The sequence below is a fragment of the Spermophilus citellus genome (genome assembly GCF_964194105.1).
Source record: "Spermophilus citellus genome assembly, chromosome: 17".
In the NCBI taxonomy this organism is placed as follows: domain Eukaryota; kingdom Metazoa; phylum Chordata; class Mammalia; order Rodentia; family Sciuridae; genus Spermophilus; species Spermophilus citellus.
This window is the reverse complement of record NC_138199.1, coordinates 57,945,040-58,051,382: the sequence shown is the minus strand read 5'-3', so window position 1 is coordinate 58,051,382 and position 106,343 is coordinate 57,945,040. Positions and strand designations below refer to the sequence as shown.

At 48.2% G+C, this 106,343-nt stretch overlaps 2 protein-coding genes across 6 annotated transcripts; both read left to right on the top strand.

Annotated features, from left to right (window-relative positions):
- The first annotated feature begins 19,672 nt into the window (after positions 1–19,672).
- PLEKHM1 (pleckstrin homology and RUN domain containing M1) lies at positions 19,673–63,484 on the top strand. 3 transcript variants are annotated; one of them, XM_081271020.1, is made up of 12 exons: positions 19,673–19,713; positions 26,215–26,303; positions 28,765–29,012; positions 30,752–31,378; positions 38,156–38,552; positions 44,964–45,234; positions 47,963–48,883; positions 51,465–51,610; positions 56,614–56,807; positions 61,816–61,879; positions 62,302–62,459; positions 63,181–63,484. In XM_081271020.1, the coding sequence occupies exons 2-12, from the start codon at positions 26,256–26,258 to the stop codon at positions 63,290–63,292; spliced, it is 3,186 nt and encodes a 1,061-aa protein (XP_081127146.1). In that variant the 5' UTR covers positions 19,673–19,713; positions 26,215–26,255; the 3' UTR covers positions 63,293–63,484. The 3 variants fall into 3 exon arrangements, with proteins under 3 accessions (XP_081127146.1, XP_081127148.1, XP_081127147.1); XM_081271021.1 differs by lacking the exon at positions 19,673–19,713 and adding an exon at positions 25,664–25,830; XM_081271022.1 differs by lacking the exons at positions 56,614–56,807; positions 61,816–61,879; positions 62,302–62,459; positions 63,181–63,484 and adding an exon at positions 54,543–56,589.
- Positions 63,485–67,257: 3,773 nt separating this feature from the next.
- Positions 67,258–99,442, top strand: ARHGAP27 (Rho GTPase activating protein 27). Of its 3 annotated transcripts, none has more exons than XM_081271121.1 (18): positions 67,258–67,477; positions 68,442–68,574; positions 69,811–70,485; positions 92,737–93,132; positions 93,265–93,447; positions 93,625–93,705; positions 93,781–93,864; positions 94,070–94,137; positions 94,465–94,555; positions 95,059–95,163; positions 96,885–96,983; positions 97,912–98,023; positions 98,130–98,255; positions 98,323–98,421; positions 98,596–98,673; positions 98,765–98,899; positions 99,025–99,130; positions 99,219–99,442. In XM_081271121.1, the coding sequence occupies exons 3-18, from the start codon at positions 69,829–69,831 to the stop codon at positions 99,394–99,396; spliced, it is 2,598 nt and encodes an 865-aa protein (XP_081127247.1). In that variant the 5' UTR covers positions 67,258–67,477; positions 68,442–68,574; positions 69,811–69,828; the 3' UTR covers positions 99,397–99,442. The 3 variants fall into 3 exon arrangements, with proteins under 3 accessions (XP_081127247.1, XP_081127248.1, XP_081127249.1); XM_081271122.1 differs by lacking the exon at positions 67,258–67,477 and adding an exon at positions 67,528–67,663; XM_081271123.1 differs by lacking the exons at positions 67,258–67,477; positions 68,442–68,574; positions 69,811–70,485 and adding an exon at positions 88,313–88,429.
- Positions 99,443–106,343: the final 6,901 nt, after the last annotated feature.

Here is a 106,343-nt window from a genome sequence, read left to right as displayed (position 1 = left end):
TTCTGTATTTAATTTATTTTCTGATAGTCAGTATATAGTTAATGCTACAATATCCCTTGAAGATGCTGGTAGGATTTCCCCTTCTTCTAATGTTTTCTCTTTGTTTTCCACTATACAAAGTTTAATCTGGGACAGAAAAGATCCATTCTTTATAGGACATATCAGGGCACATACAGGATTGCCTGGAGCCCTTAGTTTGGGCAATGATTTAGCAGATAAAACTACACATGACATACATATTTTCTCTACACTAGAAGAAGCTATAAATTTTCATAAAAGGTTCCATGTCAATGCTAATACTTTACAAAAGCATTTTAAAATAACTAAGGAACAAGCTAGACAAATAATAAAATAATGTCAAAATTGTGTGACCTTTTTACCACAAGTTAATCTTGGAGTCAATCCTAGAGGATTGATACCTAACCATATTTGGCAGATGGACGTCACACACTTGCCAGAATTTGGAAAATTAAAATATTTGCATGTTACAGTTGATACTTCTTCTGGATTTTTGATGGGCTCCCTTCATGCCGGAGAAAAAACTAAAGATGTTATAGCTCATTGCTTACAAAATTTTGCCACTGTGGGCATTCCAAAACAGTTAAAAACAGATAATGCCCCTGGTTATACTTCTACCTCTTTTAAACAATTTTGCTCATCATTTGGCATTACTCATATAACAGGAATCCCATACAATCCACAGGGACAAGGCATAGTTGAAAGAGCTCATCAAACTATTAAAATGTACTTATTAAAGCAAAAAGACGGAATTGGGAAGGGGTATATATTCCCCAAAGATAAACTTAAAATAACCCTTTTTACTCTAAACTTTTTAAATTTGGATTCATCAGGACTTAGTGCTGCAGAAAGGCATATGTGTCCAAAAAATGTACATAAGCCCAAGGTACTTTGGAAAGATATTCTAACAGGACAATGGAAAGGTCCTGACCCAGTAATTGTCTGGAGTCGGGGGTCTGTTTGTGTGTTTCCACAGGAAGAACAGCAGCCGATTTGGATTCTGGAGAGATTAACTAAAGTCCTGACCCAGTGATTGTCTGGAGTCGGGGGCTGTGGGGAGCCATTCTGACACGTGATTGGGTGACTCCCGTTAAGGGCCTGAGGCACTCTGGCTGTGTCGGAGTTATCCCGACCCTTTCCTGATGAGAGAGCCCATCCGTGTGGGGGTGTGCGTAACCACTGACCCTGGAGACCCAATCACTGACCCTGACCTTGGAGTGCAGCCCCCCCTCAACCTTCATTGGATGGAATTCTCCCCTGAATCTCTTGTCCCCCCAAATAAAAGGCTACTCCCCGGCGTGTTCGCTCTCTCTCTCTCCCCTGCTAGCCCAGAGTAATCCTCGCTGCCCTGCTGGGCGGCTGGAGGCAGGGAAACAGAGGCGAGCCGTCTTGGACCTAGCATTAAAATAAGGTACTGTCTGTGTGTTTTATTTTGATCTCTTCTAACTAACTGAATGCCAGAACCTCATTAATGAAACCACTGCGCAGGCCGCGTGGTAGAATTGGCGCCCAAGAGGGGGGCATTCTGAATTAGTTAGATTGAGTGGGAGCGCGCGCTAAAAAGATTAAGGGAAAGAAATAAAGAGTAAGGAAGATAAGGAAATAGAAATAAAGAAATAAAGAGGAAATAAGGAAGATAAAGAATAAAGAGAAAAATAAGGAAGAGGTGACATTTGGGTCACAAAAGTAATAAAGAGGATAAGGAAAATAAGAAATAAGATAAGAGAAAGGAAAAAGTGACATTTGAGTCACAAAAGTACCGGGAGATATTGAAGGAAAGAGACGTTAATTTACTTAAAATGGGAAATTCTACTTCCTCGGATAAGGAAATGTATCTAACTATTTTAGACAGTATAATTAATCAGAAAGGAAAACAGATAAAGAAAACTCAGTTATTGCAATTCTTAAAGATTGTAGGTGAATATTGTCCTTGGTTTTGTGACCAAGAGTCTCCAAATTTACTTACTTGGGAGAAATTAGGAAGAAAGTTACAGAGAGTTTGTCTTTCTACTGAAATACCTGGAGGTATAGAGAATATACAGAAAACTTGGACGGCCCTAGAAATTTGTCTCTTTGAATACATGGACCAGAGTCCGTGGCCACCAGAAGAGCTTCTGAGAGGTATTCAAAGAGCCATTAGGTCTATTCAAATGGAAAATCAGCCTGAAGCTAAATTAATTTCCTTTCCTTTGAGCCGTTTTAAAACAAAAGCGCTAGGAGCTAAAACAAAGGTTAGAATTGTGCAAGCTAGCCCGCAGACAGATTGTACAGAACAGCATGATAAAGAAGAAGCATCTCTAATCTTGGAGAGCCCTCCAGAAGTGGTAACCAATCTTCCTGGAGAGGAAAATACAAAGGAAACTCCTAGTGGGGCTCAGGTTTCTTCTCAGCCACGTGAGTTAGAAACCCAAATTCCAAATGGCGATAGTACAGAGTCTGATAGCAGCTCACAGTCTGAGGAAGAAGAATTAGACATAGAAACTCAGGACTTAGAGAGAAATTTTAATAGATTGCATTTAGCACCACCTGCCCAAGCTTTTAAAATTCGGCCGATACCTGCTAGAAGGACCAAATTTAACAGGTGTGCTGAATTAAAGATGACTTTTCTTACCCCAGTTCAGCAAGGTATTAAGAAGGCTCAAGAAATGGGGGAGGATACTACTGGTTTTCACCTCTTTCCAGTTTTTGAGCAAACTAATGAACAAGATCAGAGAGTTAGAGTTCATGCTGTAATCCCTTTTAAAACTATCAAGGAATTGAAAAATGCATGTGAAACGCCAAATTCGCCTTTTGTTCAGAGTCTAATAGAAAATATTTGCTCACAACCCCTTCCTCCTAGTGATTGGATTTTTTTAGCCAGATCTTGTCTGAGCGGGGGAGATTACTTGCTTTGGAAAACTTACTGGACTGATTTTTGTAATGAACAAGCAGAAAGGAACAGGAGACAGGGCATAGAAACGCCAGTAACGATGTTTTTAGGGACTGAAGATTTTGCTGATTTAGAAAGACAGTTAAATTATGATTTTGTAGTGTACAATCAAATAACTGATTGTGCAAAACGTGCCTGGAGGCAAATTGTCCCCAAGGACCAGTTCAATTTAGTTCTTGCCAAAATCAGACAAGGTGCCAGTGAGACTTATTCAGATTTCGTAGCCCGACTATATCAGGCTGCGAACAGGTCCATCGGGGACCCAGGAGCTAGCGAATTTATTGTTAGACAATTGGCTTTTGAAAATGCAAACAAAATTTGCCAAGATGTTCTCCGCCCCCATCGTAAAAAAGGAACAATTTCTGAGTATATTCGCTTGTGTTCTGACTTAGATTCCACTCAGTTGCAAACGGTGGCCTTAGCAGCAGTATTAAAGGAAACTTTGGGGCCACAAAATTCAGTTCAGAAGTCCCGCAGCAAGTGTTACGTTTGCGGAAAACCCGGTCATTTCGCCTACGAATGTCGCCAACGCAAATTTAGGTTTAGGGCTCCATCTACTGGCGATAATAGATATTGCAGGACTCGGCGCCACGTGGTTGATTCGGGTGGCGCGGATGAGCCCGCCTTCTCGCCACAAGTATTTCCTCCTAGCGAGGGGACAAAAAACTTCCGTTCGGCCCCTCCCCGGGCCCAGAAACAATATGGGGAGACGTCGCACAGTGTGACGTCACTAGCGGCGCCGACCAGGACAGTCCGCGATTTTTACCGGAACAGAGACATGGATCACAGACAGTTTTCTTAGGACCTTCAGAGACAGTTGAATTAGATCCTGAAACGGGACCAACACAAATCCCTACTGGGATTTTCGGGCCACTTCCTGAGAATACTGTAGGTTTAATTTTGGGGCGTAATAATTTAAAGGGAGCTATTGAAGTAATACCTGGTGTGATAGATTCAGAATTTAAAGGGCAATTATATGTTACTGTAAGATCCAATTATGCCCTAAGACTCACCCCAAAGGATATTTTTGCTCAATTAATATTATTGCCTTGTGTCTCAGAAAGGCACCTGCCGGCAGATTCAGTTTCTAAACCGCCGGACAGAGTATATTGGTCCCAGTTAGTGCGACAAGAACGCCCTTTATTAAAACTTAGAATTAATAATAAAAATTTCCTAGGAATAATTGACACAGGGGCTGATAGCTCAATATTGTCCAGCCGGTTTTGGCCCAGGACATGGCCTCTGCATACAGTCTCAGCTAACCTAGAAGGAATAGGAAAAATTTCACAGCCTGCTCAAAGTGCCAACTATCTCCGTTGGGAAGATTCTGATGGGAACAGTGGAATATTTAAGCCTTATGTGTTAGAGTCTTTACCAGCTAATCTATGGGGAAGAGATATATTAGCCAAAATGGGACTGCTACTAGTCACCCCAAATTCTATAAGGTCAGTTGAAGAAATTAATCAGAGGTATTTTCCTGGATATGATAGGGAAACCTTTCAGGAAAAATATCTGTTTACAAGCCAGTCTCCACGGCAAGGATTAATAAATACTTCAGGGCAAAATTTTTATTAGGGGCACTGAGTACTTCCCCGATCCTTAAGACAGCTGAAAAAATTACGTGGCTCACAGAAGAGCCTATTTGGATTTCTCAGTGGCCCATCTCAGGGGAAAAGCTTAAAATAATTCATAGATTAGTTGAGGAACAACTTCAAGCTGGTCATATTGAACCAACACTTAGCCCTTGGAATACACCTATTTTTGTTATTAAGAAAAAGTCAGGAAATTGGAGATTACTACAGGATTTAAGGGCAATAAACCAGGCAATTCAGCCTATGGGATCATTACAGCCAGGACTTCCCTCCCCCACAGCCATTCCTTTAGATTATAGCTTGATGGTAATAGATTTAAAAGACTGTTTTTTCTCTATAAGGTTACATCCTGAAGATTGTGAAAAATTTGCTTTCACTGTCCCAGCAGTTAATTTTAAGGAACCTGTTAAAAGATACTGCTGGAAAGTCCTTCCTCAGGGAATGCGTAATAGCCCTACACTATGTCAAAAATATGTTGATCAGGCAATAGATCCCATTAGAAATAGCTTCCCTGATGCATACATTATTCATTTTATGGATGATATATTATTAGCCCATGCTAATCCAAAAATACTTTCAGAAATTTTTACTCAGTTAGAGGCTTCCCTTACAACTATGGGTTTATGTCTAGCTCCTCAAAAAATTCAAAAGGTATCTCCTTTTCAATATCTAGGTCAAATAATTCAAGGGAGTACAATCCGTCCTCAAAACCTTCAGATAAGAGTTAAGGAGTTACATACCCTTAATGATTTTCAAAAATTATTAGGAGATATTAACTGGCTAAGACCATCCTTAAAGTTAACTACTTCTGAGTTAAGTCCTTTATTTCAGAAATTACAAGGAAATCCTTCTCCAACCTCTCCACGTCAACTAACTTTGGAGGCCAAAGCAGCCTTAAGGAAAGTGGAAATTGCAATTAAAAATGCACAGCTTACTAGAATAGATCCTAAAGAAATACTGTATTTATTAATATTTCCAACTGAGCATACCCCAACAGGAGCCATATGGCAAAGATTAGGAGTTATTGAATGGATCTACTTATCTCATTCCCCTCAAAAAACATTACTTCTTTTTCATGATTCTATAGCTCAATTAGTAATTAAGGGTAGAACTAGGATTTTACAATTAATTGGATCTGAGCCTGATATCATAATTATTCCATTTTCTGTTCAACAGACTAATTGGCTTTTTCAAACTTCTACTTCATGGCAGATAGCTTTTACAGATTTCCCTGGCCAGATAGATAGCCATTATCCTCGTGATAAGATTGTACAATTTGCATCATTAACATCACTTATTTTTCCAAAGATTGTACGTTCTCATCCAATAGAGGGAGCTTTATCGGTGTTCACAGATGGTTCCAGCTCTGGTAAGGCAGGTTTCTTCAGCCGTGTTCACACAGAGGTAATACAAACTTCTTATACTTCAGCTCAAAGGGCAGAACTTCAAGCCCTGATTTTGGCCTTAGATTATTTTTCAAATGAGCCTATTAATATCTATTCTGACGGCTTATATGCAGTCAGAGTTACCAAAAATATTGAAACCTCAGTTATTGGGTTTACTTCATCACAGGAGTTATTTGAATTATTTCATAATTTACAAAAAACAGTGCTAATGAGGAAGTACCCATGTTTTATTACACACATCCGTGCACATGCTGACCTCCCTGGACCTTTGGTTGCAGGTAATGATAATATTGATAAATTAGTAGCTTTTTGTCAACAGATGTCTTCATATGACTGTGCCCTAGCTTCCCATTCCTTGCATCATCAAAATGCTTCTAGCTTACGTAAAAAATTTAGTATTACCAGAGAACAGGCTCGTCAGATTGTAAGCCAATGCCCTAAGTGTGTTATTTACACTCCATCTCTGCCATCAGGGGTAAATCCCCGTGGTTTAAAACCAAATCAAATATGGCAAATGGATGTAACTCATATTCCTCAATTTGGTAAGCAATGTTGTGTGCATGTCATAGTGGACACTTATTCTAGATTTATTTTTGCCACAGCACGTACTAAGGAGAATACTCAACATGTAATTTCTCATTGCTTAGCAGCTTTTTCCGTTTTAGGGTGTCCTATGCAGATTAAAACAGATAATGCTCCAGCTTATGTAAGCTCTGCTTTTCAACAATTTTGCCAAGAGTTTCAAATTAATCATAAAACAGGAATTCCTTATAACCCCCAAGGTCAAGCCATTGTAGAACGAGCTCATTTATCTATTAAACTTCAATTACAAAAATTAAAAAGGGGGAATAAGATAGTGACTCCCCAAAATAGCCTTAATCATGCCTTGTTTGTTTTAAATTTTTTAAACTGTGACACAGAAGGTCACACTGCTGCTGAGAGGCAAATGTCTCCCTCGGTGACAGGCCCATTAGGCAGAGTTCTGTGGAAAGATTTACAGACTGGTCAGTGGAAGGGCCCAGATCCGGTAATATCATGGGGCCGAGGGCATGCTTGTATTTTTCCAGAAGGTGCTTTTCGTCCTATCTGGGTGCCTGAACGTGCTATCAGACATGGAGGAGATAGAACCCAGACTCAAGCGACTGAGGATAGACACGGAGGAGCCACAACCCAGAAGGAGGAGATATCGGAAAAAGATGAAGAAAGACCAGATTGAACCAGCCGAGAAGCTGATTTCGTGGAAAGATGTGAAGAAATTGACAACCCAGGCTTCCCAAATACTTCGACGCCTAGGAAAGAACAGGACACCAGTCTTGATGGTAGCGACAGTAATTGCCCTACTGGGCTGTCAGGTAAAAGGGAATCAGGTAGACACTTATTGGACATATTTCCCAGATCCACCCCTGGTACACCCAGCTGTGTGGACTGGAGAATCTATTCCAGTATTTACTAATGACTCATTCATGATGGGAGGATTTACAGATGCTCATATTACTCCCAATCATGTGACTAGATTTAATTATTCTGGCTACAGTGCCCAATTACCTTTATGTTGGTCACATGATAAACATGCTGGCTGTCTGAAAGTATCATTTGAAGAAAAGACAGCGATTGGTAAACCTAGACTGACAAATAATTCTATTTATGGAGACTTAAAACCTAATACTAGATCAATAATTAAGATGGGACTTTCTCATAACAAGCCAGTCATTTCTGCAAAACCTCCACCGGTACCCCACTGTCCAAATAGTTCTATAATTGAAATTGGCACCTTTCCTAAATGGATGGATTGTGTAAATACCTTTCCTGTACAACATAAGGTGTCTAAAGCTAGTGGGTATATTTTAGACTGGTCTCCAAAAATTGATAAGAGACAATTACGAAGAAATTCTGCTATGACACCTGCAGGATTTGTTAGTAATATTTTGACTTATAGTGAAGGAGGCATTCAAAGAGATATTTGGCGTTTAATTGCTGCCTCAGAATATTTACATTTTACAGATAAACCTTTACCAAAATTTGTCGGCAAGAACTGTAAAGAGGGATCTTGCTATGGCCTAAGAGCCTGTGTCCAATCTCCTTATGTTTTAATTATTGGAAATGTAAAAGTTAGATGGATAGATGATAGATATTTTGTTACTTGTAATAAGTGCAACCTAACCAATTGTATTTCTAGGTATAATGGAGGAAAAGGAGTGCTGATACTTCATCAGCCCTCTTTTGTTTTATTACCTGCTAATATTTCAGAGCCATGGTATGCTGATGCTGGTTTACAAGTCCTGCAGCAAATTCATGCCCAGCTAACAAGACCTAAACGTGCTATTGGAGTCATAATTGTTGGTGTCCTAGCACTGGTCTCATTTATTGCCTCAACCGTCTCTGCATCTCTGACATTGTCTCAGAATATTCAGCATGCAAAATTTCTTAATAATTTAGCTCAAAATACTTCCAAGGCTCTGCGTAATCAAGTAAATATTGATGAAAGGATTGAAACTAAATTAAACGCCTTAGAGGCGACTGTTATTAACATTGGTAATGAACTTTCAGCCTTAAAATTTAAGGAAAGGCTTAAATGCCATGCTAATTATAAGTATGTATGTGTTACAGCTGCCAAGTACAATGCTTCTCTCTGGGATTGGGAGAAAGTTAAAAACCATTTATTAGGTATTTGGCAAAATAGTAATAATAGCTTGGATATTCTGGAACTTCATCACCATATCCAAGACATTCAAAATAATAGAGCTGATTTTTCAGATCCTTCTTCTTTGGCTAACCAAATATTGAAGGAGTTAAATGGATTCAACCCTGGAAATATTCTTAAACACTCCGCTTGGTACATTATTGGATTATTCTCTTTGCTGTTAATTCTCTTTTGTATTGTAACTATAGGATGGCGAGTCTTCCAATCAAGAATCCGGGGACTCCAGAGAGTGAACCGCTGCCTCATTGTTAAGAATAGAAAGGGGGAATATGTGGGGAGCCATTCTGACACATGATTGGGTGACTCCCGTTAAGGGCCTGAGGCACTCTGGCTGTGTCGGAGTTATCCCGACCCTTTCCTGATGAGAGAGCCCATCCGTGTGGGGGTGTGCATAACCACTGACCCTGGAGACCCAATCACTGACCCTGACCTTGGAGTGCAGCCCCCCCTCAACCTTCATTGGATGGAATTCTCCCCTGAATCTCTTGTCCCCCCAAATAAAAGGCTACTCCCCGGCGTGTTCGCTCTCTCTCTCTCCCCTGCTAGCCCAGAGTAATCCTCGCTGCCCTGCTGGGCGGCTGGAGGCAGGGAAACAGAGGCGAGCCGTCTTGGACCTAGCATTAAAATAAGGTACTGTCTGTGTGTTTTATTTTGATCTCTTCTAACTAACTGAATGCCAGAACCTCATTAATGAAACCACTGCGCAGGCCGCGTGGTAGAGGGGGCCTATTTGTGTATTTCCACAGGGAAAACAGCAGCCGATTTGGATTCCAGAGAGATTAACTAAAGCGATTTCTACAGACCAAAAAGAAGATGATTTGGCTCAAATCCATAACAGCTGATATCCAAAACTCCAATTTAGCTATCCTTACATCTGCGACAGAACCAGGATGCTTTTTTCAATATCTATTTTATTATTGCCTTTTCCCATATCATGAAGTTCTATTTTGGTTTTTGAGCTCATACAGACCTAAGTTAATGTTTTGCTGATCAGTTCTATTTTTTTTTTGACTATAGAGTTTTTAAACATTGCAATGGAGATTTCACCTGTAAAAAGTTATAAGGCCTTTACTATTATGTTATGTGTTGTATGTATTATATTATGTGTGCACACTTGTGTTTTGTGTTATATGTTTGAATGTACGTATGTCCATATATCATATATGATGAGCGCTCATGAAAAAATGGATCCATGGGCTGGGGATGTGGCTCAAGCGGTAGCGCGCTCGCCTGGCGTGCGTGCGGCACGGGTTTGATCCTCAGCACCACACACAAACAAAGATGTTGTGTCCACCAAGAACTAAAAAAAAATAAATATTAAAAAAATTCTCTCTCTCTCTCTCTCTCTCTCTCTCTCTCTCTCTCTCTCTCTCTGTTTCCCTCTCTCCTCTCTCATTCTCTCTAAAAAAAAAAAAATGGATCCAAATATTTTTTTTTTATTCACGTGATTTAAATGGTTTAATTTAAATTGGGTAAATAACTGTTAAGAATTGTTTTAATATGTAAACAAAAAAGAAGTTTAACAGATCTGTTTGTTTACTTTCACCTTTCCTTTTCATTATATTTAATAATCCTCTTCAAGATAATGTAAATTGTTAAGAAAATTGTTTTCTTTTCTCTTCAAGATAATGTAAATTGTTAAGAAAATTGTTTTCTTTTAGTGCCTTCTGGAATGTTACATAATTTTTTCTTTAGCCATTATTGCCAGAATTCCTATCTTCATCCCAGTGCCGGTGAAGACAAAGATAAAACTAATCTACAGTTTCTGCAATAGCCATCACTGAACTGCTTGCAGAACTTGCCTAAACTATGTGTCACTTGTATGCATTGTGAACTCACTTGTATGCATTGTGAACTATCTGTTGGTGCAGCGACTTGTGGTAGTGTTGGAGTATTTATACTGATGATGTCATCGGTTGTACAATTTTTCCAACAAGAGCCGTCAATTGGCGTGGTGTATCTTCCTCCCTTCTGCTTGTCATGACAAAGACCTCTCCACAGGTGTGGCTGTATACTGGACCGGTAGTCAATGACGGGTAAGATCCAATTACAATGGTACCAACCTAAGACAGGAGGCTGACGCCCTGAGGTCAGCTCATCCGAAGACGGGTAAGGACCATATGTAGTATTGGACAACCTAAGGCAGGCACGGTCCCCAAGCCACATGCTTGTTGTTTAAACAGAGAGGGGGAGATGTTGAGAGCCACAGCCAAAGGGGCCCCAGCAAACTTCCAGCTGCCAGCAACCAGCTGCCAGCTGATGATTGGCTCACAGCGGCCCCAGCAACATATAGCTGATTGGCTCCTCTGCGGTGATGTTCATTGGGCTGTTTCCCTGCCCTTCAGACTGCCAGCTGATGATTGGCTCATAGCGGCCCCAGCAACATCTAGCTGATTGGCTCCTCCACGGAGCTGCTCATTGGGGGACTTCTTTGGCTCCGCCCACGCAACCCAGCCAATCGGCCTCAAGAACAGGAGGATTGTGGGAGGTGGTGAGGTTTGTGTGGGGGTGAGAGGCTTGGGGGAAGCCGGTGGTGGCAGTTGGGCTCTGAGGGTTTTTTCCTGAGGAGCTGTTTTGTTTGGTGTTTGTAGTTCTAAAAATAAAGTTAGTTTCTTTTGACAAGTGGCTCCTGAATTGTGCCCAGCCAGACTGCGGCACCTCACACCACATAAAAATTTAAAAAGATATTAAAAAAAAATTTCACTCTATAGGTTCTTAATCAAGAAAACAATCCTTAATGCTTAAGGCACTGCAACAGACATAATCAATTCACAGCAAACAATTCTAGATCAATTAATTCTAAGCACTGCAAACACACTTAATCATGACAGGCTAATGGCAGACATTCCCTCTGCATGCTAAGTTCAAGTGTCAGATCAAAAGACTCAAGCCTTAGACTTTAAGTCCAGCAGATGCACACTCACTCAGACCATGGTGATCAGATCAGGAACCAAGGCAGGCTTCTGGGGTGGAGCTGACCGCTAGTTGAGGTTGAGGAGAGGGTTGTAGGGAGAAGTTGCAATTCTCACCAGGGTCAAGATGTGGCTGTAGAGTTTGAGAGCGGTGAGACCTGCAGAGGATCAGGCAAACAATGACAAGTGATGGGATGTCAGTCCAGGTCCTCATCAAGCTCTCCAGCTTCTGTGTATCAATATTGGCTGGATAAATGTCTGTTCATTTGCTCTATTATTTATACTATATTTTGGGGTTTTCGATCCCCCTTTCAATCCTTATCAGCTGCCACTGGATTTCTTAGTGACATCATTTACCCTGGGATTAAAACTTCTGGTTTGGGGGCTGCAGTTGTGGCTCAGCAGTAGAGCGCTCGCCTAGCACATGCGAGGCCATGAGTTCGATCCTCAGCCCCACATGGAAATAGATAAAGATATTGTGTCCAACTACAACTAAAACATAAATATTTAAAAACAAAACATCTGGTGGATCTTTTCGCTTTTCCCAATTATAGGGCACCTTTCCCTCTTCTGCCAGAGGCTTCACTCTGAGTTTATTGAGGTGGGGGCGTGACTTGCTTGTGCCTGAGGGCCATCCTGGAAGGCTCCTTTAGGCTGCCTGATGAGACTGCAGGTTTCAAACTGGAGTTTTTAAAATGGAGCTGCTTAGGCTCAGGCCTAAGGCCATCCTCACAGAGTTCTCTAGAGTACTCCTGAGTTTGATCCTCAGCCTGGGGAATAAAACATACAAGAAGAAGGTGATGGAGCTGGGCGAGGTGGCATTCACCTGTAACCCCAGCAGCTTGAGAGGCTGAAGCAGGAGGATCGTGAATTCACAGCCAGCCTCAATAATTTTGCAAGGCCCCGAGCAACTCAGCAAGACCTTGTCTCTAAATTTAAAAATAAAAAATATAAAAAGGGCTAGGGATGTGGCTCAGTGGTTAAGCACCCCTGGGTTCAATCCCTGGTACCAAAAAAAAAAAAAAAAACAAACAGATGATGATGAAATGGGCCAATGTACTATTGGGCAAAAACTATACAGAAAGGAGGTGTTGGTTCAGGGAGGGAAAGGTCATCTAAGGAGAACCCATGAAAAAGATGCAGCTTGAGCTAAGTCTGGGTTATAAGTCAGACACCGTTTCTGGTACTGGGGTTAAGAGCTGACTAGGACAGAGTCTCTTTCCTCAAGGGGCTTCTAGACTGGAAATACTAAGAGGGCTTCATGCAGATGAGGGCCATAGGAAGGTGGAGCAAGATAGATAGATAGAGCCTGGGTCTCTGACATATGAACCACCAGACTTTTTATTATTATTATTTGTATATATTCTTTTTAGATATACATGACAGTGGAGTGTCTTTTTTAAATTATTTATTTATTTATTTAAGAGAGAGAGAGAATTTTTAATATTTATATTTTAGTTCTCGGCGGACACAACATCTTTGTTGGTATGTGGTGCTAAGGATCGAACCCGGGCCACACGCATGCCAGGCGAGCGCGCTACCACTTGAGCCACATCCCCAGCCCTTTAATTTTTTATTTATTATTTATTTTTAGTCATACATGACAGCAGAAGTGTGGTGTGTCTTTTGACATATTATACATACATGCAATATAACTTACTCTCATTAGGATCCCATTCTTTTTTTAAAATATTTTTTAGCTGTCAATGGACCTTTATTTTATTTATTTATATGTGGTGCTGAGAATCGAACCCAGTGACTCACACATGCTAGGCAAGTGCTCTACCACTGAGCCACAACCCCAGCCCTAGGATCCCATTCTTGATGTGGAGTACATGATGTAGAGTTACATTAGTCATATATCACATATGAGCATAGAAAAGTTATGTCCAATTCATTCTGCTGTTTTTTCTACATGATGGTGTGTGTAGGAAACGCCAGACTTCTTTATTGGCTTTATTACATGACAACTCAGAGAACATTCTTAACCCACTATTGGGCTGGGTGTCACTTGTAGCAGCTGGACCTACAACCTAATAAAGGAATGGATTAGCGGTTGCTACCGAAACTCCACATTGGAATAAGGATTGCTACTGAAACGCCATATTGGAATAAGGATCCCTGCAGCAGAATCCTGTAGCTGTCTAATATAGATACTTCTCTAATGCTGTGCTAACCACTGAACGGTATCTCTCCCTGCATCTCTGTTCCAAGTGTGCTCATTCTGCAGTCCAGGCTGGAGATGCAGTAGCTGCCTGAGAGATGTACTTCTCCTGATGAATGCAAAAACACACAAGGGCTAGCAAAACCTCAGCAGGCCTTTTGTACTTTATTTGAAGGGTAAATTCAAGCCCAAAGCCAGAGGACAGGAAAGGACATTCCACTACATGGAGACCATGGATGCCAGGAGGGGAGAGAAATTGGGGCCAGTAATTCTCTCATAGTATGTGATGATCCCTGGTTTGGAGATTACACAATTTGGACCCACTCTTCTAGTGATCACCTGGAATTGCAGCCTACTGAAAGGAAATGCCACCCACTGTGGTGATTCAGCCACCTTCTCAATTAGATCAGGAGTCCTGACAAGGAAAGAATCATGTCTCCTTCCTCTCCACCCTGCTCCTGCTCCCTTTCTCCCAGTGCCTAGCACCATGCCCTGCCCTTAGGGATGACTCAGAAATATTACTGAGTGAATTTTAAACCATTCTTTCATTCTCACCATGTGATTTGTTACAAAAGAGAGACATGTGCTAAGTATTTGCCCCATAAAATGTAAAGAGATTGTGCCATCTGAAGCTGAGATCTGTGCCCAGATCTGACTCATGCCAGTTTTGAATCTGCTACCTCCCGTAGGGACCTCCAGAAGACAGGACTAAACACCAAAACAGGTTAGTGAAATTTCTTTCTCTAGAGGCCATTTGAAACTGGAAAGAGTCTCATCACCTGAAATATCCTAAGAGGAAGGCTGTCTGAAGGCACCAAGCTAGTCAAGGATCCACATGGCTTAAGGACAATTTCAAGACAGTGAGATTTACCATTAAAGCCCATGCTGCACCAGGCAGTGGTGCACACCTATAATCCCAGGGACTCAGGAGGCTGAGGCAGGAAGATCACAAGTTCAAAGCCAGCCTCAGCAACTCAGTGAGATCCTGTCTCAAAATGAAAGATAAAAAGGACTCGGGATGTAGCTTAGTGGTAAAGTGCCCTGGGTTCAATCTCTAGTATTTAAAAAAAGTATGTAATATTTATGTATAATATGTGTTGCAAATATAAATTCATGCAAATTAAAAATTTATAGTCAACTTCTAAGTCACACTAGCCACACATCAAGGGCTCGATAGTCACATGGCTAATGGCCACCATATCAGAGAGCATAGTAGACTATTTTCTTTTTTTTTTTTTTTAGAAAGAGTGAGAGAGGAGAGAGAGAGAGAGAGAGAGAGAGAGAGAGAGAGAGAGAGAGAATTTTTTAATATTTATTTATTTTTTTTTTTTTTTAGTTCTCGGCAGACACAACATCTTTGTTGGTATGTGGTGCTGAGGATCGAACCCGGGCCGCACGCATCCCAGGCGAGCGCGCTACCACTTGAGCCACATCCCCAGCCCAGTAGACTATTTTCATCTCTACAATTCTGATGGACATGCTGGTAAGGGTGTTTCAGAGAGGGCAACTGGGAGGCTGCAGTATCATTGGGTATTTAACAATGAATTTGAAAAAATACAAATTGGGAATTAGGTCACTATATTGGGACAGTGGTTCCCAGGAAATTACCTAAATTTGCCTAAAACAAGTTTATAGACATTATTTTACTTTTACTTTTTTTAAAAAAAAAAAACAGCTTAAACTTTTTAGCTCCTGCCAGTCTCTCTCTCCTCTTAGGAGCTCACAGGCAACAAAGTGAATTAATAAGTACCAGGGGAACATTAAAGGAAAAATTCAACCAGCTGCCATGCACTGGTTGACATTTTTTCCTCCAAGAAATGTGTGTGTGTCATTGTGATTTTATTCCACGTGAATAATCAGCAGCCATAGTTCCTCTTGGTAAGGGTGTTTCCAGTTTTGTAACAGAAATAAGTGTTCATGTACAACTTCCAAACACCATGCCTCCTAAGCAAGTTTGATTATTAGCAAAATAAGGGATGGGGAATCTGCTTGGAAGTAACCTGAATCTAGGCCAATTAGATGGGAACATGGTGGAGAAAACTATAACACCAAACTATCTCTTAAAGGAAGAATACACATAGACTGGAAGGGGACCGGAAAATAAAGGTTGCCCTACTCAAAAGGTAACCTCTGGAACAGTGATTTCCAATTAATAACTGCAGATCTTTGGAGAGCCCATCACAGCAGGAAGCCTCTGAATTCATGTGTGCACCATGCACTATTTGCAGAGCAAATAAATCCTGTCTGTGTCTCCCAAAAATATAATCACTATATCACTAATAGTAATCATATATTGAATGTGTATGCATGTTATCTCATTTAAATCTTACAGCTACTTAGAATGGAGATCTTATTCTCCCCAATTTAATAGTTGAAGAATCTGAAGCTGGAGGATAAATAACTTGCCCAAGTTCAAAAAGATAATATATTAGGGCTTTTTTCCATATGAAAGAAATTCAACTAAAATATGCTTAAATAAAAACATGACAGGGCTGGGGATGTGGCTCAAGTGGTAGCGCGCTCGCCTGGCATGCGTGCGGCCCGGGTTCGATCCTCAGCACCACATACAGACAAAGATGCTGTGTCCGCCAAATACTGAAAAATAAATATTAAAGTTCTCTCTCTCTCTCTCCCTCTTTCTCACTCTCTCTCACTCTTTCTTAAAAAAAAAAAACATGACATATCAGCTTATATAACAGGAACCCCTAAGGGTTTAAGGCTGGCTGCATCCATCACTCATTGCATCCACTCCCTGTCTACATCTCAGGTCCACTTTCCTCTGTGAGAGCTTCAGCCTTGAGAGGACTCCTCTTTTTTTTTTTTTAATTATTAGTTGTTCAAAACATTACATAGGAGAGGACTCCTCTTATCTGCAAGAATGGTCCAATTCTCCACTGCTGTGGAGGAAATGGCTCAGAGAAAGACCTTCCTCAAAAGGTCTCTGATTGGCCTGATGGGTCACAGTTCAGGGAAGAGGAGACTCTGACTGGCTGGCCATTGTCTTGCACATATCCTGGGGTGGGGGACTTAAACCTAGCAGAATCACAGTGAGTGAAGGAGGCTCATCCCTAAAGTAAAATAAGAGTAGTACCAAAAGATTGGTCCTTGTTCCCAATGCCACTCCAGTAATGAGGACACAGTTTTAAGAAAAAAGGGAAAAAAACAGAGGGGACTCTTGTCCCAGAGGCTACATTCCAGGTATGTCTGATGGGTGTGTGTGTGTGTGCGTGTGCGTGTGTGTGAGAGAGAGAGAGAGAGAGAGAGAGAGAGAGAGAGAGAGAGAGAATTCACTTGTTAATTTGGGAGATTTCTTAGATCTTCTTGAGCCATCCCCCAAGTCTGAATTACTTTATTCTTATGATTGGAGGTGTGCTCAAAGACAGATAACTGGGCCTAGGATAGAGAAAAAGAGTAATCCTGTTTCCCCTGAGATCAGGGAAGGGAAAACTAGGGAAGGGGAGAGAAAAAAACACATGCCTATTTTAAAAATAAGTTTGTGTGTGGCTGTGGTAGTACACACCCGTAATCCCAACAGCTCAGGAAGTTGAGGCAGGAGGATCATGTATTTGAAGTCAGCCTCAGCAACTTAACAAGGCCCTAAGCAACTTAACAAGACCCTATCTCCAAAAAAAAAAAAAAAGAAAAAAAGAAAAAAAAAAAGAGGAGGAGGAAGAGGAAGAGGATGGCTGGGGATGTGGCTCAGTGGTTGATGCCCTGAGTTTAATCCCTGGTACCAAAAAATAAAAAATAATAATAATAAGTCAATGTGGCAGAGCAGCAAGGGCTATATCAAAGCATGAAGTGTTACGAGAGGCTCTATTACCAAAAGACAAGGGAATGAGATGAATAATGGAGGATCAAAGACTGAAGCTAGATTGAACTAACCTTTAAAGCATAAACTCAACAGTTCTTCACAAGTTCATAGATACTATGCATCTGGAAACCTCTCAAATTCTTTTCTCTGGTTCGATAGTATTTTGCAGGCGCCTTTATTATTGTTCCAGTCACAGGGTAACATTTTTTTTCCCCATCTGGAGTCTACCTGGTGCACTCATGGTCCATTGTGAAATGTTTTGTGGAAATGTGCAATATTTATGTGCATTTGTGCATTGCCCTCTCCTGCCACTTCCTCCATCCTCCCCCATCTTAACTCCAGGCCTTTATATAGCTTCACCTTGTATAGAGCAAGATGAGAAGAGGTAGTCAAGCATGGAAACTTTTCAGATATCAGGAGCCTGGAAAATAGGGGACCAGGAAACAGAGACTCCTGAAAAACAGACAAGAGATTATTTTGAGGAATTCCACACAGTTATCCTTTCAACAGCTGAACAAAAATGCAAGGGAATAACTGAGGGACATGAAGTGCTTGATTTAGGGGCAGGACATGCTTCTTCTAAACCACCAATATCTGTCTGTGATGATTATGACCAGAAACAGCTATCCTTTTGCCAAGGTAGGTAAGTTTCCCTAGAAAACACCTTACCTTCTTTCTTGTTTAAGATGAGTTTGACACAAAAGAATAGTTTGTACGCGTGTACTTGTCATCTTCCTGCTCAATATCAACTGTATTGAATGAACACTGTGACCCATCTAGCCTGAAACTGAGGGGAGGAGAATTACTGAGCAGGCAGCCCACTAACAAGGTGGGGGACCACCCCCAAAAGCTGGTTTTATAAATGGAAACAGGAACTGGGCCCTCTAGATTTGTGGAGATATGAGGGCCACCTTCCTTGCCTAGAGGCCAAGGGAGCATAAGACCTCCAACCAAAGTCAGTGCAGCTTCTTTCCAAGAATTGGCCTGTCCCTGGTCACCCTTGTGCTACTCTCTTAGGACGTGCAAGTACCTCTCCTGACCCTAATAATTCACAGTCCAAGCTCAGGCCCTAGGCTCCCATTGATGGAAGTTTGCAAGTGTGAAGTGCCCAAAGAACTGTCCCTGGCTCCAGGGCGCAGTCGCTGCTCTTGATATTTTTCTTCTAAGTTCATTTGAAAGAGCAATGTCACTTCTACAAGGAAAGAAAACAAACAACAAGGCTGGAAGAGGAAAAGCGAACCCCTGGGCTTCAGGTCTTCAGGATTGTGTTGAACACATGAGACTGCCCAGAGAAACCTCAAGGTGATCACGTGGTATTAGGTGCCTTCAAAATAGGTGTGTATTCCCGGCTCTTAAAAGCCAGGAGGAAGGCTCCAATTTGAGCCCAGGCTCTACCCACTGGGTTGGACTGATGCCTTCGGGGGGCAAAGTTAGAGTAGGTATTAAGAGAGGGTATTATTGGTACTACTCAAGTGGACTGTCGTCGGCTTTGTGAGGCTAAGTCACTACTCCAAAGTCGCTCAGTTTATGCCGACCGAGCGGAGTCAGAGACCCAGAAGCCTGGATCTACCAGCGCGGGTCCGACTCAGGCCGGTGTACAAAGATCTAGAGCCACTCACCTGCGGATGGGGCTCCGCACCCTCAGGCTTTTAAGAACTCCTGGCCCGGCGCCTCTCATCCCCCGAGCCTCACTATTGGCTCCTCGGGCTGGAGGCGGGGCCGGAGAGCCGAAATCAACGTGATGGCGTCAGGCACTGGGGCGCCGCTTCCTGTTGTCAGTGGCCAGGAGGCCGCGGCGTTGGTTGGGAGGCCAGGAGCGCCCCCAGCCCGGCTCCCGGCTCCGTTTGGTGAGTTAGGGGTCAGGTCGGTTGGGGGGCCAGGAGCGCCCCCAGCCCGGCTCCCGGCTCCGTTTGGTGAGTTAGGGGTCAGGTCGGTTGGGGGGCCAGGAGCGCCCCCAGCCCGGCTCCCGGCTCCGTTTGGTGAGTTAGGGGTCAGGTCGGTTGGGAGGCCAGGAGCGCCCCCAGCCCGGCTCCCGGCTCCGTTTGGTGAGTTAGGGGTCAGGTCGGTTGGGAGGCCAGGAGCGCCCCCAGCCCGGCTCCCGGCTCCGTTTGGTGAGTTAGGGGTCAGGTCGGTTGGGAGGCCAGGAGCGCCCCCAGCCCGGCTCCCGGCTCCGTTTGGTGAGTTAGGGGTCAGGGGTTGAAGAGGGCAGCGCGGGGGGCGTTGGGGCCGTAACGCCAACGGACAGTAGGTCCTCCCGCCCTCGCGGTGATCCCAGAGATCTTGGTTGCCTGGAGACAGTCCGGCTTCCGAGCCCTCTGCCCTCCCAGCCCGCACCGGGCTCCCACCGTAGCCTTGGGCCCGCGCTGCCACCGTTGGCCTGTTCCGTCCATTTTCTCCTACCCGTGACCCAACCTCAGCTCTTGCTCCCATCTTCTTACCACCGGTCTTGCATAAATGCAGCCTCACTCGTGACCTCTCTTTAACCTAGTTGCAACTCCGATCTGGATATATCCCTTACCTCCTTTTTATCTAATCCTCACCCCACAACCCCCCTGGCAATCCTAAAACTCCGCACAAACCTCCCCTAAATCCACCATTCATGTTTCCCCTTTTCTGGCTCAGCTCTCTCATCCCCAGCTCCCAGTGTCTACCCAGCCCCCTAAGGTCTGTTTATCCCAAACGTCTACCTCTCCCCTCCTCTCATTGAAGACCTACCGCTAAAATAGATGCCCTGTTGAGCTCACCCGCTTCGTGTTAACTCCTCTTTCAGCCTTCTCCCAAATTTTATGTGTAGCTTCTTCACAGACTTTGCCCTTAACTTCCTAGCTCATTATATATTTCTCTTCCCTCCTCTACCATCGCGAGGAAACCCCATTCCTAAGTCTTTATCTGTCCCCATCTCTAGTTGCCTCAGTTCCTCTCACCCTCTTCCTTTTTATTAACAGAGATCCTCCATGTCCTTTCACCTTTTGTCCCCGTAGCAACTCTTCACATCAACTCTGCCCATTCTTCCCTTGACAGCTCCCATTCAGCCTGAAATTGTAGTGCATAGCTCCCTGCCAACCCCACCAGCTACCCCTGAACAGTCAAGTCTAGGTGCTTGCTCAGAGGTGAGCAGCTTGATAGACCATGCAGCTTGTTTGGTTAATGAGTGCAGGGGGGTAGAGTTCCCCTACTCTTGGGTCAGAGATTTTTTCCTGGTGTCTGGTCCTTTTTTTATTATTATTATTTATTTTTTAGTGGTACACAATACCTTTATTTTGTTTATTTATTTTTATGTGGTGCTGAGGATCGAACCCAGGGCCTTGCACATGCTAGGTGCGCACTCTACCACTGAGCCACAACCCCAGCCCTGGTGTCTGGTCCTTATACCTGTCCCCAGGGATTGTTTTTTCACCGTTCATATTATATTACTTGTGTTGACTATTGGAATGGTAGGTGTCATTGAAATTCCTGCAAGGTAAGAGATGGTCCCTCACCCAGCTCACTCATCCTGGGGCAGTTGAAGTCCTTGCTTCCTTTTGACTGGTATTCTGGCTCTGGAGAACCTCAGGGAATGCCAGTGGGGTTGGCTCTAATTACAGAGCCATGGCCATGTGTCTTGTCCTGGCACTTGTGGAGGATCCTGTCCCAGTGCTCCTTGCCAGAGCTGATGGCAGATCAGTTCCAGCACTAAACACAGGGATCACATGGTGTCAGAGGCATGTTACATGTGAACAGTAGAGGTGGTGGGTCCTGAGGAAGCTGAAGCGTAGGTGGGTGCAGAAGCTGTTGAATTGCTTCCTCTTTTCTGTGCTGGGTCATTGAATTTTAGCTATTTGGGTTTCATGAACACAGGAAGTCACATTATCTCACAGTAACTGAGGCAGAGGGTTGTTTCTGAGGCACCTAGGGCTCATGCTCAGTGGTTATAGTTTCCTGGGGACTTTTTGATGTACATTTCCTCTGAATTCTGATGACCTGGTTTCAGAAGGGTTGGCCATTTGATGGCAATTTGTTTATTTATTTATTTATTTATTTTGGTGCTGAGATCTAATCCAGGGCCTTGCACATGCTTACACTGAGCTACACCCCAAGCCCTGGCAGGATTTATAGGGCCCCCAAGAGGACCCATTGTCTTTGCTTGTCACTATGGTCTTTTCTTTTGAAAACTGAATGCACTGCTACCTTCAATATCCTGCCATTAAGATGTGACTTACATGAATGGCTTTTACCCTTATTGACAGCTTTGTTTAATGGCGGGAGTTCCACAGTACCCCTACCACTTCAGAATGGTGTACCTCAGGTTTCCACAGTCTTAAAAATGAACCTACCTACACTATGCCCTGTTTTAATTTATTCACCAAGTCATTCAACAAGCATTTTCCAAGTATACTGTGTGGCTAAGCACAGTTCTAGGTATAGAAATGCAATGTGAATGACTCAGGCAAAGTTACTGCTTTTTTTCATTCAGAGTTTGTTCCTTGCCAGGCATGGCGGTACACACCAGTGACTTGGGAGGCTGAGGCAGGAGTATTGCAAGTTTGAGGCCAGCCTAGGCAACTTGGTGAGACTGTGTCATAAAAATCAAAAGGTCTGGGGATGCACCTCAGTGGTAAAGTGCTCTTGGATTCAAGCTCCAGTAAACAAACAACAAAACCAGAATTTACACTTTGTTAGAATTCTACAGCACATGAGACAAGAATATGGGGAAATAGTTGTTATTGGATGGAAAGAAGGAGGGAGGAAAGAAAGATATTCAGTGTTTACCATTTTCATAATTCTGCCTTTGCCCACTAATCCTTGGTCCGGGAATCACAAGCTAGAAATTTCTCACCTTCCAGTGTATTTTTTTTTCTTTTTCTTTCTTTCTTTTTTTTTTTTTTTTAATGGAAATTGAACCTTGGGGCACTTAACCACTGAGTCACACTCCCAGCCCTTTTTATTGTTAGTTTGAGACAGGGTCTCACCTAGTTGCTTAGGGCCTCGCCAAATTGCTGAGGCTGGCCTCAAATTTGTGATCCTCCTGCCTCAGCCCGGGATTACAGTGGTGTACCACCACACACTGCCTTATCCTCCAGCAAATTTCATTTGAAATTATTGTTCTGAAGGATTTATCCTCTCCTCCCACCCCACCCCATCCAGGAAGGACACTGGTCCAGAAATCCACCTTGCTTCATATAGAAGGAGATGCTGTTTACTCATTCAGCACTCACATGTCTGAAAGATCAGCTGCCTTTCCGAATCAGAAGATAACTTTGTCATTCTTTTCCCAGTGAAATAACATGACTCATCAGTTAGTACAGCAGTTAGATGGCATAAACACCAGTCTGTTGTTCTGAACAACCAGGGTAAGATTCAGACAGTAGACAGAAGGCTGTTAGGAGAGGCTGAGAATTAATTCTCTGAAGAGAATAGGTTGCTGTTTACTGATGGGTTGAATGTTTTGAGAGTGGTAACGTCAGCTTATCCATTTCTTCATTTAATGTAAGTCTTGTCTAAGCTGTTCTTCTCTTTTTATTTCTTCCTTGATCTCTGGAAGAAATGAAATTGGACATACTGTATATAGAAGGACAAGCAGTATAATGAAGAAAAACAACTAGGACGGTTCTTTCCTGGTGTTGAAACATTTAGAAAAGACATCTGTGAAACTCAGGTACCCTGAGAAGGACTTGGGCTTAGCTGTTTGGGACTATGAATCTGATCACCAGGATTGTGTCTTGTTGCTTACAGGCCTTATTCAGTAAAGCAGAGCTTCTGACCACAGCTCTGAAGAGTCTGGAAATAGTAGTTTCCTTAAAAACTTTCAAGCCAAAGACCTAGGATAGTTTGATCTGATGAAAAGACAAGGATACCAGAGAATTCTGTCCCTTAGCTGAGCCCTGTTTCTATTTAACTTCTATTTTCTCCTCTGTAAAATAGGGATGATCATCTTTATGGAATTACTCTAAGAATTAAATGAGGTTGGAAAATGAGATCAGAGAAACTTGCTTTGTTTGCTCTGGAAAGCAGCAGAAGGTTGGATTAATGTCTGCTTAGGGGTGAAGATAGACTTATTGTGATTTGGGGTTTCCTAAATGGTGGGAGTCACCTTTCCCCTGCCATTCTTTCCCTAGTAGTGTTGCCCATCTTTCCCCTTCAATGAAGCCATGGTTCTTTCCAGTTTGTTTTTTGGTGTCAATAAGGGATATTCTGAGGACAGGAAATGACACCAGCTGGTCTAGTGGCAGATTTAGGGTCTGAGCCACCAAATGGATAATGGAACAGTGACCCAGCAGTAAAGAGATCCAAAGCCTCCATTAGTTTCCACCAGAAAGTTCTTACGTCATCGATGGTCGTCATTGATGGTCACGTTCCTGCCTCCTTGAAGTACTGTGGAAGAGCTGTGAATAAGTAGGCTGCTTGGGCTTCCTACAAAGAAAGGTAGAGGTATCCTGAATTGTGGCCTGAGCCTCAAAGTCTTGGTTCTGTTTTGTAAATTGTGAAATGGCTGTTCTGAATTCCTCTTAGCTGTTAGTAATTTTGTGGCTTTCTAACCCTTAATTTTAGGCAAGTTATTTGTCTCTTATCAAGTTATTTGTCTCCCTTCCCCCCATCTCTCTCTTTTTTCCTGAACCCAGGAGCACTCTACCAGTGAACTATGTTCTAACCCTTTTAATTTTGAGACAGGTTCTCCCCAAGTTGCTGAGGCTGGTCTTAAACTTGGGATCCTTCTGCCTCAGCTTCCCAAGTTGCTGGGATTGCTGGTGTATCGCCCAGCTGACCTCTCTTAGCTTCAGTTTATTTTGTTTGTTTTAGCAGACTGGTGCTTGGCCAGAGCACTTAATTATTGATAGCTTCTCCTAATGAGTGCTGTGTTACTCTCAGCTAATTAGTTAATGAGGTATTAATGGATCCAAGCTACTATACAGATTATTGAAGTCTATGCCCTTAGGGTCCTTATAACTGGTCGAGGAAAGGGAAACTTTGAAGCTTAAGGGCTTGAGGGAGTGGTTTAGGCCACTGAAATTGTGGATTAGGTTTGCAACCTAGGTTCTTGAGCCAGGGGCCGGATTTTATCTGTTGGACGGATCAGGCATGTTGCCAGGCATGACTGACTACAGTATGTATCCCTTTTCCTCTTCCTCTGATGCCCAGTGTGTAGAGCTGGTCTCAGGAAGCTCTGAGAATCCACTGGTACATGGAGCAGCAGAATGTGGCAAAGGGTGAGGTGATCAACCAGGAGCTGTAGCCAGGGCCAAGGGCTCTTCCAGGCAGTCTGCCAGGGCCACCGTCCACACACACCTGCCTCCCTCTGTGGCCTGGCTTAGAAGGTCTGCTCCAGGCCCTAATTCTCTGTGCCATGTTTATTCTTGGCCCACCGCAGAGGCCAGAGATTGAAGCAGCAGTTTCATTGAAGGCCACCCTGCTTTCTCCTTCTCAGACCTCAAGCTCTTCCACTCTCCTGTAATCCTTGCTTCCAGGCTGGCCCCAGCCTGGGCCCCCAGGTGAAGTGTCTTTCTCCCAGCCCACCTTGGAGTCCTGGCTCTAAGGATGGCACTCACTCAGGAATTCCCTTGAGCTGGGGTTGGCATTACCCTGGGGGCTGTGGAGCCAGGCCACTGTGAGCCATGGCACCTATGATAGTTGCTTGACCTTATCAGCTTCCATGTCCTTATCTGTCAGGTGGAGATAATAAAATGGGACTGCTGTGACTATGAGGAGCTTAAATGAGGCAGTCTATGTCACATTCCTTGGTTCTGTTAACTTCTTCGGGTCATAATTACTTGAGAGCAGAGACACCCATATATATATTTTTTAATTCCCCTGAAGCTCAGCAGAGTAGTCACTGGAGATTTGTTTAGATGTGAGGGCCCTCCCAACCTAAGCTGCTGGGGGCCAGGCCTTCCAACAGCACCTTCACGCTTGCTCAAGTGCAAGGAGAGAGCCAGCTGCCCTGAGGGAGTTAATGTTGTACTGACTTCCAACTATTTTGGGCAGTGGCATTCTTTGCTTATAGATTTGGGTGGCCACACCATTAGATTATAGATGCTATTTATACCAGTAAGAATTTTACACGTTCTTATTCTCCACTGGAGAAGTCTGATACTACGCCCTCTGTGCCTTGTTGGTTAGAGGTAAATTGTAAACAGACTCCTGTTGGTCTATTTAGACACATCCCTGGCCCCCCACCCCAGGAGAAGCAGAAGTGTGGGAAGAGAGCTCTCTCTATTTTGGTGCTGCTCCCCTTAGGTTTTCCACTGCTGACCTGGTAGACCCTGGAGGGGACAAGAATTGGGAAGCTGCTACAGGATTCCCGGCTTTCAGTGTTAATTGTGAGCTCTGTGTCCTGATCCCCTTGGTTCTTGGCACCTTCAGCTGAAGCCTCCCCTTCGTGTCCTAGATCAGCGTTTGGTTCCTTATCCCTGCCCCCATCCCACAGGCACTGGCTTTGGGGGCAGCTTTTGGTGTGAAGAACCCTTAACCACCCACTCGTGGCACGCGGGGCTCCTCCCTTCCCAAGTATTGAGCCTCTGACTTGTTTCCCTTCCGTTTCCTTCCTTAAAATCCACTTTCAGTTTTTACTTCAGTGTTGCTCAGAGGCCTCTCAGTGGCTGTTTGGGTGAGCTGGGCCTACCACCTGCTGCCTGCCGGGAGGGGACTCTGGCTGCAGGGGTGAGTTGGGAGCCTGCTCACCTGGCCGCCATCTCTCCCTGCAGGTGTCATGTGAGTCTCCTCAGGAGCTGCTGCCTGAGTGGAAATGCTCTCAGTGGTGGAGAATGGACTGGACCCCCGGGCTGCCATCCCGGTAGGTGGGCAAGGGTGGGGAGGGCTGCAGAGACTGCCATTTTATCGGCTTTTCTAATTGAAATGAATGGGCAGTGCCTAGAAAGAGGCCTCAGGTTGAGAAAAGGTGATAGTAGAGGCAGACCCTGAGGATATCCTGCCTCTTCTGGATTTTCTTATGGGCCATAAAATGGGGATTTATTTTTAAAACACTGGGAGAGCTGAGGGTAAAGCTCAGTGGCTGAGTTTGCCTAGCATGTATGAGGCCCTGGATTTGATCCCCAGCACTCCAAAAATAAAAATAAAAAAATAAAAACAGGGAGTTAAGTTATCTGAAGACAAAGGATTTCCAATCAGCCCTTCAGCCCTCTGCCATGAGGCCTGAGGCCATGACCAGGTCAGTTTGGTCAAGATGCTGATTTGGTGAGAAACAGACTCAAGGCACTGGTTTGTTGTTTCAAGAATGGAAGCAAATGGAAAGCTTACCTATGTCTGAACATGAACATCTTCTAAGATTTTTCAAACATAGTTGCTTGTCACCAATTCATCAGAGACCCCTCAGATCCCCTTTCTTGGAGAGTCCTTTGCCCTGTGCCGGTCCCAGAGCTGTCTTGGGCCTGTAGACTGGCTCTGTCACTTCCCTTGGAGACACAGAAAGTCGGAGAGCTTTTGGACTGGTCTCTCAGCAGAATCCTGAGGTGGCTTCTTGGGAGAAGCCAGTATTGCCCTTTCTTCTCTGCTGTTTCTCCCAGTTCAGAGAACTTTCTGCTTGAAAAGAACTTCTACCCTCAGAGATATATCTTCCCCTCCTGGCCACTGGTTCAGCTTCACCTGGTTTTTTGTTGTTTATTTTGGTACCCAGGATTGAACCCAGGGGCATTTACCACTGAGCCATATCCCCAGCCCTTTTTATTTTATTTTATTTTATTTTATTTTATTTTTGGTACTAGAGATTGAATCCAGAGGCACTTAATCACTGTGCCACAACCCAAGCCCTTTGTTATATTTAGAGACAAGGTCTCACTGAATAGCTTAGGGCCTCACTAAGTTGCTGAGGCTTAAATTTGTAATCCTCCGTCCTCAGCCTCCTGAGTCTGGGATTGTAAATGTGTGGCATGGCACCCAGCTCCCAGCCAGTCTTTGTATAGAGGCTCTTCCCCTTCCACATCCCCACCCCACCCCACCCCATCCCTAATGGTCTTCCATCACACCCAGGGCCCTCTCTGGAGCAGAGCAGGGGCCAGCTCAGCCTTCTAGCATGGCTGACTCCTTGAGGTTATAGGTTTCTTGAGGGTATATGCCTACTCTGTCCTTGCATACCTTACCTTAATACCTTGTGGACACTCAAAAGTGTTTTTAGTTTTTATATAATCTACTAATATCTTGCATTTATTTTTTGAGATGGTATTTCACTATCTTGCACATTTTCTAATATTTTCATTTAAGAAACATTTATTGAATTCTTGTGTGTGCCAGGCACAGTGTCACATGTTGAGGACACAAGGATGAATACAAAACTAGTCCTGCCCTCAAGGGACGATGCTCCAATACTTTTTGATCAGGAGAAATTATTTCCATTTAACACATGTAGGAATTGAAGCTCAGAGGTTAAGTGAAATGTTTGAGGTGATCCAGGTGGTTACTGATGAGCTGGAATTAAATGTGGGTCTTTGGTTCCCAAACCTAGAATCTTTCTTAATGTAGCTTGATTAAACATATGAAATAATTAATGGAGACGTTATAGCATTATTTACCCAATACAATGTTTTACTATTGCATCTATCCATTAGCAAAGTGAATAGTGAGAGATGTGTGACCTAATAGGATCATTAAATTCATGACAAGGTTAACATTAGCTTGTTGATTCTCTGCAGAATGCTAGTTGTGTAACCTATCTGGGAAGCCTCACCCCATCCATTGCTCTCATAGCTGTATCCATGATGGAGCAAGTATTTAAACACAATAGTATATGGCTAGCCTATAATCCCAGCAACTCAGGAAGCTGGGTCAGGAGAATCACAAGTTGGAGGTTAGCCTCAGCAATTTAGCAATTTAGCAATACCCTTTCTCAAAATTAAAAATAAAAAATGTTGGGAACTTAGCTCAGTGGTAAAGCATGCCTGGGTTCAATCCCCAGTACCAAAAAAAAAAAAAAAAAAATTATATGGCTATAGAGTCACTGGAATTTGATTTCGAAAGCAAAAAGTATCCACAGCAAATGATATTCAAAATAATCCAGTCATGTTACCTTGGGCAACAATACCTCTGGATAGGGTTGTGTGATTTTCCTTTCCTTCACTATGCTTTCTCTCTATTTGCTGTAATGAACGTATGTTAATTTTGCTGAAGGAATCTACAGATGCTTACACAGGTGTGTCTGCTTGTGTCTGCACATATATTTGGCAAGTGGCTGAGGGTTATATTCCAGGGGCACTCCACAGGATTCTCTTCTAATGGCTTATCTTCTGTTTGGCACTACCTAGGTCATCAAGAAGAAGCTGGTGGGTTCTGTGAAGGCATTGCAGAAGCAGTATGTGTCCCTGGACACAGTGGTCACTAGTGAAGATGGAGATGCGAACACCATGTGCAGTGCCTTGGAGGCTGTGTTTATCCATGGCCTTCATGCCAAGCACATCCGCGCGGAGGCTGGAGGGAAAAGGAAGAAAAGTGCCCACCAGAAGCCTCTGCCTCAGCCTGTCTTCTGGCCCCTCCTGAAAGCTGTCACCCACAAGTGAGATCAGCTGGAGATGTTTTCTTAGGGGAGGAGCTTCAGAGTGTGGGATGCTAGTTTTATCCTCTCCCTGTCTTCTAGAGTAGAGATGGGGTGAGAGAAGCCTGGAGAGTGTCTAGAGAAGGTTTATCACCAGACCTAGCTTCCCAGACAGACCCTAGACCTTGAGACTCTGAGAGTCTCAGCCCTTGGCAAGAGTCAGTGGTCCTGGCACCCCAGGGCCAATGACATTTTGACCATGTATGGCAGAGTCAGGCAGTTAAAACTAAGATATTATTCTGTGGCCCTTTATAGAAAAAGTTGCTCTATCTTCAAATATTTTAACATCTGTGTTCTAAATATTATACTCATAATGAGGTATGGGTTTTTATTGTTTGTTTTATCAAGAACTAGAATGCAAGTAGAACATCTGAATGTTCACTTGAGTCATGTGTCTCTGACCTTGTCTCTAATTGCTGGGACTTTTGAGCAAGTGGCTGGCATAGTGCCTCTAAAAGCTGTTCAATGCCACCTTTAGCCCAAGGTGCCTTATTAGTCTCTGAGCTTCCTTTCCCCGCCTACTGACACTGTCCTATCTCAGGTTTTTAACCTCTCTCCTGGGCAGCAGTGGCTTTAATTGTCCCTATTATCTCACTGTGTCTTTCCTTAAGTCATCAGCTGCTTAACACTTACTGAGCTTAAACTAGCTACAGCTCAGCCACCAAGTCCAGTGGTCTGCACTCCCCCACGGGAGACACACACAGGCATTGTAGTCTCACAGAGGGGCATTTATGCCAGACCAATGGATTTGGGAGCTGAGTTTCTCATATCAGTTTCTGATCTCCTTATCCAGAGCAATCTATCCTAAAGCAGTCCTCATAGGTGTGGGCAGGTCACTTTCCTATACAGAAACCTATAGCTCCCAAATGCTGCCCTAGAGTCTAGTTCACTAAGTTGGGGCCCCTGAATCTACATCCTGGTAAGCTCTCCAAGGGCTTCTGTGCAGCTAGTTGTGGGAAACTTTGCTTTACGTGGCCTTATCAGTTTTTACTCAAGACCTTCCATTGCCTGATTTCATAACCAAATCAATCACTCTCCCTCCACTTGTTGTAATTAGAGTGCTCACATTCCTGTTACAGGTCTGTTGTTTTCCTACCACTTGTGCCCTTTTTCTGTGCATCCATTTTGCCTAGAAGTTTCTCTATCTCTGCTTCTTGAAAGTCCTTGGTTCTAGCTTAGATACTTTCTTTTCTGTGGCATTTTTCTTACAACAACCCAGAAACTATGGTCTGACCTCCCACGACAACTTCTTCAACTAAAGGGCTCATGTCCATGTGCCTGTGAACAGCAGTTACTTAGGGCTAGGAGAGTAACTCAATGGTAGAGTGCTTGCCTGACACACACAAGGTCCTGGGTTTGTTCCCGAGCCCCACAAAAACATAAAGGCAGTTACTTCACCCTGTTTCTTTTCAGTTCCAAAAACTTGAGGGCTTAGCACACATGCTTGGATAAGCAGATGATTTTACAGATTCTAGGGATGGTTATATTGAACATGGCAATTATCTTTCATGACACCAACAAGAAGTCAGGAGTTATAGCTTAGTGTTTCTATATTCCCTTTAAAACATATTATCCAAGTATTTTTTATTCCTATAATACTTGCAGTAGTTATGATGGATTCTTGCTAACCAGTGGGTAAAATGACATCTCAATGATTTGAGAAAATTTCTTGAAACAAGTAATCCTCTTCCCCATTCCAGACACATCATCTCAGAATTGGAGCACCTGGTCTTCGTCAACACAGATGTGGGCCGCTGCCGGGCCTGGCTGCGGCTGGCCCTCAACGATGGCCTGATGGAGTGCTACCTGAAACTGCTGCTACAGGAGCAGGCCCGACTGTGCGAGTACTATCAGCCCACAGCCCTGCTTCGAGACGCTGAGGAGGGCGAGTTCCTCCTTAGTTTCCTGCAGGGACTAACATCCTTGTCCTTTGAACTGTCCTATAAATCTGCCATCTTAAATGAATGGACGCTCACCCCATTGGCCCTCTCTGGGCTTTGCCCACTCTCTGAGCTTGACCCTCTCACTACCTCTGGTGCAGAACTACAGCGGAAGGAGTCTCTGGATTCAATTTCCCATTCCTCAGGCTCAGAGGACATCGAAGTCCAGCACTCGGGTCATAAGATACGGCGGAATAGGAAGCTCACTGCCTCCTCCCTCAGCCTGGATACAGCCAGTTCATCCCAGCTGTCCTGCAGCCTAAACTCCGATAGCTGTCTACTTCAAGAGAATGGCTTCAAGAGTCCAGACCGTTCTGAGGAACCCATGTCCTACGATTCAGACTTGGGCACAGCAAATGCTGATGATTCCGACCCGTCTCTACAAGAGTGAGTGCCCTTCCCACAGCCCTGCCCTCTCCACCTCCCACTTTTCTCTCTTCTTTCTGATCACATGTGATTTTCTGTCACTGAACTCTGTCAAGGTATAAGAAAGTCAAAGGGAGGCATGGCTCTTAGATATAGAAAGGCTCAGAGCTGGTACAAAACTCCAGCTTTGCTTCTGGGCCACCTTTAACAAGTCACTTAGTATCTCTGAGGTTTAGTGTAAAATATGTTTAATCGTTTAGAGAATATGTGCAATTTCTAGCAAATACAATGAAGCATAATGCATAAGAATGTAACTTCATAGAAGACTTCCTAGAGGACACAAAACCCAGGACAACAGGGATAAGCAAGGAAGTGTGTGGAAAAGTGTCTGATTCACTTGACCTTAGAGGGAGCCGGGGCACAACCTTCTTCAGCCACCTTTTTTCTTCTTCTGTCTTTTAGCTCAGACCAGGGGTGGTCTGAGCTACATCCCAACCCTTTTTTATTTTTTATTTTTTTAGACAAGTTCTCACTAAATTGCTGAGGCGGGCCTTGAACTCGCCATCCTTACCTCAGCTTCCCAAGTCACTGGGATTACAGGTGTGCACCACCATGACAACCTTTTTTTTTTTTTTTGGTACAGGAGATTGAATCCAGAGATGCTCTACCACTGAGCCACCTCCTAGTCCTTTTTATTTTTTTATTTTGAGACAGGGTCTCATTAAGTTGCATAGGGATTCGCTGAGTTGCTGAGGCCAGCTCAAGTGATACTGGTGCCCCAGCCTCCTGAGCCACTGAGACTACTGGCGTGTGCCACCACGCCCAGCTAAAGTTTTTTTTGTTTTTTTTTTTAATAATTATTTTATGGCAAAAGAAATCTAAACCATATACAGTGAAAATTATTTTCCTTCTCTGTCCTGCATCTATCCTGTTCTTCTTCCTCATTTATTAATAAATTGTTGATTTGTTGCATATTCTTCCAAAGTTTCTAAATACATCTGTAACAAATAATAGTATGCAAATTTTTAAAATATCTTCCTTATTTCTTATCCCCTTTTCCACAAAAGGAAGTATGTTTTTCTATCCTTGTTTTAGAGATCTTTTCCTATCAGATTGTCTTCATTCTTTTTTCTATCATATGTTATTCCATTGCTTGAATATATATTAGTTTATTTTATCAGCCCTATATTTAATGGACATTGGAGTTTAGTATTTCCATAAATAATCTTGTATTTGTGGTCTTTTAGTTTTATGTAAATATCTCAGTTCAGTAAACTCCTAGAGGCAAAATTGCTGAGCCAAAGGATGAATTAATATGTGCTTTTCAGGCACTGCCTATTTATACTCTACCAGAGGTGTAGCCTTATCCTCTTACCTTGCCACAAGTTATTATCAAACTTGTGGATATCTGCTCATTTAATAGATGAAAATGTAGACCTTATATTGAGTCTCCCTTAGGTAAGCCCGTGTTCCATCTGCCTGATCTTAGGACCTTTTCCCACTCCTGCTGCCCACCCTGACCTTGATTCAGGTCCTTCCAGGGTTCCCACCCAGTGCGGAAATAGCACTGGAGTTAGGTGGTGTGTGGACTAGTTTGCAGTCCTGTTCTGCCACTTACAAGTCCAGTAATGTCAGGCACGCTGCTGACTCTTGCTGAAGCTCTGTTTCTTCATCTTTAAGATGGAGATTCTCTTACACACGGCTGTTTGAGAATCAAGTCAGATGCCTGTTGGTGAGCAACACAGGTGAGACTGTATGGTTGGTTCCAGAGACAGCTTCTGAGCACTGAGCCTGTGAGATGGAGTTTCTTTATGTCAAATGGATAGGGAATGTTGGGGAGGAACAGTCTCTACCACATGATGTAGGTCTGCTCACCTGTCTCAGCTCTTTTTGTGTCTCTGCCTTCTCCACAGACCATCCTGCTTTGCTATGTCATATACCTGGTCTTTATCTTTCATGAATCTTATGATTGGAAAATTCCAACTTGAGGTCATTGAATCAGTAACCATCCACCCTGTGTGAGACGCATTGTCTTGGGTTTTATGGGGAAACTCAAGGGACAAGGGTCAGAATGTATAGACAAACACTGGACAGTGAGGTGAACCCCTGACAAACATTAAACACACAGATGCACAAATGCATGTCTAACACCATCATTCTTAGAGCTTTGCCTTGAAGTAAGTATTTGAACATCCACAGAGATCAGCATTTCTTAGATACAAGTGTCTCACCAGCACTTAAGGGTTTACTTATGCCAGATTTAATGGCACAAGCCTGTAATCTCAGCGGCTTGGGAGGCTGAGGCAAGAGAATCCCAAGTGCAAAGGCAGCCTCAACAATGGTGAGGTGCTAAGCAACTTAGTGATTACCTGTCTTAAAATTAAAAATAAAAAGGGCTAGAGATGTGGCTTAGTGGTAAAATGCCCCTGGGTTCAGTTCCCAGTACCAAAAATCAAAACAACCACCACCAAAATAAATAAATAAATTTAAAAACTGCTGCAAAAGCTTTGTTAATATTTGTCAAATGTTATTGTCGTGAATCTTTCCCTTGGGGGAAATAGTTCTCAGTATATGCAGCCCACCTCTGTGCTTATTTCAGTGGCCCTTGCCTGTCAAAACAGTACCATGTTCCACCAACACAAGACATTTGGCAGTACTGCTTTGTAAGGTGGTTCTCCAGGCCATGTTTTTTAATTACTGCACACATGTATAAGCATATGTATATGCACACGTGTGTACACACACACACCCACACACCCCCCCCCACACACACACACACACAAATCACATACTCTTTTTTTTAAAACCAGGAGTACTTAACAACTGAGACACATTCCTCCTCTTTTTTTTTTCAATTGTATAACTCTATTTATTTATTTTTATGTGGTGCTGAGGATTGAACCCAGTGCCTCACATATGCTAGACAAGCACCCTACCACTGAGCCACATCCCCTTTTTATATTTTATTTTGAGACAGGCTAAGTTGCTTAGGACCTCACTAAATTGTTGAGGCTGCCTTTGAACTTGAGATCCTTCTGCTTCAGCCTCTCAAGAAGCTGGGATGTGTACCTCTATGCCCAGCTGACACATAGTCTATAAAAAATTGCTTTCTAAAATAAAGCACATTTAAATTAAAAAAAAATTTTTTTTTAGTTATAGATGGACACGATGCCTTTATTTTGTTGTTTTTTTAATGTGATGCTGAAGGTCGAACCCAGTGTCTCACACGTACTAGGCAAGTGCTCTACCACTGAGCCATAACCCCAGCCTTAAAAATTTTTTTTTATTAAAAGTTTCTGGAAATTGGTGCCCAGAGCCAAATAGAAATGGAAGGACTGTAGCCATTTTGGTTGCAATTTTTTCACAATTCTTCAAAAATTTCTTTTCTTTTACTTTTCATTCAAAATCTCATCTCTAGCTAGCAGTTTTTTCCACTTGATGCACGTGTCTCTCTTATATTCTCTGGCCCTGAAGATTGGTGAAACTGAACTTGTTTTCATCTTGACCATGGTTTTGATTCAGTGGAAACTGATTTATCATACAAGTTTCCTGCTATCTTTAGGCATTTCACTCATTTATTCTAATACCCCTAGTCTACTTTGTCATTAAAATTTTTCTTACATTAGGATTCATTAATTGATAATCATTTTATAGTGCTAACAAGTATTTTCATAATTTGACTTTTTTTCTCTAAATGTTTATATTTGTGTACATGGAGGCTAAGCAATCTTATCAGTGATAAAAGTAACTACGAAAAAATTGAGGTTAACATTTATTGAGTACTTACTTTGTGCCAGACACTCTGCTAAGCATTTTGCCTACATTATCTCTTTAGTCTTTGTCATAGTCATAAAAAGTGGGTGCTATTGTCAGTCCTGCTATGCAGATAAACGAATTAAAGTTGAGGAGCTGAAAGAACAGCAGTGTACTAAGTGAGACCACATAGACTCAGGAGCCTGCTCTTAATCATTCACTACACCATCTTCCAGGTGCCCGTGGGCAACTGGGACCTCACAAGGCAGATTTGCAAAACTCTGCCTCCCTGCCTCATTGCAGAAGTGGCTCCATTCTGTCCCAGTGGTATGGACACGTACAGTTGTTAGCAAATTTACTTTCCTTCTCTGCCTGTAGAAGCCCTTTGTTTCCAGAACTCAGCACTCCCCACTCCTGCAAGATGCACTCTTGAATTTTCATTGATCTGTTTTTAGAATGAGACCTTAGAGCAAGAAACAGCACCTGCCCACTTTCCCTTCACCCCCAACCATTCCTCAAACACCTTTCCACCTTTCTCCGATTGGTTATCCATTTTTCTTATTGCGATAGACTTCACATACCATAAGATTCACCTTTTAAAGAGAATATAGTTCAGTGGTATTTTGTATGTTCACCAGGTTGTGCACCATCATTACCATCTAATTCAAGAACAATATCACCACCCCAAAGGGAAGTCCCTTACAAGTACCATGGATTGCCAATTCTGGACATTTCATATAAATGGAATCATATAATATGTGGCCTTTTTTTTCAACTTAGTATAATGTTTTCAGAATCCATCCATTTTATAGCACATATCATGCCTGAATAATACTCCAGTATATGTATCTGTTCATCCATTCATCAGCTAATGGACATTTTCCCCCACACATTTTGGCTATTTTGGGTAATGTTTCTTTGAACATTCATATCCAAGTTTTTGTGTGAACATATTTTTATGCCTATTAGACATATACCCAGGGATAGAATTGCTGGGTCACATGTAACTCTATGATTAATTTTTTGAGGAACTACCAAACTCTTTCTACAGTAGCTGCACTGTTTTACGTTCTCACAACTAATATGAGTTAATTTCATCATGTCTTTACTAGTCTTATTATTCTCTTTGAATATAACCATCATAATGGGTATAAAGTAGTATCTCATTATGCTTTTGATTTGCTTTTCCCTGAAAGCCAATGATATCGAATACCTTTCATGTACTTATTGTCATTTGTTATCTTTCTTGGAGAAAAGTCCATTCGTATCCTTTTTCCATTTTAAAATTTGATTGTCTTTTATTATTGAGTTGTAAGAATTGCTTATATATTTGGATATTAGACTTTTATGTATGATCTGCAAATATTTTCTCTCATTCTGTGTGTTGTCATTATGCTTTATTTTTTTTATTTTTTATCAGTGCTAGGGATGGAATCCAGACCTTGTACATGGTAGGCAAGGGCTCTACCAAGCTATGTATCCAAGCCCCTCACTTTTTTGATAGATCATTAGGAACACAAAAGTTTTTAATTTTGAGGTAATCCAATTTATCTATATTAATCACTGAGGCTTAGATGTCACATCTGAGAAACCATTACCTAATCCAAAGACACAAAATTTATGCCTTATTTATTTATTTAATTAATTTATTTGTTGAGACAGGATCTTACCATGTTGCTCAGACTGGCCTCAAACTCAAAATCCTCCTGTTTCAGCCTCCCAAGTAACTAGGATTACAGGCATACATCATTGCACCCAACTATACCTATATCTTCTTCTAAGCTTTAGCTTTCTTTTATAGCTTTAGCTCTTACATTTAGGTCTTTGATTCATGGTGAGTTAATTTTTTTATATGGTGTGAGATCATATTCAAACTTTATTCTTTTTGCATGTGTCTGTTCACTGATTTCCAGCACCATTTGTTGAAAATACTGTTCTTTCCCCCATTGAAATGTCTTGGTGTCCATGTTGAAAGTCAGTTGCTCATAAGTGTATGGGTTGGCCTCCTAATTCTGACTATCTGTCTTGGAATGTTTTGAGTTAGGATGGCATAGGAAAGAGCACAGCTCAGTGGGAAGACAAGCAGGTAAGCAACCTGGGTGCTAAAATCCTCATGTCTGTCAGGCCCAATTAAGGGGCGTTTAACATCTTCTGAACCTAGTTTAAGTAGATGTGTGCAGATTTTGGACTGCAAACAACCTTGTTACCATCTAAGGCAAACTCTGCTGATTTTATAAGCCGAAGAGAAAACAGCAAATAGGTTTATTTTAGAAAACAAACTTGGATTCTCAGAAACCACAGGCGAGGGAGGAGCAGTCACTAGCCAGGGCACATTCCAGAAGGCTCAGAAATACGTTTTGTGCAGTATACATGGATACTGTGACAGTAACATTGACTCCCTGTGGCCCCAGAAAGCGCCTCAGAGACAAGGAGTGGCAGTCCCACAGGAGCATGAAGAGATACACCCTGTGTACACTGGGCTCAACTTCTGGGGACATGAGGTTTCTATGATCCCATACCCAGTCCAGCTCTGAGGGGAATTAACCCTTGCACCTCATTCCCTCCCTGCTGCCCTGGTGACTGTCACAAGACAAAGTATAACCTCATCTCACCCAGTCCCTGTCCCAGTAGTCTTGGTGTCTCTTCTGCTTTGCTGATGGGGATCCCCACTGTAGACACCATCTGTCCTGGAGTCTCTGTCACAGACAGTGTTGGGGAAACAATTGCCCACACAACCATTTGCTTGAGCAGACTCTCAGAAAGGCAGTTCGTTCCATGTGCAAGTGTTCATTTGTACCCTGTGAACATTTTACCTGAGATCCTGACTACACAGCTCACCTGACCAGGGACAACCTTTGTGGGGTGTGTCTAGAGGGCTTTGTGGGGCTGGGGGCTGGGGAGTGCAATGGGTATTGAAGAGAGTGTTGTTTTATTTGGTTGTTTAAATCACAGAACAGCATTTTTCCATTCTTACCACTGTCCCAGTAGCCTTAGGCCTTCTATCCATCATCTTATACACAGATTTCTTTGTTTAAAAACTTCTAGGGTATTGTCAGAATTCAGCAAAGCCCAGGTAAACTCTGTGCCAACCAACGGACTAAGCCAAAAGACGGAGATCCCCACGCTACAGGCTTCACTCTCCCTGGCCATGTGTACACACCTGGACTTTGATGTGCCTGCAGAATCCCTTGCTGCCCAAGCATCTTCTGGGAGCCCAGATGGTGGTCACAAGCAGGAATCACTTTCCCAGGCATCTGACATCCCAGATGTGCAGCAACCAGATGTTGCCCAAGCTGAACCTATGGGGAGCACTTCAGACCAGCAGCCCTCTAGTGCTACGAAAGAGACAGATGCAGCAGTCAGCCACAGGAGTGCCCAGCAGAAGGCCCTGGAGGATGGTACAGTTGGACTGAAGCTTGTGGTTTCCTCCCCCACCAGCCCGGTGAGTGGTGCAGGATTTGGGGAAGTCCTGGGGAAATGATTCAGAGCAGAAGCAGGGTTTCCCCAGCTAATGACCTTGAGTCTCTGCCTTCTCCCCATTAACCTCCCTTTCCTGCCTGCAGTAGTGTTAATAGCATGGAAATGATGAGCTAGTGTTTCTTGGGCTGTGAGGAGTGGAGATGAGCCAGGTGCTGTGCCAATCACTTCCCATGTATGTACCTCTCGTATCTTCACATCAACTCTGTGAAGAAGGTAATCCCTACCTGGTCACAGTCTCTCCTCTTAACCACTACCACTCACCAGCTTAAGGCCTTAGGCAAGTGACTTTGCATCTCTGAGCCTTAGTTTCCTCCTTAGTATTTATTATTATTAAATTAATATTTTTATAAAATACCAGGCTTTGAAAAATACACATTTTTCCTTGACCCAGGTTTTAGAACTACATGGTCCAATGTGGCAGTCCATGTGGCTGTTGGGCACTTGAAATATGACCAGTCCAAACTGAGATATGCTATATAAAATAAGCACTGTATTTTGACAACTTAGTGTGAAAAAGATAAAAGAATAAAAACCTTTCAATATTTTTTGTGATGTTAGGGATTGGAGGCAAGCACTTCACCAACTGAGCTATCTCCCCAGCCCTCAGTAATTTTTATTTTTATGAGTTTTTTTATTGATTCCATGTTAAAATGAAAAGATTTTGGACATATTGGACTAAATAAGATAGATTAAAATTCACCTGTTTCGGGGCTGGGGATGTGGCTCAAGCGGTAGCGCGCTCGCCTGGCATGCGTGCGGCCCGGGTTCGATCCTCAGCACCACATACCAACAAAGATGTTGTGTCCGCCGAGAACTAAAAAAAATAAAATAAAAATTAAAAATTCTCTCCTCTCTCACTCTCTCTTTAAAAAAAAAAAATTCACCTGTTTCTTTTTACCTTTTACCTTTTTTTTTTTTAGTGTTAAATGAACCTTTATCTTATTTTAATGTGGAGCTAAGGATCAAACCCAGTGCCTTCCACATGCGAGGGAAGCACTCTACCACTGAGCTATGCCCCTAACTCTCTTTTTGCCTTTTTTTATGTGCCTACTAGAACATTTAACATTATACATGTGGCCCACACTGTTTTTCTAGTAGATAGCACTGGCCAGTCCGATTTGTTAGGAACCTTAGGAGAGACAGCCCTGGGCCTCTCCTTGAGAGCGCTGTGGGCCGAGAGGCTTTAGGACTGCTGGCCCAATGAAGCACCTGTCAAGCTGTGCACTAGAGCTCCTTAGCCTTTTACACTTGTTCCTGTGGCCTTTGACATTTCCCAAAGTTATTGACTTTTATTGAGTGTTTGCAGGAAGGTATGTGCATGGTATCTGCCCTTTCTATGACTCAAGTCCCAGCTACCTAACAGGGCAGGGTGAGCAAAGGCAGCTGCTCTGGAATGCCTCTGGAGACCTATAGAGGAAGAGGGAGAGAGGCCACAGTGAAAGAGAGAAAATGAACCCCTTTGTAGGTGTGAGTTTCTCTAATGACTCTCTCTGGCCTTTACAGTTGAACTATACCATGGAGGGCAAAAGAGAGTCGTGAGAAACAGAGGCAGAAATTAGAAAACCCCAAGTTTATCCCAGCTGCCATCTGGGGCTCAGGTTGGGATGTGGTCTTGCTTTTTCAGCTCTATCCATGCTTATTTCTCCCTGGGTATTAGCTTCTAGATCATATGACTCAGGTTGGGGTCAGGGCCATGAAGCCTAGAGAGGCACTTCTCCCGCTTCCTAACAGCCTTATTTGAAATACAATTAATCAAAGTATAATTCAGTGGGTTTTAGTGTATTCATAAGATTGTGTATATTCATGATGGAGGGGTTACTGGCAGTTGAACCTGGGGCACTTTACCACTGAGCTAAACCCCAGTCCTTTCTATCTTTTATTTTGAGACAGGGTCTCGCTAAGCTGCTAGGGGATCTCACTACATATTCACACATTATTGAATATGACTATATAAATCATATAACTATAAATGCGAGCTAGATTCTCTGTATTTACTATCCTGAAAATGGCTTTGGATGTACTTCTGGAAGATGAATGTTATGGGCCCCTAAAGGTTGTGCAAGGTGACTGCCAAGCCATGCTGAAGGTTATGCTGAGCCGTGCCCTGCATGCCTGTTCCTGAGTTCCTTATCTTTCTGTGCTTCCATGCTTATTATTTGAGCAAAAATGTTTGGAGGAATGTTGGGGGTCAATGTCAAGTTTTATAGCCCTCAGAGCCATTCAGCTTTTCTTTTAAAAATGTTTAGTTTTTCATTAATTCAACAGAAAGCATCTAGTATGAGCCAAGCACCATGGTGGATGCTAGGGATACAGAGATGGAACAGGACAGACAAGATCCCTACCCTTTGGGGACAGACACTAGATTAGACAAATGATGATCCACATCACAATTACACTTGTGCTAAGTGCTGGGTAGGAAGGTGCAGAAAACTGGAAGCTACCCAGAGTGACTGTCTATGAGTTGGTCAAATCAATCCCCCATGGACCACCCACCTATGGCACAGTCGTAGGTACAAAGTCCCTTTGCCTGTCATAATGAGGACAGCCTAGACAGAATGTCCAATCCTTTTGAAGGTGATCCAGAGACCCAGCATCGCATTCCTTAGCTAGATCTCTCTCTCTCTGGAACTTAGCTATTGTGTACAGTGTCATCATGGTACCTGAGTAACTCAAGGTGGCATTCCTCTGTCTTGGGTCCCTGGTGGCAGGTGGTACTCTAATATAGTTATTGGGTCAGTAGTGATTCCCCCCACTATTAAAGGGGCAGGGAGCTGGCCAAATGTGAGCCCCTGAACCAACAGGCATAGAAAAGGAGAGAGAAAAGGGAACCCCTGTGTGATGATTTTGCAGGCACATTCTCTCCCTCCCCACTGCACCTGCCCGGGTGTGTTCTTTGATAGGGTTTTGCAGGACACATACTCTCAGTGCTTTTTCCAAGGAATCTGCTTCCCAAAGCTTTTCCCTGTTGTTTGAGAGAGCCAAAGGTTTTCTCTAGAGAACCTTTTCCTGGAGGCTGCTCTGTGGTCAGTGAACTAGGGTCTGCATATTTCCTAGTAGTCTCCCTCTCCTCAGTGGAGAGAGAAGCCCTCCCTATCCATGGTCATAACATTCACATTTGTTTCCATCCTTCCAGTTCCTTCAAACCACCTTTCTTATATTATACTAAAAACATTGGGACAGTCAAGATTTATTCCCCATCTTTTATGACCCTGTGCCATGTCCTTTAGTGGGAGATATCAAGAAAAATAGGACTGTTCAAACAAGGTGGGGTTAAGCATAGAATATCACTGGGTTCATTAGGGGACCCTGGCCCATCTGTGGGAGGAAGTGTGGGTTGAGAACCAATAAAGAAGCTTAAGGAGGAGGTGATGGATGATGTCTCCCATCAGGGCTATGAGCAGGGGCTACAGATGGTGGGAAGGATGTCACAAGTGTGTGAGAGGCTGCCAGGATAGCATCATGGTTTCAGGGAGCTGCTTCGGCCTGTTTTCCACAGGGTCTTGATGTCAGAGGCAGTCTTTGTTAAGAATGCAGCATTGTACATGTTCCCCAGTAGCCATTGACAGATCTTCCCATCCCTGGCAGAGGATGCACCTGCCAATTCTGAGGGGTCTGTGGAGGAGGCCTTGGGGGCCCAGTTCTGGGAGGTTCCCCAAGTGCCTGAATCAGATTTGCAGCTCTTGACTTAGGAGTCTTAGAGCATCTGAATGGATTAAACTGTGAAAACGCACCCTTCTGGGGCAGCCAGCCCCAGCCCAGCTCCTCTTCCCTGTCTACATAAGCAAGGAGGATGTCTTGATTTAGGGGTTGGAAATAGCAACATCGGGGTGAGGCTGATGGCACTTAACAAAACAGCTGGGCTGGTCCCACCCCTTGCGTGACTCATATCCTCTGTGTAGACAGCCACACAGGACAGCCCAGTCAGCTTCCTTGCCTCTGCTTTTGCATTTTTGGGCACAGAAGCAGGGAGGGCTTGAAATAGTGAAATAAAGGAACTGGAATTCATTCCCACTAGCCCACAGACCCCACACTTCTCCGACTTCCTCTGTTAGGTGAGCTTCAGACAGAGAGGGCACTCAGAGAGCACCGCAGAAGGGGCGGGGAAGGGCCTGCCTGTGGTGGCGTTCTAGGGCGGCCGAGGCAGAGGCAGGCACAGAACTGAGTCCTGTTCCCCACACCTCCCTCATCTCCAGCCCCGTAAGCAGGGCAGAAGAACCAACATGCTGGGCAGCTGGTGTCCACCTGCAAAGGGATCAAATTGCACTCCTTCCTTAGACCTAGCACAAAAATTAACACTGAGCATAGACCTAAATGTAAGAGCTAAATTTGTAAAGCTTTTAGTAGAAAGCGTAGGAGTAGATCTTCATGACGCTGGCTTTGGCGATGGTTTCTTAGTTACAACACCAGGAGCAGAGACAAAAGAAAAAAATAGGTAAATTGGACTTCATCAAAATTAAAAACTTTTGTGCTTCCAGAGGCACCATTAAGAAAGTGAAAAGAAAGCTGGGGTTGTGGCTCAGTGGCAGAGCACTTGTCTAGCACGAGTGAGGCCCTGGGTTCGATCCACAGCACCACATAAAAAATAAATAGATTAAAAAAAATAAAGGTTAAATTAAAAAAAAGAAAGTGAAAGATTAGAATAAGTTATACTCAATGTATACATGATGTGTCAAAATACACTCTGTTGTCTACTGTCGTGTATACCTAAAAAGAACAAATTAAAGAAAGAAAGAAAGTGAAAAGACAGCCACAGAATGGGAGAGATCACTGGTGAATCATATAACTGGGTCAAGGTCTAGTTCCTAGAATGTTAAAGAACCCTTGCAAAAAAAAAAAAAAATTATATATATATATATATATATATATATATATATATATATATATATATATAATTTTTTTTTTTTTAGAGCAGCCATGATAGGGTGCCATAACCAGACAGCTTACAATAACAGAAATGTGTTCTTTGATAGCTCTGGAGGCTAGAAGTTTAAAATCCAGATGTCAGCAGGGTTGATTCCTTCTGGAGATTACAGCGAGGAATCTGTGCCATTCCTTTCTCTTCACTACCAGTGTAGCCAGCAAACCTTGGTGTCCCTGAACTTGTAGACTCACCCTCCACCTTCCCCTGCACTCCCCCTCTGTGCTCTGTCTTCACTGGTGTTTTCCTCTGTGTGTGTCTTGCCTTCTCTTTGTATAAGGACATAACTCGTTTTGGATGAAGGGTCTACCCTACTCTAGTATGACCTCATCTTAACTAATTACATCTACATCTAAATAAAGATCACATTCTGAGGTGCTGGGGTTAAGAGCTCAACAAGTCTTTGCAGGGGAGGGGGGGCACAACTCAGCACTTAACAACAAAGATAAATTAATTAAAAGTGGCCAAAGGATTCAAATTGGTTTTTTTTTTCCCCAAAGAAGATATATCAATACCACCCAACACATGAAAAGATGTTCAGTATCATTAGACATTAGGGAGGTGCAGATCAAAACAGCAATGAGAGAAAAAAAAAAAAGAAGAAAACTGCAATGAGATAGCCCTTCACACCCATCAGGATGGCTGTAATCAAGAAATAACAAACATTGGAGAGTTTATAGAGAAATTAGTTCCCTCATAAATTGCTGATGGAAATGTAAAATTGTGTAGCCACTTTGGGAAATGGTTTAACAGGTCCTCAATATGTTAAACTTAGAGTTTCATACAACCCCACAAATCCACTCCTAAGTATGTAGCCAAGAAAAGGGAAACCTGAATCCACACAAAAACATGTACATCGATTTTCATAGCAGTATTAATCACAATAGCCAAAAGTGGAAACATCCCAAATACCCATCCACTCATGAATGGATAAATAAAATATGTTCATCTATACAATTATTTGGCCATAAAAAAGAATTTGAATTTTCACATATACTTGGTGAAAACATTATGCTAAGAGAAAAAAAGTCAGTCACAAAAGATCACACATTATATGATTCCTTTTATATGAAATAGCCAGATTGTGTAAATCTATAAAACCAGAAAATAGATGAGTGGTTTCCCAGAGCCGGAATGGTCATGGGGAAATGAGGGTGCCTGCCAGTAGGTATGGGTTTCTTTTTGGTGTGATGAAAATGTTCTGAACTTAGATTAAGGGGATGGTTGCACAACTCTGGGAATATACCAAAATTATTGAATTATATGCCCTTAAAAATGGGTTCATTTTGGGCTGGGGATAGAGCTCAGTTAGTAGAGTGCTTGCCTCGCATGCACAAGGCCCTGGGTTTGATCCCCAGCACCACAAAAAAAAGTGGGGGGGGCGTCATTTTACGGTATATAATTTTTTAAACCTTAAACATCAGACAATCTCTATCTTTACTTCTTTCTCAACAGAAAAGCAGAAACTGGATCTCTGAAGATGACTTCTACCGGCCTACCCAGGAGCAAGCCCCTGAGAGCACCACAGATGGCTCCGGAGCTGGTTCTCGAGGAACTCCAGAGTCAAGGCCTGCTCTCCACAGGCATTTTTCTCAAGGACCAAGAAAGAGCTGCTCCCTGGGGGCATTAGACAAAGCATGTGTGCCTTCCCCAGGAAGCAGGAAACCCAGGGCAGCACCAGCTCCGGAACATAAAAACTTCCGGGTGGTGCACCGCAGGCAGATGGGTAGGTGGCTCGTCAGGTACCGTGCAGTTGTAAAGTCTTGTTTGCCATTATCCAATAGGTGGCGTGTTCTCCTAGAGAAACTTCATATCAGAATGTAATAAGAGGCATACTCGTGCTTAGTAATTCAGAAGAGCATTTTAGGAAAAGTACTGTATTCTCTTATAAAATCTTATTGAGATAGTGTTAAAACCTATCTACAGAGAATTAAAATACTGTTTCATATATTGAAACAGAAATACGCTCCCTGAAATTGCACTATAAAATTGAGAATTACAGAGGATTCTTGATTCCCTCTGTGCTCAGAGCACCCTGCACCTTGGAGGCCGAGGTGTTCTAACAGCTCCTTCTAAAAGCCTTATTTTAGATGGTTCATTTAACAAAGCTGGTGGGCTTTATCAGGTCTTGTGTTTGTTTCTGTCCTCCATGTGCTATTTATTGTGAAGGTCCCACCCTATGAAATTCCAAAAAGCACTAAATAACCATAACCTAATTTTTCTGTAACCCTCAAAATGAGTTCCTTTTATAACAAACAAAATAATGGGGTCCTGGCATCAGTTTCTCCTCATTTTCTGTTTATAGTGACCTAGCTGAGAATTCTGTCAGGTTCATGGGGCTCTGGGTGGGAAGAGCCCTGGTCTCCATGTTGGCTTCTTTTGGGTTTGTCCCACCTGCTTTTGGCTGTGGTCTCTAACCATGTCTGAGAAGGTGTGCTTTTTTCTTTGTCTTTCTTTCTTTTTTTTTCTTTTTCTTTCTTTCTTTCTCTTTTTCTTTTTTCTTTTTTTTTTTAGTGGTAGATGGACACAATATTTTTTTATTTATTTTTATGTGGTACTGAGCATCAAACCCAGTTCCTCACACATACTAGGCAAGCGCTCTACCACTGAGCCACAACCCTTACCCCCAGTGGTATGCTTCTTACTTAGGATATCCACGGGGTCAGGAAACCCTATGCAGTACAAATCTCCAGGCTGGGGGAAAGAGAATTTTGTGGCCTTTGGACCCCTCCTTATAATGTAGCAGACTCCAGAGGAGCAAGGAGCATTGAGCAGTGTGGGTCACAGGCCTTCATTCCTTTGTTCATTGAACAGGTATTCGTTGGTGTCTCTAATGTGCCAGGCAGTATTCTAGATGTGTAGGACACAGGGGGAAGCATATGGGACTTGGATTCTGGCAGAGGGCTCCAGGAAATAAAAAAACTGTCAAGTAATCATAGAGTGTGGTTAGGTGGTGATTAGAGCCCTAGAAAATAAGGAGTCAGGGAGTGCCAGGCTAGAGGGTAGCCAGAGCACCCTCACAAATAGAGTGACATGTGAGGTCATGGGAAGGGAGAAGGGAAGGAGGCATGAGGTCATCCGTGTGTTTCAGACCGTGAGAAAAATGAAAATCCTGTGCCAAGAACATGCTTAACATGTTCAGGGGACAGTGGTGACCAGAGCAACTGGCGCAGAGTGGGGAGGGGTGGTGAGAGATGAGGTCAGTGGCATGGAGGCCTATGGACCATGAAAGGTAGGTAGGCATTTGTTCTGGGGACAGAATGGCAGAGGGACATGTTCTAGCTTATCTTTTAAACTAATCACTCCAGCTCCTATACTGAAGGACAGCAGGGGATGCCAAACCAGTCAGGGGACTGTCGTCATAATCCAAGAAAGAGATGACGGTGGCCTGAGCTGTGAGGTAGTAGAGGTGGGGGAGAAGCAGGGGACTATTAGATATGTATTGAAGCTCAGAGGATTTGCTGAAGGTTTGGATATAAGGTGAAAAAGAAAAATCTGGGATAACTCCATGGTTTTTAGCCTAGGAAACTAGAAGGATGAAGTTCTCCATTTTATGAGATAAGGAACATTAGGGAAGAAGCAGTTTTGCAGCAAGAAAATTAGGAAATCGTTTTTGGCATGTCAGCTTAGACATATGTGGAGCAGGTAGATGTATTAAAGTTCATGGGTGAAGTCCAGGCTAGAGGAAAAAAGGGGGCAGGGTCTGTTGGCATAAAGCCCTGAGAGCAGGTAAGCTCAGCTAGGGAGTGGGTGTCCACAGAGCAGACAGGGACCCAGGGCTGAGCCCCAGAGTGCTCCAGCCCTGAGAGGTTGGGGAGCTGAGGAGATAAAGGGTCAGGTAAGGCCTCCAGGGAGGCCTTAGGTTTGGCCACAAGGAGGGTGTTGGCGGCCTTCCCAGGAGAAGTTTCAGTAAAGTGAGAAGTCAGAAGTCTAACTGGAGCAGGTTCAAGAAGGAATGGGAGCAGCAACAGAGCCAGAGATGCCTGTACTTCTTAAGCAGGTTTTCTGTAAAAAGGACTAAGAAACAAAGTGGTAATTAGAGATGTGAGTTGAGGCGAGAGATTTTAAAGATGGGAGAAATTACAGCATTCTGTGTGCCAGAGGGCCTGATCAAGTAGAGAAGGGAGGAAAGAGCGACACAGGAGAAAGGGAATTGCTGGAAAGATGTCCTTGGCCTTGTGTGGGTGTGGGGAGGGGTTGGCCTCACTTAGAAGCACAACCTAATGACAGGAGGCAAGGTCCAATGAAGGCCCAGATGCCAGAGTGTATATGAGCACATTCATCTTCTCAGCAAAGTGCAGGAAATGAGGTCAGTGCTGAGGAGGATTGGCCAAGGTGCTCAAAAATATTCCCATCCAGCTTTCAGAATCTCATCTGACAGTGGCCCATGACCGGCTGTGTTCTGGGGATTTCCACTGTGGCCCATACTCTAAAGTGCCTCTTTCTGCTTCTAGGGCTGTCCAACCCATTCCGGGGCCTCATGAAGCTGGGCACAGTGGCTCGGCGAGGGGCCATGGGCATCTGGAAAGAGTTCTTCTGCGAGCTCTCCCCTCTGGAGCTCCGCCTCTACCTGAGTGATGAGGAGCGCACCTGTGTGGAAAGCTGCTCTCTGCTGCGCTGTGAGGCAGTGGGGCCGGCCCACAGTGATGGGCGCTTTGAGCTAGTCTTCTCTGGCAAGAAGCTGGCCCTGCGTGCCTCCTCTCAGGATGAGGCTGAGGACTGGCTTGACCGGGTGCGGGAGGCCCTGCAGAAGGTCCGGCCTCAGCAGGAGGACGAGTGGGTGAACATCCAGTATCCAGACCAACCTGAGGACCCCGCTGAGGCTCCCCTAGGTGGACACCTCTCTTACTCAGCCTTGCTTCCGGAGCCCACAGTCCCCCAGGGCACACAGTTTGACTGGACATCTGCCCAGGTTCCGGAGCCAGATGCTATCAAAGAATCCCTTCTGTACCTGTATGCGGACAGGACCTGGATACCCTATATTTTTTCCTTGTCTTTGGAGTCTCTTAAATGCTTCCGAGTGAAAAACAATGAGAAGATGCTAAGTGACAGCCATGGAGTGGAGACCATCCGAGACATCCTGCCAGACACAAGCCTAGGGGGCCCGGCCTTTTTCAAAATCATCACAGCCAAGGCTGTGCTGAAGCTGCAGGCAGGGACCGCCGAGGAGGCTGCCCTGTGGAGGGACCTGGTCCGCAAGGTCTTGGCATCATACCTGGAGACAGCCGAGGAGGCTGTGACACTTGGCGGGAGTCTGGATGAAAACTGTCAGGAGGTGCTGAAGTTCGCCACCCGGGAGAATGGCTTCCTGTTGCAGTACCTGGTGGCCATCCCCACGGAGAAAGGCCTAGACTCCCAGGGCTGCTTCTGCGCAGGTGCTGACTCCCACCACCCACTGCCTGCCAGCCTTGCTCTACTTCCTGATTTGGGGCCCTCCCTGTGCCTTCATCCTTCCCCTGAGCTGACGTATCAGTGGGCTTCCAGGAAGCCTGTGCACCTCCCCAGCACCCAGTGGGGCCAGCTGCCTGCTCTTGGGCAGCCCCCTGTCTCTCCCCTCTCCTGCTGCTGGGTGGGACCTGTGGGTGACAACCATGCTTCCTGTTGCTGTCTCCTTTCTGCATTATCTTCTTGCTACACTGTCATATTCTTTTACAAAAGGGGCCTGGGATTCTCCCAAAGCAAGTATTTGTGCATGTTTTTGCAAGTCATGCTATTCCATGCTGTCCAGTATAACTTCCTGTGTTAATGAAAAGTTCTAGATCTGTGCTGTCTGCTGTGGTAGCTGTGAGCCACGTGTGGTCACTGGGTGCTTAACACGTGGCTAGTGTGCATAAGGAACTGTTTTCCATTTAAATTCACTTAAGGGCTGGGGTGGTGACTCAGTGGTAAAGCACTTGCCTAGCATGTGTGAGACCCTGGGCTCGATCCTCAGCACCACATAAAAATAAATAAAATAAAGGTATTGTATTCTTCTACAACTAAAAAAAAAAATTTTTTTTTTTTTTAATTTGCTAAATTCACTTAAAAGGGACACCTATGGTGCATGGCACTGTCTCAGGCAGCACAGCTCTATGTGTTATTCTGCAATTTGTTTTTTTCTCCTTAGTAATACATTATGGGTATTATTTCATGTCACTGCATCTGCCTTGTTATTATCACCATTGAATCTAATACCTTTGTGTGGGGCACTGAGCCAGATGCTTTATTTGGATTATCTCATTTAGTAGAGACTGGGGCTGTTACTCTGTTTATAGGTGAGGAAGCTGAGGCCCAGAGCTGGTAAGTGCTTTGGCTCAGGCTCATACAGCTAGTAAATGTTAGAGACAGAACTGGACCTTGATGGTTGCTCTCTCAGAGCCTGTGCTAGTGGAGAGGACCCCAGAGGCCCTTGAATTGTCCAAGCCTATGTGATGTACCACTCACTCCCCTGTGCAGGGGGACATGCCAGCTGCACTGCTGCAGAAGGCCACAATAAGTTGAGTTCCAATTTCAGGGCTGACCTGGGGGGAGGGAGGAGCCTGCGGGACCAGAGGGGAAAGCCTCCTTAAATGTCTGGAAGGAAGTGGCCTGCAGTGGCCCCCTGGAAGATGGGAGAAACAGGCTGAGCAGAGCTTCCTACAGAAAACACCTGCAAGCAGCACTGCTGCCCCAGAACTCACCCTTCTCTCTTCAGCCTAAGGGGCAGGACTTTAGCACTTGTGAGGGGACACTTCCCACCTGTGAAGTAAGTGCTGTCACAGAGAACAGGTCTCCCCATGGCTGTCACCTGACAGCCAGGACTGTGAAACCCCAACTTCCTGCTTCCTCTCCACCCTGTAGCACAGCCCCGTGGCTGGGCAGACATTGGTGCACACTGGGTTGTATTTCAGTTTGCGGTCACTTTCAGAATATGGTCTCATTATTACTTTGTAATATCCCCACAAAAATAGCAAGTAGCAGCTGAGTTTTATAGACACTGAAATGAAACCTTGAGAAAATTAGGTGAAGGTCAGGGTGAGCCAGCTGTTAAGCAAGAGATCCTGCACTTTGGTCCCAAGGCCAAAGTGGCTCAGTGGTAGGGGGACCCTTTCCCCTGCCCCTGTGGGAGGCAGAACATGTGTTCAGGATTTGAGCCAGCCTTAGATTTTTGCCTCAGCCACATCCCACTCCCAGTGCCCCCTGAGACCTTCAACCAAGCGGCTGAAACTGGCCCTATCCCACTCCCCTGAGATAACAGGCTGCTCAGGGTTCAAGTTGGTCTCAGGAAATGTCCAGGCCACCCTGGCTTCTGCTGGCTTCCCCATCCACTACTGTGGCCCCTTCCTCAGCTCCTTCACTGCTGGCCCTGACTTGGTTGCTTCCATTACTGGGCCCCGGTAGGAGGTGGATGGAGAGGAGGTGGCATCGGGGAGCAAGCAGAACCACTGGATGAAGGACGCTGAGTATCATGGAAGCTTGGAACCAACCCAGCCCAAATTTGATTTCCACTGTGTAAACTAGTTGTTGTGTAATCAGACAGATTTCTTCACCTCTGAGCATCAATTTCTTTAGCTGTAAAATGGGGATAGTAATTTTTTTTTAAAGAGCGAGAGAGAATTTTAATATTTATTATTTTTTAGTTTTTGGCAGACACAACATCTTTGTACGTGGTCCTGAGGATTGAACCCAGGCCACACGCATGCCAGGCGAGCGCGCTACCGCTTGAGCCACATCCCCAGCCCTGTGATAGTAATTCTAATACTGTATTGTTACATTAATAGTGTTGATCATTAGTGGTGGAAATATAAGTGAGTCATTTTTACCCTTGTGCTCTTCTTTTTAAAAATATAACATGTATACATTAGTTATGTTAGTTATATTTATATTTATATATATTATATATATATATTTATATAACTAGCAGGCTCCTCCCACCATAGTAGCTCTTGATACCTGGAGCTGACTCTGCCCATCTCTGCTCACTGCCTATCTCCCTAGGCTGCTCCCGGCAGATTGGCTTCTCCTTTGTACGACCCAAACTGTGTGCCTTCTCTGGCCTCTATTACTGTGACATCTGCCACCAAGATGATACTTCAGTGATTCCGGCCAGAATTATCCACAACTGGGACCTCACCAAGCGCCCGGTAAGTCTCAGGCCCAGCGAGTCATGGTCCTACATGGCTGCTGAATGACAGAGGAATATCCTCCCCTTTTTGCTGCTGCTGTTTGTATGTTTGAAGTGGTTTGGCTCTAGGGAGCAAGATCACTGGTTCAAGACCAAGAGAAAAGCTTGGTGCCTATCTGCAGCTCCCAAACAGAGCTCTGAAAACACCTACCTGAGTCCCCAGTAGACCTCTGAAGATGATCCTCTGCAGCTTCCAAGAAACAGACAGAACTGTGTAAGGCACCAGCAACTAGGTAGATAGGCAGGCAGATAGGAAGGAGGGACAGGATAAGATAGATCAGATACGTCAATGGATGTGTGGCTGGATAGTTGAGTGGGTAGGTGGATAGATGGATAGATGGATGGAGTTAGGTAGATGGCTGGGTGGGTGGATTGCTGGATAAGTAAATGTACAGTCCAGCCAGCTGGCCACACCCCAAAGAGCAATTCAACCTTACTTTTGCCAACCCTGAGGGCCCCAAGTAACTGCAAGCCCTGTGTGGGCTACTTATTTCATGTTTTCCAAAGTGTGCTTTTAGCCAGGTGTGGTGGTCCATACCTATAATCCCAGAGACTTGAGAGGCTGAGGCAGGAAGATTGCAAGTTCAAAGCCAGCCACAGCAAGTGAGGCCCTAAGCAACTTGGCAAAACCCTGTCTCTAAATTTTAAAAATAATAATAATTATTATATATATATGGCTGGGGGGAAAAAAGTGCACTTTTTCTGGGCCTCTACCCGTTATAAAGATAATATATGGTTATTTTTTTTAAAAGCTTTCCCTATGCAGAAAACTAGGACTTTTTTTTTTAAGATGTCGATGGATCTTTATTTTGTTCATTTATTTATATGTGGTGCTGAGAATCGAACCCAGTGCCTTGCACATGCTAGGCAAGCACTCTACCACTGATCCACAACCCCAGTCCAATACAGGATTATTGTTCAACATTAAAACTTACAGAAAAGCCCAAAGACAAATCAGTCAAAATTATGTGTCATCACCCAGAGGTAATCACTACTAATATTCTGGGGGGCAGCCTTTTCTGTGCATTAATTTACATATGCATCTATTTTTTATAAATCGAACCCAATGCCTCACATGTGCTGGGATCATATTGGACTCATCCTGCTTTGTTCACTTAATTTTTTTTCTTTTTTTTAAATTTGTTTTAATTAATTACACATGACAGTACAATGATCTTGACGTATTATACATTTGAATCAGATGGGGTATAATTTCTCATTTTTCTGAGTGTACAGGTTGCAGAATCACATTGGTCATGCAGTCATATATATACATACAGCAATAATAATGTCTATTTTATTCTGCTGTCCTTCCTTTCCCCACTTCCCCTCCCCTCCTCTCTCCCATCTTGTTCACTTAATATTATATCGTTGTTGTTTTTTTTTTGAGAGAGAGAGAGAATTTTAATATTTCTTTTTAGTTTTCGGCAGACACACATCTTTGTTTTTTGTATGTGGTGCTGAGGATTGAACCCGGGCCGCACTCATGCCAAGCGAGCGCGCTACCACTTGAGCCACATCCCTAGCCCCTAATATTATATCTTGGGTACTCTTGTATGTCCACCAGATGCTTCTGAACAAGATATTTTTTTTCTTTGAATAAGATATATTCTAAAATCTTTCAGATTGTCCTCTTCTCTAGGTGGGCTTAGCCACCTTCCTTCCTTCCTCCTTCTTTCCTTTCTGTCTGTCTCATTCTCCTTCCTTCCCTCCTTCCTTCCTTCCTTCCTTCCTTCCTTCCTTCCTTCCTTCCTTTCCTGGGGATTGAACCCAAGAGCATTTAACAACTGAGCACATCCTCAGTCCTTTTGGGTTTTTAAAATTCTTAATTCTTTAAAATATTTTTTTAGTTGTAGATGGTCGCAATACCTTTATTTGATTTGATTTGATTTTTATGTGGTGCTGGGAATCAAACCCAGTGCCTCACATGTGATAGGCAAATGTTCTACCACTGAACTACAACCCCAGCCCTAATTTTTTATTTTGAGACAATTTCTCACTAAGTTGCTTAGGGTCTTGCTAAGTTGCTGAGGCTGGCTTCAGACTTGCAATCCTTCTGCCTTAGCCTCCTAAGCCATTAAGATTATAGCCACTTTTTTTTTTTAAAGAGAGAGTGAGAGAGGAGAGAGAGAGAGAGAATTTTTAATATTTATTTATTTTTTTTAGTTCTCGGCGGACACAACATCTTTGTTGGTATGTGGTGCTGAGGATCGAGCCCGGGCCGCACGCATGCCAGATGAATGCGCTACCGCTTGAGCCACATCCCCAGCCCCTTATAGCCACTTTTCTAGTTGTGTTGTCATGAGCAAGTTAGCTTCAGATCCCTAATCTCTTAAGGTTTTTGGTTTGTTTTTCTTTTCATAAAGGGGTTTAATAATAGTGTTTGTCTCAGGCCGAGCATATTGGTACACACTTGTAATCCCCGTAGCTGGGAAGGCTGAGGCAGGAGAATCAAGAAATCAGAGCCAGCCTCAGCAACTTAGTGAGGCCCTAAGCAACTCAGCAAGACCCTGTCTCTAAATAAAATATAAAAAAGCCATCTCAGTAGTTATGTGCCCTGAGTTCAATCCCTAGGATCCCCCCAAAATGAAAAAAAAAATAGTGTATGTCGTGGGTCTATTGTGAAGACTGTGGTAGTACTGCCTGTCACTTAGAACAGTGCCTTCTAACAGTGCCCTTTCCCTCCCCTGAGGCCAGTCCTATATCTTATCCCTAATTCACTTGTTCAGTTCCTAATTCAAGACCACCCATCTGTCTACCTATTCACCCATTCATCTGTTCAACCACAAATCCATTAATAAATCTTTCCTGTCCTGTCTTGTCCTATTCCATCCTATTCTATCCTATCTCAAATGCTACCCTCTCCTTTCAAATCTGCCTTCTTTCCAAAGCAGACACAAGACAGACACAGAAACACAAAGAAGCAGTTGTTTTCTTCTCTCGAGGCCCAGGACCTACACACTCTACAGTCTTGCCTCATGGATGTGTCCTCAGAATTCAGGGAAGGTGACTCCAAGTAAATTGCACTCCTCTGGGGAGGAAAAACCCCAAAGTTGGCTTTGCTTTGGCCATTCTGTTGTTCACCCATCACCACCCCTGCCCTCAGTAGTATTTAACTAACTATGCACAGAAAACTAACCCTCAGAGTCACCAGGAATGCACCTTTGACCGTGAGCACATTCCCTCTTCCCCAGACCCTGATACTTCGGTCGGGCCACCTCCTTACTCAGTGCTGGAATCCTGTGCTCTTCCTTCCTTCTCCCTAGGAAACTGCAAAACTTTTCTAGGCTTATCTGAGATGAGGAAATATCCAGCTCTCTATCAAAGATCAATGACCTGAGAGAGACAAGAAAGTTCAAAACAGAAAGTGGCTGGCCAGGGCTTTGGGGCCTTATTGTTTGCTGTTACAGCTCTGGCTGACCCACTTGTTCTGAAGCCCAGCTGGTACTTGGCAGGATGTCAGCCCCAGAGTGTGGTTTTGCTTTTGTCTTTCTCTTCCACGCCCACAGGATAGGGACAGCCCCTGGGGAGCACAAAGTCCCTGCCAGTCTCTAGCACTGGGCAGTGTTTGGCACTCATTCCTGTGTGTATTTCATCTGAGCCTCACTCAAGGCCAGACAGAGGCTGTTACAGGAGAGCTGAGCCATGGCTGGAGGACAGCAGTTTGACCCAAGTCACCAGGGGGAGAAGAGTGTTGCTGGTGGAGCTGGGAGACAGGAGGCCAGAGGTCTCCCCAGCTCCCAGATATAGGGACAATTCTGAGAGCCCCATTACATTCTCTGACCCTCAAAGGTACAGACAGGCTCTTAAACAGTTGCTGACAGAAGTTCACATTTACTGAAGATGAACTCTGTGCCAGGCCCTTTGCCAAATACTTGCATGGAATATCTTGTAATATAAACTCAAAATAATCTGCCAGGCATGGTAGCACACACCTGTAATACCAACCACTTGGGAGGTTGGGGCAGGGGGATCCCAAGTTCAAGGCCAGCTTGGCAACTTAGCAAGATCCTGTCTCAAAATAAAAGAAAGGGGGTGGGGAAGCTGGGATGTAGCTCAGTGGTAGAGCACTTGCCTAGCAAGGACCTGGGTTCAATTTCCAGCACTGCTAAATAGTCTCCTGGCATAGATCCTTTGATTTTCCTCCAGTTAGCCCCAGCTCCTTAGCATGCCACAAGGAGTTCTTTTAGTCAGAGTGGCTGCCTGGTGTTCAGAAACAACACTGCAGCTCAGACCTGGGCTCCACTTTCCACAGGCAGGTCAGATACTTCAGCTTCTCAGAGCCTCAGTTTCCTCATCTATAGAATAGAAATGATGCCACCTCTCCCCATGGCTTGTTCTGTGGATGAAAAGAGGATGTGATCAAGGTCCCTCCCTATGTCTGGCAAACTGTATTAGGGCCAGGATCTTAGGTAGAACCTTCAACCCTCTTTCAATCTGTTGAGAGAAGCTGAGATTGATCACTCAGCTCCACAGAGTCACAGGGGAGTCCTGGTGGTTGTTGGCAAGAGCCCAGTGCATTTGGGGAATCTTGTTAAGCTGTGTCTGCTCTGTGGTTTCCTGTAGCTAGAGCCGCAACACCAGTCACCTGGTTCCTGAGTCAGGGCCCAGAGGGGAGCACCTGTTTCCTATAGGCAGGAAAAGGAAGTTGGGCTTACAGGAAAGAGTGGGAAAGATCTGTGAGGCCCGGAGGAGGGGGCCTTATCCAGAGTGACCTCCCATATCTTGTCATGGTTGGGAGGGGGCAACATGGGTGTCATTAGAGGAAAAGCTGGTTTGGGAGTCGGACTGTACCATTTCTGAGCTGTGTGCTCTTGGCTAAGTAGCATCATCGCTCTGAACCTCAGTTTCCTAGTCTATAAGATGAAGCTAGTGCTACATCCCTTGGAGAGGGCTACAGGGCAGGTGAGAGCTGGGCAGTGTAGGCGTCGCTAACAGCCAGCCTTTCCGTGGTGCCCCCAGGTCTGTCGGCAGGCCCTGAAGTTTCTGGCGCAGATCCGGGCCCAGCCCCTAGTCAACCTGCAGCTGGTGAATGCCTCTCTGTATGAGCATGTGGAGCAGATGCGCCTCATTGGCAGGAACCGGGAACAACTGAAGCTTCTGGGGGATTACCTGGGCCTATGTCGAAGTGGTGCCCTGAAGGAGCTGAGCAAGAGGTGAGTACCTTCTACATGCACAGGCCACACACGCTCAAGGCGGCTCCTTGAGCAATGCCAGGGCTGGGCAGAGAACTTCCCATTGGGCTTGCAAAATCACCACATCCTTCAGGGGTGTTTTGTTTTTTGACTTGGTTTTTTTTTTTTTTTAATTTTTAAATTTTTTTTTTAGTTTTAGATGAACAACATACCTTTATTTTACTTGTTTAATTTTGTATGGTGCTGAGGATCGAATCCAGTGCCTCACACATGCTAGGCAAGTGCTTTACCACTGAGCCACAACTCCAGCCCCTCAGGGGTAGATTTTGTTCATTTATTTATTTATTTATTTATTCAACAAATTGACTGCTTGGGAGGCTGAGTAATAAGGATTATAAATTCAAGGCCAGCCTGTGCAATTTAATAAGACCCTGTCTCGTAAAATAAAAAGGACCGGGGATGTAGCTCAGTGGTGGTGCATCCCTGGGTTTAATCCCCAGTACCACCAAAAATGTGTGGGTGTGAGGGTGGGGAGTGTGTGTGTGGGGGGGGGGGTGATTTATTTGTTGAGAACATAGCCAAGCACCTGGCAAGGTGTACAGGGTGCAATGCTGAGTAAAGTATACCAGAGTCCTCCCCTCTGAAAGCCTCTGGTCTAGGAGGGAAGGCAATGAGCTAACCAGCAACTCCAATCAGGGGGCGGTGGGGAGAGGAGAAGGATACCCAGAAGCTCAAGTAAGACCTCTAACCAGATCAGGGGAGGTCCCAGTGGGGAAGACTTCCTAGAGGAAGTGACGCGTAAGGTGAGACCTGAAAACTGATTAGGAGGTAGAAGAGGAAAGAGGAGGGGAAGAGTGTTCCAGAGAGAGGAATAGCAGGTACAGGCCCCAAAGGAAGGCACTATACACAGAAAGCACAGGGAGAGCATTGTCTGGAATGGAAAGGGAGGTAGGAAGCGTGAGTAGAGGCAGGCGAGACACAGCTAGCCAGGTGATGATGGCTGTGCTCTGGGTCTCCTTCCTGCCGGCCCATCCTCTGTGCCTCAACTGTTAGATGCTGCTGTCCATGGCAGCATCCTTCCTGAAACCCTCCAGGAGTGTGTGATCAGTGCACACCCTCAGGAGCCCTTCCAAGAAGCTCCCGGGTACCCAGGGCTGGAGGCCTTTGTTTCCCAGGGATGGAAGGTGACTGCAAGCTTCAGGATGGACTCAGATAGTCTCCCTGCCGTCACAAACCTCTCCTAGCCCAGCATGGGCTTTGTGTTCACCTTTTCTGGGCCTTTGAAACCAGAGTAATTTATAAGCACCTCCACCTTCTCCAGAGCCTCACCTCCTCAGAGGCTGCCAGGGAGCACTGTCTGAAGGGTGTCTTCTCGGCCCTGAGTGCAGTTGTTTTTCCCAGAGTCATGCCTGCTTTGCTCCTCCGGGCAAGGGTATGCCCATACAGGTCCCCTGGGGCTGTCCAGTGCTGCAGGGAGCTCTCTGGTGGGTACTCGGAGAACTGGTCCCTCACAGGCCCGCAAAGCCCCCAGGGCTTTCTCTTCTGCAGGGCCTGGAAGAACAGAAAGCCCCTAAAGGCTCTGCCACCCCACACCAGCTGGGTACCTGGGCCCGCCCTTTTCAGTGAGGCTGACTCTCTCCTCTCTTTTCTGAGGTTCTGTGACCCAGGACTCCAGACTCTCCAGAGGTCTGCCTTCCTGCCCCTAACCAGGTGATAAAAACCTGGGGTCATGTCTAGCATGTGTGAGGCCCCGAGTTCAATCCCCAGCACACACCCACACACACACACAAAAACAAACAGGTGACAAGTGGTACCTCTGTCACCCTTCCTGACACCTGCAGGGTGGGCTAGCACTGACCTCACCCCACACTCTGCCTGCTGAACCTTCTCTGAGCCAGCCTATGATTGGTGCCATGGGCAGCCTGCCTCTGACTCTCTGGCCCTGCTGTCCCATCCCTGTGTACCTGGCCTGCTAGAGGACGAGGCCACACTTGTGGAAGTCCCCTTTTAGAGGAATTAATAAGACAGGGGAAAGAGCATAGGAATAGCTCCTGCCCAGCTCCAGACCCACATGACTCAGGGAAGTCACGTCTCTGAACTCCAGCTTTCTTGCCTGTAAAATGGGTCAGTAATCCCTATATTCATGTGGCCTTCCACGTCATGGTGAGGGGCTCAGTGTCTGAGCTACAGATAAGCAGGCAGATGGCCTGGGTCAGCTTGGTATGTGCCTGAAGGGGCACCTGACTCAACTGGGCAGGGGCCAGGGGGTTCCAAGAGATGGCATCAGGGTTAAGGGTTTGCAGCATTCTTTCATTTTAAGAAAATACTTATTTTCCTTACAAAGTTAGTCAATTTGAAAGGGGTGTTTATAATAAAAGGGAATGAAACAGAACGTGCGTGTCAGCTCTTCTCAGATTCCACCACCACCTGCACCCAGGCCTCACTGTCAGCACACTGGAGCAGAGCTGCTCAGTACCAGGGGCAGCTTGTGTTTGTTGAACTGGGGTTTAGAAGAACTGCTAGAGAAGAAAGGGCCAGGGAAAGGCCTGGCTTTCCTGGCTGAGGGGCCTTAAGTGGGCAGCGGATGGAGCACAGTTCACAAGGGCCCAAACAGGCTCAAGACAGCTGGATGCAGGGCCAGGGACCAGAACTCGGAGGCCCTGTGGCCCCCACTGAAGTCCTTTGCACTTCATCTGCCACCAGCATGGAGCCACTGAAGGGTCTGAGCCCAGACTGTCATGGTTCAGTCTGTGGTTAAGAGACCGTTCTAGCAACAGAGGGTGCAAGAGCTAAGGAGAGAGTCCTGGCAAGGTGGCTGGTGTCGTTATTGACTCCAGGGGCTAGGGAGACCTGACCGAGCTAGCCAGAGGGGAGGCTGGGAGGACGAGAAAGGAGAGGACACTATCAGGTTCTGGATGTAGGAGGTAAATTCAAGAGGAGCTGCCCCTTGCCAATGGCAACAGACTTGTGGGTCCCCTGAGATAAAGGGGTCCTCTTGCAGGTCTGGGACATGTTTCTAAAAGCATTCTTTTGGGCCTTTGGGAAGGAACCATCACAGAAATGCCTCACAGGGATGTTCTCACCAGACCTGGTGGCTCCTACCAACATCTGAGTAGGGGTAGATAGAGGAGGAAGAGGGGCTCAGAAAGAGGTAGCACCGGGCTGCCCACTCGAGACCTGCAGATCATTTGGCCTTGCCAGGGTCAGTAATCCCTATGTTCATGTGGCCTTCTGTCCCATCACCCTGTAAGTTATAGGAGTTAAAAAGCAACCTTCTTCAACTTCCACTGTCTCCCAGAGACCCCTGAAATTCTCTCCGGTCTCTTCTCCAGACAATCAGCCTCACACCAGAGGACTAAGAGGGGTCTTTCTTTTTTATGGGTGAGAAGCTGAGGCCCAGAGTAGCCCAGGGTTTTCTCCTGTGCCCAGGTGTTTCTCTTCTGGAGGACAGCATGAGTGGTACTGCTTTCCTTCTGGCCTTGACACAGCATCAGTTATAGAGCCCCACTGAGAGTGTGACAGGCCCAGGGCACAGTGACTCTCAGATCAGACTATAGGCCTGACTGGCTGCCAGGACTGTAGACAGAGGTAGAAGACAGGGACCTCTCCATCCAACTCAGCCCCACCCTTCCTGCCAGCTTGGAGCCAGCCTGTGTGCCTGTCTCCCACCATGTTTTCCTGGTGATAAATGGCAGCTTCCTGTTCCCAGAAAGCTGGAAGTTTACTAAGGAAACCAGCATGGTAAACTGAGAGGCAAGTTGGCAGTGTCCTCACCCCACATGGCACAGTGTGGCCTGCCTGGCTGTTTGTGGGACCATCCCACACTGGGCTCCCCCTGAACCACACTAAAGCCATTGGATGGGGTATGGCCAAGCCCCCATTCCTGATGCCAGACACCATCTGCTCCAGGTGTCCAGGGCATCCTGTGCAGGTTCTCAAGCTTCCTCTGACTTTGAGTATCCACCCCCCACCCCAGGACCTGCACAGGCACATGAGCAAGGCTGGATAGGGTTCTGTGCCAGGGATTTTCTGCAGGCACTTCCTCTCCATCCCTCAGGATGTGACCTAGAGTCTCGGCTGTTGGTGTAGTGGGAACCAAAACAGGGCTGGCGGCAGCCCTTGTCCTCCACTCCATTCCCCTCTGAAACGGGATCTGCTGTGCTTAGAACACATCTCAGTTCCTTTCATGTAGCACTGAAACCAGATACTGGAATGTCTTTTCTTCAGCTAGACCAGGGGCTGCCAGAGGGCAGCAGCTGTATCTCCTGCATTTCTGTCCTCAGCAGGGTCCCTGGTATGTAATGGTGGTAGAGTTTCAGTGGAGTGGAGAAGGATGCTGGCTTTAGAACCAGACACCTGCATGCAAGTTCCTCCTCTGACTCTTACTGTGTGACCCCAGGCAAATTATTTAAACTCTCCACATTTGCCCATTTTCTCAAAGTGGGAGTTGCAACAGGCTCAGCCTCAGAGCATTGTTGCAAGGACAGATGAGTGACTGAGGGTAAAATCTCAGCCAGTTCCTGGTACTGGCTGTCAGTTTTCATCATCCTCATCCTCATTATTATTTTTTAAAAAAATTTTTTAGTCGCTGATGGGCCTTTGTTTTGTTCATTTATTTATATGCAGAGCTGAGAATCGAACCCAGTGCCTCACACATGCTAGGCAAGCGCTGTACCACTGAGCCACAGCCCCAGCTCCACCCTCATCATTATTAGTTATGTGCTCACAACCTGCCGGGCACTGTACCGAATGCTCTAAATAGATTATTTAATCATCAAAAACAATTTCACTTCTTAGAGGAAGATACCTGAGGTTCAGAGATTAAGCAACTTGCCCAAGGACCCACCAGCTGGTTAGTTTACCTGGGAGGCCAGGGCAAGTCTGGTCCAGCTGACTTGTGCTCTTAGCCCTGCCTGGCGAGGCAGGAGGGTTTTGGTTGGCTAGCATTGCTGAGGGAAGGAAAACAGACAATGCAGGGTGGCCCAGCCTCCAAAGCCCTTCTGAGGAAGCTCTTGTGTTTTCTTTGCAGGCTCAACCATAGGAATTATCTCTTAGAGTCTCCCCACAAGTTCAGTGTCGCTGACCTCCAGCAGGTAAACGTGTCCAACTCTCCCCAAATCTCTATAGAGAGGCCTCATTCCTGGAGAAATCAGAAAAAGAGATGGAAGAGGGGTGTTTCCGAATATTGAGACCAGATAGCAGTGTTCAACTTTTTCACATCTCAGAATGGGCCTTCCTGCTGCCCCAGTACATCCTGGGCAGTGACAGACTCCCCTGGTTCCCTGGCAGGCAGCAGACTCTAGAATCCTGGGTTGAAAGTGTAGGACACTGCTTTGCTCAAGAGAATGGAGTAGATTTGGATCTCATCTGTAAATCCAGTAACTCCCCATGACAGATACAGCCCAATTTGGGGAAGTCTCCTTGCTCATATAAGAGCTGGAGGCAGTTCCTCTCAGTGGGGAGTCTGGTGCCACAATGCAGCTGCCTGAGGCCAGGCTTGTGCTTATCCCTACAGATTGCAGATGGGGTGTACGAAGGGTTCCTCAAGGCCCTGATTGAGTTCGCCTCCCAGCATGTCTACCACTGTGACCTGTGCACGCAGCGGGGCTTTATTTGCCAGATCTGCCACCACCATGACATCATCTTCCCCTTTGAGTTTGACACCACAATCAGGTATGCATGACACCCACAGCTCTGCACAGCATTATAGGGAGTAGCCCTAGCTTTGCCACTCAGGAACAGTGAACATCCACTCTGTGCCAGAGCCCAGCTGGCAAAGTTGTCTGAAGCAGCCCCTGCCTGGGGCTCTCATGGCTCCCTCCTGTACTGAGCATCCATCACCCTGGAGAAGAGGTGGCTGCCGGTACTGAGAGGGACCCCCACCTCAGTCTGCAAACAAGCTGAGGAGGGACTGAACAAGCTATGGCCCTGGCCCTAAACCCCTGGCACAGAATGGGCACCTATGGGTGGTGCTCGCCACAGCTTCTGCCACTGTAGCGATTGTTCTTATCCCCAGTCATTGCTCATTATCAGAAGCCTCTGAATTGAAAAATTCACCCAGACATGGGGAATAAAAAGCTGCCCCAGGGAGCACATTCCTCCACTTCCAGTGGGTACACCTGCCAGGGTTCAACCCTGCATGGGCCTGGAGCTGTTTTTCAAACTGTGTTTTTAAAAATCACTTAGGGACACTCAGGCAGCACTTGTGAGAAATGAAGTGGATGGAGAATCTCCATGCTTGGCATGGCTGTGATCTCATCATCTAAGGGTAGGGTAGGGGCTGCCAAGAAGAACACAGCCTCACTATGGGATCTGACCAGACCCCTGGCCAGCCCCAACCCCAGGATGGCCTCTAGTCAACTGGCACAAACTGTGCATGCTGCTCTCTCCCCAGGTGTGCAGAGTGCAAGACCGTCTTCCACCAGAGCTGCCAGGCTGTGGTGAAGAAGGGCTGCCCCCGCTGTGCCCGCCGGCGCAAATACCAGGAACAGAACACTCTAACCTAGGCCGATCTCCTCACCCACCCCAAGCCATCCCAGCCGGGTTTGCCATCACCCCAGGCTCCACTTGGTGTCACAGTGTCTCCCCTTTTCAGGAAGACCCTCAGGTGTGACTAGAGAGCATGGGCCTCCCAGAGAAAGCCAGGAAGCCCAATGACATCCCATGGCCTCCCACCTCCCTCTGTCTCAGGAGCAAGGACACCACCAGATGTGGTGCTCAAGGCTCAATGGGGCCTTTCATCAGGCTGGGGTCACCTCACTGTCACACCTCCATTAGGTCTGTTCAAACACTGTGGAAATGAGACTTGGGGGACATTTTCAATTCCACATTCCTGATTAAAAGGTCTAGTTTTTTAAGGTGGGTTTTTTTCCCTTCATATTGCAACAGAAAATATTTTTTTATTCCTGACCCTACACAAGTCACCCAAGAAACCCGGGCCTTCTCACCCTGGTGGATGTGCACACTTAGGCCTGGCCCGAAGGCAGGCAGCCAGCCTGTCAGCGGACAGTGCCTTTCCTTCGTCCTTGCTGGCACTTGCTGCTGACAACTCCAGTGCCACGTGCCAAACTGCTTCCAGCAGGACGAGGTCAGTCCTGATGACCACCTCCTTTCTCTCCCATCTCGACTTCATATCCCCTCGCTTCTCACCTGGAAAGTCCTCCCTTTCTCAGAGTCAGAGCCCCCTCACTCTTCTCTAGTCTGGAGTCATTGTGCAGAAGGGGAAATGACTCAAAACCAGCACTGTCAGCACTTTGAGCCTTCCTCGGTTGGGGGAAGGACTCCATCTTGCCCATTCTCCTCCCCCCACCCACCTTACTCCTGCAAAGATGGGCAGGACCTGCCTCAGACTGACTCTTGAGGTCACACCCCTGCCTGACTGACTCCTGAGTAGGCTGGACCCCAGAGAGAGCAGTGAGCCAAGGGCAGGGGCTGCCTCAGATGTCGTGACTGCCGAGCCCTACCCTGTGGAGAAAGTGACCCTGTCCTTCTGCTGCTGAACTGTGTTGGGACATGCAGAGAAGCTATCCTGTGGGTGCTTCTGCAGCCTCAGTCTTACAAAGCCATGAATTCACAAAGCTGCCCTGGACTTGCCCAGCAAGGGTCTGCCAGGACTTGGAGAATTTCCTTGGAGCGGAATCGGTTTCTGAAGGGGTCCTGGGGGCTGGATGGGAGCCTGGAGTTCCCCTCTAGGCATGTCTAGATCCTTGAAGTTTGGGGAGCGTGGGTGGTCTCTGCAGCCTTCCCCTCCTCTCCTGGATCCAGCAGGCTCCTCTCACTGTCTCACCTGCCCTCAGCTTGGAGTCAGAGGCCTCAGGTGGAGATGTACCTGTCACTGTCAAGAGGTGAGCCTTCCCCCATCCTCCCTGGAGTGATGGAGCTGCTGAGTCACCCACCCAGCCCCACAGGGTTGGATGAATTGTGCAATAGAACAAAGGAGACAGTAGGCAGGCAGCGGAGGCTGCCACATAGCTCCTGTGTCCCCATTGTGGAAGGTGGTGCACACCTGTGCCCAGAACACCAAAGCTTCTTGAGCCAGGAAGTGTGACCATATCCCTACCCCACCCACCTCCCATAGCCAGCATTAACTCTCCCCTGTAAACACGGCCTGATTAGAGCTATCACTGCCCCAGGTCCCTGAGTGGGCAGGAGTCTGGCCTGCTGTGGGCCTTGGTCCTGGGTGTACATTCCATATGGTGCCCTGGGAGGCAGCAGGAGTGAGGCCCTGATTGATGGGGCCTCCTCACCCCTGGGATTATGTGCATTAGAGCTGCCCTCTCCTCTGTTACCAAAAAGCTGCTAATGCTGTTGGATGAGTTGACTCTTACCCTCCACCTCCAGTGGAAAGCCGAGGTGAACCTCAGCAGTGCCCACACTATTCTTAAAATGTTATTTTATGCAATAAACTTTCTAGAAAGTAGGGCTCTGGCCCTGAGATTTTGCAATGTATTGAAGGAACTGCAGCTGTGTGATATTTGAGTGATTTTGCAGTAAAGACCTGATCTTTCTAATCACCATCTGACTTCTGAATCCTAACTCATGGGAGGTGGGGAAACCAGCCATCATAACCATTGGATGAGCCCCCCACTTACCCATTAGCCCCTGGGCACAGGGAGGTCTCCAGGTCACTGAAGAACACTTGGAGGCAGCAGCTATGTACCAGGAGTGGCCATCAAGAAAAGAGCCCATATATGACAGTGTACAGTCCCATCCTTCACGCCCAGGAGTTGAGATCCTCCCTGGGATGGGATTTCAGGGACTTTGGGGAGGTTCACTCATACATTCATCTGTGACAACTGAAGCTGACTCCCCCATGGCTTCTTTTCCTGAGCCTTAAATGTCAACACAGCCCCTTGACACTGATCTCGGACACGGCAGGAATTCTTGGAGAAATAAAGCAGTGTGGAAGGGATGGGTGGGAGGGGAGCAGGTGACTTGAGCAGAGCCCCAGAATCATGAATCTTGGATTTAGGGCTCAAAGTGGCTTTTATTTGGTTGCCAGCCTTTCTCACAAGTTCCACAAGCCCCTGGGGTCGGGGTGGGGGGGACTCTAGGGGGAAGCCCCCCACTGTCCATGTAAGAACAAAAGAAGGAAACAGACTTAATTCCCAGAAAGTCAGTTTGCAGGAAAATGGAGCAGAAAAGAATAACATTCAGGTCTGCAGTTTCCTGCCATTGAAGATCCCTTTCAACCCATCATGGAAACCCTCTGCCCATCCATGAGCCCCAGCTTCCTCCAAGGGTCTTCCCTCTTCCAGGGGCAGTAAAGGTAGGCCCAGAGATACAAAGAGGAACTGGGTTTGAGGGCTGGGGGAGGCAGGCCCAGGGGAGGGCCATGGGCATGTGAGCTCATGCTGCCCTGCCCTTGGACTCAACCCAAAGTACCTTTAAGGCCACATGTTTCCCCTTCCTCCCTTTCTACCTAGAGAACAGGAGGTTTGGAGATCACAATTCAACCCCAAAGAGCTTATCTCAGTAAAAGTCGTAATAATAATGAAGTGTGTGTACTTGCCACTGTTCTTAGTGCATCTCATTTTATCTTCTCAGCAAGCCTATAGTAGGTAGGTGTTACTATCCCCAGTTTATTGGAAAGAAAGCTGAGATGCAGACACAAGTCAGTACTCACAATGTCTAAAGGCCAACACAGGACAGAGCTGGACATCAGCCTGCTAGACCCCAAACAAGGAGTACAACCACTACCAGCCACTGCCATCCTACCTAGCCAGGACAGATAGGGAGACCTAAGAGGTGGGGTGGAGGGAGGGTCCAATCCAGTCACTATTTTCTAAGTATGCAGGGCAATGCTGAGTTTTGCTGTGACTGCCTCGGGGATCTTAAGATGCCGTCAGAATTCAGATGCACTGAGATTCTACTAGCACAAGGAGAACTCACTGGTGGGCAACCCCTCACAGGGTCAAAGATGTGGAGGAAATAGGGTTCAAGAAAGAGCATGGCCAGATTCAGTTTCCAATCAAACGCTCAACTCACCTGAAGTACCCAGCTCTCAGCACAAGCATCTAAGGGAGAGGGCACAACTGTTCCTGCCACCCTGAGAGCTGGGACCCACTGGGGCTGGCTTGCCCAAATCTGGAGTGAGTGCAAGGTCAAGTCACAGGAGCAAGCTTGCTTTTCCCAGAGGCAGCAGATTCCAAAAGATAAGACCTCCAAGTGGAGGGCCCTGGAACTGGACTCAAGATGCTGGCCTTCAGGAGATTGTTCTAAGCTTACCCAGCCCACAGATCAGATCTGAGGGTGTCCCTCCTCCCCTACAATATTGGGGGGGAGGGGCGTGAAGGGAGGGAAATCTGGCCAGGAGAATTTAGTGGGAGGCTGCCACCCTCCTTATCCCACCATCCTGGCCCAGCTGCCTCCTTCTCCTCTCTGGAGACAGCCAGGTGTGGCCCAGGAGGTGTAGGGGGGAAGGGGTGGTGTCTCTGCTCCAGAGGCACTGGCCCGGCCCAGAGGGGACAGGAAGCTAGGACACCGGGGATTGTCTCTCCCAACCGCAGCCCAGCCCCAGCCCGGGAGGAAGTTCTGCCGAGTGCTCTCCGTCGGTGCCTCCCTTGTTATATTGTTGAACAGGAAACAGGGCAGCACGGGAGCCGGGTGGTGGAAGAGGGAGCACCGGACACCGAACCCTCGCGCGTCTGTCCGGGCAAGTGGAAGCGAGGCCAGCGGACCGACGCCCTGAGGTGCCAGGACCGGCAGGGCTGGGCGGCGGGGGGGGGGGGTCGAGGAGGGGGAGGGCGGGAAGGGTGCCCCAGGTGGCCTGTCCTCACCCAAGCGCTCCGCGCGCCGCCTCCCCTTCGCACAGAGCTGCGGCGGGAGCTGAGCGAGCCCAGAGGAGGGCCCGGCGGACCGGATCCCCCTGAAGAGGAGTAGGCTAGGGGCTGCTCTCCGTTCGGGGGTGGGAGGAACCAGACCCGGGCCCACAGGGCCGACTCGGGCGTTAGCCCCCTGGTGGCTCCTGTCCCCCGGACAGTACAGGCAGGGTAGGCACCTCCTGATGACCAGTGTGTTCCTGCGCTCCGGGGATCTTCCCCGCTCTCCCATTCCCTCCCTTTCTCCCCGCTCCCACCAGGATCCGGGAAGAAGCTGAGGCGCAGGTCCCCTTCCCACACAGCCCGAGACACTGCTCTTTGGTGGGCGTCTCTGCCCGTGGGAATCTCCCTCCGAGTTTTTCCAGGCTCGGTTGGGTTGCGCCCAGAAAGGTCCTCCGGAGGGCGGAGGTGGGCCCGGAACGGGTAGTACCGGCCATCCGGCTGGAAAGGGCACGAATCTGGTGATTCAGGGTGCAAATGGCCTTACTCGGAATGGGGACGCCCGGAGGAGACAACCTGCTCCAGGAGGGCATTCCCAGAGCCGCTCACCCGCGGGACTCAGGGGCTCGCGGACATCAAATCCCGCGGCTGGTGGAGGCGGGACAGGAGCGGGTCCCTGAGTCCCCTCACTACCCCCCGCGACCCTTCAGACCCAGCCCTCCGGGCTCCCGCCCCTCCCGCATGCCTTCGCTTGTTCTGGGCCCTGTCCTCGATGCACTCCCAAAGGCCCTGGGACAGGCATTATGGATCCTCCTTGTCCTCCCAGGCACAGCTGCATTGGAAATTGGGGACAGCCCTCCTGAGTGTCCCTTTTCTCCTTCCCTCCCCTTGCCAGCTCCTGCTTCGCGCAGTCTCTCCAGCCGTGCCATTGGAAGCCCCGCCCAAGGAGATGACAGAAGCCTAACCTGCAGCCCTTCGCCGGCTCCGCCCATCCAGCCCATGGGCTCCCAGAGGCCCGCCCAGCTAACGTGAGTGCGCAACTGGGATTCAAAGGAAGGGAACGTGGGTGGCGGGGGGGAGGGGAGTCCTCCTCCCCGGAATTTGTTGGTTTAGCTCTGAACTGCTCATGGACCGTGCTTCCCGGGCCCAGTTTGCCCAGTGACTCCCTTTACAAGACTTCCCAGGAGAGGAACTTTTGAGACAGCAGAGTAGGAGCGCTACGGGAACCCCGTCGGACCTTGTTACTGGGGTCTTCCAGCCTCAGCAAGAGACCGGACTCGAGGCTGCTGCTCCCGGCACACCTTTGCGGGGCAGAAGGTGTGGTCGGTCAGTGTAGGAATTTGGAGGGATCCGGCAGTTCCGGAGGAGGCCACCGGCTCTTAGCTTTGATAAAGCACACAAGTGGATTTACAGTTAGTCTCTGAACCCTTCCTTGACACACCGGTAGCCGGGCGGCATCCTGGGAACACCATATGAATAGTCACTGTCACAAAGTGCATTCTTTAGGTTCTACTCGAGGCATTCTGGGGAGGCTACCTGGGAGCTGGAGAGCAGGGAGCGGTGTGGGCCGGTCTGGGCGGGCCGGTCTCCGGGTTCACTTCTGTGAGGAAGCCACTGGGGAAGGAAAGAGAAACCGAGAAAACCGGTTCTCCAGCCTTCGCAGTCGAAGCCCCTACGTCAAGGTCATTGCCCTAAGAGCAGGAACAATTCCAGGGTAGAGCAGCTCAGGGCCGCCCCAAAACCCGAACTTCAACACGACTCCGCGGACCCTGGGGTGCAGACTCCTGGAGGACGGGGAGCCGCGGAGCTTCTCCCGAATTCCTTGTAGGCTGGAGGCGTGTGGGCAGGACCAGGCGGGGAGGGACTGGGGGTGGCGTAAAATGAGCCGCTCTTCCCACTTAAATGACAGGGAAATTGAGCTAAGTCGACGTTTAGGCAGATGTGGTGTCGACCTTATTGCAGGCAATCACCCCGCGTAAGGCAAGGGTTCCAGGCAGCAGAACTAGACCCATATAACCCCCAGTTTCCTCAACATGGGACTGAAGCGAGGCTCAAATTTTATGATCAACCCCACAGAAAGAAGGAAGCTGTCGTAATTCCATTACGGACTATAAGAGAGCCTCAGAGATTACTTTATACAAGTCCCCACTATAAAGATGGAGAGACTAAAGCCCGAACGCAAAGGGCGAGTGCAGGATCCAGACCCAGGTCTTTGTTCCCCTAGTATGATGACTTCAATGGCCCCCTCTCCTGACTGCCCGTAGGAAAACGCGGTGGCCGCGATGGCGGCGGACGTCGAAGGGGACGTGTATGTGCTGGTGGAACACCCTTTCGAGTACACTGGCAAGGACGGGCGCCTCGTAGCCATACAACCCAACGAGCGCTACAGACTGCTGCGCCGTAGCACTGAACACTGGTGGCACGTGCGGCGCGAGCCTGGTGGCCGACCCTTCTACCTGCCCGCACAATATGTGCGCGAGCTGCCCGCTCTTGGCGACCCTGCCGCTGCCCCGCAGTCACCCGCGCCCCACACAAGCCCCGCAGTTCCCGAACCGCTGACCTACGACTACCGGTTCGTGAACTTGTCCGCGCCCACGGGCTCCGATCACACACCCGGGGAACCCCGGGGCCGCGCCAGCTCCCTATGCGCTCCTGTGCGTCGCAGCGGCGCCGCTCAGCGCAGCAGCCTGGCGCCAGGCGGGCCCACCAGCCTGTACGCGCGACCCTCGGCGCCAGTGCGCCCAGCGCAGTCCCTGGACGACCTGGCGCGCACCGCCGCGCCCCCTGCCGGCCTCCTAGGAAGCGCAGGCCGCTTCAAGGCCTGCAGCGTGGCGGGATCCTGGGTGTGCCCAAGGCCCCTGGCGCGCAGCGACTCGGAGAACATCTACGAGGCCATCCCGGATGTGCGCAGCCCTCAACGCGAAGAGATCCCGGAGCAGGTAAGGCGCTGTGAGCCGGGTGCCGGGAGCCGGGCCGCACCCTCCTGATGCCCACCGCAGTGTCCACGGGCTTTGGTTGAGCTCTCTTTCCTCGACTATGAAACAAGTGGTCAGGCTCAAAACGCCTTATCTGCAATTCCTAAATGGCAAAGTTCCTTGGAAGCCCAAATGTTTCTATAATTCAACTGGTGGCAAAATTGGTCTTGGAGCTGATTTGGAGTCTTTACTAACCCCACTAGTGTGACTATTCATGTTTTGCTGCAGAAATGAAAATGAGATTGATTACAGGGTATTGCCCCAAGCTGTGCCAGGAGGTTACACATCCTATGGCATTTGCATGTCCAGTATTACCATACTAAAACCCCCACCAATCTGTATTCCCCAATGCATCTGCTATGGGTCCATAGATCTCTGCTGCTCTACACGCCTCGCCTTTCTCCAGAGAGTTTGAGCGGGAGAGAGGTCAGATGAGTTGGTGGATGTGAAAGTCACGCACCGCTTCCCTTTTGGGCTGCTTCCAACGTTTCAGTTCCTTTAAAAAAAAAAAAAAAAACTCTTGATGGGTTTGTTTCAGAGAAAAGTCCAGTTATTGCGAGGGTGCCCCCCCTCCCTTCAGAATCCGATTGTGTTAGTTTGAGAAATCGAAAATACCATACGTTTTTAAAATACTCTTACATCCTCACAATACTCCGACGGCCCTCACATCTTGAACTTTAGGAACTTTTCGGGCACAGGGGCGGGGTGGGGGAAGGTGCTCCAAACCCTTTCTGACATCTGCCACCAGCTGGGGAATAATGTAGCCAACTCACTTCCTCTCTCAGGGTCTCAGTTTGTTCTTTAGCGCAAAGGTAGGGGGCGAAAGGAAAACCTCCGAGGCCCGAGAGCCTCCGGTTTCTTTGTATTTGGTTGTAATCTCAATAAACACGGACGCTTGCACGTGCCAGTACTGAGTTTGGGGTGCCCAGACCTAGGCGGCAGTCAGGGTTGGCCGGCTGCGGGGTCAACCCGCTTCCGGGTCAGCCCTCAGTCCCGTCTCGTGACCATGCAGAGTTCAGGTTTGAAACTACAGACTCGAATTTGACTCTGCTGGGTCACCCGCCAGCCGCTGACGAGCCACTTAGCTCCCTCAGGCTCCGTGTCTTTGTGTGTAAACGCATTAGGTTGTTGCGAGCCTTAAACGAGGTGAGGTGTGGAAGGTCTTGGCACGCAAAGCAGAAGGTCCACCAAGGCCCCCTGGGCGCCCGGGTCCGAAGTTCTTCCCCTGAGATCCGCGTGGCTTTGCTCAGGGTTCTACAGGGCATCCCGCTCCCTTGTGGCTAGAGCAGGCAACAGCACCTGGCAGGAGCCGACGGGGACTGCAGCGGGTCTGGTGCTCTTTACCAGCAGGCCAGGTGGCCTCTCTAGGACAGGTGACTGGAGGCCAGCTCTCTATCCCCTGGGTCCCCTCCATTCCTGGGCAGGCTCCTGGTGGCGGCATACTTTCAAGCCTCTAACATTCTCTGTCCTAGCGATGGTGGGAGTGTGCCCGCCCTTGAGAGGTACATGTCTGGAAGTGGGGGAAGGGTCTTGCCCTCTGAACCCTCTCGCCTGACCCAGAGATTGAGCACTGAGTGTAGTGAGGAGCAGGGAGTGATTGACCCCATATCCCCGATGCAGGACTCTGCAGTCTGCTCAAGAGCCATTAATCCAGGGCTTCAGACCAAAGGAAGGTCCCCAGATCCCAGCATTTGCTGAGAAATCACCCAGCACCAGGATCACTTCCCAGTTTTACCTTTGCCCCTCCTTCTTCCTGCTCCCAGCAAATTCCCAGTTGCAGTGATTTGGGACGCCCAAATGGTGGGGGTGGTACTTACACAGAGAGAAACTGGGACATCTTCCAGACACTTCAGTTTGGGGCAGAGAGCTGCTGCCTGGCTCCTAATTCACTGTGTGACCTCAAAAATGTGCTTAGTGTCTCTGGTCTTCTTTCCTCCTCTGTGGGACGAATATAACAATAACACAGCCCCTGTGATTGTGCTTTACCCAAGGTCAGCAGTGGCTCTCCCTGACACCTTGTTCCCAACAAACTCCAGGGGTGGGGAGTTAGTTGTCCCCTGGGAAGGAAACCCCACCCCAGCCCTTCCTTGTTCCAAACAGCATTTCAGGAAGGAATTTCCTGAAAGGTGAGCCTGCCTGTTTCCCCCTCCTCCGCCTCCCTGATTCCCCAGGTCCAATGGATCCTCCTTCATTAAGCATGAATTGATTGAACACCTGCCAAGATACAAGTGGGCCATGGGATATAGGCACAGCAGCAGGGATCTAGGCACAGGGGCAGCCCTGGGGAACTCCTTCTTTGGGACAGGAAGCTGGTAGGAGAGGACAGATGCTGTTTGTTTGTTTTTAAATATTTATTTTTTTAGTTGTAATTGGACATATCTCTATCTATCTATCTATCTATATCTTTATATAATATATCTCTTTAATTAATTAATTTTTATGTGGTGCTGAGGTTCAAACCCAGGTCCTTGCCCATGCTAGTTGAGCGCTCTACCCCTGAGCCACAACTCCCCACCCCCCAGATGCTGTTTTAGTCAGCTTTTTCTGCCGATGTGAACAAAAGACCTGACAAGAACAATTTTAGAGAACAAACACTTTATTTGGTGCTCACAGTTTCAGAGGTCTCAGTCCAAAGATGGCCAGCTCCACTGCTCTGGGCCCAAGGTGAGGCAGAGCGTCATGGTGGAAGAGTGTGGAGGAAGAAAGCAGGACAGGGCCACCAGGAAGCAGAAAGGAGCTTTTGCTCACCAGGGACAAAATATAAACCCCAAAGGCATATCCCCAGTGACCCACCTCCTCCAGCCACACTCTACCTGCCTACAGCTACCACCCAGTTAATCCATTCAAGTGGATTAACACACTGATTGAGTTAAAGCTTTCATAACACAATCTTTCACCTCCAAACTTTCTTGCATTGTCTCTCACCTGAGCTTCTTCGGGACACCTCTCATCTAGACCGTAGCAGATGCCTGCATCCAACACAGCCCAGCCTATCTGTGAGGGGGCTGCAGTGCAGCCTGGGCAGAAGAGGTGTGGACATGAGTACACATTTGGTCCCTTGCAGCCCCACACACCCCACGCGGTGGGTGCTGGGAGCGGAGCTTGGGGCTGGATGGGTGGTGCCTGTTGAGGAGGGAAGACTTTGCCAGGAATTTGAACTTTATCCTGCAGCTGTTGGAAGGCTCTTAGCAGAGAAGGGAGTGGGATTGAGAAAAGACCTCTCTGTATCCACAGCTGCAAGAGTGGCCTAGGCACAAAGTGGTGACAGGAGGATCTATCTGGAGGCAGTGGGCTGGGGGTTGTGGTCAGGCTGAACCCTAGCACAGCAGCTCACACCAGGAGGCTGACAGTAGTGCTGCTGCTTCTCCAGGGGATCTGATTGGGGAGGAGCCAGGTGGAGAGAAGATGGGGACTTCCTTAATTCCTTGGCAAAGGGAGGGAAAGAAAGGCAGAGAGAATTAGAGCGAATTACATTTCATGCGTTTATAATTATGTCAAAATGAATCCTAATGTTATGTATAACTAAAAAAGAATCAATAAAAAATAAATAAAGAGGAGCAGAAGGGAGACAGAGTCAGGGGACAAGAAGGAAAAGCAGGAGAGTGCTGACCCGGAAGCCGAGGAAGAGTCCAGAAGAAAGGGGGCAATGGGAAGGTCAAGTTAGATAAAGGACACAGGGTATTTATTGGAAGTGGGCACCAGCAGGCCAGTGGTCAAAGGGAGGATGAAGGGAGGGACCATGGGTCAGAGTCCAGGCAAGGATGTGGGCTGACCACTGGGGAAGGGGAGACCCTGCATGGACAGAGGTGGAGGGTGGAGACTTCCCTGGGTTTAAGTGGATGGACAGGACATGGGAGACGGGAGGCTGGGGCTGGGGAAGAGGTAGAGATGAAGACGGGATCCTTGGAAGAAAGGAGTGGCTCAGAACAGAGGGGCAAGGATGTGCAGATGGAAGTCACAGAGTCACCAGGGAGTGTGAAGGGACATCCATCTCTCAAGCTTAGTCTATCAACTCAGGGCTGTCACTTGGCAGGGCCAGAGACCCCACAGAAGAGCCGAGCCACTCCTACAGATGGCATTTTATAGCCTTCTCGGTCACCACTTACCCAAGTAGCACAGATGAGTGCCTGGTGTGGGCTGGTTGCCAGGCTGGACATGCGGAGCTCAAAACGTGTAAGACATCTCCACAGGGCTTCAGTCCTGTGGGCTCAAAGGCCAGGACACAGGGCCAACCTCCTGACGACAGGGAAGGCAGTGCAGGTGCACCCATTTGCCCAGAGAGGAAACAGGTTCAGAGAGGTTTAGTGACTGGCCAAAGGTTCCACAGCCCATAACTGGCTGTTTCATGTCAGTTCCAGGCCTCCCCCAAACCCCACCCTGGTCATTTGGCCCAGTCTCAGCCAGGTACCCTTCGGGATTGGCTGCCCTATTCCCCTGAGCAAAACAGTTCAAATCTAAGACAAGCAAATGTACATTTTTTCTGAGCACCCTGTCTGCAAACCTCTGTGGAGGGAGGGGAGAGGCTGCAGGAAAGGAGGACCTGAATTCCAGCCTTCTCCTGGCTGTCTGCAGCTGGGGAAGCAGCAAGAGAATGAATGCTCCCCAGGACTCCCTTCACCCACCCAGGGAGGCCTCCCAGGGAGCCAGGCCACAGCCAGTGTGACCAGAAACCTCGGAGGCCCCTCCCCTAGAGCCGTGGACCCGATTGGGGATTTCAAGGTGTGGTCACCATCCCCGCCCCGGGCCTCGAGGTGGGAAGGCTCAGGGCAGCAGATCTGGACTGGAGCCCGTCCCTGCTGGCAGGGCAGAGTTACAGCCCAGGCTGCAATTTCTTATGCAAGCAGCCCCGAGGCGCAGGCGCCATACCTGAGCTAGCTGCCCCAACTGGAAGGAGCCCCAGGGCCCTCGTTCCTCCGCCAACTCCAGGAATTGTGAGTGACCTCTGCCTGCTTCTGGGAGTCCTGGGGGAGAAGGGGACGGGTGCTGCAATTTCTTCACTCTTTCCCCTCCTTCCCCGACTCTCCCTCTTCTCTGCACAGTCTCCTGGGACAAACTCCAAGGGTGGCCCCAGGTGGCAGTGATTGAGGTAAAGGCACTGGCCTCAGGACAGACCCACTGGTCCTACTTCCCGGCCAGTTGGGGAGCTCCTGGAAAGGGAGTGGGAAGAGCAGAAAGAGGAGGCCAAGTTGAGGGGACCCAGTGAATCCCCGACAACCCTCCCTCCCAGCTAGGGCAGCAGCCCTGGGTGACTCAGCCGGTTATTTCACTAGTTGGCCCAACTCTCCCACCCCACCCAGGCCTCACCTGTAGCCCCAGGCAGACCTAGAATCCCCAACCCTGCTGCCCCCCCCCCCCCCCCCCCCCGTGACCTGGCTTATGAGAGAGCAGGTTCTCAGGGGCTCCCTCTCACCTCCCCCCACATTCTTGGTCCCTAAGAACTCCCTTCCCGCAGGCTGGAAGGTGGCCTGCACTCAGTCATTGAGTCTCTTCAACTCCTAGGCTTTGAGATGGGCCCCAGGACTGGCCACTTACCTGGCCCTTCCTCCTGAGGCCAGCGTTGGACCCATTTTCTCTGCTTTTCCTACAGCTATGTTCAGTAGTGGGAGGAGAGGGGCCCAGTGCTGACAGCCAGCCCCAGTCAGTGCCAGGCCCTGGGGCCCAACAAGGCCCATGATCATGACCAGAGGTAGCTAGGGGTCGGGAACATGGTCAGGGCTCCATGCCAGAGTGTTGGGGAGATTCTGAGCTGAGTCTGGGCTGAAGGGAACATGGTGTTGGTTGGTGTCTAGGGGAAATGGGGCTGTTAGGCCCTGGGGCCCAGGGGCATAAGAGAACTTGGTTCAATTTGGGAAGCTGTGTGTCCAAATTGAGGAAGGATTCTGGTGTGGGGGGATTTCCAGAGCTGCTGCCTAGACAAGAGGGTGCCTGCAGGACCTCTGTCAGGCTGTGGGCTCTTTGGCTATAGACCCTGCACAGATAGATGGATCAAATCAGGAGGGGAGGTCCTCCTGGCCAGAGGTCCCCTGGGAGTCATGCAGGTGAATGGGGCAGGGGTCCCTGTCCAGTCTTGGGACGCAGAGAGACCAGCAGAGGCTGCCTCCACATCTTTCAGCCTCTTTCCTTCTTTATCATACAACCGGAGCACTCCTGGCCGGCAGGGCCTGTCTGAATGTGGAAATTACTATATCCCCCTATAAATGGTTGAACCTCATTATTAATGTTTAGATAACAGGGAAGTTTCTATCTATTTCCTGATAGCACTTGAGTTTCTTTCCCTTGGCCGGCTTTCTGAGGCTCCGTGTGAGGGGCATCTCTGGGTGCCGACATCAGTGCTTCCTGCTGTTTCACCCCTATGTGCAGAAATCGAGTAACTGGCAGGTGCTGCACTGGGCACTGGGAAGACAATGGAAAGTAAGGCCCTGCCCTCAGGTAGCTTGCTGTCCAGGAGGAGAGACTGACCATCCAGTCTACAGTTATGATAGGGTGTGGCGGACACCTCTGCATGGAGCTGTGATGGGGGACATTGGAGAAGGTCTCCTCCAGGATCTTGTTGGCAGAAAAAATCTAGAAATGCTTCCTGGAGGAGGAAGGTGATGTCAGAGATGAATCCTAGAGGCTTCTACAATTCTCTCCATGAACCCCTCTGGACCTGTGTGGCTTTTCTGTGGCAGACTTCTTTCTCTTTCTCTTTGGTGGTGATTAATCTAGTCAAGTTTTCTACTAGTTCTCTAGTTAATTTGGAGATATATATTAGGAAAGCATTCATTTTCTTTAGATTTGTGAAATCTCCACTTTAGAAAGTTATCACACATTATTTTGTGGCCAAGTAAATGACTTCTGTTTTTCATAGACATATAGGAAAATTGCATATTAAGGGATATAAATTTGGTTCCATGTGGATCAAATCAAGTTTGTTGATTGTATTATTCAAACATGAATTTCCTTGCTGTTTTGTTTTGTTTTGGATTTTGTTTCTTATAGAGGTTTGTTAAAGTTCCCGTTCAAATTGACTCTATGAAGTGCTTGTGCTTTTCATAGTCTTGCTTTTTATATTGAACTTCAGTACTATTGGGAGTGCAGACTTAGGCTCTTTTTTTTTGGTACCAGGGATTGAACTCAGGGGCACTTGACCACTGAGTCACATCCCCAGCCCTATTTTGTATTTTATTTAGAGACAGGTGTTAGACCAGGACACAAGAAAAGACCACTGACTCCAATTAAAATCAAATTAAAGCAAGCTTATTATTTCAACCGTAGCCGGGCTGCCTCTCCCACCCAAAACTGCGGGAACAAGACAGCAGCCGCAGCTTTCCTGTAGCCCAGCTTTATAGCCCAGAAAGTTACACAAAGGGGGCTTACAGATAACAGAACTCTGACGAGAATAACACTAATGGTAGTTTACATTCTTGCTGGCCCCGGCATCAGAATTTATGAAGGTCATTAGAGCCTCAGAGAGGGTCGTTATCTGGCCAGGGAAGGCCAAGATTTATGAGGCCTCACTAAAGTTTCAGAGAGGGCTGCTATCTGGTCAGAGAGCCAGGCATGGGTGAGTTCAAGGCACGGGCAGGCATTCCAAGCAGGTTCAGAATTTGCAGTAATTTATAGTAAAGCCAAAATTATCTTTTCATGGCTTTGTGGCGAGATGGCTCCCAATTTTAAGAAAAAATCAGGTTGGGTCTATCAACAGGGTCTCCCTGAGTTGCTTAGCACCTCACTTTTGCTGAGGATGGCTTTGAACTTGCGATTCTCCCGCCTTAGCCTCCTGAGCAGTTGGAATTACAGGCCAGTGCCACCAAGTGCTGAGATTTTGACTCTTCTGGCCATCACACTTGCCTTTGTACCATCTCGCAGTGTCTTCTTCATCTTGTTTCAGAACTTAGCCTTATATTTCACGTTCCCAGGATCAATGTGGCCACTCTTTATTTTAATCAATTTTATTTTGTATTTTTTAGAACCTGCCTAGTATCTTTTGGTATCCTTTTATTTTCAATCATATCACTTTGGTTTTAAGTGTGTGTGTGTGTGTGTGTGTGTATATATATATATATATGTTTTTTTTTTTTTTTTCCAGATGAGGTAGTGCACTCTTTAACTTGAGAGGCTGAGGCAGGATGATCAGAAGTTCGAGGCCAGCCTTGGCCTGTTAATGTGATCTGTCTCAAAATGAAATAAAAAGGGCTGGGGACGTGGCTCAGTGGTAGAGCGCTTGCCTACCCTGCAATAGCCTCTGGGTTGAACCCCCAGATCTCCAGCCCCACGGGGAGGGAGGCAGTGTGTTTCTTGTTTATATCATATCACTGTATTTTTAAACCCAAGCTAACTGTCTTTCAATGGGAGAGTTCCCTCTGCCCACATTTCATTCAACAACTGATTTCCTGCTCTTGCTTTTATTGCTTCTGGCTTATTTTGCGTGTGTCAGTTGACCTTGTGGGTTCTTTCCCCTTCAATCAGGCTGCTGGTGGTTTCACTTTTCTTCCTGCTATGCTTTCCAGTTTATTGACGGCTTCTGCCCCCTTCCCTGGGGTTCCTAATCAAACATACGTTTTATAGGATGTGCCAGATGGGATTCTTCTTGGCACTCCCATCTGGAACTCACAGAACCTGTCCATCTGTAGACTACGGTCTTCTGCAGCTTAGGAGGATCTGTTTGTTGCACAATTATTGTTTTTTTTTTTTCATCTGTAGGTTAGCTCTGGGCGCTCCTACCTTCCTCTTTATTTCTATCTCTATGTATTTCTGCTGTGACTTTTGAGATATTTTTTCAACTTGATTTTCCAAGCCACAAATTTTGAATCTCAAGAGTGAATATCTTTTTTAAAAATTTTTTTGTAGTTGTAGATGGACAGCATGGCTTTATTTTATTTGTTTATTTATTTATTTTTATGTGATGCTGAGGATGGAACTCAGTGCCTCACGCACGGTAGGCAAGTGCTCTGCCATTGAGCTATGACCCCAGCCCAAGAGTGAATATCTTTTAAAAAAAAAAGTGAATATGTGCTCCTTCAATGAGTACAATGACATAAGGCCTAAAACAATCCTTTTTAAAACTTTGTGCTTAGCCAGGCACAGTGGCGCACATCTGTAATCCACGAGACTTGGGAGGCTGAGACGGGAGCATCTCGAGTGCAAAGCCAGCCTCAGCCAGCTTAGCAAGACCCTGTCTTAAAAAAAAAAAAAATTAAAGGACTGGGGATGTATCTCAACTCATTGGTAAAGTTCCTGTGGGTTCAATCTCCAGTACCAAAAACAAAAACAAAAAACTTTGTGTTTGACTTGAATCCCCTTACAAGTTCTTGTTTTTTTATTCTGATTGTAATTATATTTTCTAGTCCCTCTATCTGCCAATAGACTTGGATAGTTTTAACTGGTAACATATTTACAGTTTTTTAAATCAAAGCCATAAAAGTGGCCCCCACACCTATAATCCCAGTGTCTCAGGAGGCTGAGGCAGGAGGATCATGAGTTCACAGCCAGCCTCAGCAAGAGCAAAGTACTAAGCAACTCAGTGAGACCCTGTCTCTAAATAAAATACAAAATAGGGCTAGGGATGTGGCTCAGTGGTCAAAAGTGTCCCTGGGTTCAATCCCCAGTACTCAAAAAATATACTTTTATTTTTACTATATATATAGTAAAAATCCCACCTGCACCACTGCTCCCTCTCTATCAGCTCCAAGCTTACCACTCTCCTTCATTCTTTCTCTATTTTTTCCAGAGTTCCTTTATACAAATACGAACAAGTACAAATAGATAACCGATGACTTGGTTTCTGTGCCTCCTACATGCAGGTAGTGTGCTGCACACACTTTCCCACACCTTGTTTCTTTACACCTTTTTATAACTGTGTACCTTGGAGATTTGTATATACAGAGGATCCTTCCTCCTTTTTATAGCTACTTGGTTTTTCATTGCAGGGATGTATCATAATTCATTTAACCAATCTTCTATTGATAAATGCTTGCATAGTTTACCATTTTTTTCTTATTACAGACAAGGCTATAAGAACAATCTTTTATACATGTGCATGTACGTGTAAGGAAAATTCCAGAAGGGTTTCTGGGTTAAAGGTTAAATGATAAATCATTGCCAGATTACCATCCATGAGGCTTGTGCCTCTATGCGGATAGACACAAATGAAAGTGTCTGTCCACATCCTTACCAACTGGATGTGGTCAAACTTTTATTTTCTGCCAACCTGATAGTAAAATATGCAGTATTATCCTAAGGTGGCTTGAATTTGCATTTTCTTTCCAATTATTTAAAGGTTGTTGGTTTGTCTTTTTCTGTGAATGTTCTACTCATATTTTTTTTTTCTACCCATGTCCTATTGGGTCAATGGTCTTTTTCTTATTGATTTCTAGGAGCTTTTTCTATATTAGGAAAATACCCCTCTGGCTACATAAGTTGTAATTACCCACCTCCAGGTTTGACTTCTTCTTTTCCTCCTTCCTCCTCCTCCCCTCTTTCTTCTTCTTCCTCCTCTTCTTCATAGCTCTTTCTCCTCCTCCTCCTCTTTTTCTTATTCTTTTGCCCCAGGGTCTCACTCTATTGCCCAGACTAGACTTCAATTCTTGGACTCAACTTGATACTCCAACCCTCAGCCTCTCAATTATCTAGGAGCACACACCACGTCTGGCCAAGTTTTGTCTTTTTTACTTTGATAATAATTATATTTTGCCACAAAAAAAATTATTTAAATTTTTAATTGACACAGTAATTGAACCTATTTATGGGGTGCAGTGTGTCATTTTAATACACTCTACAATGTGTGATGACCAGGGTAACTGGAATATCTGTCATCTGAGACATCTAGCCAAGTCCTCTCTTCCAGCTCTTTTTAAATATTCAATTAATTGCCATCACCCATAGTTTTTCCTGTGCTATAGAATGCTAGAAATCATTCCTCCTGGACAATTGCACCCCATATCTATCTGCCACCCTCTCTCATCAACCCTCCCCCACACCCTTCCAGGCTCTGGTACCCACTGTTCTATTCTCTGCTTCAAGATCATCATTTCAGCTTCTACATATAAGTGAGTGCGAGCGGTATTTGTCATTCTGTACCCATTTACTTTATTCACCTATGATGGGATTTCATTCTTTTTGTGGCTTATCAGATTCCATTGACTATATACAACATTTTTATTCATCAGTGAGAGGACATTTAGGTTGGTTCCATTTCTTGGCTATTGCAGTTAATGTGCAAGTACGATGGCTCTTCACCACATTGATTTCAATTCCTTTGGATATATACTCAGTAGGGGAACTGCTGGAGCATATGGTTGTTCTATTTCCAGGGTGGTTCCCCCCACACAGGTACTAGAGATTTAACCCAGGGGTGCTTTACATCCCCAGCCCTTTTTATTTCTGAGACAGGGTCTCACTAAGTTGCTTAGAGCCTTGTTAAGTTCTGAGGCTGGCCTCAAACTTGCCATCCTCCTACTTCAGCCTCCCAAGTCACTGAACTTACAGGCATGTGCACCACCACACCCAGCTATTTCTAGGTTTTTGAGGAACCTTCATACTGGTTTGCATAGTGGCTGTGCTAATTTACACATCTGCTGACCGACCATGCATGGAAGTTTCTCTGCATCTTCACCAGCACTTTTTTTTTTCTTATAAATTTTCTTGCTGTGCACCGTGGCACATATCTGTAGTTCCAGTTACTTGGGAGGCTGAAGTGGGAGGATCCCTTGAGCCCAGGAGTTTGAGACCAGCATGGGCAACATAGCAAGACTATAAGGAAAAAAACATTTTCTTCGAAGATATTTGCATAATCAAGGGTACCAATTATTTATTTTATGGCTTTTAGAGTGTGAGTCTTTGTTATAGATTCTTTTGAATTGTTATAGGTCAACTAAGACTTTGTCTCTCTCTCTCTCTCTCTCTCTCTCTCTCTCTCTCTGTGTGTGTGTGTGTGTGTGTGTGTGTGTGTGTGTGTGGAGAGAGAGAGAGAGAGAGAGAGACTCAAGTCACTTAACAATGGCAGCATATTCTGAGAAAGGCCTAGTTCCGTGACCTATGGCCAAGTAAACACCTAGATTACACTTCACATACCTAGATCTCTCAATCACTCCAGTGACCTGCTGATGAGGTCAAGAGCTGTGGTAAAACCTAGATAAATGGGGCCACTATAGTATATCGCAGGGGAACTATTTCCCAGAAAACTTTTTTTTAATAACTAGAAGGCAAACATAGACATTTTTTTTATAAGTAGAAGGCAAAAGCATAGGGTAGTAAATAGATAACCAGTAACATAGTAGTCAGTTACCATTACCCAGTATGATGCATTGCACATAATTGTATGTGCTACTTTTATACAACTGGCAACACAGTAACTTGTTTACTGCAATGCCACAGGTCACCATGGACCCAGGAGTCAGGCATCACCTGTGACATTACAATGGCTATGATGTCACTAGGCCGTAGAAATATTTTACCTGTGATATAACCTCTGTGTTCTGTCATTAACCAAGATGTCATTATGTGTCATATGACTGTGTGTGTGTAAAAGTATTTTTTTTTCTTCAAATATTATATGGCTTCATTTTTTGCATTTAAATATTTGATCCCTAAGGGTCTATCTGGGTAGATGGAGTAAGAGGTAGACTCACCTTTATTTATTTTATGTCTTGATGACAGTCCCTTGTCCCATCACCTTTAACTGACAATTATCTTTCCGCCATGATTTGTAAGGGTATCTTGGGCATGGTCTGGTTCCTGGCCGTGTCGGGGTTTTTTGTTCTGCCTCTTTCTAGTTGCTGACTGCCATAGGGGTAGAGTTTCTATCTTTGCTCACCAGGGCTCAGGTGCAGCTGTTGGAGCAGCTCACTTGGGGGCGTGGCCAGAGTGCAGAAGGAGGGTGGTCTCTACCCAGGGGCCTGTAGGACTATGTATGTGGGGCTCCTGTCAAAAGGCCAGAAGTTCTACCTACTCTCAGCCTCAAGGATAGATAGTACCTAGCTTCCCTGGGCTCGTGGGGACAAGGGGTTTGGTACAGGGCCATCTGGCTTTATCCCTGGGCCTCCCGGATTCCAGCCCCGCCCTTGGGCACAGCCTCTTACCTGGACCAGGTCCTACCCACCCACCTGCCCTGCCCTGCTTGACTCATGCAGTAGAAGTTTACTGCTGGGAGGAGAGGGGAAGCAGGACCCCCAACTGGGGGCTGCGTCCTAAAGGGAGGGAAATTACTTTGTCTGTGAGAGATTGAGGGTTGAGTTCTGGAAGGGCAAGTCAGCTTCCAGGTAAGAAGTAATGAGCAATTTGTAGGGTGGTAACATGGAGGATGAGGAAAGTTTGAGGAAGATTTTCTTTTTTTTTTTTTAATTTTTCATTAGGAAATTCTTTAAATATACAGATAAGGGAAAATAATTTTTGCAGGGGCTGCTAGGATTGAACCTGAGGCCTCTTGCATGCTAAGCACATGCTCTATCACTGAGCTGCCCCCAGCCCAATAAAAATAATATTTTTAAAAAATGAATACTATTGCACCTATTACCTAGCTTGAATAACAATGGCCGTATTTGTTTGCCTGTTTTACTAAGGAATGATCAATTTCAGACATCACTGTGGTCTATATCTGAAAACTTCAGAATGTGTCTCTGGAAATAAATGTGCTGTATCCATAATCACCTTACCATTAATATTCCTAGCAAAATTAGTGTGAACTTAATATCATGCAAGAGGCAGACCATGGTCAGATTTCCCCATTTCTTAAAACACCATTGAGCCGCTGGCTGGCTGGCTGGCTTGACCCAGGATGCCACCAAAGGTTATGCATGACATTAAGTCTCTTGAGGCCCTCTTGAACATCCCTGCCCTTTCCTCTGCTGGAAGCTGCTCAAAAGACAGGAGCAGGTGTCTGCCAGAAGATCCACCTGTTTACGACCTGGGAGTGGTGTTCCCATGACCTCTAACCCCTGTGCTACCTGTGAACTGGCTTAGGCAGGTCAGATCATCAGGCTCAACAACAGCTGATACAAAGGAAGCAGGAACAGGAGGACCCTAGGCCTCTGCTTAAGCTGGACAGGTGACCCTGGCTGGGGAAGGAGGAGAGAGAAGATGAACTTCATGTCGGACATGCAGCTATCCCAGCATACTACAGAGGATGCCCAAGGCAGTTGGATACAGGAGCTTGGAGATGGAGCTGTGCTGCTCACCCACAGCTGGCTGCGCTGTCCTAGGGTGGTAGGGCAAGAAGCAAGGTGCCACCGGAAATCCCTGAAGCCAGGGCAAAAGAGGCAGAGCCTGCATCCAAATGACTGAGAAAGAGGAGGGCAGCCTGGAGGCGTGGTCTGAAGAAGCCTGAGGAGGAGAGGATTTTAAGAATGCTCATCAGAGAGAGGCCAGGCTCCAGGGGACCCACTTTTTAAGGGAGGTCTTCTGAGCATGTGCCAGGTATCTGAGCAAGGAGGCTGAGGGGGAGGCCTGAAGGAAGAAGGGGTCCTGGACGAGGCATTAAAGGAGATGCGGGGATGCAGCCAGGGGTATGCTTATGCTTTTTAAGATGGAGAGACCTCAAGTTTGTAGAAGCGTCAAAGGGATGAAAGTAAGCAGGAAAGGGGAATAGGGGTTAGTGGTGAGTCCTCTCCCAAGTACCAGAGGCTATGGGGGCCCAGGTGGGAAGGTTAGCCTGGAGAGGAGGCCTGTTCCCTCTGTTGAGGAGAGGCAGAGGCAGAAGTAGTGGGTGTAGGTGCAAATTAAGTTTGGGTGGGCAGAAGGTGACAACCCCCCTGGTCACACTGTCCTGCCTCCTTAGCTTGGCTCTTAACCACCAGCCAGGAGATTCCTTGAAAGGCCACCTCCCCTCCCTGCTGGTGCCTTACTCAGAGCCCAAGCAGCAGGAGCTGGGAGGAGCCGCACCCCAGATCCCGAACACCCGGAGGAGCAGGCCCAGCAGGCAGCCCCGTGAGGTCACACCCAGTGGCTGGGGCAGAGTCCAGTGCCCAGGGCACCCCGTCGAAACCTATACTCAGAAAAGCAGAAGTGTCTCAGTCGCTCCCGTGTGGGAACTCAGTGGCCTCCAGGGAGGGGGGGTGGCAGGGAGGACAGCCCCATTCTACAGCTAAGGAAACTCAGGCCCAGACAGTCCAGCAGTTGCTCAGAGGAAAGCTGAGGCCAAGGCTCCCGGAGAATCCGCGTCTCTGGACTCCTGCACCCTTCTGTTTTCCTTGTCATCCGGAGGCTTCAGCCCCAAACCCATTATGTTCAGAATGTCATAGCACGTCCCTGTCTAGGTCTTTACCCTGTGGAGGGGCCGTGCTCAGGCTGCCTGGCCAGTCGCCCCACCACCCAAACCAGTCCCATCGGAACCTCAGGGTGCTGAGGCAGGCACGGCTCCTCCAAGTATTCTGAGGCAGGAGGACCAGGACCTTGTGGTGGGACCCCCTGTCCCCGCCCCTTCATATTGCTGCTCCTATAGCTCTGGGCTAGGCCCTGGTGTACGCCAAGTGAGACCCAGTCCCGGCCCTGGAGAAGCTGTGGCCGGGAGAGGAAGAGAGGGCTCCACCTGCTGTCCCTCCACTCAGCCTGGGTGGCACAGAGCAGCTCTGTGAGTGCACAAAGGAAGCGGTGTCCCTCACCAGTCCCAGAGCCAGTGCCTGGGTGGAGTGGCTGGTTTGGGGATCTTCTGCCTCTTACCCAGAGGACAGGATTTCCCTATTGCACCTGCTCCTGCCCCTTCCTGGGAGGGTCTGGGAGAGAAAGATGAGGACTGAGGGGGGCAGGAGTGGGTGCCATGCAGCTGGTTTGTTCTGGCGCCCCCTCTGCCCCGTCCCCCACCCCCAGTGTGCCTCTTGGAGGTGTGAAGATGTACTTGAGGGAGGAGGAACCGCTGGGGAGCCTCTGTGGTCATCACCTCCTCTTGCTGGGTCTGAGAGCCAACCTCTGTGCCCTGCAGCAAACAGAGCTTGTGGGTTTGCTGTGCCTTAGAATGTGGGGTGCCTGAGCCTGCTGGGACATTCCCAGGCATGGAACCAGGCCACCACTGGGAAACAGGGGCAGGTGAGTACTGCCTGCCAGCTCCCAGGTCCCTGACATCACATCATCACTCCCGGTCCCTGTCACAAGGAGACCCTGTCCCCTCTGGGTTCCCACACCCATCCTCCCCTCTTGTTCCTATCCAATTCCTCCCAAGTGACTCAGAGCAGGGCACAGGTGTGTATGTCTGTCTACCACGCGGCCTGCGCAGTGGTTTCATTAATGAGGTTCTGGCATTAAGTTAGTTAGAAGAGATCAAAATAAAACACACAGACAGTACCTTATTTTATATTGTTAGGTCCGAGACAGCTCGCCTCCCTGTTTCCCCGCCTCCAGCCGCCCAGCAGGGCAGCGAGGATTACTCTGGGCTAGCAGGAGAGAGAGAGAGCGAACACGCCGGGGAGCAGCCTTTTATTTGGGGGGACAAGAGATTCAGGGGAGAATTCCATCCAATGAAGGTTGAGGGGGGGCTGCACTCCAAGGTCAGGGTCAGTGATTGGGTCTCCAGGGTCAGTGGTTACGCACACCCCCACATGGATGGGCTCTCTCATCAGGAAAGGGTCGGGATAGCTCCGACACAGCCAGAGCGCCTCAGGCCCTTAACGGGAGTCACCCAATCACGTGTCAGAATGGCTCCCCACATGTCTGGTCCCTGGTCTCAAGTGGGAACAATGAGATGTACCGTGTGTGGCAAGCATGAAGCCTCCTGCCCTCCACCTCCAGCCAGGGAGCATTCCCCCAACCCCCGCGTGGGCTTCCTAGGGGGGCCCGGGCATGGGTTCAGGAAGACACCTGAGCCTTTGTTTGAGGGCAGAGGCCAGCGGAGGCCCAGCCTTGCTGTGCTCTCACCAAGGGCCCCACACTCAGAGTCTGAGCCCACAGCGGGTGCAGGGGAGAGAGAGGCCAGAGCCGGAGCTGGGAGGGAGCTGGGTGGCCATTGTAGTCAGGGCCTGGCCTTGGGGCTGGGGAGGAAGTAGCTCTGAAAGGAGAGGGGAGCAAGATGGTCCCCAAGGGAGCAGCCACAGAAGCTTCTCACCCAGGTGTGCTGTGCCTACTACACATGGCTGGGGTCTGGATCCCACCTGCATGAGGAGTAACGGGAGGAGAGTGGGCCTGGGGTTGGTGAGGAGGGGAGCTGGCACCCCCCACACTTCTCTGGGTCCTTAGAGTAGGGGTGGGGAGGGACTGGGCACACTTGTCCACAATGTGGACACACAGATGGGGATGGGTGCACATGGGCACAAAGACGAGAGGGGGTAGGTGCCTCTTGGGGACCAAATCTGTGATCAGGTAGTGGTGTGGCCAGAACCACTTCTGTTCTCTCGGTGGTGTGCAGGGTCCAGACACCAGTGCCCTAATACCACATCTGCCCGGGGCCCCTTCCTCTTTAGGAGTCCTTCCCATCCTCCACAGGCTTCCTCTTTTCCTTTACATCCTCCCTGGGCCTTAGGGGAGTTGACAGCCATTTATTGTCCCTGTTTCCAGCCCAGGCGCTACTACTGCAGACCAGCCCAGGCCAGAGCCCTCAGCTGTCCCTTTTGCTTGGTCCTCAAATGTGCAGCATCCCCCTCACCCCCACTCAAATGTGACTGGCTCTGTGTGTTGTCTGGGCCTGGGATTTAGAACTCCTCCATGACTCGGAGCTCAGATCAGCAGCCAGTAGTAAAAATACCCACAACCTGCAGGCCCCCACCTCTGCCTCCCGCAGCCTGTCTCAGGCAGCAGCACTTCCGCAACCCTGACAGGAAATGGGCTGCACTCTCTGCCTACCGCCATCTCAAGGCAACTTCTTGTTTCCCTGTTGCCCTGTGCCAGCCCTGAGGTTGTGTCCCTTGGCTGCATCCCCAAAGTCTTCCCAGGGCTCAGAGGGGACAGGATGGTGGACATGATTGCCAAACTGACCAGGAGGCAGAGTCGAGCCCTACGGGCACAGGTAGGGATGGTGGCCTTGGGGGGCAATCTCAGCCTCCATAGGCAGCAGAGGGCCTTCTGGGGTTGAGGGGCACGCTGTGAGCCTCTATTACTCATGGCTGTTAGGAGCTGGATGAGTGGGATTCAGGACAGGGAGTCTCAGGAACTCAAAGAATCTTCCTTTCTCGCCTCTTTTCTTCTCTCTGAGGTCCTCAGCTTGGGGCAAGAGAGCCAGTGCTGCTACCTGCTTGTGGCCATGGGGAGGGAACTGGAGACAGGGGAGAACCAACGTAAGGAAGAGTGTGGGGCTGGGCAGCTGATGTGGTGAGAGCCAGGGTCCTTCTTGGCTCTGTTCTGTGGCCTGAGGTGGGAGGTGACTTCTTTTTTCCCACTTGGTGTCCTCTATATCTCTAGGATACAACCCAAGAGCCCTTGGTGCTGTCCTCAGACCCCTGTGGATGGGCTGTGGCTGTGTCTGGGCCTCCAGGAGTGGAGGCCAATAGGAGCCCTTGGAGGCCAATAGGAGGGCCTGGCCCCATTTGGTCCCTAGGATCCAGCCAGAACCAGCTAAGACCCTGCCAGGACAGGAAAGCAGCTCTATCTTAGCACCATAGGGACTCTTGAAAAGTCTGTGGGGCCTCAAGGTGCTGCATACTTGCCCTCTCAGAGGTGTCACAGTCAACAGAGGCACTTTTGTGATTTTAACGAAGTTTTATTGTACAGAATTCTGAGGCTACAAAATGTTTAAAGAAAAAAAAAAAAAAACAGAGATGGTATCAGTGGAAGAACAGCCCCTCCCAGGGGCTGCAGCATCTGAAACAGGTGTGGCCCCTGCCTGCTTGTCCCCAGAGAGGGCCCCTGGGCCTGTAACTTGGGGGCAGCCTAGTCCTCCCAATGCTTCCTTCCAAGTGTTCTACCCTGCCCCCACAGTGTGATTCTGCATATTCTCTTCTTGGTGACAGCTCTGTCCCACTGGAGACCTAATCTTTCCCCTCTGAAATCTAGTCTGTACCTGCTAGGGTGTGGAAATCTCTGATCCAAAGTGGCTTCCATGCCCCTCTCCATGGGTCCTCCCAGCCCCTGCCTGGTCCAGAGATAGGCAAGGCCACTGCCGCAGTGGCTCCAGCTGGGTGGGCAGGAGTTGCCTTGGTTCACTCCCCTTCCTCTCCTATGGCCTCCATCCTGTCCTCCTTCTGGGTTCTATGGCTCAAACTGTCATTCTCAGGAAGCTCTTGCTCCAAGTTGTCTTTTATTGTGGTGTGTGTGTGTGTGTGTGTGTGTGTGTGTAATGTTTGGCATAGGATTGACTGGTGTATTAAAGCAGTAAGTGTTTTTGGCAGATCTGCTGTGTTGTTTGGGGGCATTGGCCTACCTGCTGGGGGCAAATGGAATCCCTGGCATTATCCTGCATCTTGCTCTGAGAAACTCCCGCCTTGAGGGGGGTGGAGGGAGCAGGCAGACCAGTAGGCAGCTAATTGATCACCAAGGTGGAATGCCAGCGGGCCCTGACAGAGCAAGGAGAAAAAGGCGGGCAGGTGAGACCTCTCCAGAGTCTTGTGAACTCAGGCCAGTGGAGGGGCGGGATCTGGGTGCTCAGGGAGTGAGGGGAGGGAATCCAGGCTGAGAGAACACCCGGAGCAAAGCATGGAGGTAGGAAGGTGCCTTCCGTGTTGGAGGTGGGCAAAGGCCTGGTGTGGTTGGAATACAGGGTGCCACGTGAGGCCTGTGGGAAGGGAGAAGGAAAGAGAAGTGGGGTGGAGGGTCCTATGTCAGCCACCAAGGAGCCTGGAGGGGTGAAGGGGAGGGGCAAGGAACTAGCAGACTGGTGTCGGAGCTCTCCCTAGCCCATGTGCCTCGGGACAGCCACCCTGTCAAAAACTGCAATGCGCCTTCTCTGACAGTGTCTCGCTCTTGTTTAGCGGGATTCATCACTGATGTACTGTACATTTCACTGTCAACCCCCTCAACCATTTGCACACACTTGCATTTGAGGGTCAGCCCTGCCCCACGGGGTTTTGTGGCCATTTGTTCACTGCTACATTCCTGGTGCCTAGAATAGCACCTGGCACCGAACACAGCAGGCAAATCTTTGTTGAACAAATGAATGTTTTTGAGGTGCCTGTCTATGGCCCAGAGAGAGCCCATTGTAAGAAGGACATGCTTGCCCACTCAGAGGTGTCACAGTCAACAGAGACACTTTTGTGATTTTAATGAAGTTTTATTGTACAGAATTCTGAGGCTACAAAATGTTTAAAGAAAAAAAAATGAAAACCAGAGATGTGGCTCAGTGGAAGAACAGTCACTGACATGCGAGAGGCCCTGAGTTCAGTCCCAGCACCACTGAAAACACGAAACAAAATGAAAACAAATATAACCCCTCTGATCACCCTGCTCAGCTAAGACCATTGTTAACATTTTGGATGATTTCCAAATACAAAATTGGAATTATATTAGGCCTACCGTTTTGCCCTGGAGCATTATGTATCCTTAGAAAGCAGTATTCATCCCCACATGCTTTTTCGCTGCTTGAGGTTTAATGATATAGTTATATACCCTTCTGGGAGGTGCTGAGGGTGCTGGCTGGGTGCAGTGGGCACACCAGAGGAATCTCAGAATAGATCTTGGACTTGGCACCTGAACAGAGTCCTGATGCAGGAGGAGGAGTCCGCTGGGTGAGAAGGGTGGAGGTTGGGCTGCTGTGAATGAGCTACTGCCCGCAGGACACCTCGGGAGGGTGGGGAACTGCTGGGTGCTACTAGAGCTCAAAGTTCAAGGCCAGGGGCAAGGAATGGCAGGAAATAAGGCTTAAGCACAGGCAGGGATAGGCAGCCTCTGGTGCCTACACAACGCTGTGACTTTGCCCTGCAGCCAGCAGGGAGCCAGGAGGTGTGAGTCAGGTAAGCTTCTATTCCTTAAGGGTGCTCATGCCTGGCCAGGCTTGTATTCCACGTGACAGACCCCACCTGCCCCCTCTTCCTTTGAAGGGAGACGGGGACTCACCTTTGTTTGTCCCCTTTCTAGCCCATCTGACTGTCATCTCCCTCTTTGCCACCCCAAACACCACATTAGAAAGTTCCAGGCCTAAATCCAGAGGTGGGGCAGCAGGCAATCCCAGCTCTTTCTGGTCTGGAGTGGGAGTGGTGGGCTCTTTGGGGGCTGTGGAATGCAACAAGTCCAAGAAAGGAAACCACAGAAGGGACAGGTCCTGGGCCATTTCTCTGTTCCTACCCAACTTTTCACTGGCCTCTGGGAGTACAGTTGTGAGAACTGGGGTATCATTGTTTCATTATTGTTAATTTAAAAATTGGTGTAAATTGTCCTACCCATCTGTGGCACTAAACTACTTCACAAAGCACTTTCAAGAACATTTCCTTATTCTATGTTGGCACTACAATTTCTGGAATGGGCAGAGCAGACATTTGACACCCAGAAAAACTGAGGCAGGGGTTGGGAGGACCCATGGAGAGGGGCATGGAAGCCACTTTGGATCAGGGATTTCCATACCCTAGCAGGTATAGACTAGATTTCAGAGGGGAAAGATTAGGTCTCCAGTGGGACAGAGCTGTCACCAAGAAGAGAATATGCAGAATCACACTGTGGGGGCAGGGTAGAACACTTGGAAGGAAGCATTGGGAGGACTAGGCTGCCCCCAAGTTACAGGCCCAGGGGCCCTCTCTGGGGACAAGCAGGCAGGGGCCACACCTGTTTCAGATGCTGCAGCCCCTGAGAGGGGACAGATCTGCAGCACCTTGAGGCCCCACAGACTCTTCAAGAGCCCCTATGGTGCTAAGATAGAGCTGCTTTCCTGTCCTGGCAGGGTCTTAGCTGGTTCTGGCTGGTTCCTGGGGACCAGATGGGGCCAGGCCCTCCTGTTGGCCTCCAAGGGCTTATACCAGGGCCTGCCACACTGGCCCCCCACTCCTGGAGGCCCAGACACAGCCACAGCCCATCCACAGGAGTCTGAGGACAGCACCAGGGGCTCTTGGATTGTACCCTAGAGATATAGAGGACACCAAGTGGGAAAAAGGAAGTCACCTCCCACCTCAGGCCAGAGAACAGAGCCAAGAGGGACCCTGGCTCTCACCACATCAGCTGCCCAGCCCCACACTCTTCCTTACGTTGGTTCTCCCCTGTCTCCAGTTCCCTCCCCATGGCCACTAGCAGGTAGCAGCACTGGCTCTCTTGCCCCAAGCTGAGGACCTCAGTATCTCTCTGCCATCCAAGAGAGAATGGAACTTGCTGAAGGTCGCCCTGGTGGCAAGTGGCCAAGTGAGCACTATGTGATCTTGGAGCTTCCCTGAAAGTCACCTTTCCTCCTTCTTGGCACAGGCGGACGACCCCCAGGAGCCGGTGTACGCGAACGTAGAGCGGCAACCTCGCGACACCTCGCCGCGCGCTGTCGCAGCCCCCGGCCCCAGCCCGGTGTGGGAGACGCACACGGACGCGGGCACCGGACGCCTCTACTACTACAACCCCGACACGGGAGTGACCACTTGGGAGTCGCCCTTCGAGGCTGCGGAGGGCCCCGCCAGCCCGGCCACCTCTCCGGCTTCAGTGGGCAGCCCTGAGAGCCTGGAGGGCGAGTGGGGCCAGTACTGGGACGAAGAGAGCCGCAGGGTGTTCTTCTACAACGCGCTGACAGGCGAGACCGCCTGGGAGGACGACCCCGAAGACCAGCTGGAGATGCAGCCCGGCCTGAGCCCCGGCAGCCCAAGGGACCAGAGAGTGAGGGGCGGGGCCCGGTGGGCGGGGCCGCCTCCCGGTCCCTGACCCCGCCTCCTTCTGGGGCCGGTCTGCTATGGGGGGCGGGGGCAGGACTGGCACTGAGACCCCTGACTCCGTCTTCTGCTCCCGCAGCCCCCCACCCCTGAGACGGACTACCCCGAATTGCTGACTAGTTACCCTGAAGAGGACTATTCCCCCGTGGGTTCCTTCAGTGAGCCCAGCCCGACCTGTCCTTTGGCCGCACCCCCAGGCTGGTCCTGTCACATCAGCCCGGACAAGCAGATGATCTACACCAACCACTTCACCCAAGAGCAGGTAGGGGCTGCAGATGGATGGACCCAGATAGCCATAGGATCGCTCCCAGCAGCTTTTCTAAGAGCTCCCACGCAGACCCCAAGACAGTCCCAGGCACCGGGTGGCTTGCACCTGGCCCATTTCTTCCCCCTCCCTCTTGAGCTGGGCCCAGGGCCCTGACCATCCCTGTCCCCTCAGTGGATGAAGCTGGAGGACCAGCAGGGGAAGCCATACTTCTACAACCCAGAGGACTCCTCTGTTCGGTGGGAGCTGCCCCAGGTAACCAACTGGTGAATGGAGCGCACTGGGGAGAGTGGAAGGGATTATATACGACAGCCTGTCTCTCTCCCCCAGGTCCCCATCCCTGCCCCTCGAAGCATCTGCAAATCCAGCCAAGAAAGTGACACCCCAGCCCAGCCCAGCCCTCCAGAGGAAAAAGTAAGGGAAGGGACATGTAGGCCCTGGCAGGACCACCGCAAAAGAGATGAGGGCTGGTTTCTGGAGGTCCTGGGGCAGGGACAGAGTGGGATATACTTGTCTTCTCCATAGGCCCAGCACCGGGCCCAGCTGGGGGAGCTGCCAGCTGAGGAGGAGACTAGCCTCCTGTCATGGCTCACCCTTTCTTTCCCCTTCTCTGTCTTAGATCAAGACTCTGGACAAAGCAGGAGTACTCTATCGCACCAAAACAGTGGACAAGGGGAAGCGGCTCCGGTGAGAGCCCAGAGCCCATCTGCACCCAGACCCGGGCAGGATGGGCTTTAATGGTGAAGCTCCCTGAGCACTTCCCCGATGCCAGGCTCTTCCTAGTCCTCATAGCAACTTCACGTGCAGTACTGGGGGGAACCCAGGCACTGAGAGATAAAGTGACTGATCCAAGGTCCTTTGGTTACCAGCTGTTAGAGGCAGGAGTCCAGCCCTCCCAAGTAGGGGCCCCAGGCTCTGTTCTTAAGCTCTAAGTCCTCCTCTTGGAGGTGGGAAGGGGCCTCAGCTCAGGAGCAAATTAAAGCCCTGCACTCCCCGATTCCCCACCCCACCCAGGAAGAAGCACTGGAGTGCCTCCTGGACAGTGCTGGAGGGTGGCGTCCTCACCTTCTTCAAGGACTCAAAGACCTCAGCTGCTGGCGGCCTGGTGAGACCCTGGCCCCCAACAGGAGCTGTCCCATCTGCTCTTTGTCTATCTGGTTTGGGAAAGGCCAGGTCTGAGAGAGTGGTGCCCAGGTGTCAGACGAGGTGTGCGTTGGCAGGGAAGGGAACGTGGCTGCAGATTGACGCCAGGATAAGCAGTTCCAGCCACCTTGGGGATGGCAGCAGTCCTTAAGGGTGGACAGCTCCAGCCAGAGAGCAGCCTCCCACACCTGCTCACAGGGGCTCCTGTGCCCCTTTCTCCTTTCCCCTTTCTTCCCTGGGTGGGCAGGGAGTACACAAGCCAGGCTACAGGCTCCAGGGCCCAAAACACCGGGATCCTGGGTCCCAGAAACCCCCAGGCCCTTTCCTCAGAACTGTTGCTTGACCACACTAGTGACCAGAGCCTGTCCCTAAAGGAAGAGCGCATGGGGGTCTGAGCCCAGGCTGTAGCACACCCGTCTGAGCTGAGGGCTCCCCCTAACCTTGCTCCCACCCTTTCTCCTACAGAGGCAGCCTTACAAGCTCTCCACACCTGAGTACACCGTGGAGCTGAAGGGGGCCACGCTCTCCTGGGCCCCCAAAGACAAATCCAGCAAGAAGAATGTGCTGGAGGTGAGTGATGGGGTGAGGAGGAAGAAAGACAGGGCTTACTGATAGCCTGGGAGCCTCATTGCAGATAGGCTCCAGGAAGGAAGAAGGGAGACACGGGGAGAATTGGGGCTGGAATTCTCAGGGCTCAAGGTCAAAGCTGCCCCCACTTCAGAGATCTGTCCATGTTTGGGGCATCACATGTTATTTATTTATTTATTTATTTATTTATTTATTTTTTGTGGTGATGCTGGGGACTGAAGCCAGAGCCTCATGCATGTCAGGCAAGAGCTCTACCACTGAGCCACACCCCCAGCCCTGGCATGGTGATTCTGTAGCTCCCTCTCCAATTGAGTCAGTAGTCGTTGCCTCAGAGGGTGGTGAGAACCAGGATGGCCACAGCCCTCCTAACTACTCCAGGTTGACAGACAGGAAACTGACAGGCTAGGCCAGGAAACCTGTTCTCACCAGCCAGATCCTTGCTTCCGGTCTGACTGGGTCCCCAGTGAATAACCAAGGGCTGTAGGGAGGCTTGTCAGGCTCCCCCTGCAGGAATAGCAAGGAGATCAGGGAGATCTTCCCGTGTCTGGCCCTTTGCTGTTCCCCTGTTGTCTTATTTTGATATTAGTCACGCTCCCACCTCAGTCCCTGAAAGTTGTGAGGCAGATCACAACAAAACCCAGGAGGTAAGCGGCAAAATCCACCGAAAAGCCAGGACCAGGCAAAACACGTTAGAGATGGCATCAAGATGGAGAGGAACTGGGGGCAGATAATGAAGAGGTGCTAAGGTGGTTGCTGGGACTCAAACATGCTAGGCAGCACCCCACCACTGAGCCACATCCCCAGCGCCCCCCAACATTTTTTTCATTTTAAAAAGCAGATTAAATAATATGCCAAGAGAGTCCTGTCTGATCCGAGAAGTTGTTCCCTGCCACCTGAGACAGGTTCTGCTGTGTCGGCTGCTCACAGGCCCTAAAGGGCAGGGTTGGTGTGCACTACCACAGCCAGACATTCTAATTAACCTGCAGCGCCTGGTCCTCAGAACTGGAGGCCAGTGAGCAATCCGTCCAAGTTGTCATCCGAGTCAGAAAGGCTGCGAGCCGCCAGTCCTGCGGCAGAAAGTTGCCCTCTGGTGTTTTAATTTATGCTTCTTGATGAAGAGGGCTGTGAATGGACGTGTTACCCCAGCTGGAGTGTGGGACAGGGGTGGGAATTTCTGGCCACACAGCTGGGGCAACACTTTGAGGGCCTCCATATGAGGAGGAGGCCGTGTTCTCCAGGCTCAGCCGTGGTCTGCTTTCACTTCCTCTCTCTCCACACTGTCTCCGTTACTGGAGTCCAGCTGCCAGGGTCTCCCACAAGAGTTTCTTTCACTTGCTTTTTTGCTGGCCAGTGCTCTGGGTGAGGCCTGCCATGTCCTGTGGCTCATGGGGAGACAGGCTGGGGTATGCGGAAGTGCACCAGACAACTGAGCCCTGTAGAACTGGACTCCACCACTCATTAGCTGTGTGCCCATGAGGAAGTTGCTAAACCTCGCTGAGCCTCGATTTGCTCATCTGTAACAGAGGTGCTGTCACTCACAGCTTTCAATGAGAAGGAAGACTTGGGCTTGGGGTGAGTGAGGCCTTTGGGCCATGAGGCTCTGAGTCCCTGAGGCCAGGAACAGTTTATCTCCCTCTCCGTACCCCCACCTCCCCATCCCAGGGAACCAGAGATGATGGAGTAATTTGTGTCCCCCCATACAGCTGCAGAGCCGTGATGGCTCCGAGTACCTGATCCAGCATGACTCAGAGGCCATCATCAGCACCTGGCAAAAAGCCATTGCCCAGGGCATCCAGGAGCTGGTAAGGACAGCCTGGGGTCTCCAGGGCTGGTGGGGAGTGGGTGTTGGCATTATGCAGGGCAGCTGTGCCCTCTGTGAGTGGGACCTTCTGCTCACACACAGGGAGCTTCATGGCACTAGTGAGCGAGTGCCCTTCTCTGCAAATGCAGTCCCCGCTTACAGCCAGGATAGCAGGTGGGCTGCTGGAGAAAGGGCCTTCCCTGAGCCTGTGAACCAGGCCCTAGGGTTGTCCTCGCAGGAGGACTCTGCAGGAGGGGTCAGAACATCCAGAGGAGTTTTCCTATTTCAAAGGAAGCAGAAGGAGAAGTAGATGCTTTGAGAATTAGCCTCAGGCCAGAACGACAGACTACAATTAGAAGATAAGACTTAAAAGGATTGATTCCAGAGTCTACCATTTTTTAGGTTCAAAGTATCAATTATATACATAGAGATGGGGACTGCCCCTCTGACAACCTTCACCTGGCAATGACCTGAGGCTTTTTGACTCTTCATTCCCTACAAGCCAACATTTTGTGCAGGTTTTGGCTGGACTAATAAAAGTAGGAATCAGAGGCAGGGAGTTATTGACAGTGCTCCAGCCCCAGCTGAAATTTCAAGTTCATGGCTAGGAGCCATTCTAGGGAAGTATATCTAGAGGTGCTGAGGACAACGTGGGAAGAGGGGCCCGGAGCTGGGAGGTGGGTATAAGGGTGGCCAGGATAAGAAAGGGTGAGAGAGAACAATATGATTCTCCAACACCTTAAGGGCTCCCTGCAGTCAAGTAAGTCAATTCTGAGATTCCCTGGAGGAGGTGAGGAAAGTTAACCTCTTTAGGGAAGAGAGAACTCTGGCGGTCTGTCTCCAGGGCAGACCTGAGGGCTGGCTTTCCCATCCTGGAGAGAACCTCAGCTGGCCCCAGGCCCTGCCTCTCTGAGGCTGCGTAATTCCAGTCTGCAGACCTGCCCGCTGAGGAGGAAAGTGAGACCGGCAGCGCAGATTTCGGGTCCAGTGAGCGCCTGGGAAGCTGGCGGGAGAGAGAGGATGACACTCGGTCCGGTGCAGGTGTGTGGAGGCCTGTTGGGGAGTATCCACGAAGTGTCACCCTGGCTGGGGCCACTTGGGTCAACCCTGGCAACACGGATTGACGGGGTTCTGTGTTTCCCTGCAGCGGCCGGACCTGTCCTGAGCCCTGGAGGCCAGGAGAGCGACTTGAGCAAGGTCCGGCACAAGCTCCGCAGGTTCCTACAGCGGCGGCCCACGCTACAATCGCTGCGGGAGAAGGGCTACATCAGAGGTATGGCGGCACGACCAGGTGGGCTGCAGGGCACCTGCGGGGCGACACTGACAAGCCTCTCCCCCAGATCAGGTGTTCGGCTGCGCGCTGGCGGTGCTGTGTGAACGCGAGAGGAGCTCAGTGCCGCGCTTCGTGCAGCAGTGTATCCGGACCGTCGAGGCCCGGGGTAGGAACCGTTGCAGGCTGGGTCAGACCCTCGGGTGCCTGATGGCCTCCTTCCAAGACAAAGGATGGAGATCCCTGGGTGGGAGCAGGGTAGGGGGGAAAGGATGGAAAGCCCTGAGTAGGAAACACCAGCGGCTCTAGCCCCACCTGGGGTCAGCGCCTCCCTCTCACCCAGGGCTGGACATCGACGGGCTGTACCGCATCAGCGGAAACCTGGCCACCATCCAGAAGCTGCGCTATAGGGTGGACCACGGTGAGGCTTATCCCCAGTTCTTGCCCCAGGGTCTCAAGGTGCAAAGGGGTGTTAGCCTCCCCTTCATCCTCTGTCTCCTCCTGCGCCGCAGATGAGCGTCTGGACCTGGACGATGGGCGCTGGGAGGATGTTCATGTCATCACTGGTGCTCTGAAGCTCTTCTTCCGGGAGCTGCCCGAGCCCCTATTCCCCTTCTCGCATTTCAGCCAGTTCATCGCAGCCATCAGTGAGAATTGGGGGCAGCGGAAGGGGAGGGCAGGGAAACTGATCAACCTCTGAGACCTAGCTGGCTGTGCCCATTGCCGTCGCAGCCCAGCCAACCCTCCCATCCTCTGACCCTCCCTTGCCCAGAGCTGCAGGACCAGGCACAGCGCAGCCGCTGTGTGCGTGACCTGGTGCGCTCACTGCCAACCCCCAACCATGACACACTGCGGCTACTCTTCCAGCACCTGTGCAGGTGAGCCAAGTGAGCGGGGGCAGGTCCTGGCCAGGGCCCCCATTGCCTGCCCAGGTCTAGGCCCTGACCCCACCCCATCTCTCCTCAGGGTGATCCAGCACGGCGAGCAGAACCGAATGTCGGTGCAGAGCGTGGCCATAGTGTTCGGGCCTACACTGCTGCGGCCCGAGACAGAGGAGAACACCATGACCATGACCATGGTGTTCCAGAACCAGGTGGTGGAGCTCATCCTGCAGCAGTGCTCAGATATCTTCCCGCCCCACTGACCGCGGCGGACCTGGGACTAGGGGCAAATGACTGTGGTCCTAGGGAGACTGGAATTGCTCTCCGTGGTCCTTGGCCTTCTTTGGGTCTGCAGGCACTGTGACGTCTATACCCCTCGTTTCTGAGGTTATAGTGACCCCTGGTGGGCAGTTCGTGAAATGGGTCGTGTTTAGGGTTAATTAGGTTCTGTTCTTTATTACAGCGCCACCTACTGGGCGGGTGGGAGAATGTGTAGGGGTGAGAGTTTTGTTTTCTGGGACTCCCATGGGGAGGAGGAATTTGGAGAGGGCCTTCCTGGCTTCTTCAGGCCTTCACCTGGTCGAAACCTTCACGGAGACTCTGGTGGTGCCCCTGTCCAGGCCCTGTGCCCATCAAGCAGCTACTGACAGCTTCCTTCCAGCCGCATAGCTGAACCTGTCTCCCCCAGGCCTCAAGGATGAGCTCTTGGGCCTCTTGCAGAGGTCAGGGTGGTCAGCTAGGTGAAGTCAGGGTTCCTGTTTGGGATTGGACACCTATGCCCTCCCTGATCCACTGTGTCCTGTGCAAGTTCTTCATGCCCACTGGATGTGGACCCTGCACCTGCACTTGATATGCTGCACCTTTCCACACTCAATCCCATTTTACAGATGAGGAAACTGAGGCTTACAGAGACAGAGTGACTTGTTCAGGGTCAGGTGGGTGATCTGACTCCCCAGAAGAGGTTCCTCCCATACCACTCCAGAGAGGGCTGTTGATCCTTTGAGCCACCTACGCCCCACCGCAGCATGGGACCATGGGCAAAGCAAAGAAACTCAGCTGGGTCTGTCCTGTCTGTGCCTGGGCTGGGGAGTTTCCTGAACTCACGGAGCGAAACTGCCCCAGCTGTTCTTCTCGGGGGAAGAGGAAAGGTCAGGTGTGCCTGCCTGGTGCCCACCATGTCATGGAGACCTGGGAAAGGCCTGCAAGGGATGAAGGACAACCTCAGGAAAGGAGAGGTGAACCTTGAAGTCAGCAGACCCCTTCCCTCTTCATGCACAAACCACCTTGGTTTCTGGATCTCGATCCCCAGCCCCGCCCATCCACTCATTGACTTGACCAACAATAATCAGTAATATTTATTAAGCTTTCGCCAAGCATTTTATTTGGATCATCCCTGCTTGTTTCTCTCAGTCAATATTTATTATTTGTTCTTGTGTGCCCGGCACTGTGCTCTGGGGCAAGGATGCTGACTCCTGTCCTGGTGGAGCTTAGGGTTCACTGGGTGAGGTGGACCCATGCCAGTGGGGGCAGGTTAGGAGTTCAAATGGAGGCCTCGTACCCCATGTCTAAATATTTAAAAGTGATCAATCAAGCTAACAACTGTTAAATAAAATATGTTCTATTCTCCTACTTTGGCAAATCTGCTCTGATGCGGACTTGGGAGGCCAGTTCTAATTTAACCTTCTGTGACTCTCACAAGATCCATACCCGAACATGGTGGCACAGGAAGAGTTGGTCCTGGCCTTCCACTTGATGCCCGTATCTTCCCACGCTCAGAGCCATCCTCCCCCAAGGAGAGGTTCACATGCAGAAAGCTTGATGCTCCAGGCCATGAGCACAGATGGCCAGTACCCCCTACAATCATCTGTCACTTGGTCTCTCCACTGGTGACCCAGGAGGAAGTGGGCCTGGGCCACTGGGGCAGGGCATTCTGGGGTTCTGTATATAGGGAGCCTGGTCCAAAGGAAGGCTCCATCTCTCAGAGGGCCCCATAGATTCCTCATCCTGTGAGAAGAGCCTTAAGCAGAGAGGGTTCAGACTTCTAGAGCAGACTCCCCGCAGGGACTCCACCATCCAAGTCTAAGGCAGAAACGGGCAGGCGTTTGGCAACTGAGGACTTGTTCAAATATATTTTTAAAGGGTTAGGAAGAAGTCCAGGGGGAAGGGGTGGGGTATGACTGTTTCCTGTAGGAGATGCCTCTGCAGAAGCCACTTTGAGGCAAGCAGTAATAAGGAGGAATCAACCAGGCAAGGAATTAAGGGAAGTGGGACTAGTCTGAGAGAACAGCATGTGCAAAGGTTCAGAGGCAGGAATGTTTGTGGAAAGAATAAAATCTGATAGACCACTGTGAGTGGGCCCAGAAAGCCAGTGGGTATGAGTGTGAGTGACACTGGAGAGGCTGGCAAGGGACAAGGCCTGCAGGGCTCCATGGACCTCCCTAATGTTGGCAAGGACGTTGGGTCACCAAGACAAGGAGCTGGAGGATTCTTGATCAGAGAGATCTTAGGGAGTGTCACCTCCTCACCCCACCCCAGGCTCTGACTGCAGCAGGTTCTCTGGGACTAATGATGCAGCAGCAGGCAGAGACCCCCAAGAACCCTCCCATCGTCATCAGGAGGAGCGGCAAAAATCATCCACCACCCTGAGGAAGTGACGTGTATCTCAGCTGAGGCCATGGCAGGTTGGTGTCAGAGCCTGGCCCAGAGCTCCATTTGCATAGTCTGAGGACCTACTGTGCACATCACCGAATGTTTGAGGCTCAGCCACATGTCCCAGCACTGAGCCTGGTGCATGGTGAACCTTGCAGGAGCCATTGAGTATATTTTGAAGGAACTGGACTTTGTCCAAACACACAGTAATGCATAGAAACAGAACCTGCCCTCTCTCAGCTCTATCTGGTTGGGGAGAGTCATAAGAAGGAGTGATAGGGCTGGTGTGGTGGCGCACGCCTGTAATCCCAGCAACTCAGGAGGCGAGGCAGGAGGATTGTGAGTTCAAAGCCAGCCTCAGCAAAAGTGAGGCGCTAAGGAATTCAGTGAGACCCTGTCTCTAAATAAAATACAAAATAGGGCTGGGGATATGGCTCAGGGTTGAGTGCCCCTGAGTTTAATCTCTGGTACCCCTCCAAAAAAAAGGTTCCCCCACAACCTCACTGAGGCCCTAAGTCCTCCTTGGCCTGGCCTCTGCCCCTAAACTATTCTAGAAAGGGCCATGGAGCCCCCAAGCTTGTTCAGTCTGGTGGACACATCCGTGCAAGTGGACACGTGAGCTGCCTGTGTCCTCCCTGAGGCACATGTTCCTTGATCTGCAGCAACATGGGTCCTCTCCATCCCTCCACCCCTCCCTTCCTTAGCTCCTCGTCTGCCCAGAGGAATGTGAACATGTGCCTCATGTTTCAGTTCTCTGAGGGACATAGCTAGGACTGGAACTGCAGGGTCCCAGGTGACTCCAACCTTTGGAGGACCCTCAGACTTTTCTATAGTAGCTGCACCATTTCACATCCCAGCAGCCATGTGGGAGGGTTTCTGTTTTCTACTTTCTGCAACAACCATTCAGGTTTTCATGCTCCTCTGACTCCGGACTCCTCCCTCCCTCCCTCCCTCCCTCTTGGCAATGGCGGCCTCTACCTCCCCAAAGCGGTGGGCACATTTCATGTTCTACCAGAAAGCTCAGCCCTTCATCACCACAGCCTGCCTTTCCTCCTTTCCCCCCGTACCTCAGAGCACTCATCTCTCCAGGGTACAGTGGATCTCCTTTTTTCCAGGAAACATCCACTGTCATTGGACATGTTTCTCTTTTACATGTTGAATAGCCATCTTGGGCCGAATTCCCCCAGGAAACGGAAACAAGAAGGAGGCAGACTGGATGCACTCAGGGCCAGCACCTGTGCAGATGAAGACAGGTCCACTGGGCCTCAGGCCCATCACAGACCTCAAGCAAAGGGTCAGGCTTTCAAACCACCATATTGGATGCCAATCGTCTCACTGAGTGGTGTGGATTTGGGAAAAGCAGTTCTCTGCAGCCCAGGGGTCATCCTGGAGAGAGGCTCAGATGGGAACTGTCAGCAGCCAATCTTCCCAGCAACTGGAGAAATTCATGCTTCAGTCCGAGAGAAGGGACTCACTGTGGGCCCACAGCATCCTCCATGACCCCCAAATGACTCTTCCTGCACCGTGGCCCTCCCTCCCTCCCTCACCCCACATCTCTCTGCATCTTCCTCCATTCTTCCCCTCTTCACAGCCAAACTTCTCAAAAGATGTCCACGTTCATTGTCCTCGTCCACTGCCCTTGCTTACTCCTCAACCCCCACACACTTCCAGTCTCAACAATGATTCCACATTGAAAGCGGCTGGACATTTTGGGGTCTCCAAACTCACTGTCCTCCTGGGGTACACCAGCCTCTGTGGGCCACTCCCTCCTAGAAATAGCCTCTTCTTCTTGGCCCGATCCCCTGCCTCCTCATTTTCCTCCCACCTCTGGCCAAGCATCTCTCTGCTGCTCAGCCATGAAAGGTGGAATTCTCCAGGCCAGCCCTCCTCTGCCATCCTCCTTTCCGTAGTGACACTGCTAACAGCCATGGTATCATCAGTGACTACTCCCCTGCACCAGGCCTGCCTGCTCCTTGAAGCTCTCAACCCCTAAATCCCCTGACATCTGCTCTGGGACACTTCTCAGTCCAAGACTGGATTCATGATTTTTCCCAAACTGGGGACTTCCTTACACTTTCACCTGTCCCAGGAAGTACCTCTGTTAACCCCTGGCTGGGCCAGCTGACACCTGGGAACCAGACCTCCACCCTCCCCAGCTGTGAATCCTGGTCAGTTCCTCCCCTCTGATCCACTCCTCTTCATCACAGGGCCCAACCCTGGTCTAAGGGGCTGACATCTCCTGCCTGGATCAAGCTGTCTCTCCACCCCCAACCTCAGCGTCCCCACTACATGCAGCCTTGTTTAAACACACCTGATTTCCGCTCTGCTTAAAACCTTTTCCCCTCATCTTGGGATACCACCACAAACTTTCGCATGGGCTCCACATGCACCTGCTCAAGGATTGGGGGCAACTGATTCACTCCTCTGCACCCCAGTTCCTCCATCCAGGTGATGGGAATGCAGTAGCAGTACCACTCTCCAGGGCAGTCACGGAGATGGCATGAGGTGATATTTGCGTGGTGCCGAGAGCGACACACAGTAAATACTTGCTGGACCTCATGTCTTACTTGTTCTCTTGGTTTCTGCACTGCAGCTACGATGGCTAGCCCTAACCCTAACCCCAACCCTAACCCTAGCCCTAACCCATCAGTTTCCTAAATATTTTATGCTCCCTTCTGCTCCTGTTGCATGTGCTGTACTTTCTTTGCAGTTCACTGTTCTCTTGGCTTAGTCACCCTTTGGCATTGTGCCAGGTGACCAGTCCCCAGGGTCACCTGAGTGCCCAGTGAGGTCAATTCCTCAGTTATACACCTTTAGAGACCCAACTACCTCTTATATCTATCTCTCTCTATCTCTCTCTCTCTCTCTCTCTCTCTCTCTCTCTCTCTCTCTCTCTCTCTTCTTTTTGTGGGGATGGAAGGTACCAGGGATTGAACTCAGGGATATTTGACCACTGAGCTACATCCCCAGCCCTATTTTGAATTTTATTGAGATTTTATTTGTATTTTACTTAGCCCTATTTATTTTATTTTACTTAGGGTCTCACTGAGTTCCTTAGTGCCTTGCTTTTGCTAAGCTTGGCCTTGAACCCACGATCCTCCTGCCTCAGCTTCCCAAGCCAATAGGATCACAGGTGTGCACCACCACACCTGGCTCCTTTCTTCTCTTGATTTGTCATTTTACATTCATATGTCGTGATTATTCATTGCTGTCTCCATGATACCAGGAGCCCATGACACCAAGCCCCAGGGGAGGGGATTCTGTTGTTGCTCACCATCTTATGCCCAGCACCAAGCACTCTGCCTGGCACACAACAGATATTCAGTAAATACCTGTTGGGCTGAGGTTATAGCTCAGCAACAGGGCACTTGCCTTGCATGTGTAAAGCACTGGGTTTAATCCTCAGCATCACATAAAAATAAATAAAATAAAGGTATTATGTCCATCTACAACTATAAATAAATAAATATTTGTTGAATAATTAATACAAGAAAGGCAGACAGACAGAGTTCAAATCCCTGTCCTGCCATTTCCTATTGAGAAATCTGGGGTGAATGGTTCACTTCATGCTCATCTGTAAAATTAGGACATTCACACCTACCTCAGAAACTTCCTATGATTAGAAAATGAGACTTGTGTAGCTTGCATGGCCCGACCTGATGCAGGAACATTTGCAAAGCCCCGCTAGGAGCCAGACACAGGAGTGTGATGGACGAGACCCCAGAGGTAGCTGCGTTGCCTGGTGGGCAGGACTGTGCATTAGACTGGCGGACCCTTTGTTCAGGGAGCTCTGGAACAGCTTCTTCCCAAAATTCCAGCACTGACAGGGAAGGGAACTTTGTCCCTCTTGGGGCTAGAACACCAAGAGTGGCCCTGATTCCCCATCAGGCTAGAACAGGAGGGATCCCACTGGATTAACAATGGGAGCCCTGCTGGGCCTGGGACCTCCAAGACTGAATACTCTTCTTTTGCTGCCAGCCTCAGAAGAGGGCTTGGTGCGATAAAGTAGTTGGCAAATTCCCTCTCAAGAAGAGGCCGGGCCCTGACTGTCTTGGTGGTCTTCTGGGAGAATGGACTTCATCTTGTTCTGGCCACGGAGCACCACTAGGTGGAGATGACAGGTAGACAATATGGCCAGGTCTGCTTTTTTTCTTTTTATAAACTTTTAAATTTGAAAGCTTACCAACTGTGGCTGGGATTGTGGCTCAGTGGTAGAGCACTCACCTAGCATGTGCTCGAGGAACTGGGTTCGATCCTTAGCACCTCATAAAAATAAATAAATAAAGATATTGTGTCCAACTACAACTAAAAAAAATTAACAAAAAAAAAAAAGCTTACTAACTCATAAGAAGTTGCATATATAGTAGAGAGTTCCCACGTACGTACCCATCTCCCAGCTTCCTCCCATGGTGACTTTTTTTTTTGTATTGAGGAGTTAACCCAGGGGTGCTTAACTGCTGAGCTGTATTTCCAACCCTTAATTTTATTTATTTCATCTTTCTTTATTTTTTGAGACAGGGTCTCACTAAGTTACTTAAGTCCTCACTAAATTGCCAAGGCT

Excerpts from the sequence above, each read along its gene's own strand:
- PLEKHM1 (XM_081271020.1), top strand. The coding sequence starts at position 26,256 with ATGCTCTCAGTGGTGGAGAATGGACTGGACCCCCGGGCTGCCATCCCG. Across the intron at positions 26,304-28,764 it reads ACCCCCGGGCTGCCATCCCG|GTCATCAAGAAGAAGCTGGT; the intron begins GTAGGTGGGCAA and ends GGCACTACCTAG. Across the intron at positions 62,460-63,180 it reads GAGTTTGACACCACAATCAG|GTGTGCAGAGTGCAAGACCG; the intron begins GTATGCATGACA and ends CTCTCTCCCCAG.
- ARHGAP27 (XM_081271121.1), top strand. The coding sequence starts at position 69,829 with ATGGCGGCGGACGTCGAAGGGGACGTGTATGTGCTGGTGGAACACCCT. Across the intron at positions 94,138-94,464 it reads GACAAGGGGAAGCGGCTCCG|GAAGAAGCACTGGAGTGCCT; the intron begins GTGAGAGCCCAG and ends CACCCCACCCAG. Across the intron at positions 99,131-99,218 it reads CTCTTCCAGCACCTGTGCAG|GGTGATCCAGCACGGCGAGC; the intron begins GTGAGCCAAGTG and ends ATCTCTCCTCAG.